The sequence below is a fragment of the Glycine max genome, chromosome 7 (assembly GCF_000004515.6).
Source record: "Glycine max cultivar Williams 82 chromosome 7, Glycine_max_v4.0, whole genome shotgun sequence".
Taxonomy (NCBI): domain Eukaryota; kingdom Viridiplantae; phylum Streptophyta; class Magnoliopsida; order Fabales; family Fabaceae; genus Glycine; species Glycine max.
The window spans coordinates 16,947,214-17,067,995 of record NC_038243.2 but is presented as its reverse complement, the minus strand read 5'-3'; the positions used below and the strand labels follow the sequence as shown (position 1 = coordinate 17,067,995).

Sequence of the window (120,782 nt, the reverse complement as noted above, 5' to 3'; positions counted from 1 at the left end):
GTATTTTATTGTGTTCTGGATGAATATATGTTGAACATATATGTGAACAATATATGCTGAATAATTTATTTTTTCACGTAAGTTTTAATAAGAAGGTGAAATAATATTATATTTATTTGATATAATTTTTTTATCGTAGAAATTAAACATAATAATCAAGGTTTGTAACATATATAGTTTGTGTTCAACCAAAAGTTAGATTTTTTTATATATTTAATATAACTTTGGTATATGTATGCACATATATTTTTTATATGCAAACATTTTTTTATATGTAAATAGTAATTTATTAGAATAAAAAATAGATAACTAAATACTGGATTAAGAAATATCATGATTCAGCAAATTAGTCTCTTACATGAACCGCAATTCTGATTACTTTTATTTTTCTCCCAAAATCTTGCCATTGTCGATTATATACTTTTTGAATGATAAAAAAATATCGATTTTATATAGTTTCCTCCAAGATTTTAAAAAATATATTCAAGTGTTTTATAAACAAAGTTGATAAATAAATATTTTAAAATTAGTATTTTTGGGAGGAAAAATGTTTTTTATATAATTAAAATTTGCAACTAATAAATGTTTTTAAGTATATAAATTGTACTATGGTTAAAATTATAATAAGTAAACATTTTTTAAGATACAAATTATATTTAAATTTATAATAAAGGAATTAAATTGTAATATGAAATTATTTTTAAAAAATCATTCAAATTCAATTTAGAGATAAAGATTAAAAAACAAAAAATTAAAAGATCTTAATGCTTATAGAAAAACAAATCATTTTACTTACAAGAGTTCTTATGTATCTATTTTTTTGAAAGATTCTTATATTTTTGCTATTATTACCTTTTAATGAGGGTTTGTTTAAAAATATAAATACAAAGACATTTAATTTTAGGTCCAGGATGAAAAGTAAAGTACAGAGACTAATATCCAACTTTACCGAAAATATAGTGACTGAGAATATATTTTAGTTTAAAATTAAATATGTTTCTAGTCTTTATATTTCTTTTTATTAAAAAATAATATTGGTCTTGATACTTTAACTTTCATCAATTTAATCTTTGAACTTAAGAGTATGCATGACAATTCTTCCCGTAATTCGGGAATCCCGTGGAGATTGTCCCATTGTAGAACATGAGGTAGGGAAAAATTCCCCACACGAAAGGGAATGAAAAACCCCATAGCTAATTCGGGGTCGGGGTTTATGCTTCCTGCCCTGCAGGGTCCCCGCATCCCCGCTATATAAAATTTTACTTATATACCCTCATAACTTATAATATATATAATATAAATATAAAGATTAATATAATATTTTACTAATAAAAAACAAAATAAAATTATCATATATATAAGTAATATCTCATAAGTTATAAAGACAGAAACATTATACAAACCTTAAAACATTACACAAACGTTATCCAAAGATACAAACTTGTATGAAGACTTGTAATACTATGCTAGTTTTATTGTTTTTATTGTGTAATTTAATATGTACTTGGATATTTCTTGGATGCTTTTATGCTTGTGTAATTTTATTATTGTTATTATTGATTTATTTTAATATTTTTAATCATGTTTTAAACTTAGAATTAAACATTAAATTTATTATTGTTAAAAAATTGAGATAAAACAAAAAATTGTATTTTTTTTAATAATTTTTTAACATTTTTTAATGCAAAACTGGATTCTCACTCCGCGGAACGGAGACGAGAAACAGAATATGGTTCGGGGACTGAAAACGGTACTCCCTGCCCTCACCTCGCGCGGGTGCCATGCCTACTTAAGAGAATCATGATTTTCTTATCCCTCCTCACATATGATATTTATGGTGAAAAGGCACAAAAATCATTGTCTTTGTAATACTCAAAAATTAAATTTGATAAAATTTGAATTTTAAAGATTAAAACTAAATTTCACTAAAAAAGGTAAAAATACAGCGAATAGCCGAATAAAATATATTTTATCCAAAAATAAAATTTTGTAACTCAGTCAAACTAAAAGACAACTTTTTTTTTTTTATCAATGTGCCTTGTGCTGTAACGAAAATTTTGCACTAAAAAAAGCATATGCTAAGCTTATTTTCACTTGGATATGGAAACATACTGCTAGGCTTGGACTTTTAAAGGAAGTCCCTATGCCCAAGCCCAAGCCCAACCCCAGAACCAACTAATAAAATTTTAAATTGCAGGGGGATCGCATAGCTCTTCTCATTTATTACTACAAATTCCCCCGCCCCCCCAAAAAAAATTGTTTTGGTACGTTCCAATTAACAAAATGAAGACAAGTTTTTACTTGACAATTTCCATTGCATTTGGGGGAGTCTCCTCAAAAAATTCTACTGATAAGTTTTTTTGAGGTCAAGCTGATTCTAAACTTTTGACGAATTTTTTAGCCTGTCACGAGAAACAAAAGATACAAATGAGATACAAAACAGCCCAATTTAACAGTTTAAAGCAAGACGTGTTTTATGAGAATGTTTGTAGGAACAGAGTCAATCAACAATTTGATTTAATATGTTATAAAATAAATTTACGAAAATAATCATATTTTTTTTTCAAAAACTCAAATTCTTGAATACTAATCTAAACGTATACCTTGTCAAAAAAAATCCAAACGTATACAAAAAATATGCTTTTTTTGTTTCATAATATTAGTTGTTTAAAGAGAAGAAACATTGTTTCATTTTAATTTTCACTTTAAAAATAAAAATAGAGAATACTTTTCTTAAAAAAACTTTTATCCCTGTCACATTGTTAACAAAATTGTTTACTAAATTAAATGACATGTACGTCTAAGTCAAATTTAACACATAATGAAAGTTATAGGATAGGACAACGCAAGTGTGAGGATTTTGAAATATGAAGCCAAAGTTGACCTTAGAAAAGGTTAAGAAGTGAGTTTGGAGAAAGGGTTTTATCTTTGAAAGAAGCAAATAATAGTTTGTCAATATACTTACACTAAACCATTATCAATACATTAGCTATCTTTGATATTAAATAAATAAATAAAAACTGCTTTTGCAAATTTTGGGTTTTCTAACCTCTACCGCAGCAGACAAGTATGGTAAATAAAGTAGAACTCCATGAGATACTTGATAAGATAATAAGATAGGAAAAATGGAAAGCTATCACAAAGTATTCAACTTGTACCTGTTCTAGAGTTAAAAACATGATCACATTCCAAGATCCTAGCCGTCCAAAATTTGGTATGAACCCCATATAAAAGGCAAAAGGTCCCTGCAAATCATTACATTCCATAGCCAATTAGATGCGATCAATGAAATGATACCCACTGACAACATAGTTTCTTGTTTAACAAGTTCATACAAAATAGACAGAGACAAGCTATGTGATCATCTCCTATATTGACACATTCAACAGTATTGAAAGAGTTTTCTTGGATAATGCCTGATGCCTCCCCCTCTCATTCCCCAACAACTAAAGCCAAATAAAGGAAAAAAGGCATATAATGATGATGTCAAAGATCACTTTTGTTTTGGCATATTTGGGTGAAAATGAGAATGTATAATGATATCATCAAAGCTAAAAATTCACAAGGGAGTTTGTTCCGCACGTGCTTGTGGATTATGCATAATATACACCAGTCAACAACAGCTCACAATCAGATATGATCAAATTCTATGATGCATTTTGTTAAAAAACCACAGCAACGATGCTCAGATACAGTTAATATTTATAATTAAGGAAAATGGGGAAGAGAGAAAATAATAATAGTGGAGAACAACCATACATCATTTTTTAATGTCTTAATGAAACAATCAAGGGTGCTTTTGTAACTTGAATCTCCCATCATTCTCGACTTAACCTGTACATAGAAGGAAGATAGCACAATGGATTAAGGGAATGACAAGACTATTGAATAACTAAGATGCTTACTGAGCAGCCAAAAGAAGAAAGAATAACAAAAGATGTCATATAAATCCACCCCAATTGATCTCAAGATCAGCTTGTCAACAAGAAATCCTTATTATTATTAAACATTAGATGTATTTACTAATTCAACCATTTTTTAATATCCCTGGATTTATCAGTTTAATATAGTTGAATAAGAAAGTCTAAAACTTATAGAAAATTGTAGAATATTAGCACACTATGTATAAAATGATGATACAATAAAATGCAATTAACACTAATAATTTACCACATCAACAGGGGAGCCAGCACAGACTGCAAAAAATCCTGCTCCTAGACCAGCAAGAAGGTGAGTTACAACATTGTCGGTGAATCCAGGAATTTTCAAAATAGTCTGCAACAAAAGTAAGTTAGGTTATAAAAAAATAAAAGAGGAAAGATTACAAGGTTTTACTCCAAAATGCAGTCTAGTGTCTTTTTCATTACCTGTTTCACTTGATCATAGCTGGCTAGTTCAGCAGCATTAATAATACCATTCCTTGCTATGTTGGGACCAATCCCAGTCCAAAGTGCTCCAACTCCTTCCTGTGTGTAGGAAGCAGATTGAACAAAACTGATTATAACCTGAAAAGGATTGAATAGATCTTCCCATTTTCACAAATCATATCAAGTCATACGCAAATACCTGTCTCATAATTGTTGAATAAGCATTTAATGATCCAGAGTAGCGCTTGGGCACGCCAGGAGGCAATTTTCCTTCTGCTTGAAGTCTAACTTTCACAAGATCAGTTGGATTTGCCACTGCAATTGCCATAGCACCTGTTGATAACACAAGTTCAAGTGGCTCAATGCAGAGTTTTGCATAATGTATCAAGAATTCTTGACAAAAATAACGTATGCTCCAGCTAGCAAGAAGTTCACACTCCGCACATTAGGAAACAAATTCACATATTGGCATATAGAAAAAACCATCACTACAATACAATGTCCAGAATTGGGCTTTACCAGTTGTAAATCCAGCGAGAATTTTCTTAGACAATGGAACATCTCCAACATGGTCAGCCCCAACATAGAAATTCTTAACCTGTTAAGAACCCCATGAAGTTTAGGCCATCAGATCACAAGTAAATGGTAGAAATGAACTGAAATAAATTAACATTCTTTGATACAAGGTTCCAAACTCACAGGCTCATATAACGCAATTCTTAACCCCCCATTCAAACATTGACGATGTAGCCCTGGCACAATCCCCTTCCAGAGTGCTGAAAAACCTTCTTCCCTGGCAATGGTTCCAACCGTTCCCAGCAAACCCCTATATCTAGGTAAGGTCACTGCATCACCAAGTACTGCCTGTTTTTGAAGCTGAAGCCTAACTTTAGCAGTGTCCAAAGGAAGAGTGCACACCTACAACGAATTGAGATATAATTTCAAACATAGAGTTATATACAAGGATTAAGTACACGTAAAAGCAGTATTACATCTGACAAGTGAACTGAACAAGCAAAACAGTATAGTAAATAGTAAATAGTAAATATATAACAAGCAGAACCAATCTTCACACAGAGCAATTCAGGACCAAAATTCACAGCTTAGGAAAATTTTGGAATAATTCTATAACAGTTTCATATAAGATATTGTATGAAATACTATTTGATTCTTATGCAATATTTCCACTGCTGCCAAAGTTCAAAGACATAACAGGTTACCCTGCGAATACCACAAACAATGCTTTCAGAAATTTCCCAGCCAAACAGGTACTATGATTTTCAAGTACATCTATTTATCCCATACATCATTAACCAAGGAATAATCAAGGTTTTAAATTGCCGTTGCAGTCATGGTTTTGTCGCGATCCATGGCATTGTTGGAAATTGCATACAAATGCAGCTGATGTGGCCACAATTGCGGTCAGAGTCCAAAAAACCTCAACAGTACGGCGAAAATCACAGCCGTCGACCATTTTTTAGAAATCTTGGGAATAATCATCATCCGTGTTGAACCTTGAAAATCAAGAAGCCGATTGTAAAAAGTAAAGGCCTTTCATCTTCATATCAGTGTAAAATACCGTTCCTTTGTGACCATTCTCTATTATACTAGGCACTTATTAACATACAAGAAAATCATATTTTTTCACTAAACACAGTTGCACCACCCCACAATTCAATTGAATTCTGATCGAGCAAGAGGGTATCGAAATCAACGACGCACAAGTTAACCACCACCAAAAAAAAAAAACTCAGTTGCTCATCGCGTGCATGATTTGTCACAACACAAGCACAAACACATTCACCTAGAACTTTAAGAAAATGCATCAAACAAAGTCCATTGCAGTGAACACTGTAGTTGGACCCGTTACTATACGTAACAACAAATAACGGGTCTAAATTCAATACCGAAAAGACGGGGTTTTAACACAAGATCACGCCAAAGAGAGGTTACCCAGAAAACAGAACTTTGAGAAAATGAATGCCCAGATGAGAGTTTTTGAAGAGAGAGAGAGAGAGAGAGATGTTACAGTGACAGGTAATGAATACCTCGGCGAAACATGCAGCGAAAGCACTGCTAGCGTAAGTGCCAGCAAAGGAGATATCGGATTTGGAATTGCCACCCCCCACCATTGCTTCAACGAGGCCAAAAAAATGTTTACTACTAATTGAAGAGAGAGAATTGAAGAAGGAATAGGAAACAAAAAAGGAAGGAAGAAAAAATGGCTTCAGAGGAAGAGAAAAAATGGTGTTTGGCGTAACGGCAGTGAATGAAGCGCTCAAGACAAGGCAGAGGAATTCTTACATACTAACTCTGTAAAATAAGTGAATCTATAATAAAATTTAAATAATATATAAAAAATAATTTAGAATGCAATTTACCACATATCATTATCACGTATACTAATTTGGATAATTTTTTTACTATAATTACTTTAAAGTTCTAATTAGGAAGTCAATATAAAAAAATAGGAAGTCAGAATAATTTTTAATTAATTAACGGTCTAAAAAAATCTTAAGCAGATAGCGCATAAAAAGTAGATATTTGAATCCATGAAGTATATAGAGGTTTGAGCTTCCACTTTTGTGTATAGAGAAAATCTGATTGAATGAGACAGATTTATCTACGAGTGGCCAATTTATCATCTGAACGAGATTAATTAATTTACAAAAAAAACATCTAAAACTTATTAATTATAAGTAAACACTATATTTATTACAAATTGCTTTCTAATCCATTCATTTAGGTAGTATGGGTTGAAAATTTTCTATAAATCTTATAAAATATCAAATAAGCATCATAATATATTACGTCATATTATTAAGAGGTTTTAAGGAATATCTGGATCCATAGAGAGCTTGATCAACACACAGCGAAATATAAAATCTGACAGTGGTCACCAATAATTATTTTAATGATCTTCCTCAACCAAATCATCTTCTTCCTTATGCGACCTTCATTTTCTCTTTAGATGAGGAGAAGAGTAACTGTTTATTGATTTGGTGTATTAGGGACTATAATCATGCCTTATGTTTTAAATCTATTAGGGTTCACATTATCCCCTAATGGGTCAAACTGGTTTCTGCTCATTAAGCCCATATCAATTTTCTGACCGTCTAATGGGTTCACTTAAATAGATCACTTTATATTAAATTCATTTAAATGTAAATAACTAATATAAATGTTATAATATAATATGTAACCCATATTAATTAATTAGGAATTATAAAATTTCTAACAATCTTCCACTTGGGCTTCATATTAACCTTAGACATTTATATCACAAAATTCTTTAGGCGCACAACCGTATGTTATTTATTTTTAGACTTCTTTTATACAACCTGGTCCATCTCATATAACAACAGGAAATCATTGCAGTTTTCATCACAATTTAGCTTGACTAAGCCACAATGATCACCACTGTTACTCATACTCGATGACATAGATAAAATATGGATAAGCGGCATGAAAATTACATACAATGTGATCTTAATCATGTCTACTTCCAACTAGTCCAAACTTTATTCTTTATAGAGATCAATCCAAAATGCAATACAAATATTGCACACAAACAAACTTATAATGAAATGATAAACTTCAACTTTATTTCTGCAGAAAATCCAAATAATAGAATGTTTGCAAATCGTAAGATATAGAATATGAGTAAGACTCCCACTAAACTAAGGTACTATCAAGAATTACACCCATATGAGCAGTGTGCTCGTGAAAAAAAAAACATTAGTATCATACCTTTAGTAAGTGGATCAGCTAGCATGGAATGAGTTCCTATATGTTCTATACAAATCTATATTTTCTGGACAAATACTTTATGTCAACAACCTTTTATTTGGTTGAATCCTTAATAAGACTGCTAAGATATTGTCTCAATAAACACCTGATGGCTACTTAATGTTAGCGACAACAGGCAAACCAGTTACAATAATTTAGCAATAATAAATTCTAGTATGATGTCTCATAACAAAATATTGACTCCACCAACATGGTTAAATGTGGATCCTTATGTAGAGTGATTGCTATTAAGACATTCTGAAAAATCGAAGTCAAAATACCCAATTATCTCTAAACTTCTAGACTTTCGATATGAAAACACGAAGTTTCTTGTTCTCTTCAATTAATGCATAATGCGCTTTACTAATTCTAGTGTTACATACCAAGATTACTCATATATCACCTTAGGACTCCCACAAAATAATTTCAAACTCTAAATTTTATACATGCAGATTTGGGATTCACATATGAGTAATTTAAACCATAGTAGTAACAACAACAATAATTATAGAAGAGAACAATAAACATGTAATGCACAAATAATATTTATGGTAAATTTCAAGACCCAAACAAGATACTTGACACACCATTAATCATCAATCTTTGGATTGAAAAAGACTAACTGCAAGTGGTACTCTCAACGCATTGATCAAACATTGGTGATAAGTCCCGTCAAACAAAGGTTATCTTTGGACACTCCATTGCTCACATGGAAATCTTATATGATGATTATTTCGGTCAAATAATGATTGTCTTTGAACATTTCATTATTCACATGGAAAATCACACTATTTATAATCATCATATGTTTACCATTGCAAGCATATAATTATTCTGTCAAATTGTGTCTTCCTTTGGGCCGAGCACACTTCACATGAATAATTCCATGCAACATTCATGTAAATTCAATCAAATTAACTTACGCAACAGAGGTTACTTTGGCAACATGTTGTTTTAATCAATTTAACCAAAAAATACAAGACAAATTAATATAACAAATGGGAGGTCTTAAAATTACACAATTTAACCAAAAGAATCCTTTGAAGATACTGGAGAAAAGGCTTCTTTATAGTCAATGTCTTCCTTCTGAGTAAAGTCTTTAGCAACTAGAAGAGCCTTATATCTCTCGATATTACCCTTTGAATCCTTCTTGAGGTTGTTGAGGTTGCTCTAAAGGTATTTGAGGGAGAACCTCATTGTTGTCTTGTTCTGGAACAATGTCAATAGTTTGAACATTGTCTTCTATTACTAGAGTTATGTCTTGAACAGTAATAGGTACGAGGACTTGATTACTGCAAATAACAGGTTCTTCCTCAAAGACAACATTCCTTATGTTCTCTTCCGTCCCAAACTCAACTTCCTCAAGAAATCTCGCATTTCCCGTCTCGAAAAAGGATCTTAAGGTGGGATTGTAAAATTTATAGCCCCGAGAGCGTTTAGCATAGCCAACAAAATAACATCTAATTATTCTTGAGTCCAGCTTTCTTTCATATGGCCTATAAGGCCATGCCTCAACTGGACAACCCCAAATGTGCAAATGTTTAATGCTTGGCCTTTTACCAGTCCAAAGTTCATAAGGGGTTTTATTAACTGCTTTACTTGGCACCCTATTAAGGATGTAAACTGCGGTCTTTAAGGCTTCTTCCCAAAGTGACTCTGGAAAAGAGGAATGACTAATCATACTTCTCACCATATCCTTAAGAGTTTGGTTTCTTCGTTCTGCTACACCATTCATGTTGGGTTTGCCCAACATAGTGTATTGCGGAACAATTCCACACTCTTTGAGAAAAAACACAAAAGGTCCTGGACGTTGTTCTCTTGATCCATCATATCTGCCATTGTACTCACCACCACGGTCAGATTTGACAGCCTCAGCCTTGAAAGTCTTAAAAACGTCTAGGGATTGGGATTTCTCATGGGTCAAATATAGGTAACCGTATCTAGAGTAGTCATCTATGAACGTAATGAAATATTGTTGTCCATTCCAAGAAGTTGTAGGAAAAGGACCATAAATGTCTATATGCACTAGTTCTAAGACGTCTTTAGCTCTTTTGGCACCCAATTTCCTTATGTTTGTTCATTTTCCCTTTATGCATTCAATACAGACTTCAAAGTCTGATAAATCCAAAGGGTCAAGAATTTCATCCAACACAAGTCTCTGAATTCTTTGTTTAGAGATATGGCCTAAACGCTTATGCCATAAGGTGGCTAAATTCTCATTCAATTTTCGTTTTGTACCATGTGAACTTATTTGCAGTATTTCATTATAGGAACTAACAACATCAAGCATGTAAAGATTATCAATTAAAGAACCAAAATCAACCATATTTGAATTTTGGTAAAGACTAACTTTATTATTTCCAAAATGAACAAGAAAATCCAAATTTGTCCAAACTAGAAATAGAAATCAAATTCCGTCTAAAAGACGGCACAACAAAAGTCTCAAATAAATCCAAATAAAATCCAATTTTTAATTGTAATCTAAAAGTTCCAATAGCTGCCACTACAACCTTCTTGCCATCACCAACAAAGATGAATCTTTCATCATCACTTGGTGGTCGACTCCACAGGCAACCTTGCATAGTCATACTTATGTGAGTAGTAGCACCAGAATCTACCCACCAAGTATCTTTAGGTACAAAAGCCAAATTAACTTCTGAACAAACTAGAGTAAGAAATTTACCTTTCTTCACACGCTATGCGGCATACTTGGGACATTCTTTCTTCATGTGTCCCGACTTCTTGCAGAAGTAACAGGCAAATTCCTCATCCTTATTCTGTTTCTTTTGCTGAGAAGTCCCTTCCGCAGCACCCTTAGTCTTCTTCCTTTTCTTATTCTAAGAGGTCGAAGTCAAGTGAGCACTTTCAGTACTATCTCTTTGGAGCCTCTCCTCCTCTTGCACACAGTGAGATATAAGCTCATTCAGGGACAATTTGTCCTTCTGAGTGTTATAGCTCACTTTGAATTGTCCAAAGTGTGCACGAAGCGAGATCAAAACCAAGTGCACTAGCAGGTCTTCACTAAGCTCTAACTTAAGTGACTTGAGTTTTGATGCGAGATTGGACATCTCCATAATGTACTTCCTTATGTTTCCTTTGCCTTTATACTTCATGGAGATGATTTTAGCCAAAAGGTTACTCGTCTTCGCCTTTTCATTTTTGGCAAAGTATTGCTCAATTTCTTTAAGGAATTTCTTTGCACTTTGACCCTCAGAAATAGAGCCCTGAAATGCCTCTGGAATAGAGCACTTCATGATCATAAGAAACATTCGGTTGGATCAATCCCACTTCTCAATTTTTACCTCATTAGAGGTTTTCGAAGTGAAAATGGGTCGTTCCGTTCTCAATGCCAAGTCCAAATCCATACAGCCAAGAACAATTTCTACGACTTCCTTTCAGACCTTAAAATTTTTCCCATTTAGCATTGGGATAGAATTCACTTGGGCAGCATTTGCAACACTGATAATATTAACTAAAGAGAGAACAAAAAATAATAACATGTCCACAAATAATCGAGCAAGTCATATAAAGTATATATAACAAGACATGCAAATATTTCCCATATCAGATCCATCACAAGATACTTATCACAACATCAATTCTAATCTTTGGGTAGAGAAATTAATTTATAATTAGTACTCTTAACGCAATGATCAAATATTGACAATTAGTTCTGACAAATAATAGTCTTTCTTTGGACTGACTATTATTCTCATGAAACAAAAAATTTAATAATTGTCACATATTTATCATCACAGGTATGTTATTATTTGGCCAAATTGTGTCTTCCTTTGGGCCGAACACAATTCGCATAAATAATTTCATACTAACATTCATGCTATTTAATTAAATCAATTTACACAACAGAGGTTACTTTGGCAAGATAATGGTTTAATCAATTTAATTAAAATTACAAGACACACAAATAAATGGAAAGGATCCGTAATGGTTAAATTTGCACCCAATTGTGATAGCAGTAAATGCTTGAAAAACTACATCATGGTAAACTAATTACACACCTAAAACAAACATATCACGGTACTATTACAAATTTATACTAACCACATGAATAACATAAATTATCAGTTTATCACCGTTTCATAAAAAAAAACAGTTGGTAAAAAAATAATAAATTATTCATATAAGACAAAAGACCATTGTCTTATTACAGATTCATATAAACAAAAATATATATTTATGAAATTGTGCTACGTATTAAATGTCAATACCAGATACGTAGAACATTTATCCCAAATAGAATAATATGCCAGCAAATGCAACACAAAAAAAAAAAAAATTGTACAATCCCGTAAATCAAATGCAGAGCCTTTTATTAATTCTAAAGAGGAGAAAAACTTTATGGCCATAACACATAAATTTAGGAGTTTTACAATTTTATTGATCAAAATAGTTTCTCCCCAAAATAAAAATTAGGGTTCATATAACTAAAAGGATCTAGATATAATAAATATCAAACAAAACTTTAAATTCCAATAATCTAACAGTAATGGTAGCTCTGATATCACTTGTTGGAAATTTTCTATAAACCTCATAAAATACCAAATGAGCATCATAACACATTACACCAGATTATCAATAGATTTTAAGGAATACCTGAATCCATAAAGAGCTTGATCAACCAATTGGTTTAATGACCTTCCTCAACCAAATCATATTCTTTCTTATGGGACCTTCGTTTTCTCTTCAGATGGGAGGAGGAAAAACTGTTTATTGATTTGGTGTATTGAGGACCATAACCATACCTTATGTTTTAAACCTATTAGGATTCCTATTATCCTCTAATGAGCTAAATTGGTTTCCACTCATTAAGTTCATATCAATTTTCTAGCCGTCTAATGAGCTTACTTAAATAAATCACTTTATATTAAACTTATTTAAATATAAATAACTAATATAAATGGTATAATATAATATGTTACCCATATTAATTAATTAGGAATATTATGAAAACCATATAGACATATTGATAGGATTTAGTGATCTACCACTTAACAGGAACGCAGGAGTATATCTCCAAATGTTGGCCGAAGCATCATTCGTTGTTGCAAGCATTTTTCAATTTACAACTTATAACCCTCTTTCGCTTACAGTAAAAAAATAAATAAAATTATACTCATTTACACATGTACACATCCATTATTACCCTTATATGAGTTTCATTGAACCCACATATTAAACCTATGTTTTATTATTATTATTATGATTAGTAGTAATTTGACCCATCTCTCCATGTTTTAAGCATGGTCATATTTTGTATGACAAGCTAGAAAATCCTTGATTTCTTTTACTTATTTTAGACAGAGAGATATGGATAAGGATACACTCATATTTGAATCAGATTATTCTAATTCCCTATATTTGCTTATGCATGTCCATCTGTCTACAGATAGGGGTTAAGAGGCATAAGTAAGATCGCCTGAATGTTTGACCCTCTAAAATTGAGAGGATGATGACAGCACACAACACAAGACACGTTCTAAAGAGTTTATTTATCCTTTTTAGCTAATTCATGATAAGGTTTAATTTTCAACAAAAGCGTGCTAAAGTTTTAGTGGGGCGAAGTGTTAGAAATTGCAAGTGACGGAATTTCACAGAGGTAAAAAGTAAATTAAGTGAGAATTATAAAACTCGTAGTAATCCTTCCAAAAAAAAAAAAAAAAAACTCATAGCAATGTTAGACATGTATTTATACCTACATAATCTTACGTTTTGTATAGATTTCTTTTTTGTTATTTTATTCATTTTGGCTCTTCTCATTCTCTTAACATATTTATATTTTTTTATTTCTATCTATAGAATAATTAAAAAAATGAGTGCATTATTATTGTGTAATGGACATTTTTTCGGTAAATTACAAAGTTATATATAGTTCTACTTAAAGATCAAATGACACTATCGTGTGTTAAACATTGTAGCTTTTTACTACAACTTTTTTTTTTTTCAATCCAATCATTAAATCGATCATGTAATGTTATATAAATTTAATTATCGTGTAATGATAGTATACTTTTTTATACTATATTTAATTATAGATTGAACTGTATCGTAAGATTGTTCCACTTATGTAATAATTTCTCAAAATTTTTTAGACTAAGAATGTATAAAAATTAAAGTCACATTATATATCATAACGATCATATATAAAATTTATATAATTTAGATATTTGTAGATATGAGTTAAATATTATCAACTACTTCATAATATAAGAAGAGTTTCAGTCAAACCCATATATATTTCAAATTTTTTAATTTAGTGGCTTTTGGGCAAAAATAAAAAATTAATTCGTCTCACTATAACACGTGTTCTAATATAAAATTATATGATCGAAAGTAATTTATGCACACATTCTAAATATTTAATAATTTAAATTAATTTAATAAAAAAAATTATCTATAAAAATTGGATATGGTACCAACAAATTTATAACATTCAATTCAATTAATTAAGTTAGATTCTTTTGTATCAATTTTTTTTATCAATCTTTAAATTATTTAATTATCAATAAAATCGATAAATATTGTTAATATATTAATAATATGATTATCCAAAAACTTTAAATTACAAATGTGTTGTTAAACTACTTTAATTATGTAAAATATTTAGATGAAAAACTTTATTACTTATAATAATATTATTTGATTTGAATATAGTTATCTTCTGTGAAGGATACATGTTATTTATGAAAAAAAAAAATATCTTGCATACAACTAATCCACACGTTTATTCAAATTAAGAAATAGATTAGCAAATAAAAAAGTTTGATTTCAATTACCAGCAATCTCTCATACGTCTAGCAACAGCATTATACCCTAATGTTAGAAGTGTGGTTAACCATACTTTAGGTACCAAAATGATCCCCTTAAGATATATTTTATTCCCATGATGAGAGCATCAGATCCAAAATGATTCCCTTAAAGGTAAAATTCCCATACGTTTAGAGAGCATTAGATACTGCAAGGACTAGACCTTTTCTCTAAAAATTGGGACATTATCGGCTTTTACATGAAGCTATTCCAATTAACGAAAGGAAAGGGTACGATTTGGTTTCAGCAAAACAAACAAATCGGAACCGCAGAAGAAAGAACATGGCATCCACATGCACTACTTGCAAGGAGGCAGCTAGTGAGTCGTGACGTGTGTCAATGTTTCAAATATTAGAAGAAGAAAAAAACTCAAATCTCACGTTAATTTTATTAAAAAAATATTTAATTGATTAATATATTTTTTTTGTTTTTGCAACGTCATTTTCCATTATTGTCATGCTTTTAATTTTCATAGCATTTTGATTTTCGCGCCAAAATTACCTATTTATAGGAGCAAAGGCCATGGAGATGAAGGCATGGTTCGATGAGGGAGAGAAGGAAGAGAGGCAATGGCCATGGATATTGAGAGTGGTTGGGATCGTTCGGATCTGACAGAGAAAGAAAATGTAAGTTCAAATTTCACCTGACATGTGTCCAATATATACTATTTACTGAACAAACATTATACAGGTAGATTTAGATTTATATCTTTCTAACTCTCAATAAAAAATAACACATTTTGATTTTTTTTTTTACATAAACTAAAAATGATTTATGAGTATTTTACTGGAATAAAAAATATATTTTAGCATATTTGATTATGTGTAAGACTCTGCATATGGTGCAAATATGTTGTTATTTTCCAATGATAATGCCTACTTGGTTTTATTATAATTTTATAAACTTGTTATTCTATATGTTATATTTATAAGACTTAAATCTTATTTTTTTTTAAAAAGTTATAACTAAAATAAATTTATTGATATCCAACTTGGGATGTACAAATGTGAACTTGACATCCAACATTATTATCATGAAGATGAAAACGAAGAGCCTACGAGTGATTTTAATGATTTTTGTTTCAATAGAAGTGATGCACTGTGAAGGGTGTTGGAAGGAACAGACAGATGCTCTTTTGGGCTTAGATCTCCGTTTTGAGTCTGACACAGATTGTTGTCAATGGGAACGAATCAAGTGCGACTCCTCCACAGGGAGAGTGGCCAGACTCAATCTTTATCACTTGTTGCTTGATGGGTATCTAATAAATTACTCAGATTTTTTTGCCTTCAAAGATTTGAAGAGTCTCAACTGGGGATAGCTGGTTGCGCATACAATGAAGGTTATTCTCGCACAAATTCCATGTCTTGATTATTGTTTACTTGGTAATCCTTTTTTTTTCGTCACCAAACGTTAGTTGCTAGTTTTATTAGAATGTTAGTAGGAAAAATTAGAACACAACCTTTTCTTTTCTTCTTTTCCAATTTTGATCAACCAACAAACCAACCTTATAATAACTCCATCTACTTTGTGAGCATGAGATCTGTTATATATATGTCATAATCATTGATTCCGCTTTAATTTACATACTTTGCAGGCTTGGAAAATCTGGAAGTCTCTACTTGAGTGTTAGGGGATAAAGGAGGATGCAGTGCTGACTTCGAGGACACCAACCTCCAGCAGAAAGAAGAAAAAGACAGAGGTAAGAAAAGGAAAATATCATTTCTCATATCCTCCTTCATTATTTACATAGCTATATATATATATAGGAATTCCTCTTAACAAAATTGTAAATTCTATCCAAAAGGAATCTAATAACGGTTTCTATTTTCATATGATTGCCTACGAGGGAGCAACCACTACAAGCAGGATTTGGGGATGATTCTTGCAATTCCATCTTCCAATTCTGTCCCTTACACGTAGTCAGCCAGGTAAGCCAGCTTTACCACTCTTCTCTTGGTCCCTTCTCCTCTCTACACCATTGATGCTGGTGCTTCTTGTGTTTCTGGCATTCTATCATGCTTCCCTATCACTCCCTGCCCCATCAAAAATACCTTGTCCTCAAGGTGTTGGGCATTCAAACTGCAGCTTCCAAAAATAATACCGGGGTCCCAAGGCTTATTCCGATGAACCTGCAATTCCACAAAGTACCCGTAAGGAAGGAATTTCATGCGGAAAAGAGTTGGAGCGGTCTGACAAGGTAAGCGTAGAGAGATCGATAGTGGAAGCTGGAAGAAGGTGTGGGGACTTCTCCCATCAACAAGGAGGACTACTCGAATGCCGGAGAGAAGGCCGGTAAGGTGCAAAATCCCCGGCGTTAGATCTGCTGATAAAGAGTTCAAACCAATTTGGGCCGGGTCCGGTTTGGGTGTGGGGTTTGTGTCCGGGTCGTGTGTGGGTTTTGGCCTTGGGTCAGGTGTGGGTTTTGGGTCTGGGTCAGGTATGGGTTTTGGGTCTGGGTCAAGTGTGGGTTTTGGGTCAGGTCCTTTGGATACGGGTGTGGGTAGCTTTGGGTCGGGGTGTTCTATATTAGGACCCAATGGGTTTGCGGGTTCCTCATTCTCTGCGATGAAGGGATGAACCCTAGAGGCCTCGCGATGGCCGCTATGGAGCTTCTCCTCGCCTGTGAGGCATAGCCCGTGCTCATGGCGCGGGGCTAACTCCTCCGGGGTGAGACGACTAATGGTCGGGGCCTGTAGTGGTCGCGGCGGGGAGGGCAGCAAAGGGGGCAAGGTTGCGATGGGAGGAGGAACCAAAGGGGCTGACGGTGGAGCTACCCGCGGTGGGGTTCACAGTCGCGGTGGATGCAGAGGAAGGTGCGACGTCTGCTGCTCCTGGAGCTTCGCGAGGCTGGCGGCCTGGTCCACAGTCATAGGCTGATGGGCCTGAACTGTGCGGCGGATCTCTGACTACAAACCTGAGATGAAGCAAGGCAACAGGAAGGGGGCTGGCAAGCCGATAATTCTACTGGCCAAGTCTTCAAACTCCTGTAGGTATGTGAGCGCTGAACTCGTCTGAGTGAGTTTGAACAAGGCACTGACGGGATCCTCAAACGGTGATGGGGCGAATTGACCAGGGTGTTGCAGGAGCAAAAGTGGATTGATGAGGAACCGGTGGGGGTTTGAACATGGTGGAGGAAGGCACAGGAGCATGGCGGATGAAAAATGGGTCCAGGTGGCGGTTCATGGAGTGCATGCCGTTGTCCAGACGAGCACGGGCCTCGTCGAGGTTGGGGGAGGCCATGAGGATCAACGATGAAAGCACCAATTGTTAGGGGATAAAGGAGGATGCAGTGCTGACTTCGAGGGCACCAACCTCCAGCAGAAAGAAGAAGAAGACATAGAGGTAAGAAAAGGGAAATATCATTTCTCATATCCTCCTTCATTATTTACATAGCTATATATATATAGGAATTCCTCTTAACAGAATTGTAAATTCTATCCAAAAGGAATCTAATAACGGTTTCTGTTTTCATATGATTGCCTACGAGGGAGCAACCACTACAAGTAGGATTTGGGGCTGATTCTTGCAATTCCATCTTCCAATTCTGCCCCTTACACGTAGTCAGCCAGGTAAGCCAGCTTTGCCACTCTTCTCTTGGTCTCTTCTCCTCTCTGCACCATTGATGTTGGTGCTTCCTGTGTTTTTGGCATTCTATCATGCTTCCTTGTCATTGAGTTACAATCATCTGCATAATATTGCTGCCAGCATTTAAGACTTATATAATTAACCTGATCAATGCAACTACATTCTACGGTGAGGTTGAAATAATTAATGATAATAGTATTTCTGAATATTATTATTATTATGACGATATTGATGATGTTTATGATTTGAGACAATGTAAGATTTTGTTTTTAAATTTTTGGTACGTACTATATATTTTTTATGAAATTTCTTGGCTTCTTATACACAACCTTGCACTAATACGTACATACCTGAGTCTTTGGTGTATTGGTGCTCAACTTGAGGACTCAAAGTCTTTTCCTTCTCCTCTTAATTTGTTGTCACCTAAGTATAATTATTTTCCACAGTGCACATATCATTATCAAAATGATTTTCATTTAACATCACATAGAGAGGTCTTAACTTTCATGGACAAGAGGCAAATTCCTTTATAGTATGTTTGGATGAAGCAATTCAGTAGGAGAATTTATTTTTTTAAAGAATTTAAAATAATTCATGATAAAATAGCTTGTTTGGATAGAATATTTGAACGAAAATTTAATTTTTGATATTTTTATGAATAATTTTGATTGACTAAAACAGTAAGATTTTAAATTTTCTCAAAAAATATAGAATTTGAAACTTTTTTCCAGAGATGTTCACTCTAACTCACTTTCTTGTTCACAACTCTTTCTTGCTCAACACTTGCAACTACGGGTGACCAAAGTTTTTATGGTGTCTGGTAGGATTTTTTAGAACGACATTGGCTAAAAGTTTGTCTTGGTCAATGTCGTTCAAAAAGACTCTAACCAATGTCAGTCAAACAAACCCTAGCCGACGTTGGTAAAAAAACCTAGCCAACATCGGCTGAAAAATAGACTCAACCAAAGTTAGTTAAAAAATAGTCCCGATTGACGCTAGTTGACAAATATTCCCCGCATACTTTGACAAAAAAATCCTATTTGATGTCGACCAAAAAATAGTCTTGGCTGATGTCGGTTTAAAAATATCACTGGTTATGGTCAGACAAAACAACCATAGTTAAAATTATCAATATTTTATATTTTTAAATTATTAAAAATTGAAAAATATTTTTTAATTAATATTTTAAAATTAGATTGTGTTTGTTTTCTATAAAGTTTAGTATTAAAATTTTATCTATTTAAAATATAAAATTAAAATTTTGCATATGAAGAAAATTAAATTGCTCTATCCAAACAAAGAATTTAAAATGGAAGAAATTTGAATTGATTTATCCAAACAAAACATTTGAAAAATGAAGAAAATTAAAATCAAAGCATATCAAATTCTAGACATTTCAAATTCCTTAAAATTTTGAAATTTCTGATCCAAACACAGGTTAGTTTCACAATTCACATATATAAGGTTATTCTCATTCACCTCTTTCACTCCTACCTGGGTATCCAATGGCTTGCTGTCTCCATCTAAGTTTAGTGATCTTAGCATTATGAAACTTTTCTCCTTTTTTTTTTTCTGAAACTTTTCTCCTTTTTTTTTTCCAGTGACCTTAGTCTTTACATTAAGAAAACTTACAATTTTGTTTAATCTTTAATTTTACATATGTTTTATTTCTGTTATCCTAATCTAATTAAATTCTAGGCTTAACATATTTATTTAAAGTATTTTTAAGAGATAATTTAATTTATTAATAATTAAAATATAAAAAATAAATTATACAAATTGAGAATTGAATTAAAATTATTTTTTAAAATATGAAAACTAAAATGATTGTTTAAAAATTATAAGAAGACAAAAATTATAATTTAGCTTATTGTTTTATCACATTAATAATTTAATGTAATTTTTTTCTTTTACTTTTACTATCAATGGTAAAAATAATTATAGAAAGAGGTATACAAATGTAATTTCTTTGAAATAAAAGATAAGTCTAAATGGATTTCGTGTTTAAGTTTTCTTCACGGTTGTAGCGGCTGGAAATGACTGTCTTTGGGTTGACATGAAGTTGGTCTATGGGTTGACAGAGGCCATTGTTTCCTTTTATTTTTATGTTGTGGGGATTAAAAAGTTGAACATCTTTAGTGGTAGATCTCAACATGAGATTTTGAGACACTTTTTGATGGGTTCCATGATGTCACATGTGATTCAAGATTTTCTCCATGTTTTGCTCTAATGATATATCTCATTTTGAGATCTTAAGTCACTTTTTTAGGCCCCACAACAAATCCCACCACTTTTTTAACTTTTATTTTATTTAATTTTTTAATGTTTTTAATTTTTTTCTCTCAACTCAAATGTCAAGTTTCACAGGGACTTTGTTTTATACTTGAGTTGGATAATTTTCAATTTATAAGAGGAAAAAATAAGATGAGGTATATAAGATGAATTTAAAAGACATGATAATAAATATTAATAGAGAACAAAAGAAAATAATAGGAAATTCAATGAGATGAGAATGTTAGAACCTAACATGTCTTATTTGTCTAAGATGTATTGATTGAAAATTTTCTTTATCAGTTAGGTGAATTTTTTCTACTCAATCTATTAGAATATTTTGCCTTGATGTTTCACGATGACAAGTCTATTTTACCTATTTATCTCCTAAATTTCTTTGCATAGATTCAATAGATAAAATGCATGAAGTTCTAATTCTAAATGCTTGCTTTGATACATGGACATAATGCAATCATTCTATGTCTAACAATGATTTTATTAAGATATTTCTTCTTTTTAGTTTTATTAGAAATTACCCTCTGTCGAGTGACTAATTCCTAAAACAGATGCATGCAAGATCTTCCTTGTATTTCTATTAAAGATTACCCTCTGTTGAACACTTAACCCCCAAAGATGATGCAAAGAGAAATGATGCATGAAATTAAAAGTAAGAGGATAATAGGAAATAAAACACTTATTTGTATTGATAAATATGAAGTACATCATATATCTTTTGACTTTTTAGGCCTTTCAAGCCCTAACTAAGGGTTTAACCTCTTATAGCCATAATGAGTCTTACACTAGAAAAAGGGTATAGGAACTGATGGAAGAGAATGGATGCGAAAAGATAATAGAAAATGATGAGAGAAAAGAAAGAATTCCCTAATGAAAAGTTCTCAGGCTTTAAGTGTGTATTAGAGTGTTCTAAGATTCAATGTATCTTTTCTCCTTGTTCCCTTTTTATAGTTGTTGGAGTGGACTTAAGCCTAATGCCAAAAATCTTCATTGATCATATTTTTAATATTTTATGGATCTTTTTTGTTTTTAATCTTTCATTTTCATATCTACAAGTCATAAATAAGAAAAATATCAATTTTTAACATTTAATTGCTAAATAAATATTTTTAATTATATTTCTAATATATTTTTATTATAAAAAATAACTCATATTTAACTGTTATCATTTGTCCTCAACCACTATGACCTCCTCCTCTTCCTGCGTCCCTAACCACCACGGGCCCCCTATTTTCTTTACTCTTCTCTGCACATCTCAACACCACCACACATCATCTAAACACTGACAAGGGCCATCCCCTCTACCTTGGTGTAGCCACAACCTACATCTCTTCATGTAATGTTTCTTCTTTCCCTTTCCCTTGGTTCCCACCTAGGAGAGAGAGTAAACAAATATTTTATTTATATAAATGTGCAGATCTTCAGGGATCTTGTAAAAGACCTCATTCTCCATGAAAGAGATCTTGGCTCTCCCTTTAATGGAAGATCGGTTGAGGACCAAATGTTGAGTTCAATATCATTGCTCAAGATCTGTTGTTAAAGATTTCCAAGTTAAATTATTTTTTTTTCTTTTTGGTTATTTATTTTATTCAATTAGTTGACAATTTTATTAAATGTTTCAATTTAATCTTGTATTTTTTCAAAAATATTGTAAAATGTTGTCTTTTTCATCCAACAATGTTAATGTGTAAGCGAAGCTTCAAAATTTCTACTATTTAAAATTGAATTTAATCATTTTCAAAAGGTTATGAAATGATAAAATAATTAAAAAATATAATGGTGATTAGACTGTGATAAAACATTAAAAATATAGTAAAAATATTCAATTTCATATTATACTAAAATATTTTGTTATTAAATATAGAAAAAAAATTATATATTAATATTTATATACTAATGTTTTTAATATATTATAGTTATTGTCTTGATCTCAAATCAAAGGTATTGTCTACTTGGGTACTTGGTTGCGGTCGTCTGTCATGATTTTGTTCTTAGTAAAAAATGTTTCAATGAGTTGAGAAAAGATGTTATTTATAAGCAATCTATGACATCAACTCCTAAGCGATATAGGACCTAGTGACTACCAAAACAAACCCCCCAATCGAGATTAAGGGATAAAAGTGGTCTAGACTCTCTTTCTAGCATTAATGTTTCAACCTCAAATCCACATACATCGTTAGGATTCCTATATTTGAGGTATTATCCATTAAGATATTCGATAAACTGTCACATTCTTATTCTTAATAGACAAAATTGTAAATTTGGTCCTCCAGTTTGTCTCCAATTTTGAATTTTGTCACCCAGTAAATTAATTCACAAATTTTATTCTCCTATTTTCTAAAGTCAATTAATGTTTGTCCCCCAGGTCACAATTGGACGTTAACCGTTAGCAAATGATGTTGACTGTCACATGTTACGTTTTTATTGGATGATAACTTTTATGTGTCATGTTCTAATTGGTAAATGAAAACAACAATGCATTTCATCTTTCATGGAGTTGACATTCAATCAGAATATAACACGTGACAGTCATCATTCAATAAGAACGTGACATGTGACAGTCAACGTCACTTGCTAATTGCCAACGTCCAACTGTGGTCTGGGAGACCAACATTGCATGATTTTAGAAAACAAGATGACAAAATTTGTAAATTAATTTACTTGGGGACAAAATGTGAAATTGGAAACAAAATGGAGGACCAAAAATATAATTTTGTCTTCTTAATAAAAAACATCTTGATGATTGAGAGGAAAGAATATTTATAAATGATTTCTAACCTCAACTCCTCGGATGTGAGAAACTTTGTGATTATCAAAACAATTATTATTAAAAAAAATAATAATATTCATTTTTAATTTCATAATTTTACATATAATGAATATAAAATTTTAAATATTAATATTAATAGTGCAATAGATATGATATATATATATATATATATTAATAAAGTATTTATTTTATTCTAATATATTATTTTTATCATATGTAAAAATTAAAAATAAAAGCAAATATATTTTCTTAGAAGAATCTAATGATTTTTATCTGCATAATTTCTCTCTGGATTTTAGTGAGGATGTTGGAGATACCAAACATGGAATAATTTTTCTTCAATACATGTTAACTTTTAAGAACAGCTTTTTGATGAAATTTTTAAGAATGACTTAACAAAATAGTAAGTGTTATTGTCCAACACTGTTTCACGGCTCCACTATTTGACGATCATGTTTCAAGTGACTCATTCACATACTAGAAAGCAAAGAAATAATAATAGCCAACAATTATGGATAAGCGTGCAATTTGGGACTCATAAATTATATTGTTTAAATTAAAGCGCATAATTTATTCATGAAATATATGATTTAAATTTAAATTAAATTTTGATGTTTATACACACAAATTATCATTTAAATTAATTTAAGATAATTATTTTAAAAATAAATAAATTTATCATACATGATATGATTATAATTATAATTAGATGATGGTATAAAACTTTTTACACTATTAGTGTATAATATTTTTTTCTCTTAAAATTAATATACAATTTTTTGTCTTTCAATGTAATTTGATGTGTTAGGTTTTAAAATAAAATTTCAATTTCAATTAGGATTGATTAAAATAAAAAATAATATTTGATAAAAATAAAAAGATATAGACACAAAAATAAATAGATATTTAGTGCATATAAGGGCACAACAATGAAAGTTGCTTAACAAATTTTATAACTTAAAAATTAATTCTTATGCACTTTTACTATTAGAGTTAATTAGATGAGTAGAGACTAAAGACACATATATTTCTTTTACATGAACCTGTTTTTAATATTAAAATACTTTTTTATTGACAAATTAAAAAGTATAAATGTGTAATAACTTGTGAAACCTATTTTAATTTAGATTTAAAGAGTTTCAATATTATTGAAGTGAAAAGTTGATAAATTTATTAATGTTATATAGAGCTCATAAAAATAAAGTTAAGCGACTCTTATGATCTAATGATGATCAATATTTTAGATGCTCATAATAAAGGAATCATGTCTCTTAATTACTTAAGCTATCCTAACCGATTTGATCCCTCAAAGAATCAATTCACTCAAGAATTTAAACCACATAATATATTAATGTTTGGTGGATATTAGTGGATTGTTTGACTAACTCAACACTTCATAGGACTAACTTGCACATCATCAGCTTAAGCACTTAAGCCCCTCATAGAATTGTAGATGTCTAATCGACTCAACCCCATGAAGGATCAGACTTACCCTTAATCCCCTTTATTTTAAGTGTCGATCATTAATTGACTGACTGACTTTAATAGTTAAGTGACTCTCCCTAAACAAGCTTTATATTATCAATTATATACCCCTAAAATTGTTGAGGAATGACAACAACGTCAAGCAACACACCACGTCTCTTAAACAAATCATTCGTCCTAGTACAAAGCTAACAAAATCATGTGTAAACAAACACATAATCTACAAAAAAAAAATGCTAAGAAGACATATGTAAAGGACTCTTGAGAACATCACATATAAATAGATGTGAGTTTTATGACTCTCCTCAAGTTTATGGTTAGATAGAGTTGGAATGAAGAGGCATTGATGGAAACTAAGCTAGTTAAGGGAACAATTTGTTCTCTCTCCCTAACACCCTCTAAAATATGAAGAACACCCTTTATTTATTTGAGTTTAAATAGAGAAGAAAAGAAATAAAGAACTCACGTTAAATAAAAATATCAAAGTTTCAAAGCTTATTTTGATAAGAGAAATAAGAATGAAGAAAATACATTGTGGGTTCACACAAAAACAAAATATTTTTCCATAATTTGTCACTATGGAAGACATGTAGGTTGCATATTATTATTCTTTTTTTCTGTTTTAAAATAAAAGATATTATTTAAATTAAAAAAAATTAATGCACATTAACATAATCTGATGTGGTAGATTTTAAAATAAAATTTAACATTTAATTTAGAATTAATTAAAAATAAAAAATATTTAAGAAAATAAGAAGATATAAATACAAAAATAAATAGATATTTAATGAGGACGGCCCAATGAAAGTTTGTTAAGAACATTTTAAACTTAATAATTAATTCTTATACACTTTTACTATTAGAGTTAATTAGATGAGTACAGAACTCACATACATTTTCTACATGAACATGTTTTTAATATTAAAATAATTTCTTACTAGACCAATTAAAAAGTATAAATATTTGTAATAATTTGGGAGATCTGTTTTGAGTTAGATTTGAAGAGTTACATTATTGAAAAGTGAAAAGTTGTTAAATTTATTAGAGATGATATATATAATAGAGCTCATAAAAATTGAGTTAAGCAACTCTAATGGTCTAATGATGTTTAACATTGAAGATGCTCATCATAGAGGAATCATGACTCTTAATTATTTAGATTATCCGATCAACTTAATCCCTCAAAGGATCGATTCTCGACTCAAGTATTTTACGTCATATATTATATTATTATTTGGTGGACGCTAATGAATTGTTTGACTGACTTGATCCTTTTAATTGAGGACCATTGTCGCACATAATCAACTTAAGCATTTAAGTCGCTCAAAGGATTGTGAATGTTTGATCGACTCAACCCCTCATAGAATTGAATCTTATCGTTAATCCCCTTTATTCTAAGTGTCAGTCATCAACCTACCATTTTTAATAGTTGAGTGACTTATTCTAAATAGGCTTTATAATACCATGTATATACCTCCCAAAATTATTGGAGTGCGACATGTGGTCTACAAAAACCAATGCTAAGAAGACAGGTGTAAAGGAAGGACTTTTAGGACGTCACTTACAAATCAAGATGTTCTAACATTTTAATAATCCTTTATTTATTTGAATGTAAATAGAGAAGAAAAGAAATAGAGAACTGAGGTAGAATAAAAATATCAAAGTGTCAAAGCTTATAAAGAAATAATGAATGAAGAAAATATTTTTGTCAGTTCCACACACAAAAACAATTTTTTTCTCTCCATAATTTATCACTAAGGAAGACATGTACATTGTATATTATAATTCCTTTTTTATATTTTAAAATTAAATAATTCTATAAAATAGAAAATATTAATTTTTAAGTTAAATTTAATTTTTTAATCAGCATAATTTTTTTTATTTAATTTATTTTTTTCACTCATTCTTCCACTTGTTCAAACAAATGCAAAAAAAAAAAAACATTTTCCATTTCTCTCATTTTTATCCATCCAAATAATAGATCTTATATATTGTATTTCTATTTTACTTTTATGTATCTTTCTTATTTTTTTTATTTTTCTGTATTTCACTTTGAATGCAAACAAATAAAAACACTGAAGAAATTAACAATATATTGGATAGCTGATATATGAAGCGTACAATTTGGGGCTTAGATGAAAAATAAATTATGAAGCAATTCATGACCGTAATGGGAACGCTGCACGTAATTTCCTTGATGTGGAAATCAAGGTGCTGCATTTTAATTTGTATGGTATTGAGAAAAGCAATAACAAGAGATCAAAATTAATTAAGCGCGTCAACCACGCAACTAAAACAGACTGTTTAAAAATTATAAAAAAACTAAAATTATAATTTATCTTATTATTTTATCATATTAATAATTTAATGTAAAATTTTTCTTTTACTTTTACTATTGATGGTAAAAATTATTATAAAATAGTTTTCAGAATGTAATTTCTTTGAAATAGAAAATAAATTTAAATGAATTTTAGGTTTAATTTTTCTCGAGGCCGTTAGAGATGACTTCTTTGGATTGACATGAAGCTGATATATGAGTTGACCTAAGTCAACTCGTCTTCTTTCCTTTTATTTTTATTTCGTCGGACTTAAAATAATTTAATTAATTTAAGTTAAATTTTTTGTTTATTTATTTTATTCAGTTAGTTCACACTTTTATTAAATGTTTCAATTTAATCCCATATTTTTTCAAAATTTCTGTAAAATATTGTCTTTTTCGTCCAATAATGTTGATCTGTAAGCGGAGCTTCAAAGTTGTTACTATTTAAAATTCAATTTAATATTTTTGAAAAAGCTATAAAATGAAAAAATAATTTTAAAAAATATAGTAGTGATTAGAAATATGTCATTATGATAAAAAAATTAAAAAATATAAAATTATAGTATAATTTTTTTTATATTATACTAAAATATTTTATTATTAAATATAGAAAATGATTTATATAATAATATTTATATAATAATATTTTTTAATATATTATAGTTATCATATTTTTATCATGATTATAGTTATCATTTAAAAATTAAAATATTCGCTTTTAATTTCATAATTTTTACACACAATGAATATAAAAGTTTAAATATTAATATTAATAATAAGATAAATATAATAATATATATTATATTAGTAAAGTATTTATTTCGTTTTAAAATATTATTTTTATTATATGTAAAAATTTAAAAATTAAAACTAGTATATTTTCTTAGAAGAATCTAACGATTTACCTACTTCACAAAAAAAAAATCTAACAATTTTTACCTGCATAATTTCCCTCCGGATTTTAGTAAGAATGTTGGGGACATGTAACAGTTTCAACTTTTTGATGAAATTTTTAAGAAGAACTTAACATAATAGAAGGTGTTATTGTCCAACATCGATCCACTATTTGAGCATCATGCAAGTGACGGGTTAATACAAGAAAACAAAGAAATAATAATGGCGAACAATATTGGATAACCGTATAATCTGGGACTCAGAAATTGTATTGTTTAAATTAAAGTACATAATTCATTCTTGAAAGATATTATTTAAATTAAAATTAATGCACATTTTTTTGTCTTTCAATATATCATGACGTGTTCGGTTTCAAAATAAAATTTAGCATTTAATTTAGAAATGATTAAAAATACAAAATAATATTTGAGAAAAAAAGAAGATATAAATACAAAAATAAATAGATATTTAAAACATATAAGGGCACGTCAATGAAAATTTCTTAATTAAGAACTTATTAAACTTAACAATTAATTTTTATACACTTTTACTATTAGAGTTAATTAGATGACAAGAGACTACACATATTCTTCTTTTGCAAGAACCTGTTTTTAATATTAAAATAATTCCTTATTAAAAAAATATAAACATCTACAATAATTTATTAGATCTATTTTAAGTTAGATATGAAGAGTTACATTATTAAAAAGTGAAAAAAGTTGTTAAATTTATTAAAGATGTTATATAATAGAGCTCATAAAAATAAAGTTAGGCAACTCTATTGGTCTAATGATGTTTAATAGCGAAGATATACTAATGTTTAACATTAAAGATGCTCATGACAGAAAAATAATGTCTCTTAATTATTTGGATTGTCTGACTACTTCATCTCTCAAATAATTGATTCTCAACTCAAGTATTTACGCCATAAATTATATTAATATTTAGTGGATAAAATATTGAACGTCGGATCAATTCAACTCCTCAAAGGATCAAGTCTTATCCTTAATCCCCTTCATTCTAAGTTCAGTCATAAGCTTGCATCAATGACAGACCATTTTTAATAAATGAGTGACTTGTTTTAAACAAGCTTTTATACTATCATGTATATACCCCCAAAATTATTAGAGTGTGGCAACAATGTCTTTGATAGTACAAAGTCAACAATATAGATAATATGTAAATAAATATGTTGTCTACAAAAATCAATGCTACGAAGACATGTGTAAATGACTCTTGAGAACATCACATATAAATAGAGATATTCTAACATATTTTTATTTATTTATTTAAGTGTAAATAAAGGAGAAAAGAAATAAATAAGATAAAAATATTATTTTTGGTCCGTCTACACACAAAAACAAAAAAAATTCCCATAATTTATTACTAAGAAAGACATGTAGGTTGTGATTATTATTCTTTTTTCTATTTTAAAAATTAAATAATTCTGTAAAAATATAAACATTAAATAATTTGTTGAAGAACAACAAAAACTTTAAAATTTATAAGTTAAATTTAATTTTTTAATTAGCAGAAAAAGTTTTTTTTATAGTTAATTTGTTTATTTTTTCCACTCATTCTTCCACTTGTTCAAACAAGTGCAATATATATATATATATATATATATATATATATATATATATATATATTTTTTTTTTTTTTTTTTTCATTTCTCTCATTTTTATCCATCCAAATAATACATCTTATTTATTGTATTTCTATTTTACTTCTATCTATCTTTCTTATTTATTTTATTTTTATATCTTTCTGTATTTCACTTTTAATCCAAATAGAACATTAATGGTAGCTAGCTAGAACACAAACAAATAAAAACACCGAAGAAATTAACAATATATTGGATAGCTGATATATGAAGCGTACAATTTGGGGCTTAGATGGAAAAGAAATTATGAAGCAAGTCATGATTGTAATGCAAACGCTGCACGCAATTTCCTTGATGTGGAAATTAAGGTGCTGCATTTTAATTTGTATGGTATTGAGAAAAGCAATAACAAGAGACAAAAATGAATTAAGCGCCTCAAGCACGTAATGGGAACGAAGGACTTGGTGATTACGCTGGTAATTTTCTTATTTAAAGGAGACCAAATGAATTGTGTTACAGAATATGATTATGATGAGGATAATGAAGAGTACTGTTGGCGTCTGTTTCTTGTTTTTCCTTTTATTGGAAGCCATTCGCTGTGAAGGCTGTTGGAAGGAAGAGAGAGATGCTCTTTTCGGCCTTGATTCCCGCTTAGAGGATCATTACTTCCCCTGGAACGGCCCAGATTGTTGTCAATGGGAAGGAGTCATGTGCAACTCCTCCACTGGGAGAGTGGCCCAACTCAGTTTGCGGTTCAGATGGGCAAACAAACTATATATTAATTACTCGGATTTTGTTGTCTTCAAAGATTTGAAGAACCTCGACTTGTCATTCAATGGCATATCCGGTTGTGCAGGGACTGAAGGTCAATTAATCTCTCATACAAATTCTCAGTCTTGATATATATAAATATGATTCTCGTACAAATTATATGCCATACTCATTATTTCAACTTTGTTTTACATACTTTGCATGCAGCGCCGCTCCAAAATCTGGAAGTCCTTGACTTGAGCAGCAACGATTTGGATAATGCTGCCATTCTATCTTGTTTGGATGGCCTTTCATCTCTTAAGTCTCTGTATTTAAGAGATAGTAGGTTCAATGCATCCTCATTTCACGGTGAGGCTACCTATATTTGTCTTTTTTATTTTAAAGAAATGACAATATAAAATAATATTTCTGATTATTATGATCATGAAGCCTCTTCTAATTTTTGGTACTATTTTCCCTCAATTTGTTGGCTTCTTCCACGTACAACACATGTACTATGTAAGTTTTTGAAACTCTGTCATCAAAGTTGCGTAATCTGAAGGTCCTTGACATAAGTTTTAACCCTTTGACAAATGACATCCTGTCATCCCTCGGGGGATTCACATCTTTGAAGGAACTACATCTGGCTGGTATTGATTTGGACTCAGATCTTCATATTCAAGGTAGGATCATTTGTCCATTTCATTATTAATTAATAAAGCTAAGGCATGCTGTTTTAATCGAGGAATTAGTCCATTGCTTCAGGTTAAGTATGTATACCTGAAATGTAACACTATATATTCAATTCCTTGCAGGTTTATGTTCATCATTGAGGAATCTTGAGATCCTTGACTTATCCAGGAACAATTTCAATAATACTGATATTACTTCTGTCCATAGTGGACTTTCATCTCTCAAGTCTTTAGATTTATCAAATTGTCAATTGATTTCAAGATCAATTTTTAGTAAGTCAAATATATTTTATATTAGAAATTTTCATGATTTGTTTCGGTTGAAAAATATATTTAACTGCTATAATTATGTATACTTATTTCTTTTACTTAATAATTTCATAAGATTTTTACTTTATTTCTTGATTCAATTCCTTGCAGGTTTATGTTCATCATTAAGGAATCTTGAGATCCTTGACTTGTCCGATAACAATTTCAATAATAGTGATATTATTTCTGTTCTTAGTGGACTTTCATCCCTCAAATCTTTAGATTTATCAAATTGTCAATTGACTTCAAGATCAATTTTTAGTACGTCAAATACATTTTATATTAGAAATTTTCATGATTTATTTCGGTTGAAAAATATATTTAACTGCTATAATTATGTATATTTAGATATATCAAGATTTACTTCATTGAAGATCCTCGACTTATCTCATAACTGGTTGGATGAGAGTATTCAGTGGCATCAAGGTTTGTTATCATCATTCCAAAATTATATTAAGATTAGACACTTATTTCTTTTACTTAATAATTACATAAGTTTTTTACTTTATTTCTTGATTTTGCTAAATATTATTTAATTTAATCTTTTTCTATGCATAATGATAATGAGAATAAGATGAAAACGATTAAAATAAATAACTTTTTTTTTTTATAAAATTAGGAATTAAAAAAAATCAAAGTTAAGACTAAATAACCGATGATATCCATATATTAGATACTACAGTTAATGAATTACTCAATATAAATATAGCTCCAAGATACCATGCTTTTCATTTATTACTTATAATAAAACAATGTTTGGCTAGAAGAAGTATCATCATCTTATAAAAAAAAATCCTCTAAAACTTCTACTTCTTTCTAACTTTTCTCTCTCTTTCTTTTAACTTTTTTCTTTGTATCTTTTTTCCTTTAATATATATATATATATATAGATATATATATATATATATATATATATATATAAAATCTTTATCATTTTATTAGAAAAAATTATTATATGTTATTGTTATAACATTGTATATTTTTATGTACTGTAATAAATATTTATGTACTATATCAAAACAATTATTGTATTATACAACAAGAAAATTAGGTTTTGTTTATAGAACACACATCACAATTTAAGGAAAAAAAATTACTGCTCAATTTTTTCTAACTTTTTTTCTCTTTACTTATCTTTTATTTTTTAAAAAATATTTCTCGCTCTTCTATTTTCTAAGAAACATAACTGCTATCTGGCCCAACTCCTTCTCACTTTTTCCCTCTCTCATTTTTTTTTCATTTCTTTTCCTTTTATTATTTTATTCTTACACATTTTTTTAATAACTACTCATTTATATATATTTTATATCCTTTATTTATAAAAATATATTCAATAATTTCAACTATCATGTATAATCATAAAAATAAAAAATATTATGGTTTTGTTGAAATTATATTTAAATAAATTTTTTAATATAAAAATATGTTATTATTATATTAATTAAACCACATATATTATAAAATTAATAATTTATAGACTATAATTATAATATATTTAAATGCTATTATTATTTAACATTTGAAAATTACAAGAAACTTTAAATTTAACAGAAGTTAAATCCGTTTAAATTTTAAACATCAATTTCTCGTATCATTTTATAAATTTTTAAATAAAATAAGAAATAATTGTGGTGATTATAATTAAATATATTTTCTATCTTTGATTTCTCCTACTATTTCTGTTTTTTAAAGTTTAAGTTGTTAACTATGTTTTCTAAAATTATATTTAATCTTTTTATGAGGACATTTTTTTATTGTAATGGGTTGACTTTATCTTGTAAATCATTGCATGTTTTATGGTTTATTCAATATAATGACATTTAAAATTAATTTTAAATTTTAAAATAGACAAAAAATATCCATAAATTTATTATTTTAATGTAATAGTCATTTTTGTTTTTTGGGGTACTTCTGATAAAATTAGAAGTAATAGTCACTCTTAGTGAAAAAAAATGGACAAGGGACATATATATATATAACCCCGAGAGATCGGGTGCATAAATTTTTTTACCTTTTGATAGAGATGCAGGGCGAAGATAAGAGTGAGGATGGAGATGAAAACGTAGGATGAGATATTTATCATCATGCTCTATTATGCATATTGATAATTATTACTTATAAAAACAGCTGAAACAATTATAAAAACCAAAACAATTAAAATGACTGAAACAAAATAACAATTGTTGTTCAAGGTAGTTTCTAATTTCTCTATATAAATTAATGCCCTTTATCTTAAACTAATTAAGCTTTGTATCATTTTCTCTTTTCTGCAGATTTTCATGGTTTAAGTAACCTAGAACATTTGATATTGGACAACAATTATTACCTGCAAAATGAGTTTTTAAAAAATATCGGGGAATTGACATCTTTAAAAGTTTTGTCTCTTCAACAATGTGATATAAATGGCACCCTTCCTCCCACGGGTAATTGCATGTATATTTGATTTTTACTCTTTTGTTATTCATCACATTTATTGTATACAAGTTTTTCTTAGTTTGGTCAATTATTATCGCCCTTTTTCATTATTTCACAAATAAGATGGATTTATTTATTTATTTGTCAAAATTTCATTTTTCAGATTGGTTTAAGCTAAAGAAGTTGGAGGAGTTAGATCTATCCGAAAACGAATTTGAGGGACCACTTCCCTCATCTTTTGTTAACATGACATCTCTTCGGAAGTTGGAAATTTCTTATAATCACTTTATAGGAAATTTTGATTCTAACCTTGCAAGCCTTACATCACTTGAATATTTTGGTTTCATAGGAAACCAATTTGAAATTCCTGTGTCTTTCACTCCATTTGCCAATCTTTCAAAGATCAAGTTCATCTATGGCCATGGAAACAAATTCTTATTGGACTCGCATCATAGTTTGCAAACATGGATTCCAAAATTTCAATTACAAGAGCTTTTTGTGTCTTCGACAACTGAGACTAAATCTCTTCCTCTCCCAAACTTTCTTCTTTACCAAAACAGTTTAACCAATATAGATTTGAGTGATTGGAAGTTGGAAGGAGAATTTCCTCTTTGGTTGTTGGAAAACAACACAAAAATGACCGAAGCTTTGTTTAGGAATTGCTCTTTCACCGGTACTTTTCAGCTACCAATGAGTCCTCTTCCTAACATACAAGCAATTGATGTGTCTGACAATACCATAAATGGCCAAATTCCTAGCAACAATATCAGTTCAGTTTATCCAAATTTGCAATATCTACACTTGTCTAGAAACAACATCCAAGGATCAATCCCTAGTGAGTTAGGCCAAATGAGCTTACTGTATTCATTAGATCTTTCTGGGAACCAATTGTCAGGAAAAATACCTGAGAGCATATTTGGAGATGGGCACCCACTCCAATTCTTGATACTTTCAAACAATATGTTTGAGGGACCTATTTTGACAATCCCTAATGGTTTGAAGACCTTGTTGTTGAACGATAATGGCTTTATTGGTAGACTCCCAAACAGCATTTTTCATGCATCCATCATTTCATTGGATGTAAGCAATAATCATTTGGTGGGAAAGATTCCAGGTCTAATAAAAAACTTGTCTGGGCTGGAAGAACTTTATTTGTCCAATAACCATTTTGAAGGATCCATTCCATTAGAGTTGGGAGAACTTGAACATCTAACTTATTTAGATCTCAGCCAAAATAATTTGACTGGTCATGTTCCATCATTTGCAAATTCTCCCGTGGAATTTATGCATTTGAGCAACAATCATTTAAGTGGATTGTCAAAAAGAATGTTGAATGAAAACTCTTCTTTAGTGATGTTAGACCTTAGCTACAATGAAATATCCAACAACATTCAAGGTTTGATACAGAACCTTAGTTATACAAGGTTGAATTTTCTCTTTTTGAAAGGTAATCACTTTATTGGAGATATACCAAAGCAGTTATGCCAATTGGCAGATTTAAGCATACTAGACCTTTCTCATAACAATTTTTCTGGTGCAATACCCAATTGTTTGGGTAAAATGCCTTTTGAGGTTGAGGACTCTCCCAGATTGTGGCGATATCTTCATGGTTGGCCAATGGGACGTTACCTGGTCCGTAATAAATATAGCAGATTTCAATTATTACCATATGTTCAAGAGAAAGCCAATTTCACTTCAAAGAAAAGAACATACACTTACATGGGGAGCATCCTTGCTTATATGTCAGGAATTGACTTATCCCACAACAAACTGAAAGGAAATATCCCATCTGAGCTTGGAAACTTGACAAAAATTCATACATTGAACTTATCCCACAATGATTTAACAGGGAAAATTCCAGCTACGTTCTCCCATTTGGTACAAACAGAGAGTTTGGATCTTTCTTTTAACATGTTGAACGGTCAAATTCCTCCTCAACTGACCACGTTAACCTCACTTGCAGTATTTAGTGTGGCACACAATAACTTATCAGGTCCAACACCTGAATTTAAAGGACAATTTTCCACATTTGATGAAAGCAGCTATGAGGGTAACCCGTTCCTTTGTGGACTTCCACTGCCAAAGAGTTGCAACCCTCCACCTACTGTTATCCCAAATGACTCTGACACTGATGGACACTATGATACTTTGGTGGATATGTATTTTTTTTTTGTGAGCTTTGTCGTGTCATACACATCAGCATTGTTGGTAACTGCAGCAGCTTTATACATCAATCCTTATTGGAGACGGGCATGGTTTTACTACATGGAATTGGCAAGCATGAATTGCTACTACTTTATCATGGATAATTGTAGCAAGGTTTTTAAAATTTGAAATGTGTAATATATTAAGTTGTATATCTAGAATGAGTTTCATGTTTGTTTGCTCTAAGTTTGATACAATATAATAAAGGTCACATATATGTCGTATGAAAGTAATATGAATTATAGGGCATTGGACATGTTCATCAATGTTTTTATATCACACTAGAAAGACCTTCTTTAGCAAGAAGTAGAGCTTTTCCTCTTGTCCATCGACTTGAAATCCTTTCACGTAATCTACATAAATATGCTATTTGGGATATGTGATAACCTTTCCCGGGAGATCACATTAACAAATATTAAACTTCTTATTAAATAGATTCAACTTGAAATTTTCAAACAGGTTAATTAATATGATTTCAATTCTGTAGTGGTTTTAAAAGATCTAATCCTAAAAACGTTAAACGATTTTAAACGTCAAATCTCAAAAAGATTAAAATATTGAATTATATATAGAGAGCGATTTTTTTTTTCATTTTAATAGTTTAAAATTTACAATAATTTGTATATTTAATCAAGGATGTGACAAACTAAATGTGAGGCGAACAAGTACACATATTTTATGGTGGTTGAAAGGCTTACAAGTTATAATGGAGAATGGCTGTGAGATTGATTACTTGGTATTGGGTGTGGCAGGCAATGTGGGTTCATGTCCACTCTAGGATGTTGTGATGAAATGATCCCTTTGTGCATTTTTTCATGCTACCATTGTGTGTTGTGCTCTCTCTCTTGATTACTTGGTATTGGTTGTGGCAGGCAATGTGGGTTCATGTTGACTCTAGCATGTTGTGATGAAATGATCCCTTTGTGCATTTTTTCATAGCTTGCCCCTCTTTTGAAGGTATGCGTTGTGTTTTAAATTTTCCGCTCAACCCTACTCTTTGAGCCACTTATGTCCACTGCAAAGAAATCTGGACACTCAAACATTCCAGTATTGGCGGGTCTCTGAAACCCTCCACATGAATTCCACTTTGTGGAATCATGATAGGGTTTTGGGGGACTTTCACCCATTCCCTTAAGAGGGGTCTGATGGATTGTTTGGCATATAGCCAATTTCTAAATTTTTTTGCTTATTATTGTATGTATATGGATATTCCAAACTCTCAGTAATCTCCTATGTTAGTTTTCTACTGCTCTTATATTCTTGTTTTGTTTAATGCCTTGACAACATTCGTTTAAATAAGTAAAACGAGACTTTGAAACTAGCTAAAATATTATTTAAAGAAGTATTATAACCTTTCATCTTTTATTTTCTGTTTGACAGGTCCTTGCCTTTAGGGACATAGATCCACAAGCTCCTACCCATATTCTAATCATTCCTAAAGTTAGGGATGCATGGTTAACTGGTCTGTCCAAGGTATTTGTTAATGACTTTTCTGCGTTGTAGGCATATTATGCTGTCTAAGATGTTCATTTGAAGATCATTTATATACATGTGCTCAGCATGCTCAATAACATTATTTATTAATTATTATATGAATTAAAATATATTTTTAAATTCATGTAAAAATTACATAACAATATAGGAAAGTTCACAATAGTGATAGATTTCCTTCAGTATGAGCATACTGGTAGTAAGAAAGGCTTAATTTTTCTGATGAAAAACATTGTGCAGCTTGTACACTCATTGTGGTTAGTCATACTACAACTACAACTACAATAATACAGCCCTCTGCTTCTTGGGTTGATCCACAAGTATCCAGGTCTTGTTCTTTCTCAAGGATTCCATTTCCTCACTCATTGCCTGAAGCCACAGCTGATTGTCTTCACTTTTAATTGCTTCCCTCCAGGTCTTTGGTTTTGTATTTTGAATCTCCTCAGCAACACTCAAGGCATAGCAGATAATATCAGCATGACCATACCTCTTTGGAGGCTTTATCACCCTTTTTTCTCTATCTCTAGTCAATTGATAATTGGACAAGTCATGTTGAGTAGCCAGCTCTTCATTATCTCCAGCTTCTCCTTGATCAGTGTGATCAATAGTATTTCCACTGTCATGATCTAAAATCTCAGAATGCTCCACCTCAAAATTGGTACTCTCACAACTTGATCTGTTATCCTTCTGTTCCTTACTTAGCATTGTCATTCTGTTCTCATCAAAGGTTATATCCCTGCTGATGATGCATCTTGTCTCACCAGGTTCCAATTTCCATAGCTTGTACCCCTTAACTCCTTCAGGATAGCCAATGAACACACACTTTATACCCCTTGCATCCAGCTTTCCTTGTTTAACATGAGCAAAAGCCAGTGATCCAAACACCTTTAATCCTGAATAATCAGGTGGTTCACCACTCCAAGCTTCCATTAGTGTCTTGAAACCTAAGGCTGATGATGGACATCTATTAATCAAATATGCTGTTGTGTTTGCAGCTTCTCCCCAAAAGGTCTTTGGCAGTCCTGCACTTAGAAGTTATGCACCTCACTCTTTCCAAAATGGTCTTATTCATTCTTTCTGCCAAACCATTCTGTTGTGGTGTGTGAGGGACTATTTTGTGCCTTTTGATGCCTATTTTCCTGCAAAACTCATTGAACTGCTCTGAAACGAACTGCAGGCCATTGTCAGTCCTTAAAACTTTTAATTTTGTACCAAGTTGATTTCCAACAAGAGTATGTCATTCTCTGAATTTTTGAAAAGCTTCTAACTTATTTTTCAAAACATACAACCATACTCTTCTTGAGAAATCATCTATGATGGTGAGAAAGTATGAGCTTCAACCATGAGTTTTCACTCTAGATGGTCCTCATAAATCTGAATGCACATACTCAAAAGGCCTAGATGAAACATGAATACCCGTGCCAAAGCTTATTCTATGTGATTTACCAAGCACACAATGATCACAAAATTCAAGTTTATCTAGTTTATCACCACCTAACAGATTTTGTTTCTCAAGTTCATGCAATCCTCTTTCACTAACATGACCTAATCTCAAATGCCAAAGTTTAGTTTTATCAATCAATGTATTACTAGCTACCGATGCATGTCCAACAATCGTGGAACCTTCAAGAATAAACAAGCCATTACTTTTATTCTTGTTACCCTTAGCTATGATTAAAGATCCATTTGAAATCTTAAGAACACCATTTAAAATTCTAGTTGAATATCCTAGATCATGAAACATGTTTATGGAAATAAGATTTCTTTTGAGTTCTGGAATGTACCTTACATTTTTCAGTAGATACTCTCTGTTATCAAACATCTTTAGTCTCACAGTTCCAATGCCTTGTACCTTGCAGGGGTAGTTGTCTCCTAGCAGTACAACTCTTGCTGGTTTTAGTTCTAGGGTCTCAAAATAGTCCTTTCTCGGGCTGCTGTGATATGAGCATCCAGAATCCATAATTCATTCTGTTTGTGTTTTGGTATTAGAAGCTACTAAAACACCTGCACTCTCATAACCTTCAGAGGCTTCAACTATGTCAGCAGAGTCCAAAGATCCTTTCTTGATCTTGTCCGGGCAGTCTTTCTTGAAATGACCAGTTTTGTGACAATTAAAGCATTTGAACTTTGTTTTCTAACCATTCTTTGAATCCCTTGACCTTGATCTGGACTTCTTTCCTCTTGTTCCCTTCTTTTCACTCCTTACCCTTGAAATGTTCAGGCTTTCACCATTATCCTCATATTTGGAGTCTTGCTGTTTTTGCATCTCCTTGGTCCTTATTGAGGTCTGGACTTCTTCTAGGGTAATGTCTTGATCTTTGCCATAAAGAACTGCATCCTTGAAATGTTCAAAGGTTTTTGGTAAGGAATTCAGAAGCAAAAAAGCTTTATCCTCCTCTTTAAGCTTTACTTCAATATTTTCCAAATCATCAAGAATCTTGTTGAAATAAGCCAATTGTTAAGTGGTTGTTCTTGACTCTGTCATCTTGAAGGCGTACAGTTGTTGCTTCAAGCATAGCCGATTTGCAAGGGACTTTGTCATATACAATGACTCCAGTTTCAACCACATTGAGGCTGCTGTCTTTTCTCTTGCAACTTCTCTTAAAGCTTTATCTCCAAGGCATAGAATGATTGCACTTCTGGCTCTATCAATCATCTCTGATTTCTCCTTTGAGCTTAGAGATTCAGACATCCTTTTTTCTCCTTTAAGAGCTTCTACACAGCCATGTTGAATCAAGATTGCTTCCATCTTGATTCTCCATAACCCGAAGTCATTTTCCCCTGAAAACTTCTCAATATTGTACTTTGTTGTTCCTATTTTTCTTGATCTTGATTCCCCACAGATGGCGCCACTTGTTGGTGGTTGTATAAGTTCTGTTTCTCTTAGAACCTGCACAAGATAAAAAAAAAAAAGAAAACACAGCAAACACGCACAGCAGAGCAAGAACCCAAAGATTTACGTGGTTCGACAATGTGCCTACATCCACGGGAAAGAGCAGCTCATCATCATCACATTGATCATGAAATTACAAGTTCAATACAAGCAACAACTAGCTTTGATCTCTCTTGGTTTCTCCTTTCAAAACCTCTCTCAATCACCTAGCTCACTACCTCCTTTTGAACTCTCTGAATTTTCTGCAACTCCTCTGTTTTGCAGTCTAAAAAAACTCTTTTTCTGCATTACAAGATCAAGAGTATATATACACTCTAAAAACTAGTCCTAGGAACAAAGGCTATACTTTGGTGCCAAAACTAATTCAGTTATAATAATTGAAAACAGTTATGACAACACCACTTAACACCTTTCCACTTGTGTCATTTGTGATTTTGAGTCACACACCACACCAAAAAAGGAAACCATGCAATTGAAATTTCCTTTATTATGTGGAAAATGGAAAGAATGCTTATCAGAGAATGAAAGTTGTAAATCTCTTAGACTATGTTATATGATACTGGCCACGAAGCTCAAGCTCCCTCCAACGTCATTTTCCATTATTGTCATGTTTTCATTTTCATAACATTTTGATTTTTGCGCCAGAATTACCTATTTATAGGAGCAAAGGGCTTCAAGGAGGATGAAGGCCATGGAGATGAAGGCATGGTTCAATGAGGGGGAGAAGGAAGAGAGGCAGTGACCATGGAGATTGAGAGTGGTTGGAGATAATTTTTTTTACATAAACTAAAAATGATTTATGAGTACTTTACTAAAATAAAAAATATATTTTAGCATATTTGATTCTATGTGTAAGACTCTACATATGGTGCAAATATGTTGTTAATTTCCAATGATAATGCCTACTTGGTTTTATTATAATTTTATAAATTTATTATTTTATCTGTTCCTATTTATAAGACTTAAATCTTTTTTTTTTAAAGTTATAATTAAAATAAATTTATTGATATCCAACTTGGAATGTACAAATGTGAACTTGACATCCAATGGTTGACCGTTGATATTATTATCATGAAGTTGAAAACGAAGAGCCTACGAGTGATTTTAATGATTTTTGTTTTAATAGAAGTGATGCACTGTGAAGGGTGTTAGAAGGAAGAGAGAGATGCTCTTTTGGGTTTAAATCCCCGGCCGTTTTGATTCTGACACAGATTTTTGTCAATGGGAACGAATCAAGTGCAACTCCTCCACAGGGAGAGTGGCCAGATTCAATCTTTATCACTTGTTGCTTGATGGGTATCTAGCTAATAAATTACTCAGATTTTTTTGCCTTCAAAGATTTGAAGAGTCTCAACTGGGACAGCTGGTTGCGCATACAATGAAGGTTATTCTCGCACAAATTCCATGTATTGATTATTGTTTACTTGGTAATCCTTTTTTTTTTTTTCATCACCAAATGTTAGTTGCTAGTTTTATTAGAATGGGAAAAATTGGAACACAACCTTTTCTTTTCTTCTTTTCCAATTTTGATCAACCAACAAACCAACCTTATCATAACTACATTTACTTGGTGAGCATGAGATCTGTTGTATATGTCATAATCATTAATTCCGCTTTAATTTGCATACTTTGCAGGCTTGGAAAATCTGGAAGTTCTACTTGAGTTACAATCATCTGCATAATGCTGCCAGCATTTAAGACTTAACCTGATCGATGCAACTACATTCTACGGTGAGGTTGAAATAATTAATGATAATAGTATTTCTGATTATTATTATGACGATATTGATGATGTTTATGATTTGAGACAATGTAAGATTTTGTTTTTAAATTTTTGGTACGTACTATATATTTTTATGAAATTTCTTGGCTTCTTATACACAACCTTGCACTAATACGTACATACCTCAGTCTTTGGTGTATTGGTGCTCAACTAAAGGACTCAAAGTCTCTTCCTTCTCCTCTTAATCTGCTGCCACCTAAATATAATTATTTTCCACAGTGCACATATCATTATCAAAAGGATTTTCACTTAACACCACATCGAGAGGTCTTAACTTTCATGGACAAGAGCCAAATTCCTTTAGTTTCACAATTCACATATATAAGGTTATTCTCATTCACCTCTTTCACTCCTGCCTGGGTATCCAATGGCCTGCTGTCTCCATCTAAGTTTAGTGACCTTTGCATTATGAAACTTTTCTCCTTATTTTTTTTTCTGTGACCTTAGACATCAAGAAAACTTACAATTTTGTTTAATTAATCTTTAATTTTGCTATCTTTTATTTCTGCATATCCTGATCTAATTAAATTATAAATTTAATATTTATTTAAAGTATCTTCAAGATATAGTTTAATTTATGAATAATTAAAATATAAAAAATAAAATATATAAATTGAGAATTGAATCATAATTGCATATTTTTTTTAAATATGAAAACTAAAATGAATGTTTAAAAATTATAAGAAGACTAAAATTATAATTTAGCTTATTGTTTTATCAAATTAATAATTTGATGTAATTTTTTTCTTTTATTTTTACTATCAATGGTAAAAATAATTATAGAAAGAGTTGTAAGAATGTAATTTCTTTGAAATAAAAGATAAGTCTAAATGGATTTTGTGTTTAATTTTTCTTCATGGTTATCATGGTTATCACGGCTAGAAATGACCATCTTTGGGTTGACATGAAGTTGGTCTATGGGTTGACACACACCCCTTGTTTCCTTTTATTTCTATGATGTGGGGATTAAAAAGTTCAATTAATGTGGTGAATCTTAACGTGAGATTTTGAGACATTTTTTGATAAGTCCTATAATGTCACATGTGATTCAAGATTTTTTCCATTTTTGTTCTAATAATAGATCTCATTTTGAGATCTTAAGTCACTTTTTTAGGCCCCACAATAAATTCCACTACTTTTTCAACTTTCATTATATTTAATTTTTTTAATGTTTTTAAATTTTTTTTCTCTCAACTCAAATGTTGATTTTTCACATGGACTTTATTTTGTACTTGCTTTTGATAATTTCCAATTTATAAGTGGAAAAGATAAGATGAGATATAAAAGATGAATTTAAAAGGACATGATAATAAATATTAATAGAGAACAAAAGGAAATAATAGGAAATTCAATGAGATGAGAATGTTAGAACCTAACATGCCTCATTTGTCTAAGATATATTGATTAAGATTTTTCTTTATCAATTAGGTGAATTTTTCCTACTTGCATCTATTAGAATACTTTCCCCCGATGTCTCACAATAACAAACATATTTTACTTATTTATCTCCTAAATGTCTTTGCAAAGATTTAATAGATAAAATGCATAAAGTTCTAATTTTAGATGTTTGCTTTGAGGCATGGGCATGATGCAATCACTCTATGTCTAGCAATGATTTTATTAAGATATTCATTCCTTTTAGTTTTATTAGAGATTATCCTCTATCGAGCGACTAATTCCTAAAACAAATGCAAGCAAGACTTTTCTTTTATTTCTATTAAGGATTACCCTCTGTCAAACACCTAACCCCCAAAGATGATACAAGAATGAATGATACATGAAATTAAAAGTAAGAAATGATAATAGGAAAGAAAACACTTGTTTGCATTGATAAATATGAAGTATACAATATATCTTTTGGTTTTTTAGGTGTGTCAAGCCCTAACTAAGGGTTTAACCTCTCATAGTCATAATGAGTCTTACACTAAAAAAAGGGTATAGGAACTGATGGAAGAGAAGGATGGAAAAACGGAATAGAAAATGATGAGAGGGAAGAAAGAATTCCCTAAGGGGGAGTTCTCAAGGTGTGTACTAGAGTGTTCTGAGACTCGATGTGTCTTTTCTCCTTAGCTTGACTTCTTTTTTATGGTTGTTAGAGTGGACTTAGATCTAATGTAAAAAATCTTCATTATAAAAAATAACTCATATTTCTAATATATTTTTATTATAAAAAATAACTCATATTTAACCGTTATCATTTGGCTCTCTCTTTAATGGAAGATCTATTGAAGACCTTACTCAAGATCTGTTGTTAAAGATTTGTGGTTAAGATCAAAATTCTTACTCAAGATCTATTGTTAAAGATGTTCTATAAGTTAAATTATTTTTTTTTGTCTTTTTGGTTATTTATTTTATTCAATTAGTTGACACTTTTATTAAATGTTTCAATTTACTCTTGTATTTTTTCAAAATTACTGTAAAATGTTGTCTTTTTCATCAAACAATGTTAATGTGTAAGCTAAGCTTCAAAATTGCTACCATTTAAAATTGAATTTAATCATTTTTAAAAGGTTATGAAATGATAAAAGAATTAAAAAATATAATGGTGATTATAAATCAACCATTGTGATAAAAAATTAAAAATATAGTAAAAATATTCAATTTTATATTATACTAAAATATTTTATTATTAAATATAGAAAAAAACAATTTATATATTAATATTTATATACTAATATTTTTAATATATTATAGTTATTGTCTTGATCTCAAATCAAATGTATTGTCTACTTGGGTACTTGGTCGCGGTCATTTGTCATGATTTCGTCCTTAGTAAAAAAATATCTTGATGAGTTGAGAGAATATGATATTGATAAACAATTTGTGACATCAACTCCTAAGTGATATATGACTTAGTGATTACCAAAACAAATCCCCCAATGGAGATTAAAGGATAAGAGTGGTCTAGACCCTCCTTCTAATATCAATGTTTCGACCTCAAATCCACATGCATCGTTAGGATTTCTGTATTTAAGATATTGTCCATTAAAATATTCGATAAACTGTCATAATTTTGTTCTTAATAAAAGACGTCTTGGTGAGTTAGTGGGCTGAGAGGAGAGAATATTTATAAATGATATGTAGCCTTAACTCCTAGCATGTGAGAAACTTTGTGATTATCAAAACAATTATTATTAAAAAATAATAATAATCATTTTTAATTTCATAATTTTACATATAATGAATATAAAAATTTAAATACTAATATTAATAGTGCAATAAATATGATATATATATATATATATTAATAAAGTATTTATTTTATTCTAATATATTATTTTTATCATATGTTAAAATTAAAAATAAAAACAAATATATTTTCTTAGAAGAATATAAGGATTTTTATCTGCATAATTTCCCTCTGGATTTTAGTAAGGATGTTGGAGATATCAAACATGGAATAGTTTTTCTTCAATCCATGTTGACTTTTAAGAACAACTTTTAGATGAAATTTTTAAGAACCACTTAACAAAATAGAAGGTGTTATTGTCCAACACTGTTCCACGGCTCCACTATTTGACGATCATGTTGCAAGTGACTGATTTACATACTAGAAAGCAAAAAAATAATAATAGCGAACAATTATGGATAAGCGTGCAATTTGGGACTCATAAATTATATTGTTTAAATTAAAGCGCATAATTTATTCATGAAAGATATTATTTAAATTAAAATTAAATTTTGATGTTTATACACACAAATTATCGTTTAAATTAGTTTAAGATAGTTATTTCAAAAATAAACAAATTTATCATACATGATATGATTATGAGTAGATGATGATATCATGGTTATCCAACTCTCAAGTTAACTCGCTAACTTTTACGAGCTTACGAGTCCACTTGTCCTCTGCGAGTTGACTCTTGAGCAAACTCTTTTTTTAGTAGAGTAAAATCTATAAACTCTAAGTAAACTCGGTAGACTCTCGAGTTTACCACCGAGTCAACGAGTTAGTAAGTTAAAAAAAATTAGACCAAAATATAAATAATTTTTTATTGTTTTATGTGTGTTTAGCATTCAACATATCTTCATTGAACATGTTATTTTCAAATACAAAATTCTCACCTTTAATAATATCAAACCTCTTGTTCTCTAATAACATCAAACCCTCGATAAGAATGATCTATCACTAGTATAACCTTTACAAGTTATTGTCTACTAGTGATGTATTATTACTAGACTTGGTTTAAATATTCAGAACTTTATGATTTACTGTTTTGCTTTATTATATTGTTGAAATGTTTAATTAGTATGTTTTTTTACAAATATTTTATTATTATTTTTATATGAAGAAGATTCTTACGAGTCTAAGAGTTGAGTCTATAGAACTTTCACGAGTCTGCGTAAATTCTCGAGTTTGATAACCTTGGATGGTATAATTTTTTTTTTACACTATTAGTGTATAATATTTTTTTCTCTTAAAATTAATGCACAGTTTTTTGTCTTTCAATATAATTTGATGTGTTTGGTTTTAAAATAAAATTTCAATTTCAATTTCAATTTAGAATTTGATTAAAATAAAAAATAATATTTGATAAAAATAAAAAGATATAAACCCAAAAGTAAATAGATATTTAACGCATATAAGAGCACAACAATGAAAGTTGCTTAAGAAAGTTTTTAACTTAAAAATTAATTGTTATACACTTTCACTATTAGAGTTAATTAGATGAGTAGAGACTAAAAACACATATACTTCTTCTTCTACATGAACCTGTTTTTAATATTAAAATACTTTCTTACTTGGCAAATTAAAAAATATAAATGTGTAATAACTTGTGAAACTTATTTTAAGGTAGATTTAAAGAGTTACATTATTGAAGTGAAAAGTCATTAAATTTATTAAAGATGTTATATAGAACTCATAAAAACAAAGTTAAGCCACTCTTTTGATCTAATGATGATCAATATTGTAGATGCTCATAACAAAGGAATCATGTCTCTTAATTACTTAAGCTATCCAACAATTTGATCCCTCCCTCAAAGGATCGATTCTCCACTCAAGTATTTAAACCACACAATATATTAATGTTTGGTGGGTATTAGTGGATTGTTTGACTAACTCAACGCCTTAGAGGACTAACTTACACATAATCAACTTAAGCATTTAAGCCCCTCAAAAAATTGTAGATGTCTAATCGACTTAACCCGTTGAAGGATCAGGTCTTACCCTTAATCTCCTATATTCTAAGTGTCGGTCATCAGTCTGCATTGATGACTGACCGACTCTAATAGTTAAGTGACTCTCTCTAAACGGGCTTTATACTATCAAGTATATACCCCCAAAATTGTTGAGGAATGGCAACAACGTCAAGCAACACACCCCGTCTTTTACACAACGCATTCGTCCTAGTACAGAGCTAACAAAATCACGTGTAAACAAATACATAATCTACAAAAAATCAATGCTAAGAAGACATCTGTAAAGAACTCTTGAGAACATCACATATAAATAGAGGTGAGTTTCATGACTTTCCTCAAGTTCATGGTTGGATAGAGTTGGAATGAAGAGACACTAATGGAAACTAGGCTAGTTAAGGGAGCATTTTGTTCTCTCTAACACCCTCTAAAATATGAACATCACCTTTTATTTATTTGAGTTTAAATAGAGAAGAAAAGAAATAAAGAATTCACGTTAAATAAAAATATCTAAGTTTCAAAGCTTATTTTGATAAGAAAAATAAGAATGAAGAAAATATATTGTCGGTTCCACACACAAAAAAAAAAAATTCCCATAATTTGTCACTATGAAAGACATGTAGGTTGTGTATTATTTTTTTCTATTTTAAAATAAAAGATATTATTTAAATTAAAATTAATGCACATTAACATAATATGATGTGTTAGGTTTTAAAATAAAATTTAACGTTTAATTTAGAACTAATTAAAAATAAAAAATATTTAAGAAAAATAAGAAGATATAGATACAAAAATAGATAGATATTTAATGCATATAAGGGCACCCCAATGAAAGTTTCTTAAGAACATTTAAAACTTAATAATTAATTCTTATACACTTTTACTATTAGAGATAATTACATGAATATAGAACACATATACTTTTTCTACAAGAACCTGTTTTTAATATTAAAATAATTTCTTACTAGACCAATTAAAAAATATAAATATTTGTAATAATTTGCGAGATCTATTTTAAGTTAGATTTGAAGAGTTACATTATTGAAAAGTAAAAACCGACATTGGAGTTACATTATTAGAGATGTATATACCTTCCAAAATCATTGGAGTGTGACAACAATGTCAAATAGCATATCACGTCTTTTGACACAACACATTGACTCTAGTACAAAGCCGACATGATCATGTATAAACAAACATGCGGTGTAAAAAACCAATGCTAAGAAGACATGTGTAAAGGACTTTTGAGGATGTCACATACAAATTGAGATGCTCTAACATATTAACCATCCTTTATTTATTTAAGTGTAAATAAAGAAGAAAAGAAATAAAGAATTGACGTGGGATAAAAATATTAAAGTGTCAAAGCTTATAAAGAAATGATGAATAAAGAAAACATTTTCGTCGGTTCCACACACAAAAATAATTTTTTTCTCTCCATAATTTGTCATTAAGGAAGAGATGTACGTTGTGTATTCTAATTCTTTTTTTCTATTTTAAAATTAAATAATTCTGTAAAATAGAAATTAAATAATATTTTGTGAAGAGCAACTGATGATGTAGTAAAACGTTTAAAATTTTTAAGTTAAATTTAATTTTTTAATCAGCATAAAATGTTTTTTATTTTACTTATTTATTTTTTTCCACTTGTTCAAACAAGTGAAAAAAAAACATTTTCCATTTCTCTCATTTTTATCCATCCAAATAATAGATCTTATATATTGTATTTCTATTTTACTTCTATGTATCTTTCTTATTTGTTTTTATTTTATTTCTTTTTCTGTGTTTCACTTTGAATGCAAACAAATAAAAACACTGAAGAAATTAACAATATATTGGATAGCTGATATATGAAGCGCACAATTTGGGGCTTAGATCGAAAAGAAATTATGAAGCAAGTCATGACCGTAATGGGAACGCTGCACGCAATTTCCTTGATGTGGAAGTCAAGGTGCTTTCATTTGTATGGTATTGAGAAAAGCAATAACAAGAGACCAAAATTAATTAAGCGCGTCAACCACGTCTCCACCTAAGTTTAGTAATGCAGAACCTTTGTGCATTATGAAACTTTTCTCCATACTTTTTTTTTCTGTGACTTTAGTCTTTACATTATGAAAATTTGCAGCTTTGTTTAATTTTTCATTTTTATTTCTGTTATGCTAGTTTAATTAATCTTTAGACTTAACATATTTATTTAAAGTATCGTCAAAAGATAATTTAATTAATTAATAATTAAAATATAAAAAACAAAGTATACAAATTGATAATTAAATCAAAATTATATATTTTTTAAAATATGAAAACTAAAATGACGGTTTAAAAAACTTATAATTCATCTTATTATTTTATCATATTAATAATTTAATGTAATTTTTTTCTTCTTTTACTATTGACGGTAAAAATAATTATAAAAGAGTTGTCAGAATGCAATTTCTTTGAAATAGAAGATAAATTTAAATGGATTTTGGATTTAGTTTTTCTTGAGGTGGTCCCTACTAGAAAGGATGTTTTTTGGATTGACATAAAGTTGATGTATGAGTTGACCTAAGTCAACTCGTGTTATTTTCTTTTATTTCTATCACGTCGGACTTAAAACAATTTAATTAATTTAAGTTAAATTTTTTGTTATATTTATTATTTATTTATTTTATTCAGTTAGTTCACAGTTTTATTAAATGTTTTAATTTAATCTCATATTTTTTCAAAATTTCTATAAAATGTTGTCTTTTTCGTTCAATAATATTAATGTGTAAGCGGAGCTTCAAAGTTGTTACTATTTAAAATTCGATTTAATATTTTTTGAAAAAGTTATAAAATGACAAAATAATTAAAAAAATATAGCGGTAATTAGAAATATGCCATTATGATAAAAATTTTTAAAATATATAAAATTATAGTAAAAAATCAATTTTATGTTATACTAAAATATTTTATTATTAAATATAGAAAAGAATTTATATATTAATATTTATATAATAATATTTTTTAATATATTATAGTTATCATATTTTTTATCATGATTATAATTATCATTTAAAAATAAAATTATTCGCTTTTAATTTCATAATTTTTATACACAATGAATATAAAAGTTTTAAATATTAATATTAATAATATGATAAATATAATAATATATATTATATTAGTAAAGTATTTATTTTGTTTTAAAATATTATTTTTATTATATGTAAAAATTTAAAAATTTAAACTAGTATATTTTCTTAGAAGAATCTAACGATCTACCTACTTCACCGAAAAAAAATCTAATAATTTTTACCTGCATAATCTCCCTCCGAATTTCAGTAAGGATGTTGGAGACATGGAATAGTTTATCTTCCATCCATGTTAATTATTAAGAACAACTTTTTGATGAAATTTTTAAGAAGAACTTAACATAATATAGAAGGTGTTATTGTCCAACACTGATCCCCTATTTGAGCATCATGCGGGTTCATACAAGAAAACAAAGAAATAATAATAGCGAACAATATTGGATAAGCGTACATTCTCGGACTCAGAAATTGTATTGTTTAAATTAAAGTACATAATTTATGTTGGGAAAACTCAGACTTTCCCACTTTGTGAATTTAGACACTTAGTAATTAAAGGTAGTAATAAGAACATACCATTGTAATTCTCCAATATCAAGATTCTTCCACTATACAAAAGAATAATAGGATTACAATGATATGTTTACAAAATTGACTCACTCCACGTTGACTCACCCAAGCTTTAGGATAAAGATTTTCCAAACTATTTATCTTCTCTCTCAAAGAGACTTACTAACTTTCTAGCTTTTTCATTCTAAGGAGTGGATTCACTCTTGTCTTGGATGGTTAGGAATGAACGTTTCTACCTTTATTTATACTACTTCACCTCCACAAAATTAATTCTCTAGAATACTTCACACATTCTAGGAGTTTCTATACTCTTCTACTCCCTTCCATATCCTTTCATACTCTTTCATAAAGTTTCAGAAGATTCCACACATCTCCAAAATATTTCAAGAGGTTTTCACATTCTTTCACAAGCCTTTAGAGAGTTCTACACTACTCTAGAGTTCTCCAAAACATTCTAGAAAATTCTACACTTTTCTAAAAAGCTCTAGGATTTTCTAGAATCTCTCCAATTAAAGAGGGATCCCAACAAATTATTCTTGAAAGATATTATTTAAATTAAAATTAATGCACATTTTTTTTGTCTTTTAATATATCATGATGTGTTAGGTTTCAAAATAAAATTTAACATTTAATTTAGAAATAAATAAAAATACAAAATAATATTTGAGAAAAATAAGAAGATATAAATACAAAAATAAATAAATATTTAATGCATATAAGGGCACGTCAATAAAAGTTGCTTAATTAAGAACTTATTAAACTTAACAATTAATTTTTATACACTTTTACTATTAGAGTTAATTAGATGACTAGAGACTATGTACACATATACTTCTTATGCAAGAACTTGTTTTTAATATTAAAATAATTTCTTATTTGGCCAATAAAAAAAATATAAATATCTATAATAATTTTTTAGATCTATTTTAAGTTAGATATGAAGAGTTACATTATTAAAAAGTGAAAAGTTGTTAAATTTATTAAAGATGCTATATAATAGCTCATAAAAATGGAGTTAGACAACTCTATTAGTTTAATGATGTTTAACATTGAAGATGCTCATAACAGAGAAATCATGTTTTTTAATGATTTAGATTATCTGACCTACTCGATCTCTTAAAGAATCGATCCTCAACTTAATTTACGTCATAGATTATATTAATATTTGGTGAATGCTATTGGATTATTTGATTGACTTGGCTCCTCATAAGATTCTAGACGTATGATCGATTCGACCCTTTAAAGGATCAAGTCTTATCCTTAATCCCCTTTATTTTAAGTTCAATCATAACCTTGCATTAATGACGAACCATTTTTAATAATTGAGTGACTTGTTTTAAACAAACTTTATACTATCATGTATATAGCCCCAAAATCATTAGAGTGTGGCAACAACATTAAATAGCATCTCGAGGCTTTAATAGAACACATTTGTCCTAGTACAAAGTCAACAAGATAGATAATATGTAAATAAACATATCGTCTACAAAAACCAATGCTAAGAAGACATGTGTAAATGATTTTTGAGGACATCACATATAAATAGAGGTGTTCTAACATATTTTCTTTATTTATTTGAGTGTAAATAGAGAAGAAAAAAAATAAATAGGATAAAAATATTATTTTTGGTCGGTCTACACAAAAACAAAAAAAAATCCCATAATTTATTACTAAGAAAGACATGTAGGTTGTGATTTTTTCTATTTTAAAAATTAAATAATTCTGTAAAAATATAAATATTAAATAATTTGTTGAAGAACAACAGAAAGTTTAAAATTTATAAGTTAAATTTAATTTTTTAATTAGCAGAAAAAGTTTTTTTATATTTAATTTGTTTATTTTTTCCACTCATTCTTCCACTTGTTCAAACAAGTGCTATATATATATATATTCCATTTCTCTCATTTTTATCCATCCAAATAATACATCTTATTTATTGTATTTCTATTTTACTTCTATCTATCTTTCTTATTTATTTTATTTTTATACAATATATTGGATAGCTGATATATGAAGCGTACAATTTGGGGCTTAGATCGAAAAGAAATTATGAAGCAAGTCATGACCGTAATGCAAACGCTGCACGCAATTTCCTTGATGTGGAAATTAAGGTGCTGCATTTTAATTTGTATGGTATTGAGAAAAGCAATAACAAGAGACAAAAATGAATTAAGCGCCTCAAGCACGTAATGGGAACGAAGGACTTGGTGATTACGCTGTTAGTTTTCTTATTTAAAGGAGACCAAATGAATTGTGTTACAGAATATGATTGTGATGAGGATAATGAAGAGTACTGTTGGCGTCTGTTTCTTGTTTTTCCTTTTATTGGAAGCCATTCGCTGTGAAGGCTGTTGGAAGGAAGAGAGAGATGCTCTTTTGGGCCTTCATTCCCGCTTTGTGAATCCTTACTACACCTCGGACGGTCCAGATTGTTGTCAATGGGGTGGAGTCAAGTGCAACTCCTCCACTGGGAGAGTGGCCCAACTCTATATTTCTTTGCCCGAATATAGAACTCTAAATTACTCGGATTTTGTTGTCTTCAAAGATTTGAAATGCATCCTCATCTCTTAAGTCTCTGTATTTAAGAGATAATAGCTTCAATGCATCCTCATTTCACGGTGAGGCTACCTATATTTGTCTTTTTTATTTTAAAGAAATGACAATATAAAATAATATTTCTGATTATTATGATCATGAAGCCTCTTCTAATTTTTGGTACTATTTTCCCTCAATTTGTTGGCTTCTTCCACGTACAACACATGTACTATGTAAGTTTTTGAAACTCTGTCATCAAAGTTGCGTAATCTGGAGGTCCTTGACATAAGTTTTAACCCTTTGACAAATGACATCCTGCCATCCCTCGGGGGATTCACATCTTTGAAGGAACTATATCTGTCTTATATTGATTTGGACTCAGATCTTCATATTCAAGGTAGGATCATTTGTCCATTTCATTATTAATTAATAAAGCTAAGGCGTGCTGTTTTAATCGAGGAATTAGTCGATTGCTTCAGGTTAAGTATGTATACCTGAAATGTAACACTATATATTCAATTCCTTGCAGGTTTATGTTCATCATTAAGGAATCTTGAGATCCTTGACTTGTCCAGTAACAATTTCAATAATAGTGATATTACTTCTGCTCTTAGTGGACTTTCATCCCTCAAGTTTTTAGATTTATCAATTTGTCAATTGACTTCAAGATCAATTTTTAGTACGTCAAATACATTTCATATTAGAAATTTTTATGATTTGTTTTGGTTAAAAAATATATTTAACTGCTATAATTATGTATATTTAGATATATCAAGATTTACTTCATTGAAGATCCTCGACTTATCTTATAACAAGTTGGATAAAAGTATTCAGTGACATCAAGGTTTGTTATCATCATCCCAAAATTATATTAAGATTAGACACTTATTTCTTTTACTTAATAATTTCATAAGATTTTTACTTTATTTCTTGATTTTGCTAAATATTATTTAATTTAATCTTTTTCTATGCATAATGATAATGAGAATAAGATGAAAACGATTAAAATAAATAACTTTTTTTTTATAAAATTAGGAATTAAAAAAAATCAAAGTTAAGACTAAATAACCGATGATATCCATATATTAGATACTACAGTTAATGAATTACTCAATATAAATATAGCTCCAAGATACCATGCTTTTCATTTATTACTTATAATAAAACAATGTTTGGCTAGAAGAAGTATCATCATCTTATAAAAAAAATCCTCTAAAACTTCTACTTCTTTCTAACTTTTCTCTCTCTTTCTTTTAACTTTTTTCTTTGTATCTTTTTTCCTTTTTTATATCTATTAGAAAAAATTATTATGTTATTGTTATAACATTGTATATTTTTATGTACTATAATAAATATTTATGTACTATATCAAAACAATTATTGTATTATACAACAAGAAAATTAGGTTTTGTTTATAGAACACATCACAATTTAAGGAAAAAAATTACTGCTCAATTTTCTATAACTTTTTTCTCTTTACTTATCTTTTTATTTTTTAAAAAAATATTTCTCGCTCTTCTATTTTCTAAGAAACATAACTGCTATCTGGCCCAACTCCTTCTCACTTTTTCCCTCTCTCTCATTTTTTTTCATTTCTTTTCCTTTTATTATTTTATTCTTACACAGTTTTTTTTAACAACTACTCATTTATATGATGTTTTATATCCTTTATTTATAAAAAATATATTCAATAATTTCAACTATCATGTATAATCATAAAAATAAAAAAATATTATGGTTTTGTTGAAATTATATTTAAATAAATTTTTTAATATAAAAATATGTTATTATTATATTAATTAAACCACATATATTATAAAATTAATAATTTATAGACTATAATTATAAAATAGTTAAATGCTATTATTATTTAACATTTGAAAATTACAAGAATATTTAAATTTAACAGAAGTTAAATCCGTTTAAATTTTAAACATCAATTTCTCGTATCATTTTATAAATTTTTAAATAAAATAAGAAATAATTGTGGTGATTATAATTAAATATATTTTCTATCTTTGATTTCTCCTACTATTTCTGTTTTTTTAAAGTTTAAGTTGTTAACTATGTTTTCTAAAATTATATTTAATCTTTTTATGAGGACATTTTTTTTTTTATTGTAATGGGTTGACTTTATCTTGTAAATCATTGCATGTTTTATGGTTTATTCAATATAATGACATTTAAAATTAATTTTAAATTTTAAATTAGACAAAAAAATATTCATAAATTTATTATTTTAATGTTATAGTCATTTTTGTTTCTTGGGGTACTTCCGATAAAATTAGAAGTAATAGTCACTCTGAGTGAAACAGAATGGACATGGGACATATATATATAAACCCGAGAGATCGGGTGTATAAATTTTTTTACCTTTGATAGAGATGCAGGGCGAAGATAAGAGTGAGGATGGAGATGAAAACGTGGGATGAGATATTTATCATCATGCTCTATTATGCATATTGATAATTATTACTTATAAAAACAGCTGAAACAATTATAAAAACCAAAACAATTAAAATGACTGAAACAAAATAACAATTGTTGTTCAAGGTAGTTTCTAATTTCTCTATATAAATTAATGCCCTTTATCTTACACTAATTAAGCTTTGTATCATTTTCTCTTTTATGCAGATTTTCATGATTTAAGTAACCTAGAACATTTGATATTGGACTACAATAACCTGGAAAATGAGTTTTTAAAAAATATCGGGGAATTGACATCTTTAAAAGTTTTGTCTCTTCAACAATGTGATATAAATGGCACCCTTCCTCCCACGGGTAATTGCATGTATATTTGATTTTTACTCTTTTGTTATTCATCACATTTATTGTATACAAGTTTTTCTTAGTTTGGTCAATTATTATCGCCCTTTTTCATTATTTCACAAATAAGATGGATTTATTTATTTATTTGTCAAAATTTTATTTTTCAGATTGGTTTAAGCTAAAGAAGTTGGAGGAGTTATATCTATCCAGAAACGAATTTGAGGGACCACTTCCCTCATCTTTTGTTAACATGACATCTCTACGGAATTTGGAAATTTCTGGAAATCACTTCATTGGAAATTTTGATTCTAACCTTGCAAGCCTTACATCACTTGAATATTTTGATTTCACGGGAAACCAATTTGAAGTTCCTGTGTCTTTCACTCCATTTGCCAATCTTTCAAAGATCAAGTTCATCTATGGTGAAGGAAACAGAGTCGTATTGGACTCACAACATAGTTTGCAAACATGGATTCCAAAATTTAAGTTACAAAAGCTTATTGTGTCTTCGACAACTGAGACTAAATCTCTTCCTCTCCCAAATTTTCTTCTTTACCAAAACAATTTAACCTATATAGATTTGAGTGGTTGGAAGTTGGAAGGAGACTTTCCTCATTGGTTGTTGGAAAACAACACAAAAATGACCGATGCTCTATTTAGGAATTGTTCTTTCACTGGTACTTTCCAGCTACCAATGAGCCCCCTTCCTAACATACAAACAATTGACGTGTCGGACAATACCGTAAATGGCCAAATTCCTAGCAACAATATCAGTTCAATTTATCCAAATTTGCAATATCTAAACTTGTCTGGGAACAACATCCAAGGATCAATTCCTAGTGAGTTAGGCCAAATGAGCTTATTGTATTTATTGGATCTTTCCGAGAACCAATTGTCTGGAAAAATACCTGAGAACATATTAGCAGATGGACACCCACTCCAATTCTTGAAACTTTCAAACAATATGCTTGAGGGACCTATTTTGAATATCCCTAATGGTTTGGAGACCTTGATATTGAGCCATAATAGATTTACTGGTAGACTCCCAAGCAACATTTTTAACTCATCAGTCGTTTTATTGGATGTAAGCAATAATCATTTGGTGGGAAAGCTTCCAAGTTATGTAGAAAAATTCTCAAGGTTGCAGGGGCTTTATATGTCCAATAACCATTTTGAAGGATCCATTCCAATAGAATTGGCAGAACCTGAAAATCTAAGTCATTTAGATCTCTCCCAAAATAATTTGACTGGTCATGTTCCATCATTTGCAAATTCTAACTTGCAATTTATCCATTTGAACAACAATCATTTAAGTGGATTGTCAAAAAGAATGTTCAATGAAAACTCTTCTTTAGTGATGCTAGACCTTAGCTACAATGAAATATCAAGCAAGATTCAAGATATGATACAAGACCTTAGTTATACAAGGTTGAATTTTCTCCTTTTGAAAGGTAATCACTTTATTGGAGATATACCAAAGCAGTTATGCCAATTGACAGATTTAAGCATACTAGACCTTTCTCATAACAATTTTTCTGGTGCAATACCCAATTGCTTGGGTAAAATGCCTTTTGAGGTTAAGGACCCTGCCGAATTGTTGCAAGATTTTTATCATTTGATTCCTGAACCTGATAACAGAGATGGAACTGAAAGATATGAACTACCAAATGTTCAAGAGAAATCCAATTTCACTGCAAAGAAAAGAACAGACACTTACATGGGGAGCATCCTTGTTTATATGTCAGGAATTGACTTATCCCACAACAAATTGAAGGGAAATATCCCATCTGAGCTTGGAAACTTGACAAAAATTCGTACATTGAACTTATCCCACAATGATTTAACTGGGCAAATTCCAGCTACATTCTCCCATTTGGTACAAACAGAGAGTTTGGATCTTTCTTTTAACATGTTGAACGGTCGAATTCCTCCTCAACTGACCACGTTAACCTCACTTGAAGTATTTAGTGTGGCACACAATAACTTATCATGTCCAACACCTGAATTTAAAGAACAATTTTCCACATTTGATGAAAGCAGCTATGAGGGTAACCCGTTGCTTTGTGGACTTCCACTGCCAAAGAGTTGCAACCCTCCACCTATTGTTATACCAAATGACTCTGACACTGATGAACACTATGATAGTTTGGTGGACATGAATTTTTTTTGTGTGAGCTTTGTCGTGTCATACACATCAGCATTGTTGGTGATTGCAACAGCTTTATACATCAATCCTTACTGGAGGCAGGCATGGTTTTACTACATGGAATTGGTGAGCATGAATTGCTACTACTTTATCATGGATAATTGTAGCAAGGTTTTCAAAATTTGAAATATGTAATATATTAAGTTGTATATCTAGAATGAGTTGCATGTTTGTTTGCTCTAAGTTTGATACAATATAATAAAGGTCACATATATGCCGTATGAAAATAATATGAATTGTAGGACATTGAACATGTTCATCAATGTTGTTATATCACACCAGAAAGGCCTTCTTTAGCAATTAGTAGAGCTTTTCCTCTTGTCCATTGACTTGAAATCCTTACACGTTATCTACATGAATCTGCTATTTGGGATGTGATAACCTTTCCTGGGACATCACATTAACAAATATTAAACTTCTTATTAAATAGATTCAACTTAAAATTTTCAAACAGGTTAATTAATTTCATTTCATAAATCGTAAATTTATTCATTTCTCTTACAAATAAAATGTAAATAAATATCACATGAGAACAAGCATTAGGTGAAAAGGCAAAAACAAGGATATTGCACCATTAGTCATTAATTCTTAATGGAGTCTCACATGCTCCTGAAATAAAATAAAAAAAAGTGTAATAGATAAAACAAAATAGTATAGGTTTCTTGGCAAAATGCACAATATGAGCAAAATGGACATAATTAACCAGTAATCAGCCAACTAAGGTATCTATCTCACTGGCTCATGAAACACTACTCTAATCATATCATAATCTCAAAAGTCTTGACCCATTGAGATTCAAAAACTGAAGCTACAGCTACTTCCCCAACCGGGGAAGATAATGCTTTATCTCCCTCTCTTTAAAATTGCACATAATTAACTGATTGATTAATATTCACTTGTTGTGTGCATGATGATAATGGATCATTTTCACTGCAAATAGAGTTGGGGTGTTGGAAAATATAAATATTGACCAATTTATTTTGATTTCGGTTTTACTTGCGTGAAACATATTTGCAATGTTGAGCCATAAATCTCAAATTTTTCATTCACTCGTTAATTGCTTTTAAGCAACTTGCACAATGATTTGATTTTATGATAACTGTTCTCCATGCCACTTAATCTTTTAAATAATTTGCCTAACTGTTTTTAAGCATGTTGTGTGGGATTGATTTACTGATTCTAGTAAACCAAAGACAACCTTCAATTAGAACCATTCTGTCTAAAATTAAGATTTTCTTTTTCTTTTCCATTTCCTAATGTATAAACCACCTAAGTATTTGCAAATCTAGAAAATAATTGTAGGACAATAGAACATTTTTAATTCTCAAGGCAAGTCAAAGGACTATAAGTAACTATCCTGCTAAATATAGCATTTGTCCATGATGTGTCCTAAATACAGAACAATATTATTAATTACTCAGTTCTCCTCCTTAACGTGGGGTTAATAAGTGGCCGAGACCAACTGATAGGACTGATGTAGATGTCAAAGATGCTTGTAGTATGAGGACACCCTGCACCAACACAGCAATTCTAGAAAGTCTATTGGCAAATCAAGCTAAGGTAATACAAATTTCAAAAAAATAAAAAACATAAAAGGGATGTGATGTTTTTTTTTTTTTTTACTCTTCTTACAACGTTGATGCCAATGTTTACCACTTTCTCTTCCAAGTCATTAACATGAATGCACACACTGCTTAGTAAAGATATGACAGAAATGGAGGACATGAGTGTCACTACCAAATCATCTGTTGCCATGTACATTATTGGTCCTTTAACATATCCTTTACTATTAGCTGTCTCAGATATGCTATCAACAAACTCCAAAGCCGTACAGCTTCCTTAGCTGTTGTCAATTTTCCTTTGTAGAAGTTAGATAGCAAACAGTAAGGTTTGTTACGTGATTACAGCTCGGATATAATGAGCGTGGCTAAGATTTGTGTAGCTGTTCTCAGTGTAACAAAAATATTTTGAAACATCCTTATAAATTGATGTCATGAGGTTGCTTAATTTGAACTGTGGAGCAAGAACACGATCAACAAGATTATTCTTTACTTCCTTTGAAGTCCAATAACTTCTTCAAAATCAACAACACTCTTATACAATCCTTCAACGCTGCCCAAAGAAGAACAACCTTCTGTCAAGTGTAGCATTCCTCCTAAAGGAATAGTCAGCAAACTAGAAATAAAGTCAGCAAAATCTTCTTTTCCTTGAGCAAACACTATCTGGCCATTTGACTTTCTGTTTATTATTTCCATGTTGGTTTTGCTACTATCACTTGCATTAAAATCACTTTGACTCTATTTTTAATGAATTTTCTGGAAATATTTATATAAAAAATGTAAAGATTCTCCACACTCTGATAGAGTGAACTCAGTGATGCAACTTCAATTGGCTGCACATTTGGCTCCTTAAGCACAAGTCTTGCAACGGTTCTCAAAGGTAATTTTAGAAAGCTAAACAGAGCATCCACAAAGTCCTTCCCTGCCTCCACAAAGAGAACTTCATTTCTACCTATGATTACCACAAGCTTCAAGGTAACCTCAGTTTTAACATCAGCCATGGTAAAGCAGGCAATAGTTAAGTTTCTAAGAGAGTACAAATTATTTTATTCAAGAGTTGAAAATAACTTTCTTGTGTTGCCAAGAGCTTTTCCAGGCACCTCAAATATTTATATCGAAATGTAAAGTCACTTTGACTCTATTTTTAATGAATTTTCTGGAAATGTGCATCGTGAAGAGAGATTCAAGGATAGGAATTGGGAAATGAAGGAAGAAAATTAACGGAGTGTTTCAATTTCAACCGTGTCCTTTGACTTTTCAATTCGTATTTAATCTTGAAAATCTCGTGCCATTTAAGTCACTTGTACAATGAAACGATTTGATTAGGAATGTGCATTGATAGTCGTTTCCAAGAAAGGGAACTGGTAAAGGTTTGATCCTTATTTAAAATACTCTGCCCAATGGTGGTTAGATATAATAACATTACTCCTAAGGGATAATTTTTTAACAAATGGACGAGTAATGGTGTTAATAGTTCAATAAATATATCAATTTTAATTAAGAAAATTAATATATTTTTTCTGATCTGTGTTTTATTAGAACTTAATATCACAAATAAAAAAATCTGAAAATAAAATTAGAATTAAACAAATGATCTTTGAGAATTACATAATTAAATAGGATGAAATTAATTATATTTTCTTATATTTATATTCACTTCATGACATTTTTTAAATTATAATTTAAGTCTATAGTAGTGTTGATACTTCTTTCAAAACACGAATATAAGCAACAAAAAAATTCTTATATTTTGGTTTTAAATAAATACAAATCTCAAAATTAATTGTGCCTTATTTAGTCGAAATTCATTTGTAACAAAATATATTTGTCTCCTTCATAGTTGAGACTAATCTACTTTTTTAGCAGGAAGAGACTACTTATCTACTTTGTCACAATCTGCCTAATTAAAATTTATTTACATTTTTTTAGTTATTTCACATTACATTTTTCGGCTCAAAAAGTCTATGCAGATCGAAAGCCCTTTATTTAGATGAGAATATGATTGATGGAAACTAGCGAAGGAAGTAATTGCAAGTTTTATCATCTTTTAGGGTGTTTTCTATGAGGAGCAATGAATTTCTCTGGATAATAATATTTATGAATTTCTCTGGATAAAAATTTTGTCACATTTAGGCTCATAGTAAAATTTGTTTTGTATTATTGTAGATTTTCATGATTTAAGTAACCTAGAAACATTTGACACTGGACAACAATAGTAAATGACATCCTTCCTCTTGCCGATAATTACATGTATTTATTGATTTATTTTTTAGTTATTCATCAAATTTATATTTTATACATTTTTTTCTTTAGTTTGGTCAAACATTATCATCTTTTTCTTTATGTCACTAATAAGGTGCATTTTTTCCTTTTAAAATATTTGTTTCTCAGATTGGTCAAAGCTAAAGAAGCTGGAGGAGTTAGATTTATCCAGAAATGAATTTGAGAGACCCCTTCTCTCATCTTTTGTTAACATGAAATCTCTCAAGAAGTTGGAAATTTCTTATAATCACTTCATTGAAAATTTCAATTCTAACCTTGCAATCCTTCTTAAATCACTTGAATATTTTGGTTTTATAGAAAACCAATTTTAATTTCATGTTTCTTTAGCAACATTTGCCAATAATTCAAAGATAAAGTTCATCTATGGTGGAGGAAACAAAGTCGTATTGGACCCACAACATAGTTTGAAAACATGGATTCCAAAATTTCAGTTACAAGTGCTTAGTGTGTCTTGACAATTCAGACAAATTCTCTTCATCTCCCCAATTTTCTTCTTTAGCAAAACAGTTTAACTAGTCTAAATTTGAGTAGTTGGAAGGAAAATTTCCTCTCTGGTTGTTGGAAAACAACACAAAAATGAAGCTCTTTTTAGAAATTGCTCTTTCACCGGTGCTTTTCGGCTACCATTGTGTCCCTTTCCTAACGTAAGGACAATTGATGTGGCTGACAATACCATAAATGGCCAAATATCTAGCAACATAAGTTCAATTTATTCAAATTTGCAATATCTTAACTTTTCTAGAAACAACATCCAAGGTTCAATTCCTTGTGACCTAAGCCAAACGAACTTATTGGATAAATGAGATCTATCTGACAACCAATTGTCTGGAAAAGTACCTGAGTTGGTTGTCAGACAATTGGTTGAAGTTAAAGATCTAACTTATTTAAATCCCTGCCAAAATAATTTTATTGGTCGTGTTCCATCATTTGCAAATTCTCCCGTGGCATTTATGCATTGGAATAACAATCATTTAAGTGGATTGTTCAAAAGCATGTGCAATGGAAACTCTTTGGTGATGATAGACCTTAGCTACAATGAAATATCTAACTTCAAGATCTGATACAGAACCTTAGTTATAAAAGGTTGAGTTTTCTCCTTTTAAAACGTAATATCTTTATCGGGGATATACCAGAGCAGTTATGTCAAATGGTAGATTTAAACATAGTAGAACTTTCTAATAACAATTTTTATGGTGCTATACCCAATTGCTTTGGTAAAATGCCTTTTGAGAATAAGCACCGGATTGAATTGTTGGAAATGTTTTCTGGCTATGATGTAGATTTCAGTGATAGTATTTCGGTTGTTTCCCCAAGCGTGGCCCAACTATCAATTCTGCACGAGAAAGCAAATTTCACTTCAAAGAAAATAATAGACACTTACAAGGGGACCATCCTTGCTTATATGTGAGGAATTGACTTATCCTACAATAAACTGAAGGGAAATATCCCATATGAGCTTGGAAACTTGATAAGAATTTGAGTATTGAACTTATCTCATAATGATTTAACTGGGCAAATTCCAGCTACATTTTTCCATTTGGTACAAATAGAGTTTAGATCTTTCTTTTAACATGTTGAAGTGTCAAATTCCTCCAATCCTCAACCGAGTGTCATTTTCCCATTAACTTATGAGGCCCAACACCTGAATTGAAAAGACAATTTAAACAAGATGCTCAGTTTAGTCCAATTATAAGTTGTTTAGCTAGGAGGTTTTAAACAAATATCAATTAATATTAATTTGTTATAACATTTAAATTAAATTAGAGTTTAATATGTATAATGTAATATAATTTTATATCAATAATCATTTTACATTGTATAATTATTATTTTTTAAATTAATTGTTTCAAAATTATTTTATATATATATATATATATATATATATATATATATATATAAATTAATTTTCAGATCACATCAATCGAATTTTACATATTTTAAATCTTCAAATCATTTGTACTGTTATTTAACGTACGCCAGAAACCTGTCAATTCAATACCACTTTATGATTAATTAATTTACAAATTAATATTATAATGACAGACTTTCTTAATTGATAAGGATCAATTTAATTGTTAACAAATTGAAAAATCATTTATAACTACAAAGAAATTATGATAACAAAAATGATATTCAAGATAAGATAAAGTACCTCTCTTTTGGTGATATCCACAGTTTGGTGCTCAATAGCATCATGTCTTTGATTCTGTTAGCAGCAGCAGTGAGAAGGGAACCCCACCACCTGCAACAACTCACGAAGACAGGCCAAGAAGGAACACTACGCGACCTAAGTATCTAGAAGAATACGTGAGCACGTGACTCCATGCATGCATAGAGTTAAGCCACGTGTTGATAAGCCACGCTTTGTATAAACAAGGGGTTAGTTGGTTAGGCCGTTGGGTAGTTAGTTACGAAACCGTTAGAGTCTGTAACTGTTATCATCGTTAAACTCCATTGTATAAAAGCTTGCTCGGGAATGAGAATAAACAAGGAATATACTTTCAAAAACTAATAGCTTAGCAAGGAGGCCCTTGACCTCGAATCAAGGAAAGTCTATCTCTCCCCATGACCTTCATCTTCTTCTTCCACTCTCTCTCTCTAAAACCAACGCATATCAATTGGTCCGACCTGCCATGGCGGAACATGGCACCAGGCGTACCATTACCGATCGTCTGGAAGAGGCCATTGTCGCCCTTTCAGAAAGACATTCAGACCTCGCTCACAAGGTTGAGGCTATGTGTGAACGACTCTCGCAGTTCACCACCCCCACGCCGCCGGCAACTCAACCTTCCTACCCCTCGAGACCACCAGTCAAACTCGACGTACCTCGATTTGGCGGCCACGATCCGCTTGGGTGGATCTTTAAAATCTCACAATTCTTTGAGTACCAAGGAACACTGGAAGAGGAACGTATTACCGTGGTCTCCTTCTACCTCGACGGACCGGCGTTAAGTTGGTTCCAGTGGATGTTCCAAAACGGCTTCATTACGTCATGGTCGGCGCTGCTTCAGGCAGTTGAAGCTCGTTTTGCCCCCTCCTTTTACGATGATCCACGAGGCACATTATTCAAGCTTGTTCAATGGAGCTCCGTCACAGAGTACCTCACTGCATTTGAGAAGCTAGCTAACCGAATCATCGGCCTCTCCCCTTCGATCCTATTAAGCTGCTTCATCTCCGGCCTAAGTCCAGAAATCCGACGAGAGGTATAGGCTTTTCAACCCATTTCATTACCCCAAGCTACTTCATTGTCACGTCTCCAGGAAGACAAAATAAACGATCGAAGGAGATACCATTCCAGAACCTCACCTTCCCTCCCACCCTCACAATCATCTCTTCCTCCTACCCACACGAGCCAACCACCCAAACATAAACCTCCCTTCATCCAAAGAACCCAGGAAGACATGGCCTACCGGCGCGAAAAAGGCCTATGCTACAATTGCGATGAGAAATGGAGCTCATCTCACCGCTGCAAGGGACGCGTCTTGTTCCTCATCGCAGACTCTGAGGAACCCCTTCCATCAGAAATAACCCTCGAGGACCCACCACGAACCTACCCACTTGAACCTCAACCCGATATCCACGAACCTGAACCCACCTTCGATCCTTCCACACTCCAACCCCACGTTAGCCTTCACGCCATGGCAGGTGTGCCAGCCACAAATACTTTCCGCCTTTATGGGTTCATTAATAAGACACGCGTCACTATCCTGATAGATAGCGGGAGCACGCATAATTTTGTCCAGCCCCGCGTTGCTAAGTTCCTAAATTTACCTGTTGAAGACACCTTGCCCCTTAGGGTAATGGTGGGTAATGGTTCAGTAATGACTTGCAACCAATTGTGCTCCGATACGAAGCTTCTCATCCAAGACCATACGTTCACGGTGACCTTGCGCATCCTTCCTCTCAGTGGAGCTGAAGTGGTTCTAAGAGTGGAATGGCTTCGAACCTTGGGACCCGTCATCACCAACTACGCTTCCTTCACCATGCAATTCTCATACTCAGGCAAGTCCATCAACCTTCACGCGGATGTTCAATCGGACCCCAACCCAGCCTCAGCAAACCAGGTAAAACGAATGCTCTCCACTAGTTCTACCTCAGGTTTATTCCATCTCTCTCTCCTCCCTGCAGACTCCCCTACACCATCGTCACCACCCCTCCATCATATCCCAGCCATTAACACCCTTCTTCACAAATACCAATCCTTATTCCAACAGCCTTCGTCCCTACCCCCTTCCCAACAACACGACCACCACATCAACCTCCTCCCCACAGCAAACCCCATTAACGTAAGACCATACAGATACCCTCACTTCCAAAAGACAGAAATCGAACGCCAAGTCTCTGCCTTACTCGACGCTGGTTTGATCTGGCTAAGCCGAAGTCCATTTTCCTCTCTGGTACTACTGGTTAAGAAAAAAGATGGGACTTGGCGGATGTGTATCGACTATAGGGCGCTCAATGCAATAACAGTCTGAGATCGATTCCCTCTTCCAACTATAGATGAACTCCTCGATGAGCTAGGAAAAGCATCATGGTTCTCTAAGTTGGACCTTTGGCAGGGATTTCACCAGATATTAATGGCAGAAGAGGACACTCCCAAGACAGCGTTCCGCACTCACCACTGTCACTATGAGTATCGGGTGATGCTGTTTGGGCTCTGCAACACACCCTTAACGTTTCAGGCCGCCATGAACTCCCTTCTCTGGCCCTTTCTGCGCAAGTTTGCGGCAGTTTTTTTTTTACGGCATCTTAATCTACAGCGAGACTTTCAGTGATCACCTTCATCATCTCGAGTGCGTCTTCAACTCTCTCTTACAGGCTCGTTATTACTTGAAGCAATCAAAATACTTCATTGGCCAGCAACAGCTTAACTACTTGGGTCACGTCGTCTCTGGAAGTGGCGTGCGACCGAATCCAACAAAGATTCAAGCCATCGTTGAATGGATCATGCCTCGTTCCCCTAAAGACCTTCGCGCATTCCTCGGTCTCGCCGGATTTTATAGAAAGTTCGTGCGGGGGTATGCCGCCATTGCAGCCCCACTCACGAAGCTTCTTTGCAAGAACACTTTCCAGTGGTCCTCGGAATCTCAAACTGCCTTCGAAAAATTGAAGACCGTCTTGACTGCAGCTCCGATATTGGCCCTTCCTGACTTTTCAATCTCGTTTATACTAGAGACGGACGCATCAAACATAGCCATGGGCGCGATCCTGCAACAAAACGGCCACCCCATAGCTTATTTCAGCAAACCGTTTTGTCCACGCCTCTAACACGCTTCAGCCTACGTTCGTGAGTTGCATGCTATTGTCACCGCCGTCCGAAAGTGGTGGCAATATCTCCTGGGACACAAGTTTACCATCTACACAGACCATCGGAGCCTCCGTGAGCTCATGTCTCAGGTCGTGCAAACACCGGAACAACAATTCTATCTAGCTAAGTTGCTGGGCTATGACTACGAGATTCAATATAAAGCAGGATCCTCGAATATAATGGCCAATTCCCTCTCTCGTATCGACCTTTCCCCCCTGCTCAATACCTCATTCTTTCAGCCCCTCACTCCGAGTTCATGGTCCAACTAAAGGCCACACTATTAGCTAACCCAGAATTCCAGAAGCTGCGAGAAGCCATACGTTCCCATCCTCACGAGTACCCCAAGTTCTCCATCTCGGTTGACCTTATCATCTTCAAAGGCGTGATATGGGTAGACTCTAAGAACCCATTCATCCCATCCTTGTTACATGAATATCACGCGACACCTATTGGAGGCCATTTCGGGATGAAGAAGACCTTGCATCGTCTCCGACTTTCGATGGCACAACATGGTCGCAGATGTTAAAAATTTCGTTCATCGTTGCACGGTGTGTCAACAAGTAAAGCACCTCACACGTAGAAGTGCTGGGTTACTCCAACCAATTCCGATTCCCACGGGCACTTGGGAAAACATCTCCATGGACTTCGTAACCCATCTCCCCGCCTCCCATGGGTTCACCGCAGTCATGGTCGTGGTGGATCGCTTCTCTAAAAGTGTTCACCTAGGTGCTCTACCCACTCACTTTACCGCCTTCAAGATAGCTACCCTTTTCATGGATACCGTGTGCAAACACCATGGTTTCCCTCGAAGCATAATTTTGGACCGAGACCCCATTTTTATCAGTTCATTCTGGCGCGAACTCTTCAAGATGACTGGTACAACCTTACGCATGAGTACCACCTACCACCCACAAACGAATGGTCAGACGGAGGTGATGAACCGGACGCTCGAGCAATACCTCTGCTCCTTCGTACATCACCAACCAGCTACTTGGTACAAGCTTCTCGCACTCATGGAGTGGTCCTATAATACCTCGCGGCACACGGGCACCGGTATGACCCCATACGAAGTCGTCTACGGCAAACCTCCCCCTTCTCTTCCAACGTATCTTCAAGGTTCATCCTGCAACGACGCCGTCGACACCGTACTTCGTACACGCGAAGAGACCCACGCAATCCTCCAACGTAAGCTTGTCAAAGCGCAAGAGGCTATGAAACATTTCGCGGATCAGAAGCACCGTGATGTGGTTTATGAGGTAGACCAACTCGTCCATGTCAAGCTTAGACCCCATCGCCAGTCTTCCCTGCGATCCCAGCCAACCAGCAAACTGACCAAGCACTATTTCGGACCTTACCCTGTCGTGGAACAAATAGGTAATGTTGCATATCGTCTGAAGTTACCCGAGGGATCCAAGATCCACCCCGTATTCCACTCCTCCCTGCTTCGACCCCACTGCCCCCGGACGCACTTAACAACCACCCCATAATGGAGCCCTTAGCCATTCTCGACTCACGTGTTGACTCCTCCCCACAGCCACCCACACGTCTCGTACTCGTGCAGTGGAAGGGCTTGGCCCCCGAAGACTCCACCTAGGAAAATTGGATTGACGTTTGCCACGCCCACCACCTTGAGGACAAGGTGGTTTTCCCAGGGGCGGATAATGCTAGCAGCAGCAGTGAGAAGGGAACCCCACCACCTGCAACAACTCACGAAGATAGGCCAAGAAGGAATACTACGTGACCTAAGTATCTAGAAGAATACGTGAGCACGTGACTGCATGCATGCATAGAGTTGAGCCACATGTTGATAAGCCACGCTTTGTATAAACTAGGGGTTAGTTGGTTAGGCCGTTGGGTAGTTAGTTACGAAACTGTTAGAGTCTGTAACTGCTATCATCGTTAAACTCCTTGTATAAAAGCTTGCTCGGGAATGAGAATAAACAAGGAATATACTTTCAGAAACTAATAGCTTAGCAAGGAGGCCCTTGACCTCGAATCAAGGAAAGTCTATCTCTCCCCGTGACCTTCATCTTCTTCTTCCACTCTCTCTCTCTAAAACCAGCGCATATCAGATTCCAAGCCGCCGAAGCAATTCCCACACTTGTTCCAAGAACATTAGGCACATAGGCATATCATCGTAAATTATAAAACTAGCAGTTTTATTGACAAAGCCATTTTCTAATGTAAAATTTGCTGGGGATATTACTCTGCTCATTACTTTTCCACAATGGCATCTTTGATTCCTGAACATGCTCAAAAGGCTCCCACTGTCCTTTCTAATGCATTCCTGGCTCTGGCAGAGAAAATACTTTGTGCTATTCCAGCAGCTGGCAATAGGATTCCATAGGGTTTCTTGGATGCAGTAGCATTTCTTTGCTTGTCTGTGTCCTCAGATACTCTTCTTCAAGATCTGACACACTTTCATACAATGAACTTAGGCTACCAAAACTTTAAATGGTGGAATATTGGAGTCCTTGGCCACGAGTCTAGTAATAGTCCCCAAAGGCATTGTTAAGAAACTCAAATAGAGCGTCAACGAAATCCTTCCTTGCCTCAGCAAACAATACTTTGTTTTTCTCTTTGTCCACCAAAACTTTTAGGGCAACTTTGTGAACTTGCTCATCTGATGGAGTTGCTGTTGCTGCAGCCATTGTAGAAAACCACACAGAACACCACCAAGTCACGTACACTAAACAATCACAGATAACCTTAGCCAAAATCTACTTATAAATGGTTAACTTCTTGAAGTGAACTACTTTTTAACTGGCCGTTTGTTTGTTTTCATTTCATGGAGTACCCGTATACCGAAAATCAGTCATAGTATTTGGTCAGAAGTTAGAAAAAATAACTTTTACAAAAATAGTAACTTTAAGAAAATTAGTAATTATTTTTCCTTTATTGCTAGCTATTACGTACTGGTATAAACTGTAATCGTTTGGTTTTTAATGGTTTATTAATTTATGGTTTTTATTAGAGTCTGCTCATGTTATGGAAGCTCTGCAGCTTCTCATGCCTCGGGGGAACGGAGTGGATGCTTCATTAATTAAAACCTGAAAAGAATAACAATGAGTATACTTTTGTCCAAATCCCAGTGATAAAATTTTATTGCATAAGAAAACTAAGAAAAGAAATAAAAGCTAACTCTTCGTTTTCTGTTTATCTTTCTGTTTTCGTAAAATTTAAAAATTACTCTTCGAGTTTTTTTATAATTTCTCTCTAATATTCACATTTTCTTCCATTCATTTACTTTGAAAAACTCAGGTAGACGGGGGAGTAAGATAGTATTGGCTTCCCTAAAGTAGGAGTAGGATTGGTAAAATGGGTCTATCCGGCCGCCCGATGTGTAGGTTGCTATTTTGATCGGTAGATTGTCATATTTTTATTATGATTGATAACTAATTGTAATTTGTAGTTGACTATAACCTTAATTGATTGGCAGATTACAATTATTAAGCATTAAGAAATTGTATCTGTTTTATTCTTAAATATAGCGGATAGGATATTTTAAATTTTTTTATATAGAATTGTTACTTTAATTTTTTTATTCGTATATACTTTCTTTTTGTCTATATTTTAAAAAGTGGATAATTGATGTCAAATTAAATCATTAAAGTAGATACAAATAATATCAACATATAATTCTTTTTCCCCTATTTTATCATTTTATTATTATTTTATTTACTTTTTCTATTTTTAAAAATATAATCATTTTTTTATTATTCATTTCTACATTAACTTGAATAGGTCCAATGGCCCAATAACTCAATCAAGAAAAGAATTACAATAGCTAAATGATGGTGTATAATGTCGATCAGTCATAGACCTCCAGGATTTAATCCTCCACGAAAAGTCAGAAATTCTGCGTATTTTGACCAATTCAAGGTAAAAAAGGGAGTTCCTCCCTCGACAAAACTCGGATAAAGTTGAGTCAAAAGATCCCGATTCAAGATAAATTCATGAGGAAGTGGAATCTCTTTGGGATCTATTGCAACATTTAGAAATTGGTTAATTGGTAAAGATACATGTATTTGATGTCCTGCCCAAGAAAGAGATCCCAACCCCAAGAGCCCTGTCAAATGGTGATTCAACATAGATTCTACATCTTGGAACCAAGCCAATTTTGGAGTAGCTTTTTGATAATAAAACCAACCAGTAAAAAGCATTAAGGCTACAAAGACCAATGCACCAATTGCGGTACATGTAGTGCTAGAGTAGGCTTAAAAAATTCCAATTCATAAGAATATGGATTGAACCTAGGCCACTCCAATTACATTGTTTGGCTTGATGGGCCAGGTGAGGCTAGCCAGGGCCATCCATTTTACTAGCCCTAAACAGGAGTAATGTAGTTAGTCCATGAAGGTCTGAGTCGGATTGATTGTCATTGCTCTCTCTCCTTTTGGATTTATTCATAGAACCTTCAAATTAGCTTGTCAATGTCAGGTTCCTAATGCATTGATGAATTTTGGGACTTGATTTGCATGCACTAAAAACAAAAGGTGAAGATCAAACACAATGAGAAATAAAAATAGTAAAGTAACAAGAAATAATAGAAAATTAAATAAATAATAAAAGAAATTCTATAAACAAAAATTATTTGGGAATTCCACCACTAGTCTCGGGCAACGGTGTCAAAAATTTGATGTATGTGTAAAAATAATACTCACACAAGGGAAAATGTATCATACGCAATAGTAACAATGAATTAAAAATATGGTTATCGAACCCTAAATTGTATTTTCAAATAGTCAAAATTATTAAACTAACTAGTTAGAATAATTAAAAAGAGATTGAAGTATTTTTTTGTTTTTTATTTAAGAGAAAACATATAAACTATCACAAGAACAAGATTTGAGTGATATTAAAAGCAACTGAGATTATAATTCCAATTCCTATGAAATTTCTGCCACAATTCATTATCAATTCCCAAAATCAATCAAAAGCATGTGATCAAGGTCTAATGATGTTCTTTACCTTAAATCAATACTGCAATAATCATAAATATATTGATTCAAGTCAAAAGATATAATTAGAACAAAGGATAATCAATTAAGGAATAATTAATTTATCAGAGATTATTCAAAAAAATTGATTATACAATTTGGTATAAAATATTCTCTACCTAAATTTATCAAACAGGCAGATAGTTGTCATAATATATTTGATTAACATAAAAATGATTAATTTTCAATTAAACAATAAAAATAAGAAAGATAATTAATTGACATAAAACATTATAAAATTTCATTAAAAACAAAAAAAAATATACAATTGAACAACTACGTGATAACCTCCGAACAGGTTAGCAAGATCTTTTCTTTAATTTTCATTTCATCAATTCTTATCCCAGCATAATGTAAGAGGAAGGAAAGTTTATATAGAAACAAAAAAAAAAAGTAAAGAGAGAGAGAACTAAAGCGTATTAAATGATCCCTTTGTGCATGTTTTTATGCTACCAGTCTCTCTGTTGGGTTCTCTCTATCTCTTTTTTATTTTTTCTTTGAGGATATGCAGGCGTACCTAATGTTTTGCTTATAAGAGGAAAAGATACAAAGAAAAAACGAAAATATCCAAGAAAGCAATTTATCCTCTTTCACGCTATGGGATGCACCGGATGCATGCATATACATGATTTTTCCTCACGTACATCTACAGTTTTATGTACTGAATGATATATGATATATATAGGTACGATTGTAAAATCCATGAGTTATTAGTATATATATGTAAGTATGGAACGATGCCAATTAAAATAGAAAACCCGTAAGAAAAATAATTAATTAAAGATTCAGTTTTTTTTTGTGTGTGTGTGTGAATAATTAAAGACTCAATTAGTGAAGAATTGGGTAACAAATTCAAATGTAACTAAATATTGGCCCGAGGCAAGCGAGCCAAATCAATCACACACTTTAGGAAACTTACAAGAGAATACACTACTACACTACAGTACTTACCAAAATTCATATAAAAAAAAGTCATGTTTATCATCAAAATATTGAACAGAAAGGTTAATTAGGTTTTTAGTTCTTAAATTATGGGATTTTCAATTTTCGGTTTTTAAATTATTTTTTTCAAAAAATTAGTCTCTAAAGAATTTATCATTATTAAAAATAGTTTTTATCGTTAATATTTTCTATTAAATGATAAAATGTCATGTGTATGTCACATACATTAGGTAAATAATTAAAATATTATGTTATTAAAATGCAAAAGGAAAAGCGAAGTTATTGATGAACCCTAATGCTCTAAGAACTTATGAACGTACAAGAATCACCCATGAGGAGATATGTGGTGCAGAGCAACAGTTCATTCTCTTCTTCTACAATCTATGGTGATATTCATGGTCACTTAAGTAAACAATTCAACACTTAACAGAGGAAATTAATGACAAAGACTATTTTTTAATAATGACAATTTCTTTAGGGACTAAATTAAAAAGAAATAGTTTAGGGACCAAAATTTCAAAACCCCATAGTTTGAGGACTAAAAACGTAATTAAACCTTGAAAAGAATTAGTAAACTAAGCCAAAATCGTATGATCCTCACTCACCCACACTCGATCAAAAACTGAAATTCGACAAGCTCAGTAGAAATACAATTTCTCCATGCATCCCACATAACACACCACACCAAACCAAGATCAAAACCACCTTCTCTCTCCCCCCCCCCCCCCCCCCCCGTCTCTCAATTTTCTCCAATCCACAACGATGTCGACAATAACACTGATAGAAGAAAACATCAACGAAACCCACAACTACAAGCTCTATGAAGTCACTGTGGATGACATTGACACCATCCAAATTAATCCTTGTCACCTCTTCCCCCTCCCAAGTCAACTCTTGGCTTTCCACCAACACACCCACTACCAGTCAGGCCTCAATGTGGGCCTCATCACGAAATTGAGGTCTGTCATACCCTAATTTCGTCTGGGGACCATGGTTTGTTGGCATGAGACCTCCGTTTGACCACTTCAAAATTTTTAATACCCATTGCCGTGAAATCCATAAAGTTTTGGGACGTTTCGAAAAGAAAATAGCCACAACCACAAAATGGGGGTGAACTTATCAAACATCAGGGTGCGCTCAGGAAACTTCATACAAAACATCCTAGAAGGGGGTGAACTTATTAATTCTCAGGTGCACTAAAAAATCTTCTTCAAAAAGCCTCTGGGTGGCAACCACCTCCATTTTGTTAAAAAATGACATCCGGGGCTTCCGTAAAATTTCTGAAAACCTTGGGTTAGCATATTTCACTTAACATTGGTGAAAGGGAGGAGAAAAAGAGGAAAATCAAATCCGAAACGCTTCCGTAATACTTCCATAATTTTTCGTAAAGCACGAAAAAGGGTAAACTTAGTAATTGGGGTGCACTCAGAAATCTTCCTCAAGAAGCCTTGGGCGGCAAGGACCTCCCCATTTTGGCTATAAATAGGGTAAGGGGGCTGTGTAAATTTATCCCTGACCCCTATGCTATGCATTTAAGCTATTTTGGGTGATTAAATGTGTTTCCGTGAAGAAAATCCAAGTCGAGATGCTTCTGTAATGCTTCCAAGACGTTTCTGTGATCAAATCCGTGAAGATTTTCCGTTGTTATTCACCGTTCTTAGTTCGTTCTTCGGTCTTCAACCGGTAAGTTTTTGAATCCGAGGCTTTCAATTCATTCTTGTTTTGTTCGCTTTCATTCCTCATTTCGCTTACTATCGGTATTCTTTTCTTCCACTTTTAATGAGCTTTCAACCGTTTATTTAAGCCGTTATCTCACCAAATAATTGATAAACTGAATTTCAACCGATCATTTGTGTTGTAATCTTGTTTAATCACTGTTAAAATAAAATTCAACTGATTGTTCATGCTATAACTTCGGTTAAATAAAAAAAGGCAAAAATAATAATAAAATAATCAAAATATCTAGAAAAAATAATAATAAAATAATTAAAAAAATCAATCAAACGTTTTTCTTTGAAAGTTTCCTTGAATGAATTGACTAATAATCAAAGTGAAACTAAGGCTAAAATCAACTCACAAACCAAGCTTTGTCTCAAAACCGTTTTAAGGTCCAACGTCTTAAAACGGTCATCTTTGTTTTTATTGGTTAAAATGGACCATTCAAAACATAAAATCAACACATAACTTTATCGCTTTTGCAAGAACTACGTAGGTCTGATTTCCTCATCGCAATTGAGGATACGTAGGAGCAAAAGCCCCGCTTTTGTCAACCACCCCAAGAGATCGTTAATGGTTCAACGTCTTAACGTTTCTCTCCTTTCAAAAACCAAGAGATCGTTAATGGTCCAACGCCTTAACATTTCTCTCCTTTCAAAATCAAGAGATCGTTAATGGTCCAATGCCTTAACGTTTCTCTCCTTTCCAAAAATCAAAAGATTTTTTAATGGTCCAACGCCTTAAATGAATTTTGTTTGATTAAAATATATCTTGCGAAAAAAGATAAAAAAAAAACTTAACCAACATTTAGTTCTGAAAGAACTACGTAGGTCTAATTTCCTCATCACAATTGAGGAATACGTAGGAGCGAGAGAAACACCCTTGTCGATCACAAAAAGATAAGAAACACAAAAAGACCCATAAAAAGCTAAAAAAAAAACATAAAAAAGGAAAAATACATAATTTTGAAGTCATGTCTTGCACACTCGATTAAAGGTTGTCGTCCTTTGTGACGGACGCGTGGGGTGCTAATACCTTCACCGTGCGTAAAAATAACTCCCAAATCTTTCACACTTAAAGTTTGTAGACCACACATTTGGTTTTTTTGACGTTTTCCTCGAATAAACGTTGGTGGCGACTTTGCGCGCCTTCCTCCCTTGGAAGACGCACCCGTGAGCCCCGCGTCGCCCTTCCGCCGAAGGGTAGGTTGCGACAAGGCCCAACACCCAGCCTAACATGAACAATCTCGTGACCACCTTCCACCTCTACGTGGATTAGCACTGCCTCATCTTCTATATCCTCCATATGCCCTCATCTCCTTTCTCGCCAGAACCAATGTCACCTTCTTCGGGGTCTAAGATGACATGGACAAGCTTTTCAAAGACTACAATCTTCGTGTGGCCAATGTTTGCGACCTTCACTCCCTCATCGCGGAGGAGCTTGACGTGTCAAAACTGCATTAGGTCGGGCTCGACACGTTGGGCCTTTGCACAGTAGGATCTAAGGTTAGCAAGCACCACTATATCACCATGAGTCGTTGGGATGATTGCTCCCTCACTGGGGAGCAAGTTAAGTATGTTGTTGTTGATGCCTTTGTCTCATGTGGAATTGCTTTCACATGTCTAATTTCAATGTTTAGGATTAATCAACTACGTTTCCATGGATTTATGCTTTTTTTCTATTGTTGATGTGCATGTGGTTGTTGGTTACTATATTCATATTTTGTTTTTGCGTCTTACTTGTGATTGTGATGGATGACGTTGACTATTGGGTTTTAATGAATATTCATGATGTATGGAATAGAAATCGGTAATGTTCTTTTCGTTTTTGATTTTCTTTTTCTATCTTCAAGAAAGGAATGAAAAAGATTCTATAGTGATAATTGAACTGGTTACTTTCACTACTACAAAAAGTGCTTTCAAAGATGGTACTTTGTGACTTTTCATGATGGTTTTCAACTGTCTTTGAGTATGATGTCGTGAAAAGTCAAAACTTTTCATGCCGATTTCTAAATCCTTTTAGAATCTTGGTTTCTACATCGGTTTTCTTCAAAACCGTCTTAGAATGTGTTTTTTTAATTTAAAAATGTTAAACAATTAATGTTTCTAACATGATTCTTTCAGACAATCGTTTTAGAATGTAAATTTTCTAAGTTAATTTTCCTGACAACTGTCTTAGAAAGTAGCATTTTTATGACAATTTTCTAGTGCATGCACTGCACCATATTTGATAGTTTTCTAATGATTTTCCTTATAATTTTCCTATCATTCCTTAGCAATAGGGATATCATTTTGTAACAATAAATACTACCCAACTTTCTTTCCAATGCATTCATTCCTAATCTCATTTTGTGTATATAACAAAATAGGAATGATAATAAAGAAATAAATGTTTAATTAGTATCAAATTCATCAAACAAAATGAATAGATAAAAGCATATATAGACATGATTTCCCAAAAAAATATCATGATCCTTGTAGAAAAACTTATTTTTCTCAGTCAAATAAAATAGCACATTCCTCCCAAGACCATTACAACAAGTAAGAGTTTCCCCATGAACAAAAAAAAAAGGCATGAATAATGTAACTTCAATTACTAAAGAGTTCCCTAGAGAAAAATTGTAAATTAATGCAATCACCACTAAACATTAGTTATTAAAGAAGCATACCTTCCCACCAAATAATTCTCGGTTGGCAAAATAATTTGTGCATTCGGACAATCATATACCCACTATGGTTTAACATGTTCTCTTGTGAGAAACTGATGTCCTTGTGCTTCCTTGTCAAAAATCTAGCACATGAAAGCAATAGCTAAGAAAACCTAAACTGAAGATATAAAATAGAAGGACACCTAAATGGTATGCTTAGTCACAAACCTCATAAGAAATGCTCTAATCAAATTCCCTTAAAGGTGTCGTTCTCCCTCCCAGGAAACTATGCCACCAAAAGCAGGAATAACAAAAGGCATTGATTCCCTTGGTACTTGAATCATTAGACCGAAACAAATACAAATAATGTCAAATAATACACAACCACGAGGAAATTACCAAGATTTTTAACATGGAGTTAAAAAAAAAAGCAACACTTTTTTTTATAACAAAAGTGCAATAAGATGTATTGTGTGATGTGACATCAATGTAAACAATATAAATAAGTTGAAAATTTCTATAAATTATTCATGTCACAACAGTACACAAATTCACATTATAAATAACAAATTACAAATAATAGCAACTGCAACATTTACAAAACATTAAAATAATCAACTAATTATGTCAAAGTATTTGACTTATACCTCTATGGTTTTCCACAAAAATAAAACTAATTCTCTTTAAAAGAATTTTTCTTCTTCGTATAAACAGGTTTAGGAGAGAGGAAAAGCTTTAACAAGCATTTACAATGGGTACCAACATATAAGTAAATAACTTTACACTAAAAGTCTACCATTAAGAATCAAACCAAAGACCTTGTGAACAATATTCAATCTTAAAGATTGAGGTAGTTTGAGCCAACAATTTAATTGCCTATTTAAGATAATATTTACATATCAACCAAAACCATCTAGCAAAAATTCAACAACCTTTCATATTCTAAGAGAAATATACATATTCAGACAATATCCCTAGACTTTATTATAGTAAAAAAATGAGAAAAATGAATATACACAATTCGATTTTATTTGAGTGGTCAAGATTAAAAGTTAAATGAACTTGAATTTTCTAAATGATCATGTGATTACAAACTTTGAAGTTTGACCATCTATGTATAATTGTATAGTGCAAATTTAAAGTTCTTGCATTCTTAAAATGAGAATCATTGTCACTATAGTAAGTCCCATATATATACATGTTATTAGCTCTAATTTTAATTCTTTAAAACATGCTCCTACTTATTATCATCACTAATCCCTATCTCTTACTTTTCTTAAAAAACAATGAAATATGACTTAGGAAATACTATGAGCACAAATTCCCAACTATTGACTGACAATACTTTCAAAATAGTGATGATATAACCATCATAAGGTCTTGCCTCCCTGCTTACGAAGAATTTCATATTTTTAAAGAGCTTTTTACATTCCTTTGTATCCTAGTCCTCTTCATCTTCACCAGTAACTTCATCAACAAGGTGAATTAGTGCACCAGGTTCATTAGAAGGAAGTTGAGCAAGTCTTAGTTCAGAGATATTTCATTTCCAGTCTCTACCTCTTTTTGCTTGGTCTCCACTTGTTCAGATTTAGCTTGAGGAACTTTAGAAATCAGTACAGAGGGTTTGATATTGGTACTAGCATACCTTGACAAAGCATATAAATCTGCATGAGTTAAAAAGAAATTTAATCACGAGATACATAAAATATTTGTAGAGAAACAAATCTTTAAAGTTCCATTTGAGTTCGGAAAAATAGTACTCAAAGCTTCCAATCAAGGATCAAGTAAGGAGGGATACTTCAAATTTATAGAATGGTAGAGGCAAAAATTGACAAAACTAACAAGAAGTTCTATCGTTATAGAAGATTAAGAAATTAATAAAAAGTCAGCAATCAAAATAATGTTGTTGAATATGAAGGATTAGGAGATGTGCGTCTAATAAGACAACCGAGGGGGTAGGTAGCTAAATTACTTACATGATTAAAGTATACAGATCTATAATCCTATTAATTGGGATGACAATAATGTGGGCATATCATCGAATGGAAACATTAAATACAACATGAATATGAAACTAACCTCATACAATTGCAGAAAGTTTAGCATGGTAGTGATGTCAACATCATCATATACAACCTGTTGTGATGAATAAGGAGTTAGCCATGTTATTCTTTGGCCCTCAACCACAGCTTGCACAAACAACAAAAATCAATATATCTATTGATAGCATATATAGTTAAGATTACTGAACATTTAAAAATGTCAAATCGGTACCTAGTAGTATATGTCTTTCACAGATTCAAAAGTTTTTCTTAACTTGTGAGTGCGAGATACAAATGATTGTCATTCATGTGCTAATCTAGATGAATATATAGAAGATGAAAATCATATCAGCGTGAAAATTTTCATATTTTTTTATAAAAAATGCAAGATAATACCAATGAGATTTTACCAAAACATGTTTAACTCCTTATTTTCAAAGGAAATATAAATCCACAAAGTTGATTTTCTCATTACATATTAATCCAAAGTTATTCAAATTCCACGAATATACCTTGGACATTTATGGACACACTCCACATCAACTTTTTACTCTCCGATGTAGGTAATGCTGCAAAAAGATGAACCATTGTAAGGCAGTCATCCAATCTCTAAGTGCATCCACAAATCTCGGGTACCCGTAAATTCAAAGAATAATCAATTAAATTGGAAATTCATCACCGGTTACTATACATAAACTATAATGAAAAAATTAAAAAAAAAACCTTTGTCGAATAATCCTATCGATCTTGGGTTTGGGTGTTTTCTCACACAACCTATTTGCACGTTCAAGGTTTTTCTTTGCCTTGACTTTCTTAATTTTTCTCTCATGCACTCTTATTGCTCTACATATTTCAACCAAAGGATCATGACGAAGGAAGGAAACATTCTTGACACGGTAATAAGTCTGATGAGTTCCCTTGAACTTTTTCTTGGGCTCCCGGGGAATTACACCTTTCAAAATACGTAGTTTCCTAAAATTTCTAAAAGGAAATATAAGAATCAGTCTTTACCAAAATGTTTTAGAGTCACTAAAGATATGCAAATTCCTTCCAAAATTATATCAGACATGTATAATTCAACCAATCGAATTTCAACCCAAAGGAACCCACTTTTTTCCTTATATCCTTATTTTTAACCTGACATTTATGTAGAAAACAAACAAATAAACAATTAATTAAAAGCTAAACCAATAGCAAAATTGGGAAAAGTTTGGGTGGTGGCATGTGTGCATAATGCAGGTTTTGATGATGCTGAGAAGAATTCAATTGATAATGATTGTCATCATAAAAAAGGGAGAGATTGTGAATGTATTAATACATAAATTTGATGATGTCAATGAATAATCAAACAAGGTTGCTTTCAAGATCACTTCAACAAACATTCAAAGGTTAAGCATTGCTTCAAGAATAAGACAAATTTGCTTCAACAAACAAACATTGCTTCAAGATTCATTCAAGATCAGCTTTTGTCTCGAAACACATTGTTTTCAACATGTCAAGGCTCTGGTAATCAATTACCAGGCAGTGTAATCGATTACCAAAAGACAAGTTTGCAAATCAGCTTCTTAAAAGGGTTTGAAATTTGAATTTTGAATGTGTAATCGATTTCCATTGATGTGTAATCGATTACCAGCAACGGAACTCTTGAAATTCAATTTGAAAGTCATGACCCTTCAAAATATAAATGTGTAATCAATTACCAGAAACCTGTAATCGATTACCAGTGAAAAATTTCAGAAAAAGCTTTTTGAAAAGACACATCTCTGCAAACCATTTTGAAAAGGCACGAAGGGCCTATATATGTGTGTGTCTGACTTCAAAAAGTATGAGAGAGATATTCCAAGAGAACTTCATTATCGAATGATCTCTCAATAACTCTTAGTCAAACACTTGCAAATCTATTAAGAGTTCATCCAAGAACATAAAATTGTATTATCCACTCTAAATGAGAGAAATCGTTCTGTTCATCTCAGAAAGTAAATTGTAATCAAGAGACTGATTGTCTCTTGAATTATGAGTTTCCTGAACACAAGGAAAAGGGATTGCTTAGGTGTTCAGAAGTTGTAAAAAGGTTTTTTTTTACAAATTTAGTGAAAATCTCAAGTGAGTTGCTTGAAGACTGGACATAGGCACGGGAAGTGGCCGAATCAGTATAAATCAAGTTTGCATTTCTCTCTTCCCTTATCTCATTTATGTTATTACAATCAATTTTGTCTTGCATGTTTAACGAACATCATTAAATTGATTGTTGCTTCTTTTTCTGCATTCTGAGCCTATCATTTAGAAGGGGGGTTAAAAGTTTGTTAGTGGAAAATTTTGAAACTCACCCTCCTCTTAAGTTACTAAGGCCACTTGTTTAACAACATGTGCATATAGAAAGGGCATACCTAATTAATAAGAGTGCAAGACCTAGAAACAAGCTCAATGTCGTTTCCATCCAAAATCAACTCATCCTTTACCTTTCAGATCGAACAACGGAAATACCCTTAAGCATGTCAACTTTCCTCACCTAATGATAATACATATAGTAACTAAGCCTAATAACACAAATTTTTCCTAGTAGCAAATGACAGAGAAATTAAATAAATAAATTGAAAATGAAAAATTATCTTATTCTCGCTAAGGAAGTTTCAGATTTCAATAGACTTGTTGTTGTAGCCAATGCTAGCATTGATTGGAAAGTGAGCATACATAAACCTCATCTTATAACGGTAGCCCTTGGTGACGTCGATGACAAATTCTCAACATGGCTTAGGGTGGTGTGAATGGCAGCAAATGTTTTTTAAGAACAAAACCAGGCATCGATCTTTAGCTTCCTTTTACCATTTTTGTTAGTAATGAGCTAAAAATCGAGATTGAGATGTTTCAAGTTTCGCAGAAATTTTCCACGAAGTCCCTCATAAACCTAAGACCTTGGAGTGTTGAGATTTAAATAGAAGCTAATGTAAAAGTAGCATTGGAATCAGTTAAGGGAAAAAGTGGAAACAAAGATGATGAGTGATGATAGATACCTTGTTTGTGACTGACACCTTTGTCGATGGTGTGCACTGAGAGCACTTGGTCTTCTCGGTGTTCTTTGAGTTTTCAAGAGGAGCTTCATCGAACAATGGAGGTTGAAAGCAATAGAGGGCACGAGAAGCGAAATTGCATAGTAAAGGACACGAGACTAGAAATATAATTTTGTAGTAAGCTTAAAGAGGATTTTCATAAAATCGTTGTTGTCAGCTTAAAATCAAATACGTTTTTTTAAAAAAATTATCGTGATAACCTACAAATCAGAGACGATTTTATGAAAACCGTTGTTAACACCATCTAGCAAATATGATTTTTATAAAATCGTCTTAAAAGTTGGACTTAATTTAAAAAATGTAACTGTTTATTTTTTCTACATCGATTTTTCTAAAACCGACTTAAATTCAATGGCATTAAAACATGTTTTTTTAATAGTGTTTGGTGTGATGGTATAGTTGCTCTGCTCATACTATTGTTTGGACCACATTTGATGAACAATGAAAGTAAGGATTTTGGACCACATTTGATGAACAATGAAAGTAAGGATTTTGGACCACATTTGATGAACAATGAAAGTAAGGATTAGACTACAGAATAAATCCTAAAAGAATAATTAATTTTGGTTATAAAAAATGTGAATATGGTTATAATTAGCTTCTCACAATGAAGAACTTTGTTTTTGTTGCAGCCATGGTAGAAGCCACTGAAAACCGAGTCACTAAGTAATCACAGAACACCCAATTCAAAATCCAAATATGGGGCAAAGCGTTGGTCTCTTGAAATGGATGCTTCATTTCCTCTTTTTCATTTTTTTAACACTTCCCGTTTTGTTCGTATTAATTTTTTGAAAAAAAAATAAAAATATGTTAAAACCTTTTAATTAAATAGATTTTTTAAGAATATTATAACTAATTTATCATAAATTATAATACAAAAAATGAGTTATAGTATCTTATAATTCTTCTCAAAATACCGTGAATTTTGGTGAATGTATAGAGTATATATTTCTAAAATTATTAGGTTTAATGTCATTTTTTATTCTCAATTTTTTTTATTTTTTTACCCAACAAATTAATTTGGTCCATTTTTATCTCAAATTTTTTTAAAAAAAAACTTGCAGATTTTACATTTTGTCATTGAATTGGGTGTGGATGTTGACATTAACATGTGTAAAAGTTGAAGGTAAAATTTGATAATAAAAAAAGATTAAGGATAAAATTTACTAAAAATTACAAAAACCGATTGAAATCTTCAAAGAAAAGTAAAACATTTGGAGTAAAAAAATATAATTATGTAAACATATCACATCAATTTTTTAATAATAAAAGTTAAATTTATAAAATATTAAAATTAAAATACATTAAATTAATTTGTTGAAATTAAAATCCTATAAAAAATAAGAAGTTAAAGATAAAAAGTTAAACTAAGTCAAATTATTATTAATTTTTGTACCAAATAAAAATATTAGTATTAGTTTACACTTTTCATAACCAAGAACGTACGGTAGGTTTCACTTTTCCCCAATTCCAAAATAAACTATTACAAATCTTTTTTTTTTTACCAATCGTTTTGTAATTTAAAAATGATTAAATATTATGTTGATCTCTTAATTTTAACAATTTTCTTTTTTAATCTTTAAAATATAAAATATCTCATTTTAAATTTTGTAGTTGCAATTTTTTAAACTCTGTTGATTCTCACTATCTAAAATCACCTAACCTTATTATATTAAGATCCTTTAAAACTTCTATATAACTGAATTTGATGGTGAAAAATCACAAAAAAATTAGACATACAATTTCAATTCTGTAGTGGTTTTAAAAGATCTAATCGTGAAAACGTTAAACGATTTCAAACGTCAAGTCTCAAAAAGATTAAAATATTAAATTTATAGAGACCAATTTTTTTTTTTTCATTTTAATAGTTCAAAATTTACAATAATTTGTATATTTAATCAAGGATGTGACAAACTAAAACGTGAGGTGAACAAGTACACATATTTTATGGTGGATGAAAGGCTTACAAGTTACAATGGAGAATGGCAGTGAGATTGATTACTTGGTATTGGGTGTGGCAAATTGGGTTCATGTCTTCAAGGTGATTAAAACATAAGGGAATGTCATTGAAATTTTGGTAGAAAAGATGATGAACAAAAGCATCGTTATGCTCTCCACTCTAGCATGTTGTGATGAAATCTTTGTGCATTTTTTCATGCTACCATTGTGTGTTGTATTCTCTCTCTCTCTCCTTCATTTGAGGATATGTATGAGACAAAAATACTGCTACACTGAATTGGTTATATTGTTGGTGGAGTGCAGAAATGTATCATGCACGTACGGAGGGCTATGCATGTCGTACCTAATGATATAGATACATACATCTGTTCCTCTTTTCCTATGTTTGTTTTTGAATTTCTTTTTTGTTTTTTGTGACCTTTTATAAAATAAACTTTAGTAATAATTTTTATTTTTTCATATCCCCTTATTTTTTGTTATGTTTTTTTAAAAGGATTAAATAGATTAAAGTACAAAGAATGCCAAAACCAGAATTGGGTGTTGGCATGGTAATTTTTGTTTACATAGAGGAAAAAAAACCGAGGATTTCATATATTACTTTTAGTGTCGAAAAATTAATTTGATTTTTTTTCTACTTTTCGCTTAATTATAAAATGGTCAGATTCTAAAGGACCAAACTTTGTGGGAGATAAAAAATGATGGAAGAAAAGAAATAAAAAAAGTAAATAAAGATGCAGTACTAGAAGAGCATGATAATCCAAAATGGATAAACTTTTACAATATCAAGATAAAATTTAATCAAAATTTAAAATGAAGATTAACAATAATATACTATTGTTGAAACAATATTAATCATCACATAAATCTACATTTTTATGTACTGAATGATGCGCACTTGTATGAAACGAGATGTATGAAGTAAAAAAAAAAGTATATGAAACGATATCAACTAAACTAGAAACCAGTAGGTTTATAAAGAAAAATAATTAATTAAAGACTTTTTTTTGGTGAAGAATTAAAGACTCAATTAGCTGAAAATTTTTAAAGTTTAATAAATCAAATTTTAATAGTTTTAAAAAAAATACTAAATACATTAAAAATAAATTTACACGACAAATATATTTATCATAAATTTTAATTATCAAATATAAGAGAAAATTAAGTTAAAAAATCCACAATCTTATAAACAACACACTAAATAAAAATCAAAAGATTGATCGAATCATTAAATTAATTTGAATTAAAAAAAATAAAGCCAAAAGCCAAATCCATCAAATCAATTCCATCCTATGATCCTACCAGCAACACCGTAAACTTACATGTAAGAGATACACATACACTATTACAATACTCGTCCAAAAAAAAAAAAAAAACTACAATGTACTCTCACTCCCAAAACTCACACAAAAAGTTCATTATTTATTTATCCCTAAAAAATTGAAAAGAATTAGCAAACTAAAATCCAAAATCGTACGATCCTCACTCACCCACACTGATCAAAAACCAAAATTTCCACAGGCTCGGTAGAAATACGGTTTCTCCATGCATCACGCATAACACACACACCAAGACCAAAACCCTCTCTCTCTCTCTCTGTCTCTCTCTCAACCACAATGATTACGACGGCAATACTGATAGAAGAAAACGGCACCGGCACCAACAACTACAAACGCTACGAAGTCACCATGGGTAACTACACCATCCAAACCCTCGTCACCGCTTCCCCCTCCCAAGTCGGCTCCTGGCTCTCCTCCAACATCCGCAACAACGCGGATGACCTCATGATTGTGGGCCTGGACGTGGAATGGAAGCCCAACACCCGGCCCAACATGCAGCCGCCCAACCCCGTCGCCACCCTCCAGCTCTGCATCGGCCACAACTGCCTCATCTTCCAGATCCTCTACGCGCCCCTTATCCCACGCGCCCTCTCCTCCTTCCTCAACAACCCCGACGTCATCTTCGTCGGGGTCGGCATCCAAGAAGACGCCGACAAGCTTCTGAGAGACTACAATCTCCGCGTCACCAATGTCGGAGAGCTTCGCTCCCTCGCCGCGGAGGAGCTTCAGGTGTTTCAGCTGCAATGGGCCGGGCTCGCCGCGTTGGGCCACTACGTCCTGGGCTTTGAGATTGACAAGCCCGAAAACGTCACCATGAGCCGCTGGGACAATCGCTACCTCACTGACGAGCAGGTTGCGTATGCTGCTATTGATGCCTTTGTCTCCGGTGAGATTGGACGCGCTTTGATTGATTAGTAAAAATAATAACTAATGACTTTTTTCACTCAGTTGCATGCGCTTGTTTTCGTGTCATTTGATAATTTTGTCATTTCTTTAGCATCCGAATGCTTAATCTGATGTTTCAGTACTGTTTAGGGCGACTATATACAGTTGATGACTAGTATTCTGTAATTAGCTACGTTTCCACGGATTTATGCCTTTTTAGTATTGTTTTTGGGTCTTATTTGTTGTGATTGTGATGGATAATGCTGGGTTTTATTGAATATTAATGAAGTGGATAGAAATTGGTAATGTTTTCGTTTTCAATTTTTTTGGTCTTTAAGAAAGGAATAATGAAAAAGATTCTAGTTCGTTATGGTGATGGATAATTGAACTTGTTTTTTCTTCTTCTACAAATGGTTTGTTGAACTTTTTGCTTTGGTGGCATAGCTGCTAGCTTATTAGATTATCGTCTGGACCACATTTGATGAATAATGAAAAGAATTTGGCTTCTTTACTGGTTTTTTCCTGAGTTCTCCTTTAAAATTATATAATTTTCATGATTTTTAAAATTAAATATCACCATTAAATATTAATACAATTATTATACATTGTTATTTTAATACAATAATACAAAAACAATATGAAAAAAGATAACAGAAAAATAATAAAAAATCAGGTCCTAATGAAAATTGGTTGATTGACATTGACTTGTATGAAGACTGTGTAAATGTTCATGCACAAATGTTATTGTATTAAAAATGTAAGGAGTCAAATGGCTGAATGTAGGTCCGCTAATGAACTATGAAGGGGCATTCGGAGTTATAATCAGTAATGATTATATTAGAGAATAAGTCCTAAATGAGTAACTAATTTTGATTATGAAAAGTGTGAATATAGTGTTGCAATTTGGTAGTTACGTACAATTAAGAGCTTTGTTTTTTTCTTTTTGTTCACCAAAACTTTCAAGGAAACTTTGTGAACTTGCTCATCTGATATGGTAGAACCCACTCAACACAGAGTCACTAAGCAATCACAGAGCACCCGATTCAAAATCTACTTATAAAGGTAAGGGTTAATTTCTTGAATGGAGGCTTTTTTTCCATCTTTTTTTTTTCCAACACTTCCCGTTTTGTTCGTTTTAATTTTTAGAAAAAAAATAATTCAAAAGATCGACGTTAAAATCGTGGCATGATATTTAGTTAATCACATAGTCTTTTTAAAATAATTATAAATTATAATACAAAATTAGTTATAGTGTGCCTTATAATTCTTTTTCTAAAAATACCCTGAATTTTGATAAAAGGGTAAAGTATTTAATTTTAAAATTATTGTTAGTTTACATGATCAAGTTAAGATGAAGAAAGAAAAATCAAGATAACTACCGAAGATTTCACCTGTCCCAATTCCAAAATACTACATTTCTTTTGTTTCTAATTTCAGACCAATCTTTTTGTAATTTAAAAAATGAAACATCTTTTGTGTCTATTGTTATAACAACTTCCATTTTTAATCCTTATAATTAAAACATTTCATCTTGATCCTATTTATACCCATTTTTTTAACCCTTGGTTGTTGTTGTCAATCACCTAACAATATCTTCAATGTTTTATGCTTATTTTTAGATATTGTTGCTTAATTTTTTTTACCATTAATTGAAAGTGATATATGTGTCATATTCGATTGCTTAAAATTAATTTAAAGAATTATTTGAGTAAAAAAAATATTTTGTTTCTGTTTATGGATCATTTAGGGGACATAATCAAGAGTTGCTTAAAATCATACCCGAACAAAAAATATGAGTTGTTAAATTATAATGTGATATTATAGGAATCCATTAATATAAAATAAATAATTCAAAATGAATTGTTTAAATTACACTAATTAGAAATGCTCTAATGCATTTATATCCGAATCCTTTACAACCGCTACAAAACTGAAACTGGTTGTGAAAAAGCACTAAAATACTACTAATTAGTTTCAATTTTGTAATGCTAAAATAGTTATGCGATTTTAAACGGTAATTATGACCAAAAAAATTATAAAATTTACAATTTACAATTATAGAAACCAACACAGAGTATTTTAAACTATAAGAATTCAAAAACATGATTGCACTCAAGGAGTTCTAGCTCAATTGAAATTAGAAAAAAAAAATTGTTTCAATTAGATTGGCCAAGAAGATAATTAAAATGATAGGAAAGGTTTACGCAGGATAGAAAATTAACGCTGGGTTCGTTTTAGATGGTTATTTTTTTTATAAAAAAAATCCGCTAAAATTAATTTAGTGAAATTTGAACCTTTTACTTGATCCTCTAAGAAAAAAAAAGGCCTTAATGGTGAAGCTGCTGAGAATGATAATCGCTTGGACCGCATTTCTTCAATATTGAAATTACGTAGATTGGCATTGACTTATATTAATTAAAAATCTAAAAGAAAATTATGGACACATCCCAATACTATTTAAGACCCAGGTTTAAATGTATGAGTATAAATAATTAGTTAAATTATGAGTATTAAGAAAATGTTTAATGTTTAATGTATACTTGTAGATGATTACTCTTAGTAACTATTAGTTATATTATGAATTATGAAATATGCTAATAGTCAATAGATCTAGTATCGAGGTTCCGTAATACATATAAACATGATCTGAATATATGCATTCTATTAAAAAAAATCATTTAAAAAATACATGAGCTCAAAGGCCATTGTATTTTTTATGCGCCCAATGTAAATGTTTTTTATCCTAAAGTTTTTTTTTTTTTAATTTTATCTTCTTATTGCGTATTTATTATAGACACGCAATAAGAAAATTTGAATTTTTTATATAGCATTTATATTTTACATTATAAATTACTTGCACTGTATTTATTAGTTTAAGTATAGTGGTTTTGTGGCTATTAACTATTATTTTATGTTTTGTTGGACAAAAGCAATTACTTGAATTTTGAAAAATTGATAAAAAAAAAAAAACTTGAATGTTAAAAAATTAACTTGAAATTTGATTTAAAGATTAATGTCAACTAGCTCTAAAGTCTTAAACATGATATGTGGGACTTTCCATTTAAAAGGTGTAGCCACGTGATTTTCATAAATTGATTTCTTTTATTCTTTTGTTTTGAATAAAATAGATGTTTTTATTTTTTATTTTTTTGGTATGCTAAGAAAACGTTTTTATTTTACTTTTTTTTTTTATATAAAAAAAAATTAACGCAACAAGTTATAACATTCCTTATATATTATAAGGGTTTACACATAGTTAGATTATCATAGATTTTATGCAAGATATAACCACTAGTGTTGAAAGACCTAGTGGTTGTCGTATATGTATGAGGATTTGACTTTGATGTTTATTATTATATGCAAGGAGAATTAATTTTTAAGAAGCTAAAAAATTGCTTTCCCCTTTTAAGAAAAGTTATTGTAATAATTTATCCTGCCAAGTAACTAAAAAAAATTAACATTATTTAGAAATTCAAGTAAATTAGTATATAAATTCATTATTTGATATAAAAAATTACTTAATCTGTTGACGATGTGAAATAATGCACATTAGCATTACCTGAGCCCCCAATTGGCTCACTTAAAACAAAAATAGACCAAAATTGTACAATTACAACACCTGAAATATTAAAAGTGTAATTAAGCTTTTTCTTTTCTCAAACTTGTCATTCTTCAACTAGTATTTTCAAACTAATAGCATCAATATCTCCTTAACGTACTTCTAATTTTTTGTTACAAATTCTGTTTAGACAAACGTAATGCATTCCTTTTAAATACACTCTTTAATTAAGTGATATTCTTTGTATAGTTTTAATTTACTCTTAAATTTTCAGTATAGGTCCGTAAACAGCTTTTTTTAATTGGATGCTGATTTTTTTTTTTTTTGAAAGAAGTGTCTCGAACATCTATTTCTATTTTAAGAGTTATGGACTCTATTAAAGACAAAGACCTAATTACAAAATAAATAATCCAATTAAAATTAAAAATAATTCAAGGACTTAACTATATAGTTGTCAAATAGATTATTAGGACCTATATATTTATATAACCAGATTTAAAATATCATCTTAAATTCATATTTTATTAATATTTTTAAAAATATGTATCTAAGAGAGAGATCGGCAATAGTTATGATAAATGATAATAGTTTATGTTTTTTAATAAATATTTTAAGATTTATGTTTATTTAATTTGGATATAAAATAAATTATATTAAAAAAATAGTTAATAATAATAATAATAATAATAAAACAACTGTACTGTGGGAGGAGGATACATACCCGCAAAGTAGTAAACCGTCAGAAACCGCATGAATTAGTTCCAAATCTTCACGCCTACCACACTCACTATAAATACGGTTTCTCCCATCCATCATCACACATAACCAATACTCCAAAATCAAAACACCAAAAGCCCAAGTGATGGCTTAAGAAAGGGAGTTACTTGGTGCATTTAGCATTTTTGTTGGGGCATTCAACACGTAGGTTGAAATGTCAAAAATATCCTTCATTCTAATAATATAAATAAAGTTATAGTATTTGTTCATACGACCTTCTTTTTCCTTTTGTTCCTATTCTGGCTAGCCACTGCACGCGCATCCTTCTTCTTCCCATTCTTACAGTCGGCCATCGCGCATATCCTTCTTCTTCCTATTCCTACAGCCATTGTTGACCCATTCATCTTCTTCTTCCTCTTCCTATGGGCTTCTTCTTCTTCTTCCTACGACACTTCTTCTTTCTGTCACCGTTCGTGCTCATGGTTGTTCCTTGCGGTTCTTCTTCTTCCTCCATTTCCCGCATCATCGTGATTCTTCTTCTTCGTCTCCAACAAAAAAAATGACATTTTTCTGAAAAAAAAAAAAAACACACGGATCAACAATCTATATGGTTTTTTTTTTGTTGAATAATTTTTTTTCCAATTTTTTCTTCTTCTAAATTTGTTTTTTTGGAAATTTTTTATTTGTCAACTATTACTTAAATTGTTTCAGTGTAATGTTGTTTTGTAATGTTAATGAAATTTTATAATTTTTTCTTATTTGTATGTTAAGTATTGATTTTGTTTATAAAAAATATATTAATTATTACTAAGATTAGATTAGATTGTCAAAATTAAGATTAGATTGGTGAAATAATTAATTTTTAATAGTTATATTATATTTGTCTAACTTTAAAAAAATTGAAATAAATATTTAAAAGATATTAACTTTTTTACTTATGAAAATATTGAAATCATAATTAAAAATAATTTAAATTTTTTAGTTACAATAAATATTTAAATGAAAATTTTTAATAATTAAAATTTGTTATAAAAATATTGAAACATAATTTTTAATTGTATAATAAATCTGTTAGTTATAAAAATTATGAAACCAAAATTTAAATATGATAAAATTTTTAGTTTAAGATAATGATTGAAATGAAATTTAAAAATATATTAAATTTGTTAGTTGTAAAAAATATGAAATCCAAAATTTAAAATATGATAAAATTGTTAGTTTAAGATAATGAGTGAAATCAAATTTAAAAATATATCTGATTATGTAGTTATAAAAAATATTGAAATCAAAATTTAAAATTTAAAACATCATAAGATTGTTAACTTAATATAATGATTGAAATCAAATTAAAAAATATATTAAATTTTTTAGTGATAAGAAATATGAAAACCAAAATTTAAGATATGATAAGATTGTTAGTTTAAGGTAATGATTGAAATTAAATTTAAAAAATATTTGATTTTGTAGTTATAAAAAATATTGAAATAACAATTTAAAATTTAAGATATGATAAGATTGTTAGTTTAAGCTAATGATTGAAATCAAATTTAAATTAAATTTGGTAGTTATAAAAAATATTGAAACCAAAATTTAAGATTTAAAATTTATTTATTAATCCATATGTTTTAATTTTAAAAAAAAATTTAGAAATTTTTATTCATTTATTTTATTTACAAAATTTGATAATTAAAAAAATTTGATATTTAATTGATTGATGTATTTAGATGTTTATTATAATGATTAAAATTAAATAAATATGATATTTAATTGAATGATGTATTTAGATATTTTTTTATAGCAATTGGTAATTAAATAAATTTGATATTTTTTTACATCTCTAAATACTTATTAAACCTATCATTAGTCTTATATATAGGGAGACTATTTGTTTATAACATGATGTGTCTATTAGATCAGTTGGTTCGAGTGTTTATTAATAATGCAGGAGACACAAGTTTGATCTTTGCTTGGATTAATAATTTTAAATTAAATCATAAATTATATTTTTGAAAAAAAAATATAAAAAATCCTATGATCCATGTAGGGATTGGGAAATTGTAGGCCCAATACGGATTGACAATCTCTACAAAAAAAACTCATTCGTATGAGTAGTGATCCGTGAAAAAGTGAAGAACATTTTCGCCCTTTCACTGTTTTGCTAGGTGTCCCAGCAAAAATGCTGGGTGCCCCTAGAAATTCCCCTTAAGAAATTGGGACAGCACGTGATGGGCTTGGAGGTTCAAAAGCCCAAGTGGATCACCATGAGTAAATGGGATAATCGCTGCCTCACCGCCGAACAGGTTCAGTATGCCACCGTTGATGCCTTTCTCTCTTACGAGATTAGACGTAAGTTGACGGACCCTTCTGTAACTCTGTAATTTCTCAATGTCACCTGTTGTTATGTTAGCATCCGAATGCGTTTGGTTTCATAGGGTTTAGTAGTTTTGCGATTTCTAGTTCTCACTGTTACTTGTTACGTTATAGTGTCATGTTTCAGAATTTATGACCTTAAACTTATCACGACCACTTTACACTTTTTATGTAAATGCAGTCTCACTTTCAACATGAATTCGGATTGGATTTCATGAGTGAGAAATAAAAATTAAACACATGTAATATAGTTATACACTTGGTGTGTTTTGTCAATTTTAAAAAAGCTTATAATATGGTGTTTTATGACTATATTACACTTAAATCATCTCTAATGTCACCTAATTTTATTGAAATATCTAAGGTAAGTAAAACTGTCGCAATATACGTTATATGTTAAGCCTACATGCTAGGCAACATCTATATATTAGTATTAGTTAAATTATGAAATATGCCAGTAAGTCAATAGATGTAGGACCCTGATCGCGCGTGCCCTTGCTGAGGAGCATTATATACTTTGGAGTTGAGTTGAGTGTTGAGATTTTACAGATACATGATCTGAATATATACATTTTATTAAAAAATACACGTGTGTTTAACTACTGTTATATTTTTTATGTAATTGTAAATATATATTTTTTTAAGTAAATTACATCAATCTCCTGTGAGATTTACTTAATTACATCTGCCATCCTTGCTTTTTGGACATGACTTTTATCTTCCTTGATATGTCTATTTTGTCCCTTTCATTAGAGAGGTAAAATTAGATTTTTGGGGTATTATTACCCTCTTTCCATAACACCGTTCAACTCTCCTCGTTCTCATCATCACCGCTGTAAATGGCCACACTCCGCGATGCACATTTTCTAATTAACAAAATTGTTAAGATCTCTTTACATTTATATTCTCAACAGAAGTTAACTTGTTAGACACAAAAAAGGTCGTGCTACCACTACTAGCTCCTAAATTCTACAATTAGAAAAGATAAAGATAGAATTGATATTCTTCATTGATAATTGTTGTCCTTGGCATTCAAATTCACGGTGAATCACGAACCATGAACCGACCATATTTTCTGACCATATTTTAACACAATCTACAAATAAATATGACCATAAACAAATTAAACATAAGACATTTGTTAGACATATTATCCTTAAAGACTTATCAGCATAATATATTGAAATTAAGACAAAAAAATGTGCATTAATTTTAATTTAAATAATATATTTCATAAATAAATTATGTGATTTAATTTAAATAATATAATTTTCAAGTCCCAAATTGCACGCTTATCCAATATTATTCGTTATTATTATTTCTTTATTTTCGTATATGAACCCCTCACTTGCATTCTTGCAACATGATCATCAAATGGTGGAGCCGTGGAAAAGTGTTGAACAATAACACCTTCTATTTTTTTAAGTTGTTCTTAAAAATTTCATCAAAAAGTTGTTCTTAACGGTTATCATGGATCAAAGATAAACTATTTCATGTCTCCAACATCCTTACTAAAATCCGGAAGAAAATTCTGCAGTTAAAAATTGTTAGATTTTTTTTTCCGCTGAAGTTGGTAAATGATTAGATTCTTCTAAAAAAATATGTTAGTTTTAATTTTTTAATTTTTACATATAATAAAAGTAATATTTCAAAATATAATAAATACTTTATTAATATAAATATATATTATTATATTTATTGTATTATTAATATTAATATTTAAACTTTTATATTCATTATATGTAAAAATTATGAAATTAAAAACGAATATTTTTATTTTTAAATGATAACTATAATCATGATAAAAAAATGATAACTGTTATATATTAAAAATATTATTATATGAATATTAATATATAAATTATTTTCTATATTTAATAGTAAAATATTTTAGTATAATATAAAATCGATTTTTTTTACTATAATTTATATATTTTTATTTTTTTATAATAGTGTTAGATTTCTAATCACCGCTATATTTTAAAATTATTTTATAACTTTTTAAAGATTAATAAATTTAATTTTAAATAGTAGCAATTTTGAAGCTCTGCTTACGCATTAACATTGTTGGACGAAAAAGACAACATTAGAGAGTAATTTTTAAAAACTGCGAGACTAAATTTAAACATCTAATAAAAAAAGTGTGAACTAAATGAAAAAATAAATAATAAAAAAGACAAAAGAATAATTTAACAAAGAAAATATTTAACAATAGATCTTGAACAAGAATATTAAATTCAAGATCTAAGTTTTCTAAGATCTTCCACTCACTAAAGGAGTAGCCACGATCTCAAGAGAATAATATCTCTTCTCTAAGAGAGAATCATCTTTTTATGATTAAAAATTAAAGATCATATAATAATGTGTATTAAAGATAATTAATCAAATATATTTAGTAATTAATCAGAAAAATTAATTCAATTAAAAAACATAATAATTCCAATTAAAGCAAGGCATTAATTCACATTAAAATGGATGATATAATTAATTAAAAGGATGTATTAACTTTTGAAATATACTAAAATATACAACAATAATTCCTTACACAATGCATACCCTATTCCCTATTAAATAAGAATTTACAAACAATATCAATCACAAGTAATGCAATTCTTTCAAAAAGAAAAAAAAATACAAGTAGGACAATATAGTATTTTCTTAGAAAAATAAAGTAAAACTAACCAATATAAAAGATTAATATTTAAATCTTCTATCCTAGACCTATTTGGACTCTCTAGGTTCATTTCTATCATAACCCTTTATAAGTAAATTTTTGCTTATTAGGTGTTCTGTGATTGCTTAGTGACTGGGTGTTCTGCGATTGGTACCATGGCAGCAGCAGTCCGTTGTATGAAAGTGTGTGAAATTTTCAAGAAAAGCATATACGGACACAAACGTGCAAAGAAATGCTACTGCACGCAAGGACTTCTATGGAATCTTATTGCCAGCAGATGAAACCGAACATCGACCACGACACTGAACCAACAAAGTACTTTCTTTGTGAAAAAGTGGGTGTAGTAGAAGGGGAAGTGGGAGCCTCTTGTCCATTTTCAGAAATCAAAGATGCAGTTGTGGAAAACTAATGAACAGAGAAGTGCCCCCAGAAAATTTGATTCTTGAAAATGACTTTGTTAAGGAAACTGCTTCTTTTATAATTTGTGATGACCTTTCCGTGTTGCCCAATGTTCTTGTAACAAGTGTAAATCTGCTCCAGAAGCTTGGAATTAAAGACATGAATGCTCTTGAGGAACAAACTGTTGATATCCGCAAGAGGGAGAGGTACGTTATCTTATCTTGAATATCATTTTTGTTATTATATTTTCATTGCAGTTATAAATGATTTTTCAATTTGTTTCTTTAATAAATAAAAACAATTAAATTGGTCCTTATCAATTAAGAAAGTCTGTCATTATAATATTTGTAAATTAAGTAGCCTTTTAATCAAAAAGAGGTATTGAATTGACAGGTTTCTGGCATATGTTAAATAACAATGCAAATGATATGTTAAATAACAATGCAAATGATTTGAAGATTTAAAATATGTAAAATTCGATTGGTGTGATCTGAAAATTAATTTATTGATGTAAATATATATATACACTGTAAAATAATTTAAAATGGTTATTAATGTAAAATTATTTTATATTATCAATACATAAATATTAAATTCTTAAATGTTATAACAAATTAATATTAATTGATATTTGTTTAAAATGTCCTTGCTAAACAACTATAATCAGAGTAAACTGGAATGTGTCACACTGAATACTTTAAGCATGATTAACCTGCTCAACATGTTAAAAGATCTAAACTGTATTTGTACCAAACTCTATTTGTATAGTTGGAATTTTCCTGGTTAAATCATTACGAGACAAGTTCAATACTCGAATTCTTATCAAGTTTCCAAGCTCATATGGGATATTCCCCTTCAGTTTATTGTGGGATAAGTAAATTCCTGACATATAAGCAAGGAGGCTCCCTTGTAAGTGTTAGTTCTTTTCTTTGAAGTGAAATTTGCTTTCTCATGCAGAATTATATTGGTAGTTGGGCCACGCTTGGGGCAACAACCAAAATACTATCTCTGAAATCTACATCATAGCCAAAAATCATTTTCAACAATTTCATCCAGTGCTTATTCTCGAAAGGCATTTTACCATAGCAATTGAGTATAGCACCATAAAAACTGTTATTAGAAAGGTCTAGTATGTTTAAATCTACCATCTGACATAGCTACTCAGGTATATACCCAGTAAAGATATTACATTTTAAAGTGAGAAAACTCAACCTTTCAAAACTAAGGTTCTGTATCAGATCTTGAAGGTTGTTAGATGTTTCATTGTAGCTAAGGTCTATCATCACCAAAGAGTTTCCATTGAAGATTTTTTGGACAATCCACTTAAATGATTGTTGTTCCAATGCATAAATTCCACGGGAGAATTTGCAAATGATGTAACAAGACCAATAAAATTATTTTGGCCGAGATCTAAATAAGTTAGATCTTCTAGTTCTCCCAACTCTAATGGAATGGATCCTTCAAAATGGTCATTGGATAAATAAAGTTCCTTCAATCCTGACAAGTTTTTTATAAGACATGGAATCTTTCCCATCAAATGATTACTACTTATATCCATCGAAGTGATGGGAGCATGAAAAATGTTGTTTGGGAGTCTACCAATAAAGCTATTATGGTTCAACAACAAGGTTTCCAAACCACTAGGGATTGTCAAAATAAGTCCCTCAAACTTATTGTTTGAATGTTTCTAGAATTTGAGTGGGTGTCCATCTCCAAATATGTTCTCGGTTATTTTTTCAAACAATTGATTGTCATATCCAATAAATTCATTTGGTCCAAGTCACAAGGAATTGAAGTTTCGATGTTGTTTCTAGACAAGTTAAGATATTGCAAATTTGGATAAATTGAACTTATGTTGCTAGAGATTTGGCCATTTATGACATTGTCTGACACGTCAATTCTCCTTATGTTAGGAAAGTAATGCAATCGTAGTAGAAAAGTATCTGTGAAAGAGCAATTTCTAAAAAGAGCTTCAATCATTTTTGTGTTGTTTTCCAACAACAAGAGAGGAAATTTTCCTTTCAACTTCCAACAACTCAAATCTAGACTAGTTAAATTGTTTTGCTAAAGAAGAAGATTTGGGAGAGGAAGAGAATTTGTCTCTAGTGTTGAAGACACACTAAGCACTTGTAAATCAAATTTTGGAATCCATTATGTTGTGAGTCCAATACGATTTTGTTTTTCTTCCACCATAGATGAACTTTATCTTTGAATTATTGGCAAATGGTGCTAAAGAAACATGAAACTCAGACTGGTTTTCTGTAAAACCAAAATATTCAAGTGATTTTGTTGAGAAAAACTCAAGTCCTACCTCGGCTAAAAATAAAGCCACATTAGAATATATAAATGAGGAGCAACTCTCACCCCTTGAGTTAGCTTTTGGGGTTGGGTTAGGCCCAAACTCACATTCTAAGAAATTTAAAAAGGCTTGCAAGGTTATAATCGAAATTTCCATGAAATGATTATAAGAAATTTCCAATTTCTCAAGAGATTTCATGTTAACAAAAGATGAGGGAAGTGGTCCCTCAAATTCATTTTCGTAGAGATCTAACTCTTCCACCTTCTTTAGCTTTGACCAATTTGAGAAAAATCCCTTGAACGAGTAACCAACAAACTCATTTTGGCGTGACATGTTCCACCTCCCATTGTAATATAACAGGGCATCATGAGTAGGGGTCATCAATCGGACCAATACATGAAAATTGATGATTACACATTAACATTGTGTTAACATCATCATCATTTTTCAATTGCATACATTGAAAGCGAAGATGGTTACCTGTATCTGTGAATGGCTGCCGGTAGTAAATTTCATCCAAATATTGTTCGTCAGTTAGTTGAAGGGTATTGTGTATTCTGGGTTTTAATGTTTGAAAATCACAAATGTTAGGTACTCGAAAAGGTACTGGAGTGGAGGTTTGAAAATAAACACCATTGTCTTTGTGAACAATGGAACCATTTGGATAAATAAAAGCTAATGTGGAATTCACAATTGTCTGACTGCTTGTTTCTCCCAAGAATGTCATACTTTATTCAAAGAGTTTTGTTAGGAATAAAAGTTTGATTTTTTACAGTGTTCGAATGTGTGATATATATAGATGAGTTTCAGGATCATTGATTCAATTTTTAAAATAAATACATACACGTGCACATGGTTTCTGTCTGTGTTGTGAACTCACGCCAATGATGTGACATGGTAACACGCTTTATGTTAACATAGTTGCATTTTCCAATGTGTAGTAAAGTCTTACAGTGTCCTGTCACGCTTTATGTTAACACAGTTGCATTTCCCAATGTGTAGTCAAGTCTTACAGTGTCCTGTCACGTAGTCAAGTCTTATAGTGTCCTGTCACGTTTTATGATAACATGCTTACATTTCCCAATGTATTGTCAACTTAGACAATGATTTATCATAAATGCATTAGATAATGTATTGTTAACATAACAAATAAACAAAGACAAATAATTTTAATGTCAGATTCAAATTCAAAACGATCAGTCATTCAAAGGTACATTTTCAATCATCATTTAAGTCAACATAGTCTCTTTTGTACATCGTGAAGCTTCTACAGTGTTGCATTCTACTAATATATGGTGTTGGTCACTACCTCACCTGAGGATGACAATTGCTAGACCATAACAGTGCTACCGGCGGTAAAGGACAATGGTCTTTTAAATAAATCTGTGGACATTAAAAAAATATTAAATCAATCGTACATAATTGATTGCATAAATATAAAAAAGAAACTTTATATCTACAATGTACCTGAACAAAATGATTGTCATAGACGTGACCGATACAAATTATGCGATGCACCGAAGAATTTCCCGGTGGTTAACTTCTAAGAGGAAAGAACGTCATGCTTTGTTGGTGAGACAAGGATACAAGGATTACATTATACCTCGATGCAATCACATATCCCATGTCAGTTGTATCCATCCACTTATCCATAGTGGCCTGAATGAAACAAATATAGACGTCAAAGTTAATTTTAAAGCTAAGCCTTAAAAATCAAAAAACATAAATTAAATACCTGGGTTAACCCATCAACATGTAGTGACATCCTTAATTCCTCAAATCTGTCTGTGCCACCAAAGAGCTTGATATAGTCTTATGAGAATGTGCCAAGTTCTACAAGCAGATGGATGCGGATCAACAACCAAGAGTCTTCACCCATACCTAATAAACTGGCAACCGACCGATATCCATAATTTCCATCAGCTTCGACATCAACAATATTATCAATGAAGTCATGGATAAATGACTAAAATTGATCCAACATAGGCATCATCCTTCTTGGATTGGGTTGGTCAGAAGATGATGCACTATGCCTCACTGATGAATTGCTACTTTGTTGAGAATGAAAAGCATCTACATACTCCTAGTAAGATGGATCACACTTTGTTGACCTTGGGTTTCTATTCATCGGTTTCTTCGGTGCACCTTTTGTGTTAACCTTTGCTGGAGGAGGACACATCGAATTTTGATCAGGGTATGCAATCTCCCAAAGCTTAGTCTTCAGAGTAAACTTACCACAAACATCAAGTTCTTCAAATCTTTTGGATATAGTTTTCATTACTTCCTTGATGCTCACCTCGGGCTCAGATAACCCTTGGTCTGAAAAACTGAGTCTCCTCCAGAACATATGGATTGAATCCAGTGGGATGCAACTAACAACATATTTGGATAGCTCACAAACACAAGGAAGACCGTGCGTGGTTCTCATCACACAATCACAAGTGAAAGGATTCTTGTCAGCATAGTGAACACATTAAAATTCAGCAACAATTTGATTTAAAGCATACCTTGAAACCATTCTAAGAAGCCTTTTGTATAAGGTTTTTTTGAAGACATGTCCAACAACATGTGTACTTATTTCTAATGATGCTCTAATTTTCGTGTGTTGTAGCGTCATCATGTTGTTCATGGCATCCCAGACACTGCATAAGTCTCCAAGGCTATTTTGTAACACTTTTTTTAAAGCCCAGTGAGTAGATTAACCCTACATTTCAAATACACAAATAACAATAAACATATACAACAATAAAAATTCATCAATTCATCAACGTTAATAGAAATAAGTGAACAATTTCATACCTGTTTGTTGTTGTGTTCCCTAAGTGCATCACCTTATTCGTCCACGCGGTAACAAACTTTTCCTTGTGTAGGATTATCCATGTATCCTTGACATAATCAACAAATATTGGCCAAGGTGAACAAACCATTTCAAACCTCTTTAGGCACTCATCAAACTGCTGCTCCGAAGGACAATCAACAAGAGTTCCTTAGGCATTCATGACATATTTCCAAGCATTTCTTTGACCAATTAATGATTTACATTTGGCCTTCACGTTCTTGTTTATGTGAAAGCTGCACAACAAATTTGTACACTCAGGAAATACAGTTTTCTCTGCATTCATCAATGCTAGGTCTCTGTCAGTGACAATAACTCCAAGGAGGACATCACATCTTAAAAATATACCTCGGAAGCGTTCTAAAGCCAAAACCACATTATTAAGACGTTCACCCTCCAGATATGTAAAACCGACAGAGAATGTCATCCCAGTTGGTGTCACCCCAACAAAATCGAGCAGTGGGAGTCTGTACCTGTTTGTTTTGTAGGTATTGTCTATCAAAAATACCAAATTACATGTGTTGACTAACTTCACTGCATCAGGGTGACACCAAAAGATATCACGAATCACGTCTTAATCCTTTAATCTGTGCCAATGAATATATTGATCCCGTTTAAGAAGCTTCATTAGATGTTGAACGGTATGCACTTCTTGCATTGTATATTTGTTTGATGGTCGTACAACTATTGGCATTGTGCTCCTTTAGAGTAAGAAAAATGTTTCTTGGTTTGACCATTGACTTCCTCATATCAGCAATAAGTGTCTTTTCATCTTTACTCTATCGCTCGGCATATGGATGTCCAACTAATGACTTGGCCAATTCATGATTATGAATCCCACAAATCAACTTCACCATTCAGTCTTGTCTTCCAACCACTGGCTTGCCACGAAGCTTGAAGGGACACTCACATTTCCTAGTCCCAGTGTCTCTTCTAACAAATTCTTTCTTCCTACACCTATACTCGTCACTCATTTCACAACCAATTAACACAAACGAAGCCCTTCCTTTACTACCTGTGTTTGTGTTAGACCTTACAATTACTGCCACAAATCCAGTTTCATAAGCAACGGATCAAGCCCACCTCAAAGCATCCTCTCGGCTGTCAAACACCTACAAACCGATCCAGATAATTTCAGTTTCCTACAACATATTCATTTTATTAAATCACTCACAATCATGAACATTATTACCTGAGAAGTATTGAACGGATTCGAACAATCAACATGTGGTTCATTCACACCACATTCTTCTTCATTTTCATAATCCATATCCACTTCTTCAGGCATTATACCTTCATACATCCACTGATCTTCGTCCATCTTAACAATAAATCAAAATTTTTAACACAAGCATAGAAAAACCCTATTCAAATAAAAATACGCAAATAACATAGTAATAATTTAAAAACAAATACACAAATAACATAGTAAAAAGCCAAAATCCTATTTCATTCTACACGTATAAACAATTCAATTAAAAAATGACAATACAAACAAAGTAATAATTTAAAAACAAAATTAAACTTTAAAATTTCAAAAAACAGAGCCTGGATCAACTTGATCTATGAATGACTTACGGATCAAGTTTATCCGTAACTATCAACTTGATCCGCAACAATGAAACCTACATGCGGATTAAGTTGATCCGTAAACTTCTTACGGATCAACTTGATCTGGACGAACTGCCGTACACCAAAACACACTCAACATTGCATACCTCGTATGTTGCCGACGACCACCGCAACACCTTCACCTTCACGGAACCTAACAGTTCACTGAACCAAACCGATCGCAAGGAAACGAACAAACTATGGGGAAGCACTGTACACTGAAGAGAGAAATGAAGGAGAGAATGCGCAAATGGAAGCATTGTGTCGTTTAAAAATGTTGGGTGCTGGGTGGAAGCACTATTCATGGAGGCACTGTTCGTGGAAAAGAAAGAAAGAAGCAGCAGTAGGGGCAGGGGCAGTTTGGGTATTTTTAAAAGTTGCTGGGTGCACCTAGCAACTCCCCTTTGACAAGTGAAAAAAAAAAGAATAGAGAAGTGATATTTTGATGTTTTCAATGTGCAACCTAAGGCTCTATTTATAGTTTAAGGATACAAAATTTCTTATCAAATCAAAATCATTATTGATAGTATCCTTTTTTAAGCTATATTATTTCTTGTTACCTTTTATTGCTAACCATTTAGCAATTAAAAATGAAATAATAATTGACCAAGTCAAACTTGTATCTAGCCGTCTTTTCAACCCAAATTCCAAATACAAAATTATACATGGTTGTTTCTCTTTTTTCACCAAATCTTTCATATTATTTATACTTTCAGTGCTAGCAAAAATACAATAATATTTCACCTTTTTGAAATCAATTAATCATTTGATCATATTAAATTTTCTAATTTAATTAATCATCAAATATTAAAATAATTTCTTTAACAGATATTAGAACATTTGTTTGTGTGTGACCCCGTAAGTTCAATACTAAGTCGGTAATATATCAATCAAATTAATATAGTAATCAAGGTAGGCGTCTAGCAACACTCCTTAACGTTCAGATAGCATGAAGTAGCATTTTACTTTAAAGAACCATTAGATGAGTAGTATAATAATTTATTCCATATTTACAGCTCTAGGTTAACTCTAGAATATGTTATTACTGTCAAACCCTTCTGAGTTAACTCATAATGACTTAAGAAAATCATTTTTTCTTTCATTTAATTTTCTTGGTCAGGATATAATTTTATTCATAGAACTCAAACTCATTATCAAGAGTTGATGGATTCCTTCTTGATTAATCATTAATTCTACAAGTATTTAATCATATCTAATATCCATTCAACAAGTGTTCTAAAGCATTAGGTGTCTGGAATCAAAATACAACAAAAAATCTATTAATTACTATGACAATCTCAATTCAAAGAAAGCTATTATACTTCTTCTTGAGAATTTTCTATTGACAGTTTATGGTAAATTTTAATCATTAGAAAATTTTCATTGAGTCAGTTCAATGATCACATCAAATGTGACTCATCTATATATGCAAATTAATAAATGATATCTATTAATATTTATCTAATAAATACTATCACATATATATATTAATCTATCCGGATTATTGATATCTTATTTATAATAATTCTATGGTAAAAAACGATTTAGATTAAAATTAGAACAAACTTGTTTCTCATTATCATAATCTCTATTATAATAAAAAGTCTTTAATTTTAGTCAAGAACATTATCAAATGGATCATTTAATTAAATAGTGAAATATAATAATAAAAATAAAATAATACTTTATTATTAAAATTAGAATTGATTACATGATGACTTGGATCATGTTACATACAAATTTATTCTCAATACAAATTTATTCTCAATATTATTAACCCAACGTCAAGGAGGAGAACTGAGTAATTAATAATATTGTTCTGTGTTTAGCACACATCATGGACAAATGCTATTTTTAGCAGGATAGTTACTTGTACTCCTTTGAAATTGTTTTCTTTTTCGTTTATTGTACATTCTCATTTTAGGTTTAATTGATATTGTGAAGTAATTGACTTGCCTTGAGAATTAAAAGTGTTCTATATATTGTCCTACAATGATCTTGCAGATTTCCAAATACTTGGGTATTTTATACATAAGGAAATGGAAAAGAAAAAGAAAATCTTAATTTTAGACAAAATGGTTCTAATTGAAGGTTGTCTTTGGTTTACTAGAATTAGTAAATCAATCTTACACAATATGCTTAAAAACAGTTAAGCAAATTATTTAAAAGATTAAGTGGCATGGAGAACAGTTATCATAAAATCAAATCATTGTGCAAGCTGCTTAAAAGCAATTAACGAGTGAATGAAAAATTTGAGAATCATGCCTCAACATTGTAAATATGTTTCACGCAAGTAAAACTGAGATCAAAATAAATCGATTATAACTCTATTTGCAGTGAAAATGATCCATTATCATTATGTACAAAACAGGTGAATATTGATCAATCAGTTAATTATGTGCAATTTTAAAGAGAGGGAGATAAAACATTCTCTTCCCTGGTGTTGGGGAAGTAGTTGTAGCTTCAGTTTTTGAATGTCAATGAGTCAAGACTTTTGAGATTATGATATGATTAGTGTAGTGTTGAGCCAGTTTTTGAATCATATTGTTGGGCATTTTGCCAAGAAACCTAACTATTTTGTTTATCTATTACACTTTTTTTATTTGAGCATGTGAGATTCCATTAAGAATTAATGACTAATGGTGCAATATCCTTGTTTTTGCCTTTTCACCTAATACGTGTTCTCATGTAATATTTATTTACATTTTATTTGTTAGAGAAATAAATAAATTCATGATTTATGAAATCAAATTAATTAACTTGTTTGAAAATTTTAAGTTGAATCTATATAATAAGAAGTTTAATATTTGTTATGTGATGTCCCAGGAAAGGTTATCACATATCCCAAATAAGCAGATTTCTGTAGATTACGTGAAAGGATTTCAAGTCAATGAACAAGAGGAAAAACTCTACTAATTGCTAAAGAAGGCCTTTCTAGTGTGATATAAAAACATTGATGAACATGTTCAATGCCCTACAATTCATATTACTTTCATACGGCATATATGTGACCTTTATTATATTGTATCAAACTTAGAGCAAACAAACATGCAACTCATTCTAGATATACAACTTAATATATTACACATTTCAAATTTTAAAAACCTTGCTACAATTATCCACGATAAAGTAGTAGCAATTCATGCTTGCCAATTCCATGTAGTAAAACCATGCATGTCTCCAGTAAGGATTGATGTATAAAGCTGCTGCAGTTACCAACAATGCTGATGTGTATGACACGACAAAGCTCACACAAAAAAAATACATGTCCACCAAAGTATCATAGTGTCCATCAGTGTTAGAGTCATTTGGGATAACAGTAGGTGGAGGGTTGCAACTCTTTGGCAGTGGAAGTCCACAAAGGAATGGGTTACCCTCATAGCTGCTTTCATCAAATGTGGAAAATTGTTCTTTAAATTCAGGTGTTGGACCTGATAAGTTATTGTGTGCCACACTAAATACTTCAAGTGAGGTTAACATGGTCAGTTGAGGAGGAATTTGACCGTTCAACATGTTAAAAGAAAGATCCAAACTCTCTGTTTGTACCAAATGGGAGAACGTAGCTGGAATTTGCCCAGTTAAATCATTGTGGGATAAGTTCAATGTACGAATTTTTGTCAAGTTTCCAAGCTCAGATGGGATATTTCCCTTCAGTTTGTTGTGGGATAAGTCAATTCCTGACATATAAACAAGGATGCTCCCCATGTAAGTATCTGTTCTTTTCTTTGAAGTGAAATTGGTTTTCTCTTGAACATTTGGTAAATGTAGGGTCCCATTTGTACTATAGGACCAATAATGTCTATTACCTAACCAACCAGAAAAATATCCCAACAATAAGTCAAAGTCCTCAACCTCAAAAGGCATTTTACCCAAGCAATTGGGTATTACACCAGAAAAATTGTTATGAGAAAGGTCTAGTATGCTTAAATCTGTCAATCGGCATAACTGCTTTGGTATATCCCCAATAAAGTGATTACCTTTCAAAAGGAGAAAATTCAACCTTGTATAACTAAGGTCCTGTATCATATCTTGAATGTTGTTAGATATTTCATTGTAGCTAAGGTCTAGCATCACTAGAGAAGAGTTTTCATTGAACATTCTTTTCGACAATCCACTTAAATGGTTGTTGTTCAAATGCATAAATTTCACGGGAGAATTTGCAAATGATGGAACATGACCAGTCAAATTATTTTGGGAAAGATCTAAATAAGTTAGATCTTCAAGTTCTGCCAATTCTATTGGAATGGATCCTTCAAAATGGTTATTGGACATATAAAGTTCCTTCAGCCTTGATGAGTTTTTTATACGACTTGGAATCTTTCCCACCAAATGATTATTGCTTACATCCAATGAAACGAGTGATGAGTTAAAAATGTTGCTTGGGAGTCTACCAGTAAATCTATTATGGCTCAATATCAAGGTCTCCAAACCATTAGGGATATTCAAAATAGGTCCCTCAAGCATGTTGTTTGAAAGTTTCAAGAATTGGAGTGGGTGACCATCTGCTAATATGTTCTCAGGTATTTTTCCAGACAATTGGTTCTCAGAAAGATCCAATGAATACATTAAACTCAATTGGCTTAACTCACTAGGAATTGATCCTTGGATGTTGTTCCCAGACAAGTTTAGATGTTGCAAATTTGGATAAATTGAATTGAAATTGTTGCTAGGAATTTGACCATTTATGGTATTGTCAGACACGTCAATTGTTTGTATGTTAGGAAGGGGACTCATTGGTAGCTGGAAAGTACCAGTGAAAGAGCAATTCCTAAACAGAGCTTCAACCATTTTTGTGTTGTTTTCCAACAACCAATGAGGAAAGTCTCCTTCCAACTTCCAACCACTCAAATCTATATTGGTTAAATTGTTTTGGTAAAGAAGAAAATTTGGGAGAGGAAGAGATTTAGTCTCAGTTGTCGAAGACACAATAAGCTCTTGTAACTTAAATTTTGGAATCCATGTTTGCAAACTATGGTGCGAGTCCAATACGACTTTGTTTCCTTCACCATAGATGAACTTGATCTTTGAAAGATTGGCAAATGGAGTGAAAGACACAGGAACTTCAAATTGGTTCCCTATGAAACCAAAATATTCAAGTGATGTAAGGCTTGCAAGGTTAGAATCAAAATTTCCAATGAAGTGATTATAAGAAATTTCCAACTTTCGGAGAGATGTCATGTTAACAAAAGATGAGGGAAGTGGTCCCTCAAATTTGTTGTTGGATAGATCTAACTCCTCCAACTTCTTTAGCTTAAACCAATCTGAAAAATGAAATTTTGACAAATAAATAAATAAATCCATCTTATTTGTGAAATAATGAAAAAGGGCGATAATAGTTGACCAAACTAAGAAAAACTTGTATACAATAAATGTGATGAATAACAAAAGAGTAAAAATCAAATATACCTGTAGGAGGAAGGGTGCCATTTATATCACAATATTGAAGAGACAAAACTTTTAAAGATGTCAATTCCCCGATATTTTTTAAAAACTCATTTTCCAGGTTTCTATTGTCATCCAATATCAAATGTTCTAGGTTACTTAAACGATGAAAATCTGCACAAAAGAGAAAATGATACAAAGCTTAATTAGTGTAAGATAAAGGGCATTAATTTATATAGAGAAATTAGAAACTACCTTGAACAACAATTGTTATTTTGTTTCAGTCATTTTAATTGTTTTGGTTTTTATAATTGTTTCAGCTGTTTTTATAAGTAATAATTATCAATATGCATAATAGAGCATGATGATAAATATCTCATCCCACGTTTTCATCTCCATCCTCACTCTTATCTTCGCCCTGCATCTCTATCAAAGGTAAAAAAATTTATGCACCTGATCTCTCGGGGTTATGTATATATGTCCCGTGTCCATTCTTTTTCACTGAGAGTGACTATTACTTCTAATTTTATCGGAAGTACCCCAAGAAACAAAAATGACTATTATATTAAAATAATAAATTTATAGATGTTTTATTGTCTAATTTAAAATTTAAAATTAATTTTAAATGCCATTATATTGAATAAACCATAAAACATGCAATGATTTATAAGATAAAGTCAACCCATTACAATAAAAAAAATGTCCACATAAAAAGATTAAATATAATTTTAGAAAACATAGTTAACAACTTAAACTTTAAAAAACAGAAATAGTAGGAGAAATCAAAGACAGAAAATATTTTTAATTATAATCACACAATTATTTCTTATTTTATTTAAAAATTTATAAAATGATACGAGAAATTGATGTTTAAAATTTAAACGGATTTAACTTCTGTTAAATTAAAATATTCTTGTGATTTTCAAATGTTAAATAATAATAGCATTTAAATATTTTATAATTATAGTCTAGAAATTATTAATTTTATAATATATATGGTTTAATTAATATAATAATAACATATTTTTATATTAAAAATTTTATTTAAATATAATTTCAACAAAACCATAATATTTTTTATTTTTATGATTATACATGATAGTTGAAATTATTGAATATATTTTTATAAATAAAGGATATAAAATATAATATAAATGAGTAGTTATTAAAAAAAACTGTGTAAGAATAAAATAATAAAAGGAAAAGAAATGAAAAAAAAAATGAGAGAGGGAAAGAGTGAGAAGGAGTTGGGTCAGATAGCAGTTGTGTTTCTTAGAAAATAGAAGAGAGAGAAATATTTAAAAAAAATAAAAGATAAGTAAAGAGAAAAAAGTTAGAGAAAATTGAGCAGTAATTTTTTTTCCCTTAAATTGTGATATGTGTTCTATAAACAAAACCTAATTTTCTTGTTGTATAATACAATAATTGTTTTGATATAGTACATAAATATTTATTATAGTACATAAAAATATACAATGTTATAACAATAATATATAATTTTTTTTCTAATAAAATGATAAAGATTATATATATAGAGAGAGAGCAGAGAGAGAGATAAAAAAAGGAAAAAAGATACAAAGAAAAAAGTTAAAAGAAAGAGAGAGAAAAGTTAGAAAGAAGTAGAAGTTTTAGAGGAATTTTTTTTATAAGATGATGATACTTCTAGCCAAACCTTGTTTTATTACAAGTAATAAATGAAAAGCATGGTATCTTGGAGTTATATTTATATTGAGTAATTCATTAACTTTAGTAACTAATAGATAGATATCATCGGTCATTTAGTCTTAACTTTGATTTTTTTTAATTTCTAATTTTATAAAAAGTTATTTATTTTAATCTTTTTCATCTTATTTTCATTATCTTTATGCATAAAAAAGGATTAAAGTAAATAATGTTTTGCAAAATCAAAAAATAAAATAAAAATCTTATGAATTTATTAACTAAAAGAAATAAATGTCTAATCTTAATATAATTTTGGGATGATGATAACAAACCTTGATGCCACGGGATACGCTCATTCAACTGGTTAGAAGATAAGTCGAGAATTTCCAATGAAGTAAATCTTGATATATCTAAATATACATAACTATAACAGTTAAATATATTTTTCAATCGAAACAAATAATGAAATTTTCTAATATGAAATGTATTTGACGTACTAAAAATTGATTTTGAAGTCAATAGACAATTTGATAAATATAAAGACTTGAGGGATGAAAGTCCACTGGGAACAGAAGTAATATCATTAGCGGACAAGTCAAGGATCTCAAGATTCTTTAATGATAAACATAAACCTGCAAGGAATTGAATATATAGTGTTACATTTCAGGTATATGTACTTTGAAGCAATGACTAATTCCTCGATTAAAACAGCACGCCTTAGCTTTATTAATTAATAATGAAATGGACAAATGATCCTACCTTGAATATGAAGATCTGAGACCAAATCCATATCAGACAGATATAGTTCCTTTAAAGATGTGAATCCCCCAAGGGATGGCAGGATGTCATTTGTCAAAGAGTTGACACTTATGTCAAGGAGCTCCAGATAACGCAACTTTGATGACAGAGTTTCAAAAGCTTACATAGTACATGTGTTGTACGTGGAGAAGCCAACAAATTGAGGGAAAATAGTACCAAGTATTAGAAGAGGCTTACATCATCACAATAATCAGAAATACAATTTTGTATTATCATTTCTTTAAAATGAAAAAGACAAATATAGGTAGCCTCACCGTGAAATGAAGATGTATTGAAGATATTAATTCCTAAATACAGAGACTTAAGAGATGAAAGGCCATCCAAACAAGATAGAATGGCAGCATTATCCAAATCGTTGCGGCTCAAGTCAAGGACTTCCAGATTTTGGAGCCGCGCTGCATGCAAAGTATGTAAAACAAAGTTGAAATAATGAGTATGCCATATAATTAACAAGGTTCATTTTCACTAAGTAGATCCACAATGATATTTATATATTTCAAGACAGAGAATTTGTACTAGAGATGAATTAACCTTCAGTTCCTGCACAACCGGATATTCCATTTTCTGACAAGTTGAGGTTCTTCAAATCTTTGAAGACAACAAAATCCGAGTAATTTAGAGTACTATATTTGTTTCGCCTAACAGACCACAAACCGAGTTGGGCCACTCTCCCAGTGGAGGAGTTGCACATGACTCCTTTCCATTGACAACAATCTGGGCCGTCCCAAGAGTAAGGGAGGTCAAAGCGGGAATGAAGGCCCAAAAGAGCATCTCTCTCTTCCTTCCAACAGCCTTCACAGCGAATGGCTTCCGATAAAAGGAAAAACAAGAAACAGACGCCAACAGTACTCTTCATTATCCTCATCACAATCATATTCTGTAACACAATTCATTTGGTCTCCTTTAAATAAGAAAACTAACAGCGTAATCACCAAGTCCTTCGTTCCCATTACGTGCTTGACGCGCTTAATTCATTTTTCTCTCTTGTTATTGCTTTTCTCAATACCATACAAATTAAAATGCAGCACCTTAATTTCCTCATCAAGGAAATTGCGTGCAGCGTTTGCATTACGATCATGACTTGCTTCATAATTTCTTTTCGATCTAAGCCCCAAATTGTACGCTTCATATATCAGCTATCCAATATATTGTATAAAAATAAAATAAATAAGATAGATAGAAGTAAAATAGAAATACAATAAATAAGATGTATTGTTTGGATGGATAAAAATGAGAGAAATGGAATATATATTCCAATATATTGCACTTGTTTGAACAAGTGGAAGAATGAGTGGAAAAAATAAACAAATTAAATATAAAAAAACTTTTTCTGCAAATTAAAAAATTAAATTTAACTTATAAATTTTTAATTTTCTGTTGTTCTTCAACAAATTATTTAATATTTATATTTTTACAGAATTATTTAAATTTTAAAATAGAAAAATCACAACCTACATGTCTTTCTTAATAAATTATGGGAATTTTTTTGTTTTGTGTGTAGACCGACCAAAAATAATATTTTTATCCTATTTATTTCTTTTCTTCTCTATTTACACTCAAATAAATACTTTAATATTTAAAATTTTATAATCATGATCGAAAAAGGATAACTATAATATATTAAAAATATTATTATATAAATATTAATATATAAATTATTTTCTATATTTAATAATAAAATATTTTAGTATAATATAAAATTGATTTTTTTACTATAAATTTATATAATTTTAATTTTTTATCATAGTGGCAGATTTCTAATCACCGCTATATTTTGATTTTATTTTATCAGTGTGTAACTTTTTTAAAAATTATTAAATTGAATTTTAAATAGTAGCAATTTTGAAGCTCCACTTAGGCATTAACATTGTTGGACAAAATGGGCATCATTTTACAGTAATTTTGAAGAAATGCGAGATTATATCGAAACATTTCATAAAAGTGTGAACTAATTGAATAAAATAACTAACAAAAAGAAGAAAAAATTAACTTAAATTAATTGAATTTTTTAAGTCCAACGAGATATAGAAATAAAAGAAATTAACACGAGTTGGTCAACATCAACCCAGCCCATTGACCGACTTCATGTCAATCCAAATCCAAAGACCGTCGTTATTTCTGGGCATGAAGAAAAAATAAAGCTGAAATCCATTTAGACTTGTCTTTTATTTCAAAGAAATTGCATTTTTATAATTCTTTTTATAATTATTTTTACCACCAATTGTATTTTTAATGTGATAAAACAATAAGCTAAATTACAATTTTATTCTCTTTATAATTTTTAAACAGTCATTTTAGTTTTCATTATGTAATTGTTATTTAATTCTCAATTTGCATACTTTGTTTTTTATATTTTAATTCTTAATTAATTAAATTATCTCTTTACAATACTTTAAATAAATATGTTAATTGTAGAGTTTAATTAAACTAGAATAATAGAAATAAAACATATACAAAATTAAATAAAATTATAAGTTTTCTTAATGTAAAGACTAAAGTCACAAAAAAAAGGAGAAAAGTTTCATAATGAAAGGTTCTGCATCACTGAACTTAGATGGAGACGTGGTTGACGCGCTTAGTTAATTTTTTTATTTTTATTATTATACATGATAGTTTAAATTATTGAATATATTGTTTTTATAAATAAAGGATCTAAAATATAATATAATATAAATAAATGAGTAGTTATTAAAGATACTGTGCAAGAATAAAATATAATATAATATAAATAAATGAGTAGTTATTAAAGATACTGTGCAAGAATAAAATAATAAAAGAAAAAGAAATGAAAAAAAATGAGAGAAAGGGAAAAAGTGAGAAGAGTTGAGCCAGCAGATAGCAGTTGTGTTTTTTAGAAAATAGAAGAGAGAGAAATATTTTTTAAAAAAATAAAAGATAAGTAAATGAGAAAATAGTTAGAGAAAATTGAGCAGTAATTTTTTTCCTTAAATTGTGATATGTGTTCTATAAAAAAACTTTAATTTTCTTGTTGTATAATACAATAATTGTAATTTTGATATAGTGCATAAATATTTATTATAGTACATAAAAATATACAATATTATAACAATAATATATAATAATTTTTTTTGCTAATAAAATGATAAAGATTTTTTTATATAAATATAGATATAAAAAAGGGAAAAAAATACAAAGAAAAAAGCTAAAAGAAAGAGAGAGAAAAGTTAGAAAGAAGCAGAAGTTTTTGAGGAATTTTTGTTATAAGACGATGATACTTCTTCTAGCCAGATCCTGTTTTATTATAAGTAATAAATAAATGAAAAGCATGGTATCTTGGAGCTATATATTTATATTGAATAATTCATTAACTTTAGTAACTAATATATGGATATCATCGGTCATTGAGTCTTAACTTTGATTTTTTTTAATTCCAAATTTTATAAAAAAAAAAAGTTATCTCTATCTCTATCTTATATACAAGCAAGGCTTTGACGCCTGTTGTATCTCCTGTTGACACTGTCCAATAAAAAAATAATAAATCCTCTAATCTTCCTTTCTCACTTCAATTCACGTGTCCTGTCCATTTTTGCTTTTTTCCTTTTCCCCTTCCCATTATTTTGCCCATCCCTCCACGTGTCTTGTTCGGATTTTTCCATTTCTTCTTTTCCCATTCTCACTCTGTTCACTCTTTCTCTCCTTTGGGCTTGCTTTTTGAACTTTCAGTTTGTCTTGCATTTGCTTTTTTTTTTTTGCGATTGCGTGTTCATTCTCTGTTTTCCTTTTTCGGTTTGGGTTTTTGTTGATGGGTTTTTGTTTTGCTTCTTGCTCGCTCAACTTTTTGTTTTGTATTTTGCTTCCTTTTCATTCTCAGCAATTTGCATGTCATCGTTTTATTTTTGATTTGGTTTTTATGTATATTGCTTTGGATTGAAAAACTAAAAAAAAGGCGTGACCTTTGTCTGATTCTGATTTAGTTTGCTACTGTTTATCTTGCCTCCTCTGTGGTTTTGCCTTTCTGTTCGTTTTGATGTCTAAAAAATTTTGGCTTTGTATTTGGTTCCTTTTTATTCCCTCTATTCTTCTGCATTTTTCTTTTCCAGTTACACTTGACCTTTTTTTCTTGGGTTTTGCTGATGTCTGTTGCTATTTTGTTCTTCTATATCCAAGTCTGGAACTACGATTTTGTTCTTTTTTTTTCAGGTTTGTATTTGGTTCCTTTTGGCCTTTATGTTCGTTTTCATGCGTTAAAAGCTTTCACCTTTGTATTTGGTTTTTATGTATATTGCTTTGGACTGAAAAACTGAAAAAAGGCGGGACCTTTGTTTGATTCTGATTTAGTTTGCTACTGTTTATCTTGTCACCTCTGTGGTTTTGCCTTTCTATTCGTTTTGATGTCTAAAAAATTTTGGCTTTGTATTTGGTTCCTTTTTATTCCGTCTATTCTTCTGCATTTTTCTTTTCCAGTTACACTTAACCTTTTTTTCTTGGGTTTTGCTTACGTTTGTTGCTATTTTGTTCTTCTATATCCAGGTCTGAAACTACGATTTTGTTCTTCTTTTTCCAGGTTTGTATTTTGTTCCTTTTGGCCTTTATGTTCGTTTTCATGCGTTAAAAGCTTTCACCTTTGTATTTGGTTTGGTTTTATATTGCTTTGGACTGGAAAAAAACGTGACGTTTGTTTGATTCTCATTTTGTTGTCTACTGTTTGTTTTGCCTCCTCTATGGTTTTGCGTTTCTGTTCGTTTTGATGTCTAAAAAGCTTTTACCTTTGTATTTGGTTCCTTTTTTATTCCCTCTATTTTTTTGCATCCTTCTTTTTCGGTTACTCTTTACCTTTTTTTCTTGGGTTTTGCTAACGTCTGTTGCTATTTTGTTCTCCTATCCAGCGTGACCTTTGTCTGATTCTCATTTTGTTGTCTACTGTTTATTTTGCCTCCTCTGTGATTTTGTGTTTCTGTTCGTTTTGATGTCTAAAAAGCTTTTACCTTTGTATTTGGTTCCTTTTTTATTCCCTCTATTTTTCTGCATCCTTCTTTTCTGGTTACTCTTTACCTTTTTTTCTTGGGTTTTGCTAACGTCTGTTGCTATTTTGTTCTCCTATCTAGGTTTCTATTTTTTTGCATCTTTCTTTTCTGGTTACTCTTTACCTTTTTTCTTGGGTTTTGCTAACGTCTGTTGCTATTTTGTTCTCCTATCCAGGTTTGGAACTACGATTTTGCTCTTCTTTTTCGATTGCTTTCATTGACCAAGTTTGTATTTGGTTCCTTTTGATTCTCTGCCCATTTGTTGGTTTTTAAAAACGCCTCTAATCACCAAATGCTGCAGATACACTATTTTTGGGTTTGCGTATGTCTATGTCTTCCATTGTCAGTGGTATTTTGTCTCCTACTATTTCCGTGGTCTTTGGTGTGTATTATATCCTATTTTTTCCTATGGCTCTGTCTATGTCTTCCATTGTCAGTGGTATTTGGTCTCCTACTATTTCCATTGTATTTGATCTGTGTTTGTTTGTTTTCATTCTAAACAAAAAGGTTTTGGATGTTGGTATCCTTCCCATTATTTGTTCCTGTTTGCCACTTTTTTCAAGGTACCTATTTGTTTTTGTTTTATTTTAATTTTAATTTAACCAGAGGGTTTTTAATGACCAGGCTTTCACTTCAACTTTGGTTTTACTGTGTTACCCGAGTTTGTACATTCTTTGTTGGTTCATCTATCGAATGAATGTGCTTTCTATTTTCTCTATATTTGTCTATTTTTTCGTGATTTCCTGTGGTCTTCATTATCTGTGTTGTAGCCATGTCTCGGAAAAAAAATCTCATATCTGAGTTACACACCAGAAAAGGAACATGGAAAATAGTTATTCGTATCACTGATCTTTGGCAAGTTCAGAAGCAAAATAGTAAACAAGCAATTGAGATGGTGTTGATGGACCAAACGGTTATTGTTGTGTTCTTTCTGTTTGTTGTTATTAGTCATTTGTATTGTATGTGATGTCACTTCATTTTGTGGTTTAAGTGTTTCAGGGTACAAAAATTGGGGCTACTCTCTGGCAAGAATTGTTCATTGAGTTGCGGGACAAGTTACATTATGGTTCTTCGTATTTGATTAAGAACCTGAGGATTGTTGACAACCAGTCTGAATACAGAGTCAGCCCAATTCCACTTTTGGTTTATTTCCTGAAAACTACATCTGTCAAGGAAATCCAGTGTCCAGAAATTCCTTCTAATATTTACTTGATTACTCCTTTTGCTGATATAATCTCTGGGGTGGCACCCCACCATACTTTAATGGGTCAGTTTGTTTAGTTTTTCATATAACCAATAATTTGATATACATCTTTGTTTGGGACTAACGTTTGTGTTGGGTGGCCATGTTTGGCAAGACATCGTTGGCGTGGTTGTTGATCTCATTAATGTTAAGACAGTTAATCCCCCTCATAGGATGACAGTCAGGCTCAGGGATAACAGGTATTCAAATGTCCTAATTTAACATATATATCCTCTCAGACTAACCAAATCAGACCATTCCAGCTTCTCCTTATTATTTTATATGATCAATGGGTTAGCAACAACTAATATGCTAATTGTGATTGTCTGGTGATAGTAACTGCAAGATTCTAATGACTGTTTGGGAGGACTATGCTATTCAGCTCCATGATGCTATTGACAAAAACCTTCTGCTTCAGGAACCATTGGTTGTTATGTTGACCCTGGGTAAAATCAAGGATGCTACAGGTCAGTGTGGTGTTGGTTGGTCTTTGTTTTACAGATTTATTCACTTTGGTTAATAAATATATATGTTGTTGATCATGTTGACGGATATCAATATATCATTCCAGACAAGTATCCTCTAAGCGTCCAAAATGTCAAATTTGGATCTAGATTGTTTGTGAACACTGACATTGCAGAGATACAACAATTTCGTCAAAGGTTTGTCATTAATTTTACATTTTTAAAATGTTGTCATGCTGCAGCTCTCATTTTTCTAGTTTCTTTGCATTTTTTATATGTTGTAATGCTACAACTCTAACTTTTTTACTTGCGGTCCATTCATTTTGTGTGTCCCATTTTACTATGGTGGAATAACCCATGATAAAGGTGGTTCTCAGTCCTAATCTAGCCAGAGTAATCTGGTGGAGAAGTTTTTGCATAGTGCTCAGGTGGTCAGTATAGGTGAAATTAACAACCTCAGACAGGTTACTGATTGAACAATGCTTTCCTTTATGTGTGCTTTACCCCATCTTTGTTTCGTCATCTATTGTTTATCGTGTTTCAGGATTGTTACTGCTTGACTGTTGGGACAGTTGATGAAATCATCATTGATGCTCCATGGAGTTATGACAGTTGTCCTAACTGTACCACCACATTTGATCCATCGAAAGGTGGCTCAGCTTGCCGTTCTTGCCAAAATAGTGTGACCGATACAGTTCCACAGTTAGCCACGATTGTTTTTTGCACTAATTATTTGCTTACACGTTTAATTGAATTACCAAATTTTGCTGATACTGCTATGGATGCCAAGGTATAAGTTAAATGTTAGGATGAAGCATAATGGGGACAAAGGAAACTTCCTTTTCTGGGATGCAACATGTATCAAGCTGTTTGGTAAGACTACTGCAGAATGTCAAGATGAATTGATAGCGGTATGTTCTGCATGATACAATCATAGATTAAATAATAATACTGTGGTTTGTGATTGACACAAATTAACTCCCCTGTGTAGGCTGGGGACGATATTAAGGTGTTTCCACCCTGTGTTGATGAAATTCTGTCTAAAACTTGGGCTGTCAGATTTAAGTTTCGTTCACAATTGCACCAATCATCTGTGTTAGATGTCAATAAAGAACCCCATCATATTCAAACATTGACAGCCACCCTTGGGTTGAAGGTAATAACTAATTAAGTTTATCAGAATATAAGGTCAACAAAAAAAATGGTGTTTCTCCTGTGTTGATATTTTTCATACATGAAGAATCAAGTAAGGGAAAGGCAATAGCTGTTGGATCAAGTGGCCTCAGAATAATTAAGAAGGGAGGGTTGAATTAATTATTCCTAAACCTTTACTAATTAAAAATTACTCTTCTAAGGTTTTTACTATGTTGTTAAGAGAATAAGGAGTAGAAGAGAAACTTAACAGAAAGTAAAAGCGGAAATTAAAATGCACAGCGGAAAGTAAAAGAGTAGGGAAGAAGGAGACAAACACACAAGAGATTTTATACTGGTTTGGCAACAACCCGTGCCTACATCCAGTCCCCAAGCGATCTGCGGTCCTTGAGATTTCTTTCAACCTTGTAAAAATCCTTTTACAAGCAAAGATCCACAAGGGATGTACCCTCCCTTGTTCTCTTTGAACCTAGTGGATGTACCCTCCACTAGAACTGATCCACAAGAGATGTACCCTTTCTTGTTCTCAGTCAAACCCAAGTAGATGTACCATCTACTTCTACCACAAAGGATGTACTCTCCAATGTGTTAAGACAAAGATCTTAGGCGGTTAAACCTTTGATACTTTGTGAATGGGGATACAAAAGAATTCTCAGGCGGTTAGTCCTTTGAACACTTTTGTATAAGGGAATGGGAAGAATCAAAAGAATTCTCAGACTGTGTCGTTTTGAATTCTTTGACAAGGGAGAAGGGAGACACAAAAGAATTCAGGCGATTAGCCTTCGTTCTTTTGGAAAAGGGAGAAGAGAGACACAAAAAGAATTCAGACGGTTAATCCTTGGTGAATTCTTTTTGGCAAAGGGAGAAGAGAATGAAAAGATGAATAGCACAAGTTTTCAAGGTTTAGAAAACCAGAAAACTTTGGAAAGCCTTTGGCACAAAGAAGAAGAAGAAGTTCAAAGACATTCAAGGCTTGTAAAAGATTGATTGAATAAGTGTCTTGAAAAGCAAATCAAAGCCTTGCTTTTATAGATTCTTCATGTCTGGCCAAGATGACCATTTAGAAGAGTTATAACTTTTAGAAAAACTTAAAACCAATTTGAAAAAGTCAAAAACCATTTGAAGAGTTACAT

General features: G+C 31.3%; 5 protein-coding genes, 1 long non-coding RNA gene and 3 pseudogenes across 11 annotated transcripts; 5 read left to right on the top strand and 4 right to left on the bottom strand.

Moving 5' to 3' along the window:
* Nucleotides 1-2,191: 2,191 nt before the first annotated feature.
* LOC100817050 (mitochondrial uncoupling protein 1) lies at nucleotides 2,192-6,664 on the bottom strand. The gene is made up of 9 exons (XM_003529088.5): nucleotides 6,416-6,664; nucleotides 5,067-5,285; nucleotides 4,887-4,965; nucleotides 4,567-4,700; nucleotides 4,368-4,466; nucleotides 4,171-4,275; nucleotides 3,760-3,834; nucleotides 3,159-3,245; nucleotides 2,192-2,402 (listed from the first exon to the last, which is right to left on the bottom strand). The coding sequence occupies exons 1-9, from the start codon at nucleotides 6,497-6,499 to the stop codon at nucleotides 2,367-2,369; spliced, it is 918 nt and encodes a 305-aa protein (XP_003529136.1). The 5' UTR covers nucleotides 6,500-6,664; the 3' UTR covers nucleotides 2,192-2,366.
* An 8,862-nt stretch (nucleotides 6,665-15,526) lies between these two features.
* LOC106799457 (uncharacterized) lies at nucleotides 15,527-16,681 on the top strand. Its single transcript, XR_001389182.2, has 3 exons — nucleotides 15,527-15,607; nucleotides 16,070-16,320; nucleotides 16,576-16,681. It is a non-coding gene; the product is annotated as an uncharacterized lncRNA (long non-coding RNA).
* A 13,744-nt stretch (nucleotides 16,682-30,425) lies between these two features.
* LOC100796797 (receptor-like protein 13) lies at nucleotides 30,426-36,528 on the top strand. Its single transcript, XM_006583553.4, has 8 exons — nucleotides 30,426-30,789; nucleotides 30,903-31,043; nucleotides 31,199-31,357; nucleotides 31,490-31,639; nucleotides 31,787-31,936; nucleotides 32,024-32,101; nucleotides 33,949-34,098; nucleotides 34,254-36,528. Exons 1-8 carry the CDS (start codon nucleotides 30,447-30,449, stop codon nucleotides 36,422-36,424), a joined length of 3,342 nt encoding a protein of 1,113 aa, XP_006583616.1. The 5' UTR covers nucleotides 30,426-30,446; the 3' UTR covers nucleotides 36,425-36,528.
* A 16,746-nt stretch (nucleotides 36,529-53,274) lies between these two features.
* Nucleotides 53,275-59,034, top strand: LOC100796264 (receptor-like protein 15). 6 transcript variants are annotated; one of them, XM_014777996.3, is made up of 6 exons: nucleotides 53,275-53,839; nucleotides 53,995-54,153; nucleotides 54,286-54,435; nucleotides 54,523-54,600; nucleotides 56,391-56,547; nucleotides 56,693-59,034. In XM_014777996.3, exons 5-6 carry the CDS (start codon nucleotides 56,517-56,519, stop codon nucleotides 58,855-58,857), a joined length of 2,196 nt encoding a protein of 731 aa, XP_014633482.1. In that variant the 5' UTR covers nucleotides 53,275-53,839; nucleotides 53,995-54,153; nucleotides 54,286-54,435; nucleotides 54,523-54,600; nucleotides 56,391-56,516; the 3' UTR covers nucleotides 58,858-59,034. The 6 variants fall into 6 exon arrangements, with proteins under 6 accessions (XP_014633482.1, XP_040872989.1, XP_014633483.1 ...); XM_041017055.1 differs by having other exon boundaries at nucleotides 54,286-54,600; XM_006583548.4 differs by having other exon boundaries at nucleotides 53,277-54,153; nucleotides 56,391-56,537.
* A 3,475-nt stretch (nucleotides 59,035-62,509) lies between these two features.
* Nucleotides 62,510-64,198, top strand: LOC106799248 (receptor-like protein 15; annotated as a pseudogene).
* A 13,981-nt stretch (nucleotides 64,199-78,179) lies between these two features.
* On the bottom strand, nucleotides 78,180-82,722 carry LOC100794674 (pescadillo homolog; annotated as a pseudogene).
* A 4,146-nt stretch (nucleotides 82,723-86,868) lies between these two features.
* Nucleotides 86,869-87,507, top strand: LOC100794147 (Werner Syndrome-like exonuclease). The gene has a single exon (XM_003530200.3). The coding sequence runs from the start codon at nucleotides 86,869-86,871 to the stop codon at nucleotides 87,505-87,507; it is 639 nt and encodes a 212-aa protein (XP_003530248.1).
* Nucleotides 87,508-97,929: 10,422 nt separating this feature from the next.
* On the bottom strand, nucleotides 97,930-102,758 carry LOC106799362 (receptor-like protein 13; annotated as a pseudogene).
* Nucleotides 102,759-106,882: 4,124 nt separating this feature from the next.
* Nucleotides 106,883-112,854, bottom strand: LOC100793099 (receptor-like protein 13). Its single transcript, XM_041017053.1, has 6 exons — nucleotides 112,337-112,854; nucleotides 112,060-112,200; nucleotides 111,746-111,904; nucleotides 111,319-111,618; nucleotides 109,349-109,498; nucleotides 106,883-109,203 (listed from the first exon to the last, which is right to left on the bottom strand). Exons 1-6 carry the CDS (start codon nucleotides 112,677-112,679, stop codon nucleotides 107,033-107,035), a joined length of 3,264 nt encoding a protein of 1,087 aa, XP_040872987.1. The 5' UTR covers nucleotides 112,680-112,854; the 3' UTR covers nucleotides 106,883-107,032.
* Nucleotides 112,855-120,782: the final 7,928 nt, after the last annotated feature.

Coding starts and splice junctions, on each gene's coding strand:
- LOC100794147 (XM_003530200.3), top strand. CDS start 86,869: ATGATTACGACGGCAATACTGATAGAAGAAAACGGCACCGGCACCAAC.
- LOC100793099 (XM_041017053.1), bottom strand. CDS start 112,679: ATGATTGTGATGAGGATAATGAAGAGTACTGTTGGCGTCTGTTTCTTG. Junction 111,905..112,059: donor CAATACATCTTCATTTCACG/GTGAGGCTACCT, acceptor GTACTATGTAAG/CTTTTGAAACTCTGTCATCA. Junction 109,204..109,348: donor TGGCACCCTTCCTCCTACAG/GTATATTTGATT, acceptor TTCATTTTTCAG/ATTGGTTTAAGCTAAAGAAG.
- LOC100817050 (XM_003529088.5), bottom strand. CDS start 6,499: ATGGTGGGGGGTGGCAATTCCAAATCCGATATCTCCTTTGCTGGCACT. Junction 4,966..5,066: donor GAATTGCGTTATATGAGCCT/GTGAGTTTGGAA, acceptor GGTTCTTAACAG/GTTAAGAATTTCTATGTTGG. Junction 4,467..4,566: donor ATTCAACAATTATGAGACAG/GTATTTGCGTAT, acceptor TCCTACACACAG/GAAGGAGTTGGAGCACTTTG.
- LOC100796797 (XM_006583553.4), top strand. CDS start 30,447: ATGATTATGATGAGGATAATGAAGAGTACTGTTGGCGTCTGTTTCTTG. Junction 30,790..30,902: donor CGGTTGTGCAGGGACTGAAG/GTCAATTAATCT, acceptor CTTTGCATGCAG/CGCCGCTCCAAAATCTGGAA. Junction 31,044..31,198: donor CAATGCATCCTCATTTCACG/GTGAGGCTACCT, acceptor GTACTATGTAAG/TTTTTGAAACTCTGTCATCA.
- LOC100796264 (XM_014777996.3), top strand. CDS start 56,517: ATGGCACCCTTCCTCCCACGGGTAATTGCAT. Junction 56,548..56,692: donor CCTCCCACGGGTAATTGCAT/GTATATTTGATT, acceptor TTTATTTTTCAG/ATTGGTTTAAGCTAAAGAAG.